Here is a 144,179-nt window from a genome sequence, read left to right on the forward strand (position 1 = left end):
TGGAGGTGCGCCGGTAAATGGAGGTAGGCCGGTAAATGGAGGTGTGCCGGTAAGTGGAGTTGTGCCGGTAAATGGACATTTGCCGGTAAATGGAGGTGTGCCTTTAAATAGAGGTGTGCCGGTAAATAGAGGTGCGTTGGTAAATAGAAGTGTGCCTTTAAATAGAGGCTTACCGGTAAATGGAAGTAGGCCGGTAAATGGACGTAGGCCAGTAAATGTAGGTGCGGCGGTAAATGGACGTAGGCCGGTAAATGGAGGTAGACCGGTAAATGGAGGTGTGTTGGTAAATGGAGGTGACAACAGAACTCATCGCTGGCGCTCCGATTCCGAGGAGGATGATTTCGAAGAGGATGATTCAGAGGATGATTCAGAGGAGGATGATTCGGAGGAGGATGATTCCGAGGAGGATGATTCTGAGGAGGATGATTCTGAGGAGGATGATTCGGAGGAGGATGATTCCGAGGAGGATGATTCCGAGGAGGATGATTTCGAAGAGGATGATTCAGAGGATGATTCAGAGGAGGATGATTCAGAGGATGATTCCGAGGAGGATGATTCCGAGGAGGATGATTTCGAAGAGGATGATTCAGAGGATGATTCAGAGGAGGATGATTCTGAAGAGGATGATCTGTGTGCTGACTACTAACTGTTGAGATGCTCTTTTCTAATGCTGATGATTATTTTTATACTTATATGTCTTTTTTGAAAGTTTTAATACAAATTTTTATAAGTTGTCAAAATCAATGTATTCTTCAAACTTTTCCGCAATGATATATAACTTTTTGTTTTTGTATAATTTATTTGATAGTTGAATTATTTGATCGCTTATAATAAAATAAAATAAAACTTAAACTGAAAACTTTATTGATTTCATATTTTTAAATAGTGAAATAATTAGTGTTGGTAATTTTTTTTTGCTAGCCTGATTTGATCACACATAAGCTTACTGTGTTGGTGTATTTTCAACATGGATAAAAACTAATCATTTTAATTAGTATGTAGATATGTAATGTTTCCTGTTATAACAACAAACTTCACTGTAAAGTATTAGTATTACAAAGAAAGTCCTAAATAAATTAGTTGTCTATGCTGTGAATTGTTACAAATAAAGCTTGAAATTTAAGGAAAACTAACGATAGTTAAGTTAAAACTATCAGCAACTCTGTTAATATAGTTACCAGTGGCGTACCGTGGTGTTTTGGTCAGGGCGTGCGCAAATTTTTTGTCAAAAAATCCTCTTAATTAAAACTATTAGCTATAAAAAAACTATTTATAATATAATTGAAGTAAATTTTTTAAGTAAAGTAAGTTCGTTAACTGTTATAAAAAATATTTATATTAAAAAATTAAACAAATAAAAGTATAAATTTCATTAGAATTACTTATACTTGCAAAAATGTAAGCTTACTAAATTAAAATTTTTTTTATTACTTATAGTAAACTTTATATTTTTAAAAATTAATATATTCAATAAAACGAAAGTATTTGTTTTATTTACGAAAAAATATCAATCTCTTTAATATACAATACAACAGTGATAACAACACCTCATTGCACATAATTTTAATAAAGTTATACAGAAGTTAAAATAGACCAACTTTATAACTGTTATTACAGTTTATTACAACTTTGTAAAACAGTTAAAACTATACTTTGTAATTTAATTCATTTGATTGTGTTTGTTTAAAATAAAGTCACAAACAAAGTTTATTTCTCATAGGCCGACACGCTTATCTTGTATGCTTACAAAAATAAAGTTCAGAAAACTAGCAGTAGTCTTAACAGTATAGCATAAAAAAAAATAGTAAAATTGTTTAATTTTTCTTTAAGCGTGACGTATTTTTGTAAACTTTTTGTAGAAAAATAGTCTGCCATAAGGTTATACTACAGCGGTGCGCTATATTAATTGCATACTTTTTGGGTCTAAATTCTTATAAAGTTAATAAACTTATAAAAATTTTTCTTATGGAGTTTTTCATCAACATCGGTGCGCATTTGCACTTACGCACCGAATCAGTATATCAAGTAATAACATATACTTTCCTAACTTGTCATAATTGGTATTCAAAATTTCGTTTAACTTTTTGAATACTAGATAAACACAGTTGAAAAAAGGCAAATTAAGCAGAAAAAATAAACTATAAAGGATAAAGATATTACATTCTTTTTTTTACATTTTTATTTTTTTGGGTGGCACGCATGCGCCAGTGTCCCTCCCCACGCTACGCCCCTGATGGTTACTATTCCTTTGTTGTAAACACCAAACAAATTCTTGACCTATGGTTTTATTAATTATATTCATGTTGGCTAATTACTACATAATCGCGTATTTTATCTTTGACATTTTAAGACGTCATAAAAGTTGTCAAATCAATTGAAAAAAATCTATGACGATATTTTGTCTTAATGTATTTAATTAGCAAAAAAAGTATTTGACAACTTTACGTTTATATAATACCACATATAACTTTTTAGTACTACATATCTTGTACAGAAATCTAAGACAAAATTCATTCAAAAACATCTTTATTAAAGCAACAAACAAGTAAAATCGATTTCGGTTAACGCTTTTCAATTACTTTAGTTAGCAACTAATTTTAACATTAAATTTTGAGTATATAAATAGTTAGAGGTTACATCAGAAAAATCAGAAAAATCAATTAACACTAATTAGCATAATTGAGCAAAATTAATTAGACATTCACAATTCATAAATGCATATATAAAACAGTTTATCAGTAATTTAACTAAGATAAGCAACATTAAAAATAAAATAAAAATAAGCGACAAAATTCAAATAAAATCTATAACAACTTATAAAGATTAGACTTATAAACATATTGTTGCTTACACAATTTAGGTTTATATGTTTTTATAAATAGAGATTCTAAAACACTAAGGTGATAATCGTTACGAGCTTTACTTAAAATTGAAAAGTTACTATCATTATAGTTCTTTGCGCAATCTGAATTGTTTAATAAGTGTTCAGCTATCGCTGATGATCTATTAGATGGTTTTTTTAAACCAGTGTCCATCCATCTTCTGAGGGAATTAAAAACGTGTTGGTCCCTTCTAATATGGAATCTTTAAGACGTTCTGCCAATGTACTCACTGTCACAGTGGCACTTGTACATATAAATAATTTTATTTATATGTTACAAAATTATTTATATGTACAAGTGCCACTGTGACAGTGAGTACATTGGCAGAACGTCTCAAAGATTCCATATTAGAAGGGACCAACACGTTTTTAATTCCCTCAGAAGATGGATGGACACTGGTTTAAAAAAACCATCTAATAGATCATCAGCGATAGCTGAACACTTATTAAACAATTCAGATTGCGCAAAGAACTATAATGATAGTAACTTTTCAATTTTAAGTAAAGCTCGTAACGATTATCACCTTAGTGTTTTAGAATCTCTATTTATAAAAACATATAAACCTAAATTGTGTAAGCAACAATATGTTTATAAGTCTAATGTTTATAAGTTGTTATAGATTTTATTTGAATTTTGTCGCTTATTTTTATTTTATTTTTAATGTTGCTTATCTTAGTTAAATTACTGATAAACTGTTTTATATATGCATTTATGAATTGTGAATGTCTAATTAATTTTGCTCAATTATGCTAATTAGTGTTAATTGATTTTTCTTATTTTTCTGATGTAACCTCTAACTATTTATATACTCAAAATTTAATGTTAAAATTAGTTGCTAACTAAAGTAATTGAAAAGCGTTAGCCGAAATCGATTTTACTTGTTTGTTGCTTTAATAAAGATGTTTTTGAATGAATTTTGTCTTAGATTTCTGTATAATACCACATAGCAGGGGCGCAAAAAAAAAGCACGCAATTAATATAGCGCACCGCTGTAGTATAACCTTATGGCAGATTATTTTTCTACAAAAAAGTTTACAAAAATACGTCACGCTTAAAGAAAAAATAAACAACTTAACAATTTTTTTTTTATGCTACATTGTTAAGACTACTGCTAGTTTTCTGAACTTTATTTTTGTAAGCATACAAGATAAGCGTGTCGGCCTAAGAGAAATAAACTTTGTTTGTGATTTTTATTTTAAACAAATACAATCAAATGAATTAAATTTAAAAAGTATACTTTTAACTATTTTACAAAGTTGTAATAAACTATAATAACAGTTATAAAGTTGGTCTATTTTAACTTCTGTGTAACTTTATTAAAATTATGTACAATGAGGTGTTGTTATCACTGTTGTACTGTATATTAAAGTGATTGATATTTTTTCGTAAATAAAACAGATACTTTCGTTTTATTGAATATATTAATTTTCAAAGATTTAAAGTTTACTATAAGTAATAAAAACAATTTTTATTTAGTTAGTTTACATTTTTGCAAGTATAAATAATTCTAATGAAAGTTATAATTTTATTTCATTGTTTAATTTTGTAATAAATAAATATTTTTAAAAACAGTTAACGAACTTATTTTACTTAATAAATTTATTTCAATTATACTACTTATAAAAAGTTTTTTTATAGCTAATTACAAAAGTTTTAATTTAGAGGATTTTTTGACAAAAAAATTTGCGCATCCCCTGATCAAAATACCACGCTACGCCACTGCCACATAGATAGATCGTTAACAATGTGTTGTTTATTGAGCGGTAAAAAAGCGCTCAAAAAGTTTGATCTAAGGACTTATAAACATTATTAAAAATATTAAGCAATTAAAATTTATTACTGAATAAAAAAGTTAGACAGGATATCTTTAACTTATATAAGCAATTTTGAACTTTAATTTACAATTTTTTATGCAAAAAAATATTTCAAATAAAAAATTAAATTGATATTTTTGTCCATTTGATTTTATTTAAGTAAGATAAAATTTTCATTAAACGTTTATGTTTTCAAGCACTCAATTGTACCACATTTTAATTATTATATTACCGTTTTAGTTCTCAAACTTATGTTTGTTTAGTAGTTTTAGGGAACTTTAATATTTTATCAGTAAAAAATATAGAAATTGTAATTTCAAGGAAAAATTAATAACTGTATTCGTGGGGATGGTGAACAAATAACTAAAAGACTTTTCTAGGGCTTTTTTTTTTTGTCGTTTATTAAATATTTTCAAACCAACATCAGCTATAAAGTAAACTATGTTAATTTAATATTTTATAGTTTTATATTATAAACAAGTTACATTCTAAAACAGAATTTAATTATTATTACCCTAATGAGTTTTAAGTGTTATGTATAAAGTTAAAAATTATGCTTTATTTTACTAGTTTTTATTTTATGTGAAAAATTGAATATACCAGGGACGTAGCTAACTCAAAAAAGTTACGAATCTGAAAAAATCAAAACATCTGAAATGGACGCGTGATAACGTCCTAGCGAGAAAACAGCAATTTAAAATACCTCTAATTTTATTGAATTTGATATGAAAACATGAAGTTATGTTAATCCTTAAAAAATTGAATATTAAAGTATGGAAGATAACTGTATACAATGCAATTTATTTTGCTCCACACCCCTATGATTTTTATTTTGCTTTGCTTTATGTGTTGCCACTTGTGTAAATCCATAAAATTTTTATTGAAAATAAGTTTTTAAATGAAAATCCTAGTTAAACTCAAAGATTTTTATATTGTTTTAAAGTCAAACATTTAAGGTAGTCAATAGAAACAAGATTAAATTATGCAAATTTTTGTAACATAAAATTGCATGATTTTAATTTTTGAAGCTACAGCTTCCATAAGAATCAATTTTGCATTTCAACTTTTTGACAAATTAAAGCTTTAACGCCCTAAATGTTACAATTTTCATATATTTAATTTGTTCAATTTTTACCACACTAAAAATGCTAAAGAGTATATACAGGTCAAAATTATCTCTCAGTAGGGCATAACTAAGTATAAAAGCTAAGAAAGTAGAATCTTTTCAAGCTGAAATAAAGCAATTCTTTCGCACATAGGTATACGTTTTTGTAGATTTGCAGAAACGTACCAAGCCACGTGCCTGGAATATACTATACATTAGTTTAGTAATTAAGATATTTGGTAAATGATAAAGGTATGATTTAATAAAATGTACAAATTAGTTTTATTCAATTTGCTTATTATCAATATATATTGGAAAGTATTATTAAAGGTCAGTCTGAGCTAAAAATAAGGCAGATAAAAAATGGGTCAGCAAAATTAAAAAAAAAACATTAATTTTATCATTTATACCGTTGTCCCTAACGGCTTAACCCACTTTACCTAAACATATTAAAAAGTAATCAAAAAACAAAGTTTAAATAAATGAAATTAAAAATACCGTGAAAAAATGCTTTTTTTTTGACTAAGATTCTTTTTTGCTTGATCTTTAAGTATACTAGCTATTTTTGTTTAATGTATACCAATTAATTTAATGTTTAAGATTATCAAGTATAGATAAACTAAAAACTTAAATTAAATTTTTACTATTTAATTTATCAAAATTACTGCTTTAGACATTGCAAACTTAAATGAAATTAGCGTCTTTACAAGTTGTTCAAACAACATATGTATATACTTGTCCTGGACAAGACGTTAATATGTGTCCGTGGTGTGCGATTCAATAACCAAAAGGTTTTTTGTGCACCAGGTCCTAGGACAAAAAATTTTGAGCCTATTTTTTGTCGTTCAATAAACTATATATACTGTCGACGAACTGTTTATAAAATCAGCAAACTATAACCCTGACTTTTTAAAATATCACTAAAAGCACCATAATAGAATATTATTGCATGTCATTTCCATTAGTGGCAGCAAAGATAATATGCATATGAGCTTTAATTTAGCATTTGCAAAAGTTGCTTGTTTACAATGAAGCTAACAAAATGTAAATATAGTTTTCCTTCAAAAATTTTGCCAATTGCTAGACATAAATTCACAAATAATAAAACATATTTTTGTTTGCATACTAATAGTTGTGTTAATATATTTTGGGCAGATGAATTTTTATCTTACTTAAAAAAACAGATTTTTTACTTAAATTGAAACAATTTGTTACATTTAACAACAATAACAGATTGAAAACAGATTTTTGTTGTTTTATTAAAAAATGTTATGTTTTAAAATATATCTGCATTTACTAAATACATACATTATCCACAATTTTTAAATTATATATTGTTCCTTTAAATAGTAGTAGAGAAATTACTTTGTGCTGGACAAGACAATGAAGTATATCCAGACATTTCAAAACTCAAAAACCAAAAAATTTTTTTTACACTAGCTGTTTGGACTAACTTTATTTTAAGCACTTTTTTGTTCAATAAATTATATCTTGTATTTTGATTTGAAAAAACATAGTCAAAAGTTTATTTTATTAACCCTAGTGTTGCTTAAGTAAAAATAAAAATATTGATCTTAAATTTTTTGTTCTGTTTTAAATTAAACTAAAAAAAAATCATTGACAAAATATATCATGTGATCCTTGATGACCCAAAGGTCTTTCTCCATACCAATCCATTGACTATTGTTTTGAACTTTCAAATTTTTCTTTTTATTTTAATTAAGAAACTTCTTTTTAAATAACAGTTAGGGTGGGATTATGAAGAAAATACCTTATTTTTTGGCACATTTACTGCATATACAGTTATGAAAACTTGTGAATGTAAACATTGAAGATTTTTTCGAAATCACTTTCCAACTTTAAAATCAACTCACTAGACCTCACAACTAAAATTAATATTTTATCCAAAAAAAATTTCTTACTCATAATTATTACTTAACAGGTTGGCTTTAATTTAAATGAAATGCAATTTTTGAAAAATCTTTGTGTGGCCTGATGACAGAAAGGTTTCTAATGACAGCTTTGGAAACTCTTTAAGATAAATGTTGCAAGATTTAAACCCAGTGGTTGACACATATACAAAAAAAAAGAGTATTTACATGAACAGCCAAGTATAATATTTTTATTCACAGCTTTAATCTGACTGTCATCTAATGAGAAGTGTATAGTGGGAAACGTGTGACCCACCAAACTTAAGTATTTTTTCTGCAACTCATTTTGTAAAACATATGCAAAACAAGAAAATTTAAACCTTTTACAAGTACAATTTACAAATTGCCTAAATTTAAATGTAAGTAAACAGTATAAAAGTGAAGTATGATAAAGATTGTGATATTCTCTGTATTCATTATATTTTCGTAAACATAGAATTTATTGCCAAACTGTTTGACTACTTTAGGTTACTTAAACTTAATAAAATTTTGTCATGTTAATCTTAAATCTCTTAAAATGGTTTTTATAAGTCTCACGTATAGTTGTAAATGATGCATTCTGCAATGTAGTGATTATAGTTTTTATATATGCTAGCTATATACTTAGCTATATCTTTGTTTAAATGTGTATCATTTTTTTACAAGCAAGGGTCTCCAAAAAATTTGGAATCCTGGAATAACCTTGAATTTGATAATTTAGGTAAAAGCAAACCTGTAATTATAAAATTTAGAAAAGTTCTGGAATTTTGAACAAAAATCACTAGAAAACCTTGAAAACCTAGAATTATAAAAGATTTTTACTTATTAAGTCATGAAATTCCAATTAGATACAAAAAATATATCATATAGAATTTTTATTTATTTATTTAGTAAAAGCAAAAATAAAGTAGCTTTACATTATCATTTCAATGTTGTTTTACTATCTTAAGTTTAATTTTAAACTACAAATGGACCATAAAACATGTTTATTAAAAAACCTGGAAAAAGTTTAAAAAACCTGCAAAAAAAAAAAATTCAAAGTATCTTTGGCAACCTGAAGTAATAAAATGGTAAACAATAAATATTTTACACATTTATACAATAGTAAAAAATATACTTGATACAGTAACCTCTCGCTTCTTTACGCACTCGTTTAATTACGCATTTTAGAATTCAAAAATAAAGATTTGATTTTTTTTTCAATATTGCACTAACTAGTTTTATTGTATATTTTCAGTTTAAAATATGTTTTTAAATGCTAATTCACCTCTCTATAGTCTCTATATCTTTAGACTTTGTAAACTTATGTTTCTTGACTAAGTGATAAACATTTAGTTAGACCTCAATATATCTGAAATTTTGTTAACAATAAGAGATTAAATTAAAATTCTGAAAGAAATATGCCTGTGTTGAATAATGAAAGTATAAAGAAATAATGAGATTTTAAAACACAAAGAAATAGTACAGCACTCTTGCCCCATATATGAATAAACATCTAAAAAAGTAATCTTATGAAACTTCCCAGCAAAAAGTAGCAGTGATACTTGATAAATATAGAGCTTATACTTAACACAAATCTCAATTGTTTTTAGTAAACATATGACCTATTTTCATTTGAAATTTATTTTTTAGTTTAAGTTCTTCTTCTGTAACACTTACTCTGCCAGCAAGCGTTTTCATATCTATAAATAAAGTAAACATATTTTTAAAAGTGGGAAAGGCCCCAGTCTGCTTTTAAGTAAAAGCAATATCAAAAAACAGTCATTATAGTGAGTATATTTGGTACCTCTTGTATCTTTCCGATCTCTTGTATCTTGACACATTTTATCTGTGGACACAATGTGCGTAAATAAGCAAGAGGTTACTGTAATAACATTTATTTTCATTGCCACTAGGTATACAAAAACTATGCAAGTGAATATTGGTAAATTGCTTTTTATTAAGGCAATCAGCAAAATAAATTGAGTAACTAACTTTGTATTTTCTTAATTGAAATTTAAAAATATTAAATTTATCCATAACTACTGTACTAATAAATCAAATTGCAGGTTTTATGCAGTAATAGTAACACCAACTGAACTACAAAGTTGAATGTGGCAAATGATAGATACTTAACACAAACTTATATTAGCACCGACGAATATTTAGAAATCTGTTATTCTGGTGCTACCAATAAAATTTTATAGTACACACACATAGTGCTACTACCTTTTTGTTTTTGTTTATAGTAATTCTTTATGCTGTACGCTGGGGAGGTTTTATTTTCAAATTCTTATGCAAGCCACTAAAAGATATGGGCTTTTAGGTTAGTAAGCAAAATAATTAATGATGATTAGTAAATTTAGATTAAATCTAATTTATTATTTGTCTTTTCATTAGTTTTTTGTTTCAAATTTGAGTGTAAGTCAAAAGTTTTCTAAAAAAAAAATTTTACTCAAAGGTTTAAAAGTTGGTACTTTCACTTTTTAGTATTTATACTGAAACCATATACTTGAAACTATCAAGTACAATTTGGAATTTTGTTTCGTTTTTGTTTTTGATCTCATTTATATGTACATCATTAATATTCAAACTTAAAAATCAAGTGTTTTAAATTGTTTAAAGTTTTAATAGTTTTTCTAATATACTTAAATTAAACTAATAAACATTTTTTATTTTTTTTATAAACAGGCATCTGCGCTCTATTCTTCTTCGTTTTGATCTACTTGTTTCCATCCCACCCCAATACTCAAACACCAGATGACAAAAACACCATTTTGTCTCACAGGGGAAGCACCTTGGATGTTACTTACACGTTGAGGGAGTATGTGAATGAGGAGGACTTTGGGGAGAATGAGGATGTTGACGACTCACCAAGTAGTAAGAGGGAGGTTTGAAATTGATTGTTGTTTGTGGAGAATTTAGGTTTCTTATTTTTTTGTTGATTTAACAAAAACTTGTATGAAAGTTTAAGTTAAGTACAAGAAAAGTAATTCAGCAAAGTTAATATTTTGAGTAATGTTTTATGGTGTTGTTACAACTTAACAATTGTCTTAGTTGTTAAAACTAATTGTCCAAATTAAATTGTTTTTCATTGGTTTGTTTCCACAGTATTTATAAACAAAAGTTGATAGTTTTTGCAGTCTTAACAAGTTTACAACAGTGTTAACAAAACAGTAAACTATTCCATTTTAATATATTATGTTTGATTTTAAACATTTTAATATGTAGTTACATTATAAAATCATTATATATTTAAATTTTCAGACATATACAAGAGTTTTTCATATATCAATACAAAAAAATACACTATATTAATATATTATATACTAATTGTTAAACCTTTAGTCTTTTTAAAATGTTAATTTAAATCATAAAATCATTTTAGATGCGTTCTAACATATACAAGAGTTTTTCATATATCAATACAAAAAATACACTATATTGATATATTAAATACTAATTGTTAAACCTTTAGTCTTTTTAAAATGTTAATTTAAATCATAAAATCATTTTAGATGCGTTCGAACATATACAAGAGTAGGAGGTGCAAAATGGAAACTTGTTTTGATTTTAAAAGGTGTGAAGTGAACGGGTTTAAAATTTACATCTACCCGCCTCCCAACCCCCCTACTAAACTGTCTCACAACTACAAGAACATATTAGAATCCATCAGAAATTCCAGGTAAAAATGAAATATTTACTTCAATAAGGTTTCTCGAAATCATATATTTGTCCAATGAATCAGTCATTCAATAATTTTATTTTAAGTAATAAATTAGTTTCAAGTTTCTTTAGATAGATTAATGAAAGATTTTTTCATTAATTAAAATATGTGAACAACTTATTTGATTTTTTCTTTTCAAATCGAATAATAAACCAAAGTAATTTTTTACAGATACTACACAACAGACCCTGAAAAGGCTTGTTTGTTCGTTTTATCGTTTGACACGTTAGACAGAGATCCTTTATCTGTGGACCACATAAAACAGCTTGATAGCAAAATATCTTCGCTCAAGTATTGGAATAATGGAAAGAACCATGTTGTTTTCAACCTTTATTCCGGTAATTTCCATTACGTGTTTTGATAATTTATAATATTGTTGTATAACAATTTACTTAAAAGTGACTCTGCTTTTAAATACTGATAGGCTTTTTAGTTCCATTAAATAAATTTGATATCCTCAATCAAATATTTTATATTAATTTTTAGCTGATGTAGAAATATTTTTGATTAATTAAAGTCTAAGTTGAGCTTCAACGTAGTTGAGTGTTAATTTATTATAACAACAAATATAACTTTTTTCCAATTTATTTATAAAGTAATAAGTTATTAGTAAAACTTTAAACTTTTTCAAGTTTTGATAACTCTCACATTAGGTACTTACCCTGAATATTTGGAGGACCTGGGTTTCGATTATGGCGAGGCCATTATAGCAAAAGCCAGTTTTGGTGACAATTTCTACAGAACGGGGTTCGACGTATCAGTGCCGCTGTTCGGCAAGAATCACCCGTACCTGACCAACGAGGACGGTCACGTGACTTCCAATTCGTTTCCTCCCAGGAGAAAGTATCTCATTTCGTTCAAGGGAAAAAGGTTTTAATTTAGCTGAGTTTTTTTACATATTTATTTCACTAAATTAACTAATGAAAGAGTATAATTTTCAAGGGAAAAAGTTTGGGTTTTAATTTAGCCAAGTTTTAATTTTTTAATATAGTTTTATTTCACTAAATGGACTACTGGAAGGGTATAATTTTCTTAGTGTGTTTTTATCTAAGTTTTTCAACAGATTGCTTTAAAGAAAACAAATTAGAGTTTTTATGAATATAAATTCTGTACAAATATAAATATTAACATGATTTTGCATTTTGCATGTTAAATGTTTACACATATATTAGTATGTAGAAACTCATGTAAATTTCACAGATACACATACGGGATATTACATACATATATTAGTATGTAGAAATTCATGTATATTTCACAGATACACGTATATTCATGTAAATTTCACAGATACACATACGGGATATTACATACATATATTAGTATGTAGAAACTAATGTGTTTTTCACAGATACACATACGGAATAGGATCAACAACGCGCAACCAGTTGTACCACATTCACAATGGTGACGACATAATAATGTTGACCACTTGCAAACACGGCAAGAACTGGGAGAGACACCAGGATTCCAGGTGCAAATACGACAACGAACAGTATGATAAGTGAGTTAAAATATTAATATTTTAGCTTTGTATAAGTTGATTCAAGATGTAAATATAATAAAGAACAGTATGATAAGTTAGTATAATAAAATAATATTAATATTTTTGCTTTGTATAAGTTGTTTCAAGATGCAAGTACGACAATGAACATTATGATAAATGAGTTTTTTATTAAAATTATTACAGGTTAGTTTTGTATAAAAATTTGTATGATAATAAGACAAGTAAGTTTTACACAAAGAATGTTTAAAACAATACTACAATTAAGCTTTAAGTAAAGTTATTTTTTATATTTTTTTTTATATTAAACTGCTAGTATTTTGGTTCAAAAAGTTTTAGTGAACTTTATTTGTAAAAATTATGTTAAATACAAAAAATCACTATTTTAACCACTCTTTTCTCTATTTATGTTTTCTAAAAACTACATAGCTTACAGCGGATATAATAGAAATTTAATTAATGATTTCTTTGAAACTTCAGTAGACTTATTTTTTAATTAGGAAAGGGTTTATTAAATGAAGAGTAACTGTTCTGTTATTTAAACTGATAAGTTTTAGTCTTAAAATGATCAAACAATTATTTAGCTGCCATTTAATTATTAAGTACTTATTATTAGTAAACTTTAAAGTTGTGCTATAACTAGTTATAAACATATGTACTTAAATATAAGTATAGCAACTAACATTCGTACTTAAAAGTTTTTTTAAATTGGATTAATCAGTTATATACATTTATACACGATAAAATTTGTAATTAGTTGAGAATCTCCTTTTTAAGTTTAAATATAATTCTTATAGAATTATTTTCAACAGATTATTCAGTAGTTGGATTTAAAAAAATAATTTTTCCTAACATTAAATTGCAGAAAAAAAGAACAAAAATAGTTTGTTCAAATTTAAACTTTGTATTAATAATTACAATCATTAACTATTTTACTGTTGTGATAAGAAGTTCAAAAATTTGCTTTTTAATTTCTACAAATTTTAAGTACTTAAAAAATATCATTTACAAAATGTTGCCATAGTTACAGCTAACTGTATATAAATCAAAACAGTTGTCAAATTTTAATATGATACAGATTATTACAATTATTATTAGATTATTAAATTGATATAAACAGATTATTGTGAATTTTAATACAAAACGTCTAAACATTTTGACGTTTAAGATAAATATAATTCTATATTTTCACTTGTGTATAAAAATTCAAATTTTTTTTTTTAATTTGTAAGTTTTTTTCTATACATGGTAAAACTTAACTTAGTTTAAAAGTTAAAGTTACATAATTTGTACCATTATTTTTACAACTACTAAATTTATTAGATTTAAACAAAAACTTGAGTTTTATTTACTCAATCAAGAATTTTTTTATCTACTTATAAGGATTGAAAGTGACTGAAACTTATTTATTTATTAAATATTGTTTAACATAAACTTATACAGTAAGAGCTACTTTCAAGTAAATCAAATATTTGTTTAAAACACGTGAACTAAATAAAACATAAATGTTTGCTCAATTTTTACTTGGTCTTATTTGCCTGTTCAGCAATTGAATTTGTATTATTTAAAAAATAGACGTTATTGAAAATATACACACCTTTCTGAGAAAAACTATCATTAACTACTTTTATGTAAGAACAAACTAAAAATTATTGTTGAAGCTTGAACCCTTAAACTTAGCTGTTAAACCTAACAAGCTAAGGATTAAAAAAGATTATTTATATTATAAAGATTGACATGTTTAAACTAGCTTAGGTTAGTGTATATTAAATTTGCTGAAAGTTTTGAAACTAACTATTTATAAAAAATTTAAAGGGATTAATTAAAAACGGATAAATAAAATTCAAATTATATTTACTAAATACATATTTGATGGTATAAGTTTGTTTGTATTCTGTGTAGATGTTGAATATTTTTATGTTTAGAATATGCTTTATAATTTAACTTGAATTTATATCTTAGTACATCTACATGACTTATCTATAATCTTATTAATAGTGTTCATGTAATACTACTTGTCTACATTATTAATATTTTCTAAAAACTTCAATGTTTCCTTAACTACATTTATAAAATATTGAATTTAATGTCTTAAAATACATATGATAACCATTTTGAAGATAAGTTTCTTTTGTTTAGCTTGAATATTTGTAAAACTTAATGTACTAGTTTTTCTTAGTGTTAAAATGAATTGTTTTTAAACTTTTACTATATTTTACACTTATTTTATTTAAGTTAATTTAAAGTTTTAAATTAGAATGTTACTACTATCGTGAAGAAAAAAAAGTTTCATTCAAAAAGTGAATTATTAATTTGAAAACAAAGAAAAATAATAGATGTTATTATATCTATTAGCAACATTTTTAGTGTATATAAATTTTATTAAATTAAATTCTCAAAATATTTCATTAGAACTGTTTGACCTTTTCAAGTAAATAATAATAGCTTCAATACTTTTGCCAAGTATTTAGACATGTTTTCATAAATACAAATTAGGTGTTGGCAAACGTTATATTAAAGATTTAAAGATATGTTAAAATTTTGTTTTAAGTTGCCTGACTTAATAAAAAATATATTTGGTATTAAAAATGCATCCAGAGCTATTTTATTATTATAGATATCATATCAAAACGGAAGTTTTTGTATAAACATTTCTAAACTTACTTTATAAAAATATCATATTAAAAAACTATTTTGAATGAATTAATTACATTCTATTTTCAGTTGTTTAATTTGGTTTTTATTACTGACATTAGTTGAAGATACCATTTAAAAACTCCATTAAAAGTTTTTAATTAATCAAAATGATATATACGAAAGTCGTCATATGACTAGAATTACAAAACAAAAGTGTTTAAGTATTAATTTCAAAAAAACAACACCTTAGGTAAATAAACGTCTGTAACACAAAGTTTAATCTTATCAAAGTTCAATAACTTAAATATCATTAAAAGTTTGTTTCTTAAATATGCGAAAAGTTGGTAAAAAAATCTTAAACAAAAATAATAAAAAAGAAGTATTGAACTAAAATTATCAAAAAATTCTTTTTTAAAATACTACTCAGTATTTCAAAAAATATTTTTTGTATTTTTTAAGTAAGTGTTTTTATTTTGAAATTACTAAAATAAATATTTAAAAACATTTGAAATTATTCATTTCTGGTTAGATAATTTTAAAACCATAAAAATTTAAAAGCTTTATATCATGATCATCTTGAAATAAAATTAATAGCATTGGATAAAAGTTAAATAATCCTTTAAATATTGAAAATAAAATTCTGTTATTTTAAATTAAAACAAAAGCTATATTGTTAGTACAAAGACATAAACAAATAAAACAAATAAAACAAAAGGTAAACAAATAAAGTAAAAAATTATAGCGATAAAATGAAATGTTTGAACATTTTATTAGCTTTATAACAGTTTATGAATGAAACTATTGAATTTATTTTTTTATTCAGATAAGTGAATTACAACTAGATTATCTGATTATTTTTTTTATACAACAAAACTATTCAGGTTAATTTGTTTGTGTAAATAATTAGTAGAATTGTGAAGATATTTACATCTAAATTAATGATTGTCAAAACATCCTGTGATAAAATCTAAATAATTTAATAGCATTTTATTTAATATGCCGCAAAATAAGGACTATTTAATTTAATTTCATCCTGTTTTTATACTCTGTGTTTAAGTTATTAGTAGAAATATGTAAGACTATAAAAACTATATTTTGCCTACAGATGGGATTATCAACACTTGCTTCACAATTCAACATTTTGCCTCACACCAAGGGGTAGGAGATTGGGAAGTTTCAGATTTCTCGAATCCCTGCAAACAGGTTAGATGTGTTATACTATAAGTGTAAGTACTTATAGAAACTAAAACAATGTTTTAACTTGATTGTTGCACTTTTTATATGCAGTACACTTGATAAACAAATTAGCTATAAATAAATTTAAAGTGTAGTTTAAAAATAGCCAAACTATGTATTAAGAAGTGTTTTGTGAAATGGAACTAGGAACATTTTGCACTTGGAAAATGTGTTATTTCTGTATTAGTGAATAAATTTTTGTAGAATGTTTACTAATGGTAATAACCAGTTGGTTTTTCCCTTAAATAAAATAAGTAACAACTATAAAGTATAAATTTATAAAGCTAGTTTGCCAATAGTATTAGTGAATTTAGTAAAATCTTTTGATGAAATATTTAATGATTTTATTCATATAGGATGCATACTAAAAGTATAAGTAAATTTGTGAGTTTTTTTATTTAGTTAAATAATTTTTGGATATTTTTTTTTATTTAGGTTGTTTGCCAGTGGTACTTTCATTTAATGAAGATTGTTTATATAATTTAATATCTTTGTTTAGGTTGCTTACCTATTGTGCTTGCCAACGGTTGGGTTTTACCATTTGATGAAATTATTGATTGGAACCAGGCTGCTGTTGAATGGGAAGAAAGATTACTGATGCAGGTAAATAACAAATTATATAAATAAAATAAATATATGTAAATATGTATATTCATAAATAGTAATTTGTATGTAATTATATGGCCTTTTTCAGAAGACTTGAAGATTAATGGAGGCATTTTTAAATTTTTGTACTTTTTTTTTTAACTTTTCATTGATTTAAAGTTTTTTTTTTTAAAATCAAGAAGTTCCACCATAAAACTTTCTTCAAATCGTTTGAAATAGATTATGTTTTTGTGAAGATTGTTACATGTACAAAAAAACTTCAACTAAAAACTTATAGGTCGTATTTCTCCCATACAATTCACAAATGTGTTTTTCAAACAAATGTTTATATAGCACGACGGTGGTAAACGCTAAGAAGCTATTTAAAAAATTTGTTTATTTTTTATGCGAGTCGCAAAAAAATTAGACTAAGCTCAACTCCAAGGTTGGGGCAACAGATGGACCCTAAATTTTACAAAGATAGCTGAACTTTTTATTACTAGTATTTATTAAAATTTTTGTATTTTCACATTAGTTTAGTTGTGAATTGATTGGATACATACAAATAATTACTTGGGCTTGCAAAATATTTTAAGTCAAAAATCGATGAATCATCTCGAAAGTTTCTAGATTATCCATGCATCTTAACTTATTAAAGTTACAAAAGTTTTGAGTGAATAGTTGGTAAAATTGAGAGTTTGTTTCGAATGATTATCTAATAATGAGTCATTACCGTGAAAATTTTTCCTTCTTGTTGACTTAATTTTGATAAGTTACCTTGGTTTGTGTTAGTTTTTTTTACTTATTAAGCTAATATATGGATGCAAGTTTTATAAACTTTTTACCACGCGTGAAACATTGATAATGTATAATTTTTTGTGAGTTTAAAATTTTTGCTTTGGTTTATACATATGAGTGTTTATTATAAAATACATTAATTTTGCAAACATTTTTTCTTGATAATTTAAATTTGTTGTTTCGGAATTTTTTTAATTGTTTATATGTATGCCTATATATGTATTTTATTTAAGTATTGTTCCATTTGTAATTTTAAAAATTCAACTAGTACTTCAAATTCGAGTCCATTTTTTAGTAAAGTTTTTATTAAACATACAAGAACAAAACTTAATAACTTAAAATTAGGTGAAAATTTTGGCCAAAAACTTCAAACTAATTATTTCTGTCAGGTTTTAAGTTTAATCATTATTACGTTGAATGTCAAATTTGCTAAACTTGAAGTTTTGTTTTTGGTAAAACTTTCCAAATTACTGCTTCGATCATTTCAAAGTTATACTCGTTAAATGTCAACGGTCAAACTATAGCAATTATATGAAACTTTTTTGTAAAAAAAATCACTAACTATTAAATGATCTAAATATTTTGTTTTTGATTTACTTACTATGAGTAGTTTTGAACACACCACAAAAGAAATAAAAATTCTTGCAAGTTTGTTATTTCTAGATATTGTTTTTAAATTAAATTTTTGCTGTGCTAAAACAAAATATAAAAGACGATGTTCTTTTAAATACTCTAATTAGGTAATATAATAAAAAAAAAAGGTTTTGAAAGAACAGCTAATTTGTTCATTACACAATGTATTACTTCAAAGGAGTATATCTTCAAAGAAATGTACTAATTACATCCTAACTGTATTAAAAGATCATAACTTTCAAATTAGTGTAAGGTAATTAGATCAAAATAAACTATAATGTGCACATCAATAATTTTTTATACTATTTTTTTAAGTAAGTTTTCAATTTTATCAAGTTTGGAAAACTTAATCAAGTTCTTAGTGAAATCAACATTTTTTTTCCTTTACATGTAAAAAAGTCATGAATCTTAATATTTTAATTAGTGTCAAGATCAGATATTAAATTAGTTGTAAAAATGAAAGATGATATCAAGTTTAAATTTAATTATATTTTGTGCTAGACATACAACGGGTGGTCTCAAAGGAAATATTTTCATAATTTGCTTACATATAAATATATGAGTTTACTATTGCAAAAATTTTGACAGTAAATTTATATTGATTTTTAAAAAGTTGTAAAATTTTTAAAACAACAACCCTTGGAAATGTAGTTCAGTTAGTAAATTATTAAAACAAACAATTTTGACAAGATAATTATGTTGATGTTTGTAAACTGGTTGTATTGACATGATACAATTTTCTTGTCAGTTTATGACAATTACTCATATAATTTATAAATAAATAATAAATGCTCTTAAATATTTAAGTGTGGTCAGTTGAAATGATGATAATAAATAAGCTTATGTTTTTGTTAACAAGAGTCTACAAATATTTTATTTTTTCAAAATATTAAATTGTGTGTTGATAAACTTTTTATGAAAATAATAAATAAATTTTTATAAAACCAGCAATAGTTTATTAGACAAAAAATGATTATGTTATACATAGATATCCTACTAAGTTAAAAGATGTTTTAAAACTTATAATTATGAAACTAAAGAAAGTATAAAACATGTTGTTGATGTATATAATGCTGACTTTAATAACTTTAGTGTAATTAAATTAAACTCAAGTATCAAGCAAATACAATTTATGCCAAATATTCTTACTCAAGTGAATCAAAAAGAACTTATTATAATTTTTGAAGTTTCTTATTGTTACGTGATTCGTGGTGTTGCCAAGCAACTCAACTAACAAGATTTTTATCTTATGCATCTTTGACATGAGTAATTTGTGCAAACATATCTTTTTGGCAAGCTATTGTGGATGGGAAACAAATTAGTAATAAGTTTATCTGCTGAAAGAAACATTGAACTGTTTAAAAATACTTGAGTATTACAAATTAAAACTAGATAAATAATATTCATAACAAAAAATAAAAAGTCGTGATTACTAAACAAGTGTTATTTTTTAATGTTCAAAAAACAAATACTTATAGAATTCTTATAAAAATATTAATGAAAAATTGAAGTTTTTAAACTTAGTTAACTTTATTTCAATAATAAAGTTTTGTATAACTTTAGTTGTTTTTTCTTAACTTAGATGTAAATATAAACTTCAATGTTGTTGTATATCTTTATAAAGATACAAACATAGTGATTAATAACACTTCCTTGAAAATTTCCTAAAACGAGTATGTTTTTATAACAATTAAATATTTTGTCATCAGAAACTTGATGTTTATTCAACCATGAACAAGTTTCTGATAACATGAATGTTCTGCCGTATTTTCTTTACATGTGTATTTTTAAAACTTGTAATTTTATAAAAGCTTTATTTGTTTGATAAGTATTTTTATTTGTTCTTTTAATTTTTTAAGTTTCAATGCTTTTATAAACTGTATTTTAACTTTGTAAATTTAAATGTGTGTTGTTTATGAGTTAAATTTAAAATTACCTTCTTTTTATTTATGTTTATTTGTTGTTGAAGTCTTTTGTTTTTTTATATTTCATTTTATTATGAAATTAAACTGCAGTAAAATATGTTGTTGATTTTTTATTAGGTCCTATTTATGTAAGTTATGTGTTTCTTTTTAACAAAAGATAAATGTTTTTATAAAAATAAAACAAACTAGTTAAAAAAAATATTAAAAGTAAAATTAAATTAATAAAAAATTGTGAACAAAAATAAAATATTATGTAACAATATTGTTGTCATAGCGACCAAGATTTTAGTCATCAGAAAATTTTTACACGGTTGAATGATTATGAAGTTTGTGAGAAAATACATTCTACTGATAACTTGTCTCTTGTGTGCTTGCATTTTGATAAGTGCTTTTGTGCGTTTGATAAGTGATTTCTTGCTTTTATTTGGAAGTTTTCTTGAAATAAATCATTTTCAAGTTTATAATTTTCAAGTACCTTTTGTTTTATAAACTTCACAAATACAATTTAATATTTTTTTGTCTTTATAAGATTGCCTTTCAATTCTATAAAAAATCAAATAAATTATAATATAACTCCTGTTTATTAAAAAAATCAGTTACTTTTTTATATTCTAATGAAAAAATGCACTTTAAAACAGTGGACTGTTAATTTATTAATACATTTTGTTTTCTAACAGTTATAAAATATTTTTATTAATTTTTGTTGTATTTTTTTACTTTATGGTTACATAACCCAAGTATTTAATTTTATTCTAGTCTAATGAAACATTGTATCAGTAGAAATTTAATTAATTAAAACATTATATTTTCTAATTGTTATAAATTCAATAACTAACTAATTAATACTTATTATTTTTATACTTAAATTCCCCGTTAGTGTTTTTTTAAAAAGGAATACCTTAAAAAATCGTCAATATATGTATGAATGTTAGCTTACAAAAATAAATAAACATTTTTCATGGCTATAAATTATTAATTTATTGGCTGAAAGCGTTTATTTGAATTTTTACTTTCACTATTAGATTTCATGTTGTTTATTTTGAAAGTAGTAACATTTTATTCTATAACTCCAACACAATTGTTTATTTTTAACCAGTTTAAGTTTTAGTATATAAAGCAGCTTTAGTATTTTTTGTGTTTTTGACTATCTTCAAAATTTATTCACTACAAAAACTTCAACCATTAGATTCATATATTTATCTATCTTGTATTTAATTAGTTAAGCTATTAAAATACAAACTAAATTATCAGTTAACTTCCAATCGGTTCAAATTTGTCATACAAAAAAGCTTTAATGTAACTAATACCATTTATATTTAAACTTTTTCACAACTTTTTCATTCTTAGCTAATGTGTTTTAACTGTTTTTAGACTTTTGTACATATAAATAACAAATTAATATTAATTGTTTTGTATTGCTTCTAACAAGTCTGGTAAAAATTGTGTAAAACCTATTTAGTAAATTATTTGTGTCTATTACTTCAGAAATTTACAATGATAATTTTTTACCAGTTGACCCAATTTTTTTGAAGTTTGTACATATAAATGTCAAGTAATTGTGAATTGGTTTTGTATTACACCCAATAAGTCTAGTGAAAACTGTGTATTTTTGAGCAATTATTAACTTTATGACAATTAAAATACCAAATATAAAAATTCTTCCCTTTATGTAGCGAACAATTGGTGTTAATAAAAGTTTTGTGCTCAATTGGTGTTAATAAAAGTTTTGTGCTTGAAATGTTACCACGATAATTTACACCAATTAACCCAAATATTAGTTGAATTATGTGAATATTTACAATTCACGTAGTAATAAATTACCTTGTAAAAATTTTAAACGAGGCTTTCAAATAAAATATTTATCATGTAAAAAGTTCATGTAATAATTTTTTTTTGAAATACTACATCTGTTTTCTATTTATATTAAACAAGACTTTCAAAACATAGTTTTAATTAATATTTTGTTTTGAAATTGTCTGTAGACAATTTTGTTTTGTAAATTCTAATAAAATATGTTCAACTTGAGGTTAAATTAATTGTACGGACATAATTTAATTATCAAAGACGAAGTATAACCTGTTTAAAATTAAGTTTGTATGTAAACATTTTGTTCTTTAAATACCTTCTTTATGAAATATTAAAAAAATTAGTAAGGTAGTTTAAATGTTGTAATTTCTATATATAAATAAATTTAATCATACAAAAATGATTTAACTGAAATATTGTCAACTAAAAAGCATTAACTGAATAAAAATAAGTTTTATTTCATGTAAACTTGGAGGAAATATTATGTTATTAGTGTAAACTAGTTGATTGACTTAGGTTAAGTTAAGACCTATACTTTAAAAAAGACTCATGTAAAGTCATGAGATTTCATGTAAACTTTAAAGAAAAAGAAATCCGGACTACAATTATATTGTTATTGTTTTAACATTAAGTTTATATTGACTAAAAATAAAACTACAACTCACTAAAAAGTATACCTAGTATGAATTTAGTTTTATAAACTGAATTCAATTAATTACTTTAGGCAATTTAATGTAAAACATATTTATATTATTAAAGGTGCCTTCAATGCTAAGAAGCATAGATGATGAAAAAATAATGGCAATGAGACAACAAAGTCAATTTTTATGGAATAATTATTTCAAAAGTACTGACGTCATCATCAAAACTACTTTTCAGGTATAAATTTTGATTAGACTTGATTAAAAAATTTTATTATGTTAAACAATAGTGGTTTTAGCAAATCTGAAATAACTAACAAAAAAAAAGTTCACAGTAAGATAAAATGACCCGATATGAAAAATTCACATAACTCTTGGTTAAGTTTTGCTTCACGTTTGGTTAGAATAAAATATAGTTAGTTGTGAAAAATTATTAATACTGTGTATTATAAAGAACTATACATAGTTGAAATTGGCCAAAGAATAATTGTACAACCGAAAGATATTTAAAGACCACTATATTGAACGAGCACTCTTTAGAAGCAATTAAATTAACTTTATTGCCAAAAATAATAAATTAAAAACTCGTTAGAAATTGTCAATTATATTTACAAATCTTTTTTTAATTTCGTTGCAGGAACGTATATCGTAATTCATTCAAATCAACTGAACGTTAAAAAAAAGTAATTAAAGTTTTGCAGACGCAAGAAACATTGAAGTATAATGAATATTTTTATAAAAAATAATATTTAAACTTAGTTATAACTTGCTCAAGTAAGAGTCTAAATACTTCTACAAAAAAATTTAACTAAAATTTAAAATAAAAACAAACTTTATGTTACAAGTTATGTTTAGAATTAGTAGCAAAAAATGTTTAAAAATAAAAGTTTTAATTTCTTTCGATTTTTTTTTAAAGTGGCTTTAATAGAGTGAACTGTTTGTACTCAGATGTACTACAGTATAAAAGAAAATAACACAAATTTTGAAATTTTTGTGGTGGTATTTTCATTGAAATAAACTTTAATTAGCGTTTTACAAGCATTAAATTATTTTAAAAAGCAGAAAATTTATCTTAATCGTCATAAAAATTATTTTATTGTTCTACGTTCCACGCAAAAATTAGTGACAATTTTCTTTGAAGATACTAGACGTAAATGTCAAAATTTATTATTTCAAACTAAACTTTTAAAACAGTTGTTTTTCAATTCTACTAAAAAAACTTGTTCACAAATACCTAAAACTATTTTCTTGTTTTCATAGAAAATAAATCGGGTAAAAAGACTTTGATAAAATAAAGATTCAAATATAAATTATAACAATTATGAAATGTTTTATACATAAATATTTTCACCTTCAAACGGTTTCATTGTAAATTCATTAACTTTAAAAGTTTCAAGCAAATAAGTTTGAAATCGATTTCAAAATAGATGAAAAGTTTTTATGTTTTGTAAACTTATACTGTCGGATAAATATTTTTATCTGTAACGTTATAGTTTTTTTGTTAACTTATAATTTATCTTCGTCAATAAATTTCAAAATTTATACAAGCATTTAATATTTCTACATCAATAAGTTTTAACAAATTGTAATATTTAAAATTTTACATTATTTTAATATTTTATTGTAATATACTTCATAAAGTTAAAATCTATTTATTTTGAAACTTATTTTCCTGAAAGTAGCTTTTAAGAAATAATTATATAAAAAAAGTTATCAATAAAAAATATTTTAAATTCTTATTGGGGTATGATTAAATAGCTTAAGAATAGAATGGTAGTTTGCTTTAAAACTAAAAGAAAAGTGTGCTTAAAAACTAAACGGCTAAAAAATGCAATTTTTTTAGTTTAATGGCGTGTTTAAATAACATCAAGATACCTACAAAAAATATTTTTTAGTTGATAAAATTTTTAATCATAATGCAAGCAAGTTAGTTAAAATGTTATCGAACAAACTACTTCCTGTAAAATATCATAAATAAAACTGGTATTTTTAATTAATTTTTCTGTTATCTTATATTGTGTAAACTGGGATTAATGTTGTCAAAAATTTGGGTCAAATCAACTTTGATTAATTTAACTTCCTTAATGACTCACTACTTAAAAGAAAAACCTTTGATAAAAATGACAAAAGTAACATATAAGTTTTGATATTTAAAAACATATAACATAATAAAAACAACATTAAGACTTTTTATATTTTTGATGCTTGTTTTTAAAGTTTTTCTACTTTTAAATATTATTTTTTTTAGATTTTTATATTTATTTTTAGATAATTCACGATAGAATATACAAGCACAAAGAAAGAAATTGGTTTTTCTGGAACAATAGCCCTGGTGGATTATTTTATTTACCTGAATTTTCAACCTCAATTGCTGAATATCCCAGCTACCAGCTTCAATTAGGTTCGTAAAAAAATAAATTATTGTACTAATTAATGCTTTCAGTAATACATCTACATATTCAAATTTGTAAAAAGCACAACTATGGCGTTATAACAGTAAAACAATAATTATAATCACAATTGATAAATAAGTAATTTTTCTTTTTTTTAATTTGTATTTTGTTTTTATATTTATTTGTAATCTACACAAGTGTTTAACGTTATATTGTAAATGGCATTAGTATCTCACTAAAAATAATGTTTAGTTTAAAAGGATTAACCTTTAAAGTAAGCAAGTTTAATACAAATAGGTGTGTTTAATCTACTTGATGGCAGTGTCTACTGTTTAATTTGATTTTACTCAATTATTAATTTTGATTTACTATTTGATGTGAAATTTTACTGAACCTTTAACATTATAAGAAAGTTCAAAAGTTTGTTTTTGTTTCGTAATAAGTAAAAAAAAAGCTTATATGAAAATGAAAAAAAATGTTTTTTTTTAAATAAACATGAATTTATTTTCTAAAACTGTAAAATGATATGATCAAGTTTGTTCCCTGTTTCTTATTTGATGTATATTTGTTACTTGCTGTTAATTTCAAAAGTTTGGGGAAATTAAAATATTTTCAATATTTACAGTTTGTAAGGTATGGTTGTGTGTTTGTAGAATATTTAAACTAGTTTTATCGTTTATAAACTAGCATATAGCAACTTTTTAATTAATTCAATAAAGTTTATAAATTTATTTAACATTTAGTATTAAAAACACTCACAAACAAAAAATTTCAATATCCTTTATATAATTATAAGTGTACAAAGTTTTACTTACTAAAGTTTTAACTAGTTGTATAAAAGTCATTTGAAATAATTTATTTAAATAAACAAAATAATAAAACCAAAAATATTCTAAGAAATAAAATTTACTACTTGAACTGCAAGTTATACTACTCAAATAATGTTTTTGAATTGAAGTAATAGTAAGAAAAAAAACTTATGTTTATTCAAATTTTATTATATAAAGTATACAAAAATAATGAAAATATTTAGTTTTTAGGCTAATTTAAACTGAATAAAATTTGCAAAATATTTTTTTATTTATCAATCTTTATTAAAAAGTAAAAAAAGAAAGTCATCTTTTGTCTAAAAAGATTATACAAATAAACAAAACATCAGAAATTTTCGAAATACTTCTTCCATAAAAAGCCGTTAAGTTCTGTGTATTAGCCGCGTAATTGAACATGAATGCGAAACTCCAAACAAAACTGTTCAGTTCTTATAATTTGTTATGACATCATAATAAATTTGCGTGTCGGTAAATTACTCTGATGTTTCATTCAGCATATATTTTCATGACAATTGCAAGAGTTTAAAGACAAATAATTCATTTTGTCATTTAATGAATTTTTCTCTTGTAGAAGACAAAATAAGCGACTAATTTCCAGACGTCTAGAATTATTTTGTCTAGTTTTTTGCAAACCGGTGAAGTTTTGCAAGTTTGAAATTATTGCGTAATAATAGAGATTGTTTTGTGTTTGAATTAGGTGCTAATATACTTGTTAAAGTATTGTATGTTTGTAAATATAAGGTATTTTTAACTTTTAAATATTAGTTGTTTATTGTAATTAAATGTAAAAGTCAATTATTCTAAATTAAATAAGTCTAATTATAACCAAAAAAACTTTAGTATTACTAATTTTTGAAAAGTTATTTTAAAAATGCTTTAAACGAGTTTAAAAATGAATTGATAAATAACTAAAAATTACTTTATGTTTATAAAATTAAAAACATTTTTCAAATTAGAAGTATATTAAAAAAAATTGCCTAAGTTTCTAAGCTTTTTTATACATGTACATGTGTAAAATTTTAGTTATAAAAAAGAAATAAATCAAATTGTAACAAGTTTTCAGTCAAGCAAAATTCTTGCCTTTTTGTTTACTTTAATTTGTTATATAAAATTTATTTCTTCAAAATTTCCAGATTTTAAGTGCTTACATAAAAAGATTAAATTCAATTTTTGTAAAAGGTCAACAGATTAATAGTAATATCTTTTTGGTTTTATTATACCTCAATTATATTGAATAATTTTTTTGTTTGTACTTAAATTATATTATGCACTTAAGTTATTTTCTTTATTACTGTAATTCAATGCTTTAAAACTATTTTAATACACAGTTTTTAAGCCGTAGCTAAGTATTGTACTTATATTAAACATAAAAATCTTTATACATTGTTTAATAGAAAAAAATGTTTTGTAACCACTTTTAATTTAAAACAGTTCTTTTTTTTACTTATAAACATATACGTGTATAATATAATCATTGTATATACTAACTTAGGTGTTTCATTTTTTATATACAACTTTAAATCAGTTTGTAAAAGTATTTGTAAATTGTTTTCTATCAACTGTTCAATACTTAAAAGATTTAATATGTGCTATATTTTATAGAATACACATTAAGAATATGCATTACTTAATACTTAAAATCATATAGATTACATCATATTTATTATAGATTATGAAGTATACTTTTAAAAAGTATTGCTTAACAAAAAACATTACTTTGTTTTAAATTTACTTGACTTAAAAGCTTATAAACTAAAATTTATACTCTGTGTTGAGATTACATGTAAGATAATTAAGAAAAATATTCTCCCATGAAAGTTTACTTCGATCATCAAAATTTCACCTGAAATTAAAACAGCTATAAAACAATTTAGTTGTATAAACATCAAGCTAAATACTGTACAACATTTTTCATTTAGTCTATACTAGGAACATTTTGTATAAACTCAAATAAAATAGAATTTTTAAAAGAGTAGTTAAAATATATTATTAAAAAATAAATCTTTGAGGTGTGTCTTATTAAATTATTAAAATTTTTATATATAGACATAAGCTTCAATTAAGTATTGAAATCAAGTTTTAAAATTATGTTGTATAAACTATCTTTATAATGAAACAATTTTTTAAATTTTAAAACTTTAAGCATTTAGTTTTTTCAAGTATATAAAATAATTAAAAAAAAAAAATTTATTGAAAGCATAACGTAAATGCAATTTATATAAAAAAAAAATTATAATTATTATATGGCGTGATGTGTCTGAAAATAGTTTCTCTTTTACAAATATGCAAATTACATGTTTGATTTTCGTAATTGACTTTTTGTTGATGAACTTTTACATTTATTAGTTTTTTATTTGAAATTTTGTGCAAAATTAAACTTAATTGGTCCGTTTTTACATGAAATCAGAACAATTATTTTTTTGTAGTTACCAACGTTCTTTTAGTATTGAGTTTTGATTTAAATTTAGTGAAGTTTTATTTAAAACAATATAACAAGTAAATTATGTATATATATATGTTTCTTTTTTGTTTGTTCATTAATTAAAATAAAAAATTCATCTGCTTGTAAATTACGTAGAATTTTAAGTAACTTTAAAGATAAACAGTTTTAACAAATTAGGTGTTATAATTTGTAGTTCTTTTAAAGGGTCATTGAGTATCTCTATTCATAAAATGAATTCAATGAAGTTGTTTGTATCAAAAGTACGTATGTATTCATTTTATATTCAAAAAATAAAAAAAGTATTTTCGCTCATACGTATACCATGTATAAAATTTCAGTTTTATCTATTACTTTCAATACAAGATAACTATATAAGGTAAATTTTACAGAAATAAAAATTAATGTAGGTTTTTTAATAAAGTTTTCTTATTTGTGTTTACAAGCTTGACTTGTTCTTTTATAGATTAAAAAAAATATTTTAAATATTACTTAGTTTTCAAGTATGGAATGTTTTATAAAATATGCAAACAAAAAATAGCTTATTTGTTAATAAATTTAAAAAGAAGTTGTTCCTTTTATTAATTATGTATAAAACATCTTAAAAACATAGGAAAGTGTAAAAAAAATAACACTTTGTTCTAAATAAGGTATTACTGTTCATATGCTTTTTTCAATAAGTAACACACATTGTTTTATTTAAATAAATATGCTAATTCCTTTATAGTTCCTTACATTTAAAATTAATACGAAACTAGAAGTTTCTGTGTATTGTGTTATAAGATACCTTGCTTATAAGTTACTAACAAATAAATATTTATATCAAAGTTGTTAAACTTATAAGTTTATAAAACTTAAGTAAAATGAACAAAACATATTTTTAAGATATATCTTTTCTTTAAGTATATTTTCCTGCACAACAGTGTATGAAATAGTTCTGTATAAATATGATGTCATAGAAATTATAACAATGCTTCAGTTGTTATACTTATCAATAAGCTTTTGTTTTAATGAGGAAATGTTTTTTAAACAATTAGATAAGTATAAAACAAAAATCTTTTATTTCCTGTTTATATTGTAACATTAGTTTTTATAACTATCTATTGTAAACAAAATAAACTTAAGGTTAAAAAGCAGAGCTTATTTATAACTTTACGTTGTAGCTATAACAATGACTTATGATCAAATTAATATAATTAAAAATACTTAACCAGTATTTATTATGTACATCTTCAACAACGCTTAGAAGCTTCGCGCCATCAATAATAAATAATGAACTTAACCACACAATCAACATTTATTATAAAAATATTTAAGAAAGAAAAAAGTATAATTAAAAAAATCAAAACTATTTGTTTACAACTGTGTTTGGAAATGATTTAAACTTAAATAAAGTTTAGTAAGAAATGGTATTTAAAGTATTTTACACAGGAATTCAGCCATCCAATAAATTCACAGTAATTATTCAAGCTGTTGTATTAAATAAATAATAATAATTAAATCTTTTTACACAGGAATTCAGCCATCCAATAAATTCACAGTAGTTATTCAAGCTGTTGTATTAAATAAATAATAATAATTAAATCTTTTTACACAGGAATTCAGCCATCCAATAAATTCACAGTAGTCATTCAAGCTGTTGTTCCTGTAACTAGCTCTCTGTCACCTCTTGTGAAAGTTTTGAAAACTGTGGTGGCCACCAAAAAGTGTTCTCAGGTTTGTATGAGTTTACTCTATATATAAAATTTAACTACAAAATGTTTTTAATTAACTTAATAATGTAATAACACTTTTCGTGATTCTAAGGTAGATTCTGTTAAAAGCTTTGTTTTAAATCAAGTTTTCCCAAAGTTAGCCAAGTGGCCCTCTTGGGGCCATTACAGAAATTTAGGGGGCAATGAAAAGTTAAGGGCCCACTGAGAGGCTATGAGGTCATAATTTGAAACTTAAACTTGATATTCTGGAGTTGATAATGAAGAGCAAAAAAAAGGTCTTAGGTCAATGGTATTTTTTGAGAAATATTGTTGTAGGGATTGGCCATAGCTTTTTTATCTCTCTAAAGGAGACTCTTAAAAAATTATGGAAATCTTCTTTTCAATACTTGTAAAATGTACATAAGAATATTTTCATAAAATGATCTTAGCCAAAAATTTTTAACAGGTAAGGAGTAAATTAACATTTAAATACTGTATATTTAGTTCATTTTAATAGTTGAACATTAGTAAATTATCAAAAAAGTAGTTAAAATTGTAACTACTTTAAAATATTTAGGATACACTAACTATTAACAATAAATAACAATAATTAATAATATAATTAGTATAAAACATAATCTATTTAACATTTTATCATACTTCTTTTTGTTAAAACCTTACATAAGCTCACTTTAATATTTTGAGAAACCCTGTCTAAAAAAGAATAAAAGAGTTTTGTTTGTGTTTAGGATATTAAACAGATAAAGCAAAAACGATGTAAATATATTTCTAGTAAAGCATAACATTATTTCATTGAAACATTTAATTTTTCTTACATTTATTATTCAGATTTATGGTAAAAAAATTCTATAGCTACCAGAGTTAAACAATCTAATAATACAATATAGTACCAAAAAGCATCTATAGAATGTATAAATTTAGTTATAAAATGTAAATTCTACCCAATAATCCACGTTAATAAGATAATTTTTAGCTTAAAATGTTGTAAAAATTTAAATCCCTCAAATATACAATAATTTAGTAATAAGTTTTTACAAATCGAAATCTTATTAAACTATTTTATTCGAAATAAGTAAAATAATGCAATAATAATTATGTTTAAACTTGTTAAGAAATATTTTCCTGTAATTACAGGTTTATTTTAACACTTATCTTTAAAAATATCAGATAATTTCAGATGTGAATGATATTTTATTGGATTTTATCCAAATAGTACGCTGCAATTTCAAATAGAAATATTTTACCAATTATGTAATACAGGTGTTGAAAATGTACTAAATTAAGTTTGAACTAATTACAATGCCAGAAATATTTAAATTAATTTCAAAATAATCTTAAATAAGTTTGAACTAGCACTTTATATTAGTTTAAAAATATCCAGTTAGCTACAAGAGGTGTTGGTTTAAATGACTTGTATTAAAAATAAAACTATTATTTAGTTAAAATTCTTTGCAATTATACTCGTAATTTAATTCCTTTGTAAAATTTATATTTACAAATGTTTCAGTTTTTGTTTCTATCTTATTAACTGATTATTTTTAATGCTATAAGAAAGTTAAACGTTGTAAACTTTTAAAAAACTTGGTTATACTTTTTAAACTTTTTGTTATTTTTTAAATGAATTTAAACAAATCAAATTTTTATTTATTTACATTTCCTGATTAAATAATAATCTTTTTAAATTTTCAACTGTTAAATAAAAAGCTTTTACTACAAAATCAAAAAAGCAAGACCTAAAGTTAAGTTGTTTAATAATAAACACAAAATAATAAAACTTTTAGTTTTTAAATTTTCACTGTTTTAATGTTTGCGTAAGTTGATTAAAAAAAATTGGTTAATCTTATAAACTCAAACAAAATTTAACTGAACAAAATGTTTATTTACTGTCAAGTTTTTATTTGTATTTAGTCTACCATTTTTATGTCTGATTTTTTTACTGTTTAGGTTACATATTAACCAAAAAGTTTTTATTTGTTTAACTATTTCAACAAATGATATATATTTCTTATAAAAAACTCGGCCAGTTATTACGAAATTAAGTAGTTTTATTAGTTATTTTGAAATATATTTAAGTGTCAGTTAAATGTGCTAAGTATTGTTAAAATTTTAATTAAAAGTTTTGTATTTGTAAAAACATTTTGAACACAAAATCAAACTTGTTTTGAAAACAAGAATAAAAGATAAAATTTGTTATAATTTTTTATAAAACTTACTGATATCATTATTATATATATTTTAAAATATAATGCATCAAAGATGCAAGAGCAATATGTTTATTATGTTTTAGTAAATTAAGCGTATAAAGTAAAACCTAATCTATAAAAGTAGTAATATCTTATAATGTATTTTAACAAATTGACCATTTTATATATGATTTCAGTTTAGTTATGCGTAAAAAATTATTAAATTTGTTGTAATACACAATATTTTTATCTTTAAAACTGCATTAATTTTTAATAAACTGTTCTAATTCTTTAAATTTAAATTTGAAAAAAAAGCATTTTATTTTATATAGTATTGTTTGCTAGTTTATAATCTTAACCTTTTAATTAAAAATATAATTATCAACTTACTTAATTTTAGTTACTGTTTTTTTTAATATATAAAATAAAACTAATATAAACTTTAACCTAAATGATTAAAATTAAATATTTTAAGATTTCACGGTTTCAACTTAACATTTTTTAGAAACTTGACTGAAAATACATTATTCCTTTGTAAAAATAAAATTCTTGTAAATATTCTGCATTAAATGACACTTACCCAATATTGCTGTTTAAATATTTATGCGAAAATATTTTTTTTATCTTTTAAACCATTTTCAACTTTTTTTTGTTAGTTTTATTCTGGTGATGTATAATGTTTTGTAAAGTCTGGTAAAACAGCAAGTAAAGGTTCATTTTCAATGATTTTTTTTCTACTAAATGTTTAATTACTTAAGGGTCAAAGTAGTCACGGTTTAAAATGTTCTTTGATAAATTTCCTGAACAAAAACAATGAAGTTGTTAAATGAGCAATAAATATTTTTAAATTTTAAGTAATTGTGTACTTAATATGGTTAAATATAAATTTAGACTTTTATTAAGCTTTGCAATTCAAAATTTTCTAGTTTCTTTAAATTTATATCTAGTTATGAAACATATAAATAAACAACTAATTGAAGTAATAATAATGTCAATTTGTAATGTTAATTGATGACGTAGTTTTAATTAAATGACAAATGTTTTCATATATATGGACTTCTACACATGGTTTAATTACTATTTAGTTTGCTACATTTCGTTGTTTAATTTTGAATATTTTTAATTTATGTTAAAGCCACGTACATTTTTATATACTAAAAATTATTTTTCAGTAAAAAAATTCTTGCACAGTTAACACGTCATTATGACCACAAACTGTATCAAAGTCTTGTGTTGTTTTCGATAAGATAAAAGTAAAAGTCTTGTTTTTTTTAGCTAATTAAGAATTGTTGTTTAACAACTGACAAAAACAGTTTTAATTTTTCTAATTATTATCCATATTTATTTCTTAGTGTTATAAAAAGTTGAAGTTTATGTTTTTAAGTTAGTAAATAATAATTTTTTACTTTAAACTTTGCTTCTAGTTAATATTTTTGGCCTGTCAAAAATAGTTTTAAGGTGCTGAAAAAATATAAGTTATTTTTATGTTACAAAAGATTTAAAAAAATCTTATTGAGTTATTTCTGGCTTTTTACCATCATTATTCAAATACTGTTTGTAAGTAGTATCCCTAATAAGCTAACAATTTTGTTTACACGCAAACCTACTAGCAAAACTGTATTATTTCCTCTCATAAAGTAATTTTAACATTTTTTATCTCAAAAATATGTTGCTCTCTAACAGGTAGGAGTAATGTTGAATTTAACATAATTATTATAGTATTTATAGTACTTTTCTTTCTTAAACAGGTCGTAATACTATGGCACTGCGTAAATTTTATCTCAAAAATATGTTGCTCTCTTACAAGTAGGAGTGTTCTTGATTTAATATTAAATACATGAGTTATTATAGATTTATAAAATAATGAAATTATAAAAAAATAATAAAAATTGCTTATTATAATTACACATGTACAATTTGAAATAATATTCATATATTTGTGTTTTTTTTTTTTACTATACAGGTGGTTATATTATGGCACTGCGCAAAACAAGCTCCATCTGTAACCAGGTTGAAGGAACTGGTTGCTAGGGAGAACGTTAGAAACATTCCACTGTATTTGATTGATGACGACGTAAAGTTGATGAGCTTACGTTTCAGCGATTATGACGTCATCAACAACGACGTGGTGCTGCATCTTGACGATGACGTCACATTATGCAATGAGGAGGTTTGATTTTATATGTTATAAATTATGTAGATTCTTAAATACAATGTAATTTTATATTATAATTAAAAATGTATAAGAAAATCCAGAGTTGCCACACACTCAAGTTACTCAAAACAATTCAGGCTTGTTTGAAAATTTTTGATTAAAACTTGAGCTAGTTGGATATTTATCTTACATCCCAGGCTGGGTTTTATAACTCAAATCTTTTGTTTTTCAATAAAATTGTGTTTTTTATAAAAAAAATGTTGTTATTTAGGTACTTTTAACTAAAAAAGGTTAATTAACAGTATTTTTTCAGTTTTTGCTAAAATTATCTTATTTTCTATTCTCTAATACCCTCAGGCCAACTCACACTAGTTTTGGGTCACTCATGCTGGATTTTTAAACCCAAAAAGTCCTGATAACAGAAAACATGTTTTAGTGTTTTTTCAAAATCACAGTGTTTTAAAAATGTTTTAACACGAATAGTTTTGTTTAAATGAGTAACGAAAATATATATTTTAATTTAAGTTGTTACTAAAATTCAAAAGAAAATTTATTGGTTGAATTTTAAAGAGTTAGTTAAGGCATTTTAATCTTAAATGTTTAACAAAAGCTGTTAGTACATCTACCTAAATAATTCATTTAAATAAGAAAAATAGTTTAGACAAAAACTGAAGAATAAATTTGAATTTTATCAAAGAAAAAAAAAGCATTTAATTAACTTATGTTAAACAAATTGTAACAATTTATTAAAAATTTTATTGTAGAAATCTTTATAAAATCACATAAATTGACACGATTAAAAAGATAATAAATTTGCCTAGAGCCTATTGATGTAATGTCTCCACTTTTTTTTAATAAACGTAAATTAGTTTTATAAATTTTTAGTTTTACTTATTAACTTATGTACGTTAAATTCAATTTACTACAAAACAGTTTTAATTTAAAAAATGAAAAAGTAGTGCTTTCTGTGTAGACAAATAACGAATGTGTTCAAATTTAATCAATTTTATTTAAAAATATAAAGGTGACGTTCAGATTTTATAAAGAAAAAATATATTTAAATTTTTCAATGAAAAAGGGATTAAAGGTAATCCTGGTATAATAAGTGTAATAAAAATCTTGAAGTTCATATGAAATATATTGCGGATTTATAATATTGATAGAAATATTTGACATTAAGAAGTTTTTATTGCTTAGTTCTGCGTTTTATATGTCTTATTTGAATTAGTGTATCTTTAAAATGTAAATGTTTAAAATTTTTATGTTTTTATATTGCATATGTTTATAGTTTAAATTATGGTAAATATTTAATTTCAGTTTTTTTAAATTCTACTAAGCTTAATTAAAACAATAATAGCTGTATTAGTGTTTTATTTATTACATAAAACTATTCCGTTAAAGTTATTATCAAAAGAGAATATTTATATAAGAATTTATTCATAACCTTCAATAAACTTTTGTGTATTCAAAATAAACCGTTTCTCTTTACTTTATTCAATCGGCATTATTCTATTGTTATAATGAAATTTTCTCCTACAACGTGCCATTGTCAATAAAAAATCACGAAACAATTTATACTCTAGTCTGGCTTGCACAATTAAAACTATATTTTTCCTTAAATTCAAAATAATCATCAAATAAATTCAGAAAATAAAAAAAATGCTTTTAACTTTTTAAAGTTATATGAAATGGTTCCAAAATTGAATCCTACTTGGGAAAAATATGTGTATAAATATTATGTTAGTTTTATATAAATATATGTTCACAACTAAACATGCTTAACTGAATGTATTTTGTGAAAACATTATTTATTAAAATATAACACACTAGTTTATACAGAAAATGATAAATGATAGTATACATTCAAAATGATTTACATAAGTAATGAGTTTAAAAAAATCAAATTACAGTAACAAAAAAAAGTTTAAAATTAGTAGGTTGATTTTGTAATTAAATGAAAAAGATAATTTTCTGTTTAACATTCAAAAAAATTAATAATTGTTGAATAAACTAGAGTATTAGATTTCGCATTCAAGTTTTAGCGGTAATTTCCGTTAAAACGATTTTATATAATTGAATACATATTACTAAAATAAAATACAAGAAACAATATAATAAATATTAACAGATTGATTTCGCATTCGAAGTATGGCGAGAATTTCCAGATCGAATAATCGGATTCCCAGCTAGAAATCACGTTTTTGATGAGAAAAATAAAAAGTGGTTGTACACTTCAAAATGGAATAATTATTATTCAATTGTTCTTACTGGAGCTGCATTCATTCACAAGTTTGTTAAAATTTTATAGTTTCAATAACACAATCATTTAAGTAAAAATAATACTTGGTAAAAAGTCTAATTCACTTTTTATGTTCTAGTTTGAACTACATAATCTGAGTTTCATAAATAAATAAAAACTTTAATAGTATTCAAAATACCTGTTAAAAGTAATTTACAATCAATCCTGATTTTAAATGTAAGTTTTGTTTGTTTTTTGTTCAACGATGAACGTTTTATGTACTCAAGATAAATTTTATAGATTACTTTTAACTTTTATGTTGATAAATATTTGATTAATTTCCTCATTACAATAAAAACTTAAAACATTTTTTCAAGTTTTTATGGGTGAAGTAAAACATCAAGTTTTGTATGTATTTTAATTGTTTACTTATGTTAATTGGTGGTAAAAATTAAAGTGCTTTATTTGAGTTGAGCTCTAAATTTCCATTTAATTATCAAAAGTTTACAAGCACATGAATTTATTCATTAAAAAGGTTGAATTCTTGATATTATTTGTAAAGAAAAAATCTTGAAAATATACTTTTATAGAAACTTTCATAAAAATAGGTCAAGTATGTATTTTAGATTTAATAAAACATGTCATTTATAGAAATGGTGATAAATAATAAGTAAGTTCCTAGAGGTAATAAGTACCTGGTTCAAAAAAATTGAAGTACAGGAAATCTTGTCTTCGAGTAATTTGTAATTATGACGTAATTATGAGTCATTTCATGCTTGAGTAATTTTTAGCGGTTTTATTGAAAATTAGATTGAAGTTTTGCAATTAAGCTTACTTGCAGAGAATCTTTCAATTCGTGATTATTTATACTATTTCAGTTTGTTATTATTTATACTATTTCAATTTGTTCAACAAATTACTAGACTGTTTCTCGTAAATTACCTTTATTAGACTTTAATGTTTTATATTTTCACATTGTTTTGTTTAGTTTGTAATAAAATGAAAATACAGTTTAAATACTGTATGGTTCAGAAAAACATAAAAAATATTACTTAAACTAGAAAGTTTGTTTATTTAAAACTTTTTAAACTAAATAAAACTTTTTAAATAAAACTTATTTTATTTTACAGATATTACATGCACCTATATTCCACATGGTTTTGCAGAAATTCAGTTTATATAAATTAATTGTTTATTTTATTTTACAGATATTACATGCACCTATATTCTACATGGTTGCCACAATCAAGCAGAGATCTAGTTGACGAAATAGATAATTGCGAAGACCTTTTGATGAACTTCTTAGTTTCACATCTAACTAAGTTACCACCTATTAAAGGTTTTTTTTATATAAAGTTGTCTTGAATTTATTGAAATTAGGCAATTTAGTCCTATGAAATAACAGAGAGCTTTAATTTATGTTTACGAAGAAAAATAATTATCCATTTGCAAATTAAGTGTTTATTCATGATGTTATATTTCTGTACAGTTACACAATGAAACAAACATAAAGTACAAATATAAAAATAATATAATGTGTATTATAAATAATTTAATACTTTAGTGACACAAAGAAAACAGTATAAAGACACATCAGCAAGCGTGAAGTACAGACAATTAGAGAAACCAACCAAGGGTGTTCTGCCAAGTTGGTCCGATCCGAGTCATTTCAGTGAACGACAAAAGTGTATGACTAGGTATTTATTTGATTTACATAATATGAAAAAGTTTAATTCATCCGAATTATTCAAGTTTAAATGAAATTTTATTGTCAGTTTAATTGTTGATCTTACAAGTTTTTATGTGATGTTTATGTATATTGATGATAATAATAATGGACTATTAAAAGTTTAATTTTATTGTTTCGTTAAATACCTCTTATAAAATAACAAAAATATTATTCTCATTATATATATAAAATTTATTTCAACTAAATTATTTTTTTCAACAGTTTCACACAATTATTCGGTTACATGCCCGTTATAACATAAGCATCAATAATGTTTTAAATATATTAATAAATACTAGTTAAACTAATTTATTTAACAGTTTCACACAACTATTCGGCTACATGCCACTCATAAGATCAGCAACAAGAATGGATCCGACACTGTATAAGGACGATGTCGCCAGGTTCAGAAAACAGTTTCCCAAAATAGAAACTTGTATGCCCACCAAGTAAGACAAATATCGAAAAATTGAGAGGACTGTATTTGGGAAATAGTATGCAAGATAATATGATAACTGGATTGGCTGTTCAAATGTTTTTGAAATGGTTGGACTTGTATAATAGAAGGAATACTGTTTGTGATTATAATAAATTGAAAGACTTTTCAAATTTGATCGTTAAGGAGGACTTTGTAAAGTTAATGAGTTTTTATACTTATGATTTACATTTCTAGGCATTTATTTACAAATGAGGTTTTAATAAAAAAGTTTAGATCCATTTTTTAATTTAGATATATTTATCAATCCTTGTAAAACACACAAAACGTTTAAACTTATAATTTTTTGCTACTTTAAATAAGAATCAGTATTTTCTTGATTTAACAATTCTAACATTTTGGGTTGTTTTCTAATTACTTCAAAAAAAAAACACCAAATTGAAAAGTAATTTCTACCAAAAATTTATCATAAGTAACTTTTAAATCAACTTTAAACCTTTTATTAAGCACAAACTTTAAAAAAATACCTATTTTTTAAGTTATTTTTTTTTTAAATATATTTTTATATCTTAATTAACACAAATAATTTTTTGTTTTTCTAATTAAACTTAAAAAAAATATAAATATACTAGTGAATTTTGAAAATTAATAGTTTACTGTTACTTTACAGTAAATTTTCAAGTTTTATTGAGATGCCATGAAAAAAAACCCTATTTTTAATTAAAATTTTCATATAAAATAATAAAAAAAATGTTGAAGTATTACCAGAATAAGTTTCCTTTTTAGACCTCATGTAGTATAATTTTTAGTTTAAGTTTTCTATATTTTTACTTATTACAATAAAAAAAAAACTAAGTTAATTTAACGTGCAATTGTATAAAACAAACAGTTGAAGTTTTTATTACCCTTTTTATCAGTATTTTCTATATAGTTTTATAATACAAGTATGATTTGTTTTACCTCTTTTTAACAAATAAATGAATAATTTCAGCCTTTTTATAAATAGTTTGTAGTTTTAACCAAAAAAAAAAACTTTAATTGGCCTTAAAAATTGTTTTTTAATAGAAAAATATAAGTTTTGAAGCCTAACTTTTTTTTTACTAAAGCTTAAATAATTTTTTATATTTTTATGAAGTTTTCGCAACAGTTTGTAATAGCCTTTTTATTTTAGTTATAAACTTTTTTTGTAACTTTTATTTTACAAATATGCACTGTTAAATTTGTAAAGCAAATTTTATATTCTAAGATTCTAAAAATATATTTTTCATTGATAAAAAATAAAGGTTTGTTACCTTTCTTTGATTATAAAACAAAGTTCAATATTTATTAATTTGTTAACTAAAATTTATTATTTAAACGGTACGTTCATATCTTTGTTAATACGTTTTATTTTTATTTAAATAAAAATATCTGTCCTGTTAACATTATCAAGTGTTAAGTTTTATTTTTGTGTTTTTTATTTTATTACCTCTTTTTGTTATTTTTCCTTAAAATCTGAAAAAAGAGTTATATTGTTTATTTTAAAAGCAAATAAAGTTTTTAACAGTATAAAGATTTGTTATTTATTTTTCATAAAATTGATCATAACTTCTATTTGGTGCTTTTTACTTTTACATCAAAATTAAAAGTTTTGAAAAGTATAACATTCTTTTATCTTTTTAAAGAAGTTTTAATATAAAAACAAAGTAGTCGGTTATTTCTGGATATTAAAACAGATGACAATTTCGTCCAAATAAAGAGATTATGAAAAACTACATAATTTTTCAGGTGAGTTATTTTGTTTATCTTAATGTTACAATTTAGTTTAAGTGTAATAAAAACAAAAGTTATTCTTTTTATTTTAATTTAAGATAACTAGTTATAATGTTTTCAAAAATGTTTAGTAGTTGTATCGTTGTCTTTCTACATATGTTGAATTTAATTGTGTTTCATGAAATTACAGAAACTAGAATTTTATAAAAAAAATAATGTTTATTTATTAGAGGTTATGTAGAACATTATGAAGGCGTTGGATTTCAGTGAAGTTGTAAAATATGGACATTATATTTGGCAACTCAATTGTTTTGAAGGTAATGTTGTTACAATAAAAACTAGTAACTATTTTATTAAGTTGTAAATAGTTTTACTTGAAGTTGTACTTACAAAGTAATATTTTTTTAGTGGATATTTTAAGTTTACTTGGACTAATGTAGTTTTAAATTTGTATTGATATTATAATCTAATGATATACAGTGTAAACTTTATTTTATAATGATGTTGTATAAAATAATTTACATTTATTAATTATTGTTATCAAATTGATTTTCAATCTGGAACTTAATCAGTTTGATTATTTTTGTGCAGATTATTTTCAAAGTCAGAACAAAAAAAACAGTTGTTATTCAAAAATAATAAATTTTCAAGGGAACTAGTTTCTCATTATGTCCTGTAAAGGGATGTAATAAAATGTAATTATTAATTTGTTTTTGAAACACAGAAGCATAGTTTTAAAGTATAATTTTTGTAACTAAAATTAAACTTAGTCAATTAAAAGTAATTCTTTTTTAAATAGTTTTTGAAGTTTCAGTTGAAATAAGATCAAATGATTATTTTGCTGACATTTGTTAAAGATTTATTATTAATTTAACTTTACAGAAGTGCTATAATTAAAGTTGTCACATATAGATGTACTTAAATAGAAAGTAAACTTCAGTTTGAATATAGTTTAAAAAGGATTATATAATTACATGTTCTTATATACTCTTATATATCAAGAATTGTAAAAGATTTATCTGTATGTAGCATATTTACTTCACCTATTTTAATTTTATACTTAAAGTAGTTTAATTTAAAAAAAAAACATTTAAAATTAAAACTGAACAAAAACTAGTAGTTAATATTATACTATGTTAATGCTTGGCAATTATATTACAAACCTCAACATTTTCATAATAAGTTTTACAAATTATAAGTGCAAAAATATCATTTACAAAATGTTTTCATAGTTACAGCTAACTGTGTATAAATCAAAACAGTTGTCAATTTCTAATATTATAATTCTTGTAACAGATTATTGTGAAATTTTCAATACAAAACGTCTAAACATTTTGACGTTTAAGATAAATATAATTCTATATTGACACCTGTGATAAAAAATTTAAACATTTGTTCTCTTTTATTTGTATGGATTTTTAAAGAAATTTTAAAGCTTTTTTTGATTTTTTTTTAAATTTAAGCTAAAACAATAGTATGTTATTTTGTAATTTATTACAATTTGTTTATGCTTTAAATTAGTAAATGTACTTTAAAATACATTTAAAGTTTTAAGTCTTGTTAATAAGTACAATATATATATACTGTTTTATATAATAACTCGCAATTTACAGTATTTAATTCATTTATAACTTTTATCAAGGATTATAATTTAGTACAGTATAAGTAAACAAAAAATTATAAAAACAAAACTCCTTAAACAAGTTTAAACTGTTTTAAAGTTTGGAAATTGTTTTATGCATATATGTAATTTTATCATTGAACAAATACATATTTTACTTTAATGACCTTAAAAAACATTATTTAATTAAACTGACCTTTAAGCTTCAATAATTGTTTTGAAATTTTATAATTGAATTTATATGGTTTTATCTATGTGTTTGTTAAAAAAATAGATGAAAAGTAATAGTATTGCCAAATGTTACAAATATTAAAACTTTCGATTATTTAAAGCAGCAATTAATAAATTGTGTTTTTATGATTAAACGTGTTGTAAAAATGTTTTGTATTTTGGCAGTATTTCAAGTGAAAAAATAATTAAATCTGTTTTATTTGAATTTTCTAACATTGGTAAATTAATTAGTCTGTAACTGAACATTTGAGCTTAGATGTTTAGTGCAAAAATAACTTTCTTATATTTTTATTAATAATATAAGTAGCTGAAACTTATATCAGTAAATAATGTTAAACATAAACTCATACCGTAGTGTTACTTTTAATTAAAACAAATGTTTGTTTAAAAAACGTGATTTAAAATAAAAGTAAATGTTTATTTAAATTTCAGCAAATTAAATAAATTGTTACTGTTTACTTAGTGATAGCTCACTTAAGTAGCAACTTTTACTAAAAATCATAGTTTAAAAATAAAACAAGTAAAAATTATAGTTTAAAAAAATTTGTCATTGATACATAGTTGTATTTATTTAAAAAAATATTTTTAAAAATATTAAGAAACTTAAAAATAATTTGTACTTAACAATTGAAGTTTGAACTTTTTAAGTTGACAGTAAAACATAACAAAAAACGGATTAAAAAAAATTATTTTTTGATAAAGATTGACATATGTTCATATATATTAAATCGAGTAATTTTTATAAAGTGTTGAAATGCGTTTTTAAATTTTTTATATGTAATGATTTCACACCTAGGTATTTAAAATAAGTTTAAAGGGATTTACTAAAAATAGATCGATTAAAATAAATTTACATTTACTCAACACATATTTGATGATATAAACTGAGATATACTTTGTGTAGGTGTTAATATTTCTATTTATTTATACAAATCTATTTTAAAACCTACCCTACACAGTTTTATGTAATTTAAAATGATAAATTTAAACTTTGTCTATCTTAAACACTTTCTTTAAATTCCAGTTGTCATGAATTTACAATAAAATTTTTTATTTATAATTTTTACTATTTTTAAAAATATTTTACTATATACATAAGCTGGTTTAAATTAAAATAGTTTTGTTTTGTACCTGAAATTTTTTTGAATCAATCTTTTTTACTAGTATTGTAATGATTTTTATATATTTCCTGAAAACACATCACATTCAAATTGTTAATTATTTTATGAAAAACTTATTGCTAGTTGGAACAATTCGTTCACTTAGTATAAAACTAATTTTAGTTTGAAGATTTCATTGTTCATTTGAAAACAGTTTAAAGATTGTTAACATAAAAGCTATTGTATCTACTAGCAGAATTTCTAGTAGCTTTTCATTTTATTAAAATAAATTCTCAGAATATTTTCATTAGAACTGTTTGACCTCTTCAATTGAAGCATAATAATTTGTGATATTAATACTTTTGACAAGTATTTAGACATATTTGCATAAATACTAATTAGATATTGACATGCGTTTTATTAAAGATTTATGGAAGTGTTAAGCATTTTTGATTAAAACTAATATTTTGCAAAATCATGCAATAGATATCTTAATATTGAGTATAAATAATACAAAATAAATAATAAATAATATAAAAACTCAAGAAGCTGTTATAAAGGTCCAAACATAAAAAAAACACGTTTAAGTATTAATTTTTACGCCTTAAGTAAATAATTGTCTGTAGCATAAAGTTTAATCTTGACAAAGTTCAAATAGTTGATTGTGAAATTACAAAGTTTTTTCACTTACATACAAACAATTCAATTAGACATTAAAAATAATATTTAATTGTATCCATTACTTGGAAACTATCATTAAGTGTTTGTTCTTGATAAACAGAAAAGTCTGTTTCATATAAAATCATCAAATATTAAGGATAAAAATTGTATGCTTCAGAGTTTATAAAAACAATATTTATTTTTGAAGTCATAAATTTGTTATTATAGATAAATAAATGTCGTTTGAAAATACCCTATAAATATTAAAAACCTGTTTTTAGTTTATGTATAAGAATATAGTGTAACATTATAAATTATAAATTGTTATGTTTGTAATTCAAGGTAAACAGTAAGATTAAGTTGTTTTCTTTATAAAAATTGATAAAAAAACAATTGATTTCTTTTCTGGTTGAAATAAAAAGTCAAAAATACATTGTTATTATAAGATAAAGACAATTAAACATCCAAAAAAATATTTGTTAAAATATAAATTAAATAAAACAAAATCCTCTGATATTTTAAAAAACAATTATTTTATTAAGATATTCTTATTTGTTTGAGTAATTACTGGTTAGTTTTATAAGTATTTATAGTTAAACGAATGTCTGCAAATGATTAACAAAATTATCTGGAAATAAAATCTTAATAAAATTACATTAGATTTGATTTAACATTAAACTAAGATTAATTAAAGCTTATTTAAATACTATATGTTTTGATTTAAATACTCCAAAGACTAAGTGTATCCATTTATTTATAAATTGATATTTATAAAAACAACTTACAAAAACTTTTAGTATTTTTTTTATACAATTAATGACGATTAATGCCTTTGTAAATATACTTGTATATAAATAAATTTTGAAAAGTTATTTTAAAGTAATTTTAAAGTTTGTTTATAATATGTACAGTTTACTCATTTAATGTATGTTTTAAAAACATAGTTAAAATAATATTGTTTAAAAAAATGATTTGTTAGTTCTAGAAGATTCGTACTGAATTACATTAAAAATATGCTTATATAACTTTAATTCAAGCTGTGTTTTCAATATATATATTTTATCATTTAAAAGATAAATAAAAAACACCTGTATTATTCTGATTAAAAGTTTTTTCTTGTTTTTATCCAGTAATTCGGATATTTATATACTTAATCTTTTTATATGCAACCTTGAAATTTGATATTGATGATTCATTTTGATAGTTGTTAACGTGTCTTAACTTTTAAAACTTTTAAAAATTTGTGTAAATAATTCAGAAAATTGAAAGTTTATTTTGTATGATTATCAATTATGACTCATTATAAACTCAACTTTCTGAAATTTTGATAAGTCTCTAAATTTTTGTTAGTTAACGCAGCAATTTTTTTTTATGTTTGGTAAAATTTTTAATATACGCATAAGCTAAAAAGTTTAATTTTAACAGAAAATCATTTAAAAAAGTAAAGTTTTTTGCTGATAAATTTGTTTTTTATTTTCCATATATCGCAAAGATGAAATATTACATTTTTCTCAAGCTTGAAAGTTGTCAAGCATTTTTATTACTTGTTTTTAATTAAAAAACTTTACCTAGTTTAATGGAAATGTTAAATGGTAAAATTTTACGAAGTTGCCTTAAAAACAAAATCTCTTTTCTCCAAAGCTGTGTTGTATTTTTTAAAATACAAAGACTTACTATTTGTATATATACCATAGTTTAATACGTTACTAAATAAAATATTTCTTTCAAACAGCTATTGCCTAGTTTTTTATTACACAATGTATTACTTCAAAAGATTTTAACTTCAAAGATACTAATTACATCCTGAGTATATTAAAAGATCATATCTTTCAAATTACTGTAAGGTAATTAGATCAAACTATTATGTACTTTTAAATAGATCATTTCTAATGATTTTTTGTCTAATAAATTTAACTAATATATGAATTGAAATAAAATTAATCAAAGTTTGTTAAAACCAACATAAACTAATTTACCTTGAAGTTATTGACTGTTATTTTTTATTGTTAGAATATTATCAGTATCGACATTTATTGATTGTATAGTTTCTAGAATTTTTTTATAAGTTTAAGCTGTTTATTTTGTTTAAAATGTTTAATAAAGTGAAATGTATAATTTTTGTATGGTTTAAAGAAGTAAGCTTATGAAAGTCTTAAAAGTTTATTAATTATAAAGTATTTCAAAATTATCTAAATCTATTGTTTACATTATATTAAACAGTTACTACTTAAGAAGTGTTTTAAACTTTTTGTTTTATATGCACTAATTATTCATTGTAATATATTTATTGTGTATTTTTGTACTTTCTTTTTTTTTTAATAATTTTAAATTCTACATTGACTTATTTATAAAGTATGTACACTCAAACCTTTGTAGATATAAAGTCATGAATTTTACTGTTGTAATTAGTGTCAAGATAATGTATAAAATTACCTGTAAAAATGAAAGATAATATCAAATATAAATTTAATTATCAACTTAAATATGTTTTGTGTGAAATTAAAGCACGGGTGGTCTTTTTAAAAATGTTGTTTGAGAAAACTTTCTTTAATTTTACAATTGACTTTATAAAACAAAAGTTTTTCTATTAAAATAAAAATTAAAACCTATTGCAGTAAATTTAAGTTATATTACTCAACTATTAAAATGTTACAAAAAAATATTCAACTAACAAAATAATTATTGTTGTGTTTGTAAACAGTTTTTATTTACATAATATAATTAACTTGCCAGTTCATAGAAATACCGTTAACATGTTTTAATAATTTATTAACTGAAGATAAAGTTTTTGAAATTCTTCAAATGTTATGTGCATAGTGAAAACAGTAAATAATATTTTGAGTTTTTAGAGTCATACATTTTGTTATGCATCAGAAATTTTTGTTAAACAAATTGTATAAAAAGAAAAATAAAGTAATATAATAAAAAAGCAGCCATATTTAAAAGCAGCAATTTAATATTAAACCAGTTTGTTCCAAGATTGATTAAAATAAATATTTCTAACGTTAGTTTGATAAAAAATAGTTTAAACTTGTATATTTTTGAATACATAGTTATAAAAAATTTTTAAACATAAACACCCAGATAAATTGTGTTTAAAAACATATACAAATCATACTAAACAAAATATATAATAAGTTGTTGAAGTAAAATAGCTGGCTCAACTATCTTAAACGTAACTGAACTAAACTCAAGCCTTTATCAATTAAAAATATTATATGCTAAAAATTTAAAAAATGCTTTTACTCAAATGAATAAAAGAACTTATTGTATCAATTAAAGTATAAAACTCTTATCTTATCATGAGTAACTTATGTCAAGCATCGTTAAAGAAATGTAATTCTTGTTACAAGAGTTATCAACGAATTTCATTGTGACCAATTTTTGCAAACATGACTTTTTGGAAAGCTTAATTTTAAGGGAAACAATTTGTAATTAGTAAATTTTACTATGATTATCATTGGTTTTAATAAAAATTGATAAGTTTTATTTGTTTTATCTGGCTATCCAACAAGATTCAACCATGAGTTATTTTTAAAGGATATTTTCTGTGTTTTAATTAAATTAAAGCTTAAGAACAATATAGTTTAAGTCTATAAATTTGTGTAAAATAAATATGTTAACATAAAATTAATCGTTTGAACATAAATATACTGTGCAAATTTAAAATAAACTGGTTTTAATTTTTTTACAACTTTAACAAAAAGTATATATAGAGTACTACAGTAAAAAATATTTTACAAATTTTTTATAACCTGCAAAAATATGCAATAAACAACAAAAAATTGATAGGGATATCAAAAAAATGTTTAAACAAAACTATACTGTTGTTATAGCAACCAACTTTTTGTCATCAGAAAATTTTCACGGTTGAATGCACTTTTAGTTTGTGAGAAAATACATTCTACTGATAACTTGAATGTTATGTTTTATACTTGCATTCTGATAAGTGCTTTTGTGCGTTTGTTTATAAAAACTTTTTGTCTCCTTAAAGTCATTTTTGACTGAAGTTTAAGTACCCTCGGTTTTTAATTCAAACTTGAAAATTTTAAGTACTTTCTCAAGTTTTTTGTGTTTTTGTTTTGTGAACTTGTAATTTGACAACTTAATTGATTTGTCCTTCTGTTTTAAATTAATGAAAATCTCGGCCTTGATTAATCATAAATTTCTTTACATATTTGTAAGATAGATACCTGGTATTAAAAAAACTTTGCTTTCTTATATATAAGTTAATTCTTGTTATTAGAAGTTTAAACTTTTAGAATTTGTAAATATTTATATGAAAAAATATTTTTAGAGGCTCTAAATATTTGTTTACCAACAAAAAATTTACAAAAATATATTTTACGCCTGTAAATTATTAATTTGCTGTTTGGAGCATTTCTGTAAAGTTTTATTACGATAGTTTTCAAAATACCATAAGCTAGTAGAATTCGTAATATTATTCAATTTTAATTTAGAATTTCAACTAAACTATTCATTTATTCCAGTCTAATTTCTATTTTTTATTTTTATTTTTTCATAAATTTATATTCAAAAAGCAACTCTAACTTCATTTTATTTAAAGTACTTAGCCTTAAAAAAAGAGAACCACAAAAACACCAGCTATTGAGTAGATTTATTTATGAAACAGTTTTATCACGTTTATAATAAATTTAGTTTTCAATATTAAAAGCTCATTTATCACTAAAAACGTATATTTTTTATTGATTTAAATTATCAGCATTTATGTAACTAATAAAAAAACTTAAATCGTAATAACATCACAACTTTTAAGTTTGTTATTTAAAGCCTTTTGACCTTTTTTTTGACTTTTGTACACATAAATGTTAAATTTGAATTGTTTTTTGTATTGCACTCAATAAATCTAGCATAAGTTGTGTAATACTTATTTTCTATCTAGCAAAGTACTTATAAAACTTAACATGATAATTTACACCAATTGACCCAAAATTTTAGTTTAACTAAGTGAATAATTACCTAATAATTGCTAAATAATTGCTTTGAAATGTCTACAACTACCTTGTGATTTATTGAAAACAAAATAAAGTCATGTTAAAAATTTGTGTCATAAACTATTTTTAGATGTAAAACATCTGTTTTCGGTTGATAATAAGTACAACTTTTAAAAACATGGTTTTAATTAATGTCTGTAAAATATTTTTGTTTTGTAGATTTTAATAAGGTATGTCTAAAATTCTAGGTTAAAGTAATTTTACTAGCATTATCATAATAACAGAAAAACAAAATAATCCAGTTTAAAACAAGTTTTTATGTAAATATGTTGTGCTTTAATCAGTTTTTGTCTCAAAAGTTCATAATAAGTTAAAATGTCGTAATTTATGTTTTTATATAAACTTTCCAATATAAAAAAATATAGCTAAGATACTGTCAAATTATGTTTTTAAAAGTATTGTTTGAATATAAAGATAAGTTTGTTTTCAAATCAATTTAATGGAATTATGTTGTTATGAGTGTAAACTAGTTGATTGACTTGAATTAAATTCTAGTTTTTTAGAAAACATTGTGAAATAAAACCAACTTTAGAAATTTTAAAGGTTATGTTAATTTAAGATATTATAGCTACATACTAAAAAAGTTTAAAGTTTTAAGTTTTTTGGTTTACTAATAGTGAATTTGTCACTTTAAGCAAATTTAATGTAAAAACATATTAATATTATTAAAGGTACCTTCAATGCTAAGAAGCATAGATGATGAAAAAATAATGGCAATGAGGCAACAAAGTCAATTTTTATGGAATAATTATTTCAAAAGTACTGACGTCATCATCAAAACTACTTTTCAGGTATAATATTTTGTTTAGACTTGATTAAAACATTTTAACAGTAAGTAATTTTACTAACTATATTTAGTAGTCAAAAGTTCATAAAAAGATTAAATGATATGCTGTGTATAATTTACAATAGTTACGAAAAATATTTAAGCTTTGTTTTATAATATCAAGCTAAACATTATTTTCTTTGAAAGATGGGTCAAATTGTGTAAAATATTATTTTAAAACTCTCAAAAATAATTGTGCACTGTTTAGAAACAATTAAATATATTCTATTGCCAAAAAGAAAAAACAAACTCATTAGAAGGTATCAACATATTTACATATTTTTTTTAATTTCTTTGCAGTATTGTCAACAGTATTGATTAAAAAAAACACTTTAGGTCTAAATAAAAGTCTAAAAAGTTTATAAGTAAAGCTTGGTATTAATAAAAAAGTATTTATGAAATATTTAATAATAAAGCACGTTCAAATATGATTAAAAATATTTCTACAAACAATTTTTTAATGACAAAACTAACTTGAAAACTATTAAAAAGTATGGTTTTTCAAACGGTACATCATTATTATTGGACCATTGTTTTCTTGAGTTGTACATTTAGACTTTTTATTAGTAGAGATATGATGGTATTAAAGAAATTTACACAATTTACAAAAATAGCGTGTAAGTAATTATTTAAAGATGAAACTATTTAATTAGCATTTAACAAGCATGAAATTATTTTTGAACAGCAAAAAATTTTCTAATTTATTGTAAAAATTATTTCTATTTTGCGTTCCACGTAAAAAATATTCGGAGATTGTTTATGTTTTCTTTGAACGATTAGACATAAATGTCATAATTTATTATTGTATCGAAATTCTTTAAGTTACCATTTTTAAAATCATATATTTTGATTCTAACTTTTTATAAAATACTACAAATAATAAAGTTTCTTTGTTTGAAAAAAAGTGGTAGAATTTTTAGCTGCATATTCAAATATATTTATTTTAACTTCAAATGTCAATTATCAAAACTATTAAGCTTTTTATGCACGATAAAAAGTAATTTTTATTTGTTATTGCTGTCAAATGGTTTTATTGTTGGTTTAACGACTTCAAAAGTTAAGTTTTCGAGCACGACTTAAGTTTTAAATCGATTTAAAACAAGATGAAAGTTTGATGTTGTGTAAACTTCTACTTTTAAGATAAATGTTGCAGTTTTATCTGTAATGTTTATTTATAAATTTTTGATAAATTTACCTACGTTGATAAATTTGATAAACACCATTTCACACTTAAAAGTAATAGCGATAAGATTTGATACTTTTGCTACAGAGGTTTTAATAAAAATGTTAGTTCACTTTTAAAAAGTTTTTGAAAGTGTATAAATATTTAGACATAATGTTATTTATTTAAAGTAAAGTAAAACAAATAAGCTATTAATAGTTAAAAAAAAGTTTAATAATCAAAGTAGTTACTTGAAATATATTAAAAAATTTTTATATAACAATAATTAATTTTAGTGAAAAAAATAACAACTTTAAATCAGTTCTATATGGACAAGTATCTGATTTTATAAAACTTTTTTAAAATTAATCAAATTTAAACTAATTATGTAGCTTTAAAATAAATTATATCAATAAAACAGAAATGCAATTATTTTTATTTGAGTAAAAACTTCTAAAACTTCTAAATGCACTTAAAAACTTATCAAAACTGACAAAAGTATATTTCCAAACAAGTTACAATATTGTCAAAATTAATACTCCTGCTAATAATAATAAATTAGTACTTAAAGTAAATTGAGTAGTTTTCAAGATTTTTCTAAAGTAACTAGTATTATTATAAAATATTTTATATTTATACATTTTTTTAGATAATTCACGATAGAGTATACAATCACAAAGAAAGGAATTGGTTTTTCTGGAACAATAGCCCTGGTGGATTGTTTTATTTACCTGAATTTTCAACATCAATTGCTGAATATCCTAGCTACCAGCTTCAGTTAGGTTTGTAATAAAATAAGCTATCATATTAATTAATGCTTCCAGTAATACATCTGTATATTTAAAATTGTAAAAAGCACAACTGTAACATTATAATAGTAAAACAGTAATTATACTTATAAATGACAATTTTTTATTTTGTGTTTTTTGTTTGGACAAGTTTCAGTAATAAATAAAATTATAATTTAGTATGGTTTGCAATATTATATTAAAAAAAACATTTTCATCTTACTAGATAAAAGGATTAACCTTTAGCGTAGGTTAGTAGGTTTAATTTTTATAAGTATATGTGTATAGGTGTGTTCAATTTATTTAATAAGAGTGTTCTTAGCTGTATTGTTAATTTTCAATTTTATTTTTATTCAAGTTATGTGAAAAATTTCTCAACCTATACCACAATAAGAAAATTTGAAAAGTTTGTTTTTGTTTTCCTAACTTCGAATAACAAGTTCATGACCAACTAATTGAGTTTTGAAAACAAGAATTTAATTGATTTGTTGTTAAAAACAATATTAATAAAAAAAAGTTGTAAACATTTAGTTCAAATTGTTCTGTGGTTTCGATTGACGTAATTAGATTTATTACTTTCGTGATTTTGTTTGTGGAGATTAATATACTTTTGGTATTGAAAGTTTTTGCTAATGTGTGTGAACTATACTTGTATGTTAAAAAAAAACTTAGTTGTAATTTGTAATTCAGTTTTCGGCAGTTTAAATTAAATTTTGTATTTATTTAGTAACTTTTTTTTATATTTTAAAAGCTATTAATTACAGTATATTTCTCACCAAAAACCTACAAAAGTATATTATTTATATAAATATCAAGTAATTACTTTTAAGAATCATAACAATAAAGCCATCTTAGTTTAAACTTTGTTAAAATTTATTGTTACGTATATCAAAAATTTATAAAATAATTTATATTTAAGTTCAAAACTGGTGTCAATTGAATTATACAAAATACTGAAACATAAATGAATTAACAAATTAATTTGTTTTAGTTTGTTATAAATTATAATACATTAACATTGTTTAAAAATATGTTGTTTTAATGAAGAAATTTTATACCATCTAACTATTAAGCTGATAAAAATATTTTTGAAATAAATAGTTAATTAATGTTTTAACATTTAATCGCAACAGTTTTTAATCAAAGTTTTGATAAGATAAAAAAAAAATTGTTAAACTAAAAAACCTTGAAACTATTAAAATTTTTTTATATACAAAAACAAACAGTTTTTTGGAAAACATAAACAAAATTACATCAAAAAATATTTCATAATTCATTAATCATTATTAACAAGTAAAAAGTCATCTGTTGTCCAAAAAGATTATAAAAATAAACAAAACATCAAAAATTTTTGAAATACTTCTTCTATAGAAAGCAGTTAAATTCTGTGTATTAGTCGCGTAATTGAACATGAATGCGAAATTCCAACAAAACTGTTCAGTTCTTATAATTTTTTATGACGTCATAATAAATTTGCGTGTCGGTAAATTACTTTGATGTTTCATTCAACAAATTTTCACGTCAATTCTATTTGTGCAAGAGTTTAAATACATATAATTCAACTTGCCATTTAATGTTTCTTCCATTTTTATCTTGTAAAAAACAAAATAAGCGTCTAATTTTACCAGACGTCTAGAAATTATTTTGTCTAGTTTCTTTTTTGCCGGTAAAAATTTGCAATTTTAAGAAAAATTGGATAATCATAGACCTGTTATTTGTTTTATTATACGTTAAAATACTTCTTAGTTTATTCTGGATTTATCAACATAATGTACTTATTGATAGCCATGATATTTTTAAGCGTTTTTTTGTTATAGATAAATATTAAATAATTTAATTCATGAGTTTAAATATATTTCAGTATTTAGTATTGAAATTGTTAACGTTTAATTTAAATAGTATATAAAAATTAATAATAGTGTGAGTAAACAACACAAATTTTTATTTTAAACATTAGAATAAAATTTCATCAAATTACAAATGCATTGAGTAAAAATTGCTTTAGGTTTTATTGTATAAATTTTTATAAGTTTTTTGCTGTTTAACTATTAAAACAGTTATTTTCCTAAATGTCGAACTTCAATCAAATTGTTACAAGTTTTCAGTCAAACGAAACACTTGAATTTTATTTACTTTAATTTGTCACATAAAATTTATTTCTTCAAAATTTCCAGATTTTAAGTGCTTACATAAAGAAATCAAGTAAAAATTTACAGAAAGTCAAAGGATTAAAACTTTAATCAAATATCGGGTTTCAAAAATTCTATGATAGTTTGAACTAATTAAAAAAAAACTTTTATCAATTTATTACAGTCCTCTTAAGATTTTAAATGTGAATCATTAAAGTATGTTTATTATTTTTTAAAATAAAATGGAAAACATATACTAAGCCATTATAGATTTTTTAGAAACGCTAAATTAATATTACTACGATGTCCACACATAATTGTAGAAAATTGATTTTAGTGTTTTTGTGTTAATTTTATATTAAATCATTTACATTTAGTAAATTTACTTAAAGTTTCTGTACATAATGAAGCCATTGTTAGTTACTTAATCTTGTTTATAAATTTAATTTTATAACTACTTACAATTATATGCAGATTCAGAACAATTTTTGTTATTTGTTTTATATTAGTTCTTTAATCTTGTGAAGCTAAAAACTGTACTAGATATTATAGCAACTTGTTATACAAAGTCTATTTATAGTGAATATAACTTTTTCTTATTTGAAACACTTACTAAGTACTTTATTGTAAACAATAACTTAGAATAAAAAAAACCATAATCTATTTTAAGCTTACAGTTAATTTATTTTTCAACATTTTAGCTTTTATAAAGTACAGTTCTTTTAATGAATGAAAATTAGTTTTTAAGTTTTACTGTCTTAAAACAATTTTCTGCAAAAAGTAATTAAGCTCGAAAATGTTGTAACAAAATTTGCGTAGTTTGTACTTTATTTAAAAACACCTTTTATATAGATTACAGCTTTGATGAAGTTTTTAAATTGTTTTACTTTCAAATTTTTTATTTATATTCAAATTTATATTATTAAAATTGTTTTTATACTAAAAAGTTCTTGATTAACAAAGCAAAGTTTTAATGGTTTTAAGTATATTTTTCGAAAGAAACAATTTAAAAAAAATACTTTTTATACCAATTATTAAATAAACGCTTGTGTATATGTTTTAGAAAATGAAGTTCTTAATTTTTAATATAATGTAGTGTACTATATCATGAATTACTTGATAGATCTATTTTTAGAAATATCTTACGTCAAAGAATATTTTGTAAGTTTTATTCAACTTCTAATAATAATTTTTTTTAGACATGATTTGATTATATGTGGCGAGATATATTTTAAATAATCTGTATTTATTCAACTTTAAAATTATATGTTGAATTTTTGTAATGAACTTTTCATTTGATGTTGGTACTTTTACATTATAATTTTTTTTTATCGGAAATTCGGGCAAAATGAAAGCTAATTGGTGAGTATTTCAGTTTATATTATAACCCTGTTTCATTTTATATGTACTCAATGGTATTGGGTCACTTTTGCACGAGGATACACTTTTGCACAATGGTACACTTTTGCACGAGGGAACACCTTTGCACGGCGTCTATTTAGCACGAAAGTCATTTTTGCACGAGAATAAAAAAACAAATTAAATTAAAAGTAAAATAAATTGCAAAAAAAAATAATCAATAGAAAAAAAAGGTTACCGACCGAGGGTAAGGATTAGGGGTAACAGTGATTGTAAAAAAACCTAATAAAAATTATTAATCAAAAAAAACAGGAAAATAAAAATAATTATAAGAAATAAACTATAAAAAACAAAAAAAAAAATTATCGACTGAGGGTTAGAAATAATAGTGAAAGCAAAAAAAAAATCGAAGTTATGAAAACAAATTAATTTTTTTTTTAACCTGTACAAAAGTGTATTCTAGCAAAAGTGGCCCTCCGTTCAAAAGTGTCCCCTCATGATACAGTGACGCTCGTGCAAAAGAGTCGCCGTGCTTATGTGACGCTTGTGCAAAAGTGACGCAGTGTAAAAGTGTCACCTCGTGCAAAAGTGACACCCACCCGTATTCATTATTTATCTTATAACAAACAAAATTGTTTCTTCTTCCTTAAAAGGTCTATTCAACATATCTATTCATAAAATGTGTTCAATGAAATCTTTAATATCGAAAGCATTTACGTAATTACATTTATATTCAATATATATGCTGATTTAGTAAAAATTATTTTTACATGAAAATTTATGACATGTGTGTGTAATTTTTATATATTACTGAAAATAAAGTAAACTATAAGAGGTAATATTTTCTAGTTAAAGTTTAAAGAATTTTCTCACTAATTTAATTGTAATAATTTTACAATACAAATACTTTTTATTTTTAGTTCCTAAATGAGAAAAGTGTTATTTTTATAACAAATATTGAAATATAAAAATATTAATTACCATATACCATATACTCAGAAAGAAAAAGGAGAAAATATTTTTTATATAATAAACAAATTTTTAAACTTAACAAAGTGTAAAAGATAACAATTAAAAAAATAACTTCCCGTACTTTAATTCATTTATATTTCTCAATAAATTTGAAACATTTTTTTTATTAACTTGTTGATATATTATAGTTCCTTACATGTAAAAATAGTATAAAAATAGAAATTTATATGTATTTTGGTAACATAAAGTATAAAAAGTAATTTGTACATACATTTCTTTTTAAAAAGCAAGTTAATCTGGATATATTGATAAAGTTATCTTAAATACGGACTTATGAACATATTTAGTCTGAAATTATATAAATTAAATAAGTTAAAAAAATCATATAATTCAAACTATAATACATTCTTTTATATGTTATATTATATATTATATTATATATTATATCTTTAGACTCTAAACTTAGGAGTATTGCTGTATTTATTAATTAGACTATATACAAACATATTTTATGTCGTAATAGTTATTATACTTGTCAATTATCTTTTGTTAGTTTTTAGTTGAAATACTGTTAATCAGTTATAATAATTAATAAACAAATAAAGTTTTCTGTTTTTGTCCAAACAACAAACTGAAATATTTACAAAAGAGATCTTAAATAAATTCTTTTACCTAAAAAACTTTACATAAAATTTAATAAAATAACTTCTTACATAAAAGTATTTATAGATAAAACAGTTTTCACAAAACTAGGCAAAGCTTAACTATAATAATTTAATTACTGATATTAAAATTATTAATATTATTAATTAAAAAACTTTACACATGAATCCAGTCATTAAATAAATTCACAGTAATTATTAAACTTGTTGTATCAAGTATATAAACAAATATTAGTAATTAAATCACTTTACACAGGAATCCAGTCATTAAATAAATTCACAGTAATTATTAAACTTGTTGTATCAAGTATATAAACAAATATTAGTAATTAAATCACTTTACACAGGAATCCAGTCATTAAATAAACTCACAGTAATTATTAAACTTGTTGTATCAAGTATATAAACAAATAAAAAACTAATAATTAAAAAACTTTACACAGGAATTCAGCCATCCAATAAATTCACAGTAGTTATTCAAGCTGTTGTTCCTGTAACTAGCTCTCTATCACCTCTTGTGAAAGTTTTGAAAGCTGTAGTGGCCATCAAAAAGTGTTCTCAGGTTTGTACCAGATGTAAAATATATTTTGTGCACATTTTTAATGGTGATTTAAATTTAATGTCTGTAGTTAGATTAGATTTATTTTGTGTGCTTTCCATTTTTTAGTTCATAGTGGAAATGTTTTATTTCCTAAATGATTAGCATAAGATTTCTTCACTTTTAACTTTTTATAAAAAAAAGATTTACGTTGTCTAAATAACTAAAGTCTTATGATAAAAAATATTTATTCATGTTTAAATATTTAAAATTAATTAAACTTTTAAACATTATCTTTTACAACTATGATTAAAACTGTTTACAAACATTTTATATGTCTGTTGAAAAGTTTGTTTTCTTGGTTGCCAAGTAAAGTTTGATACTAGATATATAAATAGCACACTAATTAGATTAACTCTGCCTGCGAAAACGTTTGTATTACTAATTGTAATTTAAGTAAACTTCCTTTTATTATAAGTACTTACATAAGCTTGATAAATTTTAAAATAAATTATGTTGTGTAGATTAAAAACTTATAAGGAGTTTTGTTTGTGAACAAGATAATAAAGAGATAAATAATAAATTACAAAATGGAAATAAAAGATCATAGCATTTCATTGATAAGTTTAATTCATGTTGAAATAAGATTTTAAATAAAAAAAACGTAATGTTTTTAAACAAACAGCATATAATAAGTTTTGGTTATTTTATGTTAATCTGTTTAGTTATTCATTTTTATCATTAATGTTTAACTTATTGTTTTGTTATTAATGTATAATGAAATATATGTTCAAAACTAACATTTTTATTGCAGAATAAACTAGTTAAGACTTTTAAGTATACTTAATATGTTTCAAAAATTCAGTTTAAAGTTTTATATCACTGAAAATAAAAAGAGCAATAACTTATTAGTATATAAACTAGCTTAGAAGTAATTAAAAATACTAACATTTGTTTAAGTGTAGTATTGAAACCGAAAGTTACTTTATAAATAATAAATTTTAAGATAGTTTTTAGAAAAAATTTTAACTACAAAAGTTTTTCAAGTAAACTTCAATAAGTTTTTTATACTTCAACTCTAAAGTAATCAATGTTATTTATATCCATCCATCCTAAACTAGAATCTAATATTTCACTTCCAATTTATTGAGTGGTTTTTATTGTTTTATCAGGAAATTTGTAGTGTTACTAAATTTATTTTTGACATTTTGATTAATTTATATACTTAATCAGTTTTTACATTAAGAAATGTTTAAAAAAATTAATATATATAGTTATTTTTGTTATTTATGAAACTGTTGCTTAATTTACAAAATAAAATGCTTGTTTACTTAAGTTTAATGATAATTTAAAAATGAGTACATAGTTGAATATATGCTAAACTAGTCATTCTAAAGGTGAGCTTTTAACTATTGTATTTTTTAGCTATAGACAGTATAAACAACTAAAACATTAGAAAGTACCAAAAATGAACGGTTTAAAATATTATAGAATGATATTAAATGTTTTTAGTATGAACTGGTTTACTTATAAAAATATAAGCTAAGAAAATATGGATTGTTACCCAGGTTTATAAGATAGTTATGAGATTAAAATGTTGTAAAATTTATATCCCTTAAATACAAGATAATTCATTAATAAGTTTTTACAAATCTTGTTTTAATATTTTGTTTCTAGTGAGTTTGATAAAAGTATTTGTTACTGTTAACAAATATTTTCCTGTAATTACAGGTTTATTTCAACCATTGAAATTTTTCAAAAACTTTTATTTTTTTATTGGGTTTTATCCAACTACTTTGCAGTATGTTGGAAATACTTTAACTTCTACAAAATTATGTGATACAACAGGTGTTAATATTAACAATTTCGAAAATTTACTAAGTTGAATTAAAACCAATTATGTTGTCAAAAATATTTAATTAAATATCAAATAAATTTAACTAAATTTGAATTAGCTTAAAAAAATAAACTTTAGAAATTAAAACATTTGTTGGTATATTCCAATATAAATTAAGTTTCAAAATTTAATTTATTCAGCAGTTCAACTGTAAAATTATACTTAAAAAACTTATAAATTTTTGTAAAATTTGGTTTAGCAAACGCTTAAGCTTTTGTTTATACATAATAATCAGATTATTTTTAATGCTATTAACAAAATTAAACTTTCTAAAAATTAAAGCCCAATGATTTACTTAACTCTAATGATATTATGCTTGTGTTCAAATACGTTTTTATTTATTTCTACTTCCTTAATAATACAAAATCATTTTAGTTTTTTTTAGGTTTGAAATAAAGTTAAACTACCGAAGTTTAAACTTAAAATAAGAAACACAAATGTTAAAACTATAAATAATTATTTAATTTTTTTACTTTTCAAAGTGCCTGCTTTACTATTTGTTTAAGTTGATTGAAATTAGTCAGTTATTTTAATCAAATCAAACAAAATTTAACAAAGTTGTTTATTTAATATCAAATTTTTTGTTTGTATTTAGTCTGCAATTGTTTAATGTCTGATATTTATTGCCTAGTGTGATTAGATATTAACTTAATTTCATAGACTTGAAATGTTTGTAAATTTATTTGTTGGGCACATATAAACTAAAATCGAATTTTAGATTGACCTTTAAATACTAAAATACAAGTAAATATTGCGAAAGCTTGGACAATTAATAGTTTTAATTTTTTTCAATGATACAAAAAGTATTTAGAATACATTTTTTACTTCTGAAGTAAAGTTTTTAAAAACTGTTTACTACGATACAAGTTATTGTTAAAAACAAGAAGAAAATTAATTGTGTTTTATTTCATTATTCAAATACTTTATTACTTATTTAAAATACTTAATTTTGTTATTGAATAATGTCAAACCAATTATATTATATAATTTTTTATATAATAGTTAAGTTTAAACCCAAAACAATTTTGATAATAAGTTGGTTTTTATAACTTTCTATTTGCTATTACACTGCATAAGATAAATAAAACCAAATTTTATAATTTTGGTAATAAATTGTATAAATTATAGATAAAGTTTTAAATAAACTTATTTAACATCTACTGATAACATTAAGATTTTACTGAAAAATGGGTGTATGAACAAAAATGTTTATTATATCTTAGTAAACTAAGCATGTAATTTATTCTATAATAGTATTATCTGCATTATAACAAATTGACCATTTAAAACAGTTTTAAAATTTAATTATGCGTTAAAAATTGGTAAATTGATGGTTATCTAATACACTATTGTGTTTTTATTAGGTGAAACGAATGTCGTTTTATTTATTTTACCAATTAAATATGAAAGTTGTCTTAAACTTATAAGGGGGTATAAAAATTATTAAATATTCTATTTTTGTATTTAGTTTAAAACTAAAATTGTTTTTTATGTTGAAGATATTGAACAAATTCAAGGCTCAAGGTTTAATCTTAGTTTTGTGAAAGTTTATTATTACAATAAAAATAAAAACCTTGTAAATATTCCGCATGCGACGACATTTACTTTAAAATTTTATTTTAAATATTAAGTTGAACAATTTTTATTGATTTTTTTCAAATATTTATTATTAATTTTTTTTTTGAGGACTTTAGTGTTTTGTAGCGCCGGTTATTTAAAATGTTTTTGGTTTTATTAATTTTAATATTTTTTATTGTCTAATTAAGTTAAATTACTTTAGCTTATATGAGTTGTAATTTTTAAATATATTTCAAGAAGAATATTATTTAAGTTTTTTTATAAATTTATTAATTTCTAACAATATTAAAAATTACAACTTTTATTATTCTGCACTTACATATAAAATACTTGGTTGATAAATAATGTTGTTATAATAATAAATTTTACGGAATTTTACAAATTAAACAAATGAACTTTAAATTTGTTTCTATTAAAGCGTAAAAAGATAAACATATACAACTAGTTGAAGCAATAATAATATCAATTCGTAATGTTAATTAGTGACGTTGATTTAAATGACAAATGTTTTCATATATACTCAGTTAAATATTCTAATTAATATCTTTCTTTAATTTTTATGTACATTATTTATAGCTTAAGTTTTAAAAATTGCTATCGAGTAAAGTATATAATAAAATAAAATCAATACATAACCACAAAATTTAATAAAGTCATGCACTGTTTTTCATAAGATAAAAGCGAAAGTTTTGTTTTGTGTAAATTAATCAAGTGTTTTGGTTTTACAACTGAAAAATATTTTCAAAAATTTCAATTTTTAATTAAACTTTGTTGTTAAATTTAAATATTTTATGAATTCACCTCGGATTGAGTAAATATTTGTTTTGAATTATTTTAACGTTCGTGCTTAAAAATATTTTGATTTTATAAGTAACTGTACTTGCCAAATATATATTTTTAGGTTTATTTTTAAGAGAAGTTTGTTAAGTTATCTGAATAAGTTTTATTCTATAGCATACTTTAAACAGGGTGGCCACAAAACCTGGAAAAATATTGGATTTGAAAATTTAGGCTAAAAACCTGGAAAAAACTTGAATTTGAGAAGTTAAAAAAGAAAATGGAATTTTGAACAAAAATAACAAAAAAAAAACATGGAATTTTAAACAACTTTTATAGTTAAGTAGTAAAATTTTGATTTGACACAAAAAATTTACCATATAGAAAAAAAAATTCTTAACTAAAAAACAAACTTAAATTAGCTAAACAATGTCTTTTCAATGTTATTATACTACTTAACACAGTTTCTAAACTTTAATTTAACTTTAAACTAATAAAGACCCGAAAACGTGTTCTTTCAAAAACCCTCAATAAATTCAGAGAACCTGGAAAAATTTCTCGTGAACAGGGTTGCCACTCGGTCAGGAAAAGTCAGGAAATCAGGAAAAGTCAGGAAAAATTTTTAAAAATGACAAAAGTCAGGAAAAGTCAGGAAAAAATTGGGGGTTTTGAAAAAAAGTCAGGAAAAGTCAGGAAATTTGATAAAATTAAAAAAAAAAATTCAGATTTTATCAGATTAAATTTACAAAACTCCTTGTTTTCCAAAGCCTTCAAATTGTAAAAATTAATTAAAGATCCTTAAAAGTCAGAAAAAAATTCCAAAATTTTCCTAGAAATTTACAAAAATATTTAATTTTTTTTTACAATGCCTTCATCTGGTATAAATTAGTAAAATATCCTTTATAAAACTGCAAAAATTTTCTATTAACATATTGAACAAGTACCCTACTTGAACAAGAAGGTTTTGTAAGCTTTTTAGTATTGATGATCTGTAGCAAGGACACTTCCATAGTGAAACTGTGATATATAAACAAAAGTTTATCTAGCATAATTTTAGAATCAAAGTGTTTTTTGTTTAAGTAAATAATTGAGTTCTTTATAACTAAGCAGTTAGTTTAGTATTTTATGTAACAAGTTAATGTGTACACTGAGCCGGAATGCAGACCTAATGAAGGAAACCATATCTTCATTAGATGAAGAGGTTGAAGTGCTAATAAAAAAACGAAGAAAATAAATTTTAGTACATACATAAAAAAAACAGTATTTGATTAAGATCTTAATTGTTTTAATGTTTTAACTGTAAAAGTTCGTTATTGTTTTAAGGTTTGTGTTGTAAAAGTTTGTTATTGATTTAAGGTTTTAATTGTAAAAGTTCCTTATATGTCGGTTGTTTTTTCTAGATACATTTATGCTAGGAAATGCTAAAAAATTGTGTCTTTTTTCAGACAGGCTGTGTTTATAAGGTAATAATACAAGTATTTTGCTGATAGAGCTGTTTATTACAAACATCAATCATACACAGATGGTTTAAGTGATGTACTGGAAGTTTGATAGAGTTCAGCAAAAAAATGTTGTTTTTAACCTGTATTAAAATTATATTGGAAGCTTTATATAGTTTCAAGTGTTAGGTTATGTATTTTAGAAAAAGTTTAGTTTAAGAGTTTGATGTAGAAAAGTCAGGAAAATTTTTGTAAAAAGTCAGGAAAAGTCAGGAAATTTTTCTCAGCTTGAACAGTGGCAACCATGCGTGAACCAGTGGTGACCCTGTTTAAACTTAAATCCATATTTTAACTTATATAATAATAAATTAAATAAACCAGCTGTCATTACTATATAAAGTCATACATAAATTGATATTATTTAATTTTCAGACACTTCACAAATTGAACCACCAAAAACTTTAGAGAAATTATATGAAAGAAGTTTACAATGCTTAATTATTTTAGTTTTATCTTTCAAGGCATCTTAGAAACATTACAGTTTTGAAGTGAACCTTTTAAAGTTTATCAAATAAATACATACAAGTTTTTGATCGTGTCATGTAACGATTAATTTTAAGTTTATCAAAAAAATCACTTTATAAACTGATAAAATGTCACGAATAAGAAGATGATAAATTTGCCTTGAGCACTTTTATGTAACTAGTTTTTAAAATAAACGTTGATTAATTATGAAAATTATCTGTAAATACATATTTTACCATTTATTTATAGTTAGCTTACTACAAGAAATAAGTAATTTTATATATGAAATATTTTATAAGCATTAAAAAATGTTACCAGTTCTTTAAGGTAAAAGTCAAATGTAACGACTTTTAATGAAAAAGGGATTAAGTGTAATCCTGATATAATAAGTGTAATAAAAATTTTAAAGTTCATATAAAATATAGTGGATTTACGATATTAATAAAAATATTTGACATTAAGAAGGTTTTTATTGCTAAATATTACAATCTATATCACGCTTTAAGTTTTATATATAAAATATTTTTAGGGATTAAAATAACGATAAAAGTAATAAAAGTGTTGAAAGTACATAAATGCCATTGTGGTTTTTAAAAATAATAAAAAATTGTTTGACATTAAAATGATATTTATTGTGAAACAAAACAACATATCTTATCTTAGTTTTAGTAAAAGGTTAAAGAAAAAAAATAAATGTGATTTAATCAATTTTTGTGGAATTTATTTGTTGTAAAAATTAAATTTTTCAAATTTTTGTGGTACTACTAAATATATTTATAATGTGAACTGTGGTAACAAAAAAGTAGTAGTAAATATTTAATTTATATTGCTTATATTTTACAAAACTCTTTAAAAGTTTATGTTTAATTTTAGTGATAAAATGAAATATTATACTAGATATTGTTGTACATTAAATGATTTTGTATAATATCTCATTATTTTGTAGTTATATTTTATAACAGTTTGTATTGAAAATTATACCTTTATTAAATATCTGTCAATTTTTTTCTATGCATTATAAAATATTAAACTATTAAACTTAAAAGCGTTCTACTGGTTACTTCAGGTAAGTTTTAAGTTTAACTGAGCAAAATAGTTTGTTTTTGAGCAATAAGTGTTTTAGATATTTGAAGGAATAATGCTTGTTAGTTAGGGTTTTACCCGTTTAATTTATAAAAAGCTATTTTAAAATTTAAAAACTAACTTAAAACTAAGCTTAGAAAAAACGTGCCATTTTTTCTCTTATTTAGAGCTTATCTTACTTATTTTAATTTTGAAAAAATAGCTATAGTATTCAAGTATAACAAAACAATTAGTGTTTAGTTGCTTGAATAGTGAAAATTTTTTATTGAAAAAAAAGGAAATATTCAAATTGTGTTTTCTTTTTATCTTAAAGTTATTCAAATTAATTATAATGAATAGGTAGCTTTACATAAGAAAATTAAAAAAAAAATTATGTGTTTATCAATGATCTTGAATTTCTCATAAAAAGTGATAAATTCAGATTGTTGTCACAGTTAGATGTTTTATTTTTAATTTTTATTTAATAAATAACCCACATACAATATTTACTAAGCAGTACAAACAAAATTATACAACTTAGAACTTGTTTTTTTCTTGTTTTTCAACTAGATAAATTATTTAATTATAATTTGAATCAAATAATTAATTATGTAAAGTATAAGTAAAATATGTTGATAAAATTTTTCTTTATATTCTGCACAAATAGTTTTTACACTAGACAGAATATTTATCGAAAAATAGTTTTAATAAAACTGTGAGCTTAGACAAATAGTTAAAAACTTTAATAGTATTCATAATATCTGTTAAAAGACTTAAGTAATTCACAATCAATCTTAATTTTAAGTGTAAGTTTTGTTTGTTTTTTGTTCAACGATAAACGTTTTATGTACTGAAGATAAAGTTTATAGATTACCCTTAACTTTTATGTTGTTAAATATTTGATTACTTTTCTTTTTGTTCTAAATACAAAAAAAACTGAAAACATTCTTTTAAACTTTTATGGCTGTAATAAAACATTGATTTTTTTATGTGAAACCTAATTTTTTTACTTAGTTTAAGTCTTATTTGAAAAAGTTTTATAAAATTTGTTTTGTGTTACAAATGTAAAAATAGTTTGTTTAATTTTTTTTTAATACTATAAAAATTACAAATAAAATATTTCAAATTGTACTGTTCCTTGAAACTCTAATGAAAATAGTTCAAGTATGTATTTTAGATTTAATAAAACATGTCATTTATAAGAAAATGATAAATAATAATAATAAGTAAGTTACGAGAAATAATAAGTAGGTCGTACAAAAACTTGAAAAACAGGAAATCTTGTCTTCAAGTAATTTGTAATTATGACGTGATTATGAGTCATTTCATGCTTGAGTAATTTTTGGCTGTTTTATTGAAAATTAGATTGAAGTTTAATAATTACGCTTAACTTCGAAGAATCTTTTAATTAAGTTCGCTGCAATAGCCTTTAAATTTTGCGATATATATATTTAATAAATAATTTAAATAATATAAATAGCCTTATATATATTTAAACTTGTAGTTAACATTAAAGTATTATAGTTTATTCTTTCAAGACTTTAATTATCCTAGAAGTTGAGATCTTTAAATATTGTTTTCAAAAAACCAAAACATACAAGAAAAATATTATATGAGACTTTTTTGTAAATTACAACTTAGTAACTTTTATAACTTTTTTTAAGTATTTAAGTTTTTAATACAGTTTAAATAAATTTGTCTATAGGTACTTACCAAGAATATTTAGAAGAACTTGGATTATATGAAGTCATACTAGTGTTGGTTCAGAAATGTTATAGGCACCGCGATTCTTTTATAGGAGTTATCTCAATATCGTAAGTTTTCCAAGTAAAATTTTAAATTCACATTTAACGACGTTTTTTACAGCAGAAACATTTATACTTCAATAAAATAGAAATTTCAAACTGTATTAATTGATATCTTAACTTGTGTAGCTCTTAGCTTAAATATTGATTGAACTTAAATCCAAGTTAGATTTATTAGTAATGAGTAAAATATTAATAACTTAATAGTATATTATCAAGTTTATGTCAAATAAGATTATCTTATTTATGGTAATTAACATAAAAGTTTTTATACCCAAAGTACAAATTTATTGACTCTAAATCTAAGTTGAAAGTTTTTAATTTTTATGTCCAATAAATATAAGATTAGATGAATTGATATAATTTATCTGTTTTTAATGGTTTGTTTTTACAAAACAGTAGCTATATGTATATTTTATAACTAAAATTATATTCTGCCAATTAAAGATAAAAGTTTTCTTTTTTATCTTCTAAGTTCAAGTTAAAATTACATTTTGATAATTAACTTTACTGACAGTTTTTAAAGACTTATTAATAGTCAGTTTTAAAACAGTTCTATAAATTGATTAATATACTTTAATTAAATGTACTTAATTAAAACTTAATCCAACTTAGCAAATTTATTTTGGTACTTCTTAAAAAAATATTAATCAATATAAAAGTTATTAAGATAAAAATAATTTCTTTTAAGATTGGCAGTTATTAACAATGAACAATTTTGTCTGTAATGTTTAAAATCTGATTATTAATTCAATTTCAATGTTTTTATTTTATAACACTATTTTAAAAATAGTATAGGTACAAATAAAATACTGATGTTACAAAAAAAAAATTAACTCTAACAATTAAAAAACAATGTTCTAAGAATACAAATTTTATACGTAAAATAATTAAAATTAGCTCAAAAAGGTATCATGTATTTTTTCTACTCTTTAGATTTATATTTAATATAAAACACTTTTAAAGTAGCATACAATACTTTTCTAATACTTTTATATATACTATTTAAGACAGTTTTGTACCTCAAAGTTTAGTTAAACTAAAAGTTCTACTAAAAACTTTCAATGACCTAGAAGAAGTTCAGAAAACCTGGAAAACTTTTTCACCTGGCATCCCTGTTTTAAAGCTAGTAACATATTATTGTTAGATTTATATTTCAAATTTTCGAAATATTTTAATGTATAAGATAAGTAAAGATGTTAATTGACAACTCTGTAGATACAAGTTATTATTTTTTAATCAAATTTAAGAATTTATTTATAAATCAGCTTTTTTTTCTGCATAGTAATTATTTACAGCTTAAGTTTTAAAATCTTAATTTTTTTCTATGAAGTGTTTAGTTTGTATAGTAATGTTATTTAGGTTTACAAAGAATAATCTAATCAAATAAAGTTTAGTTGACAGAAATACTATGGAAAGATCAGCCATATCAGTACACTTAATTAAATTTATTTTTGAGAAAATTTTGAAATTTATAGGTTCAGTGTTTTGAGTTATTGTTTAAATATTTTTGTTATAAACAGTATTCATGAAATATCATTGAGCTACAAAATAAGAAATAATTTGGCTTTACTATTGCCTTGTTTAGTCACATTTTGTGTTAGTTTAACTTGCAGTTTTTGTTCATTAAATTTGCAGCTTCAGTTATTCTATTTATAGTATATAATTTGTGTTTTTTTTTTACCGTTTCAATTTTACCTGAAGATAATTAAATAAATTTATTGGAAGTTTGAAAATTTAGCTGTTTGTTTTATTTATAACAAAACAAAAAATAAAACATTAAAAATGATAATGAATTTTAAATTTAATGATTTTGATTGTTCTAAGTTTTTTTTTTAGTTTTATTTGTAAATAGTTAATTTGAATATGCTAAAGTTGTTAAAATAATTAGCTTTATTTACGTGGTAAAAAAATATTTTTTATATAATGGTTTATACTAAACAAAATACCAAAAAGCTTGGTTACAATTAAAACTAAACATTATTTATATTCTTTTTGAAAGGCTATTTAAAATTTGTTAGAAATGACAACACTATTTTGTAAACCAAAATAACACATAAAAAATAAGTTAAATGTATAAAGTTCTCTAGTTAACTTAGAACTATTTAAGTTGAAAGTAAGATATAACAAAGTAGGAATTAAAACAGATTCTTATAAGAAAAATATTGACAAGTTATAAATAGATTTCGTTGATATAAAAAAAATTGATTAAAAATAGGATTAAAAGTACTAAAAATTTTATTAAAAGTTTGTTATTAATACGAGTAAGTTTTCTTTAAATTAAAACCAATTCCCGAAATATTTCTATCAAACCTAATTGACTTATTACTATTCAAGCATAATATTCATTATAGCACGTTTTATTAATACTTTTGATAAATATTTATTAATACTTGTATAAACATAAATTAAATGTTGAAAGACGTATCAAAATTTTTGACAGAACTACTTATATCTGAATGCTTCGTAATTTTAAATAAAAATTGTTTTTATTATACTACCTATAGGTTGATTAAAATTAAAAATAAATACTGTGATGTATATTTTTAATACTCAGTTTAATTTGAAAATAGGCAAATGAGTATTTAATAATGTCATTAAAGGATGATAATGTTTTTTATTCAGACAAGTTAATTAGTGAAAGTTTTTAAATATTTTTATTCTATACCATGTAAATTGATTAAAAACCCACTTAAGTTAATAAAAAAATTAAAGTATTTTATTAATTTGCAAAGAAATAGTTTTATTCTAAAAACACAAAGTTATTCAAAAAACGCAATTCTTTACCGAGTTTTATATGATATATTAATTATAACATTTTATAAACGGTAAATGATAAACTAACTATTTCCGTCAAAAGATAAAAGAATAAAAGTTGCCAAAAAATTCCAAAAACAGCAGTTAGTATTTTTATCCTTTAGAATAATAGTTAAAAATAGTTTCTTAATGATTAAAACAATAGCTACGTTTATATGTTAAAAGACTAAGATAATTTTTAGATAAACGTTTCAATACGTAGGATATATAAAGTTTTAATCTCTCTTATTTACTTTACATGAATAAAGCTATTGAAATTAAGTCTCGGTAAAAGATAAAAAATTACACCTAATTTAATAGATAAAATTCTTCATTAAAATCGAATATAATAGTTGGTATTTTAGAAATTAATTTTAGGATATCTAAAGATATAGTAAACACGTTTGCGTTTAATTAAACATATTTTGATAAAATCTGAATAGATAAATAAAACTAAATTTACCATAAAACATAGATTAAATATTTCAATCTGGTTGTAAAGATATGTTTATTTTGTTAATGAAGCTTTTATAAAATGTTCCATATAAGTTCAATTATGTATTATCTTTTTAACTTAAAAATTTTTGATGAGAAAAAACTCAGCAATAAACAAAAATTTTCTCACGAGTATTAATTTACAATGGTAGCTTACAAAATGTTGTTTGTTAAATTATGTATTTTAAAACGTTGTATTTTATAAATTATTCATGTTATCATGTTAGTTCGATTTCTCACAGAATGATATTTGTTTTGTAGTTAAATTTGTGAAAAAATTGCCATCTACTTATCAAAATTATGATATGAAAAAATATTTCAAATAAATTACTAGTTTTAAATTTGTTTCTAAATGAAATAAAAGTAACATCACTTATATGTTAAAAAACATACGATAAATGTAAAACTTCGTAAAGATCATATTTCTTATTAAAATAATTTTTTTGAATGTAGTAACTAAAAAAACTATAAATTTTCAGTTTAACAAAAATGTTAAGCTTTTGACAGCATATCGCTTATTTTAATAACTCGAATACTACATCACAAAATCTGTGTAAAATAAAAAATTATAACTGTTTGTTGCACAATAAGCTGATGAATCATTTCAAATGCACACCCATTTTAACTTACTAAACTTTGTGTAAATAGTTTAGAAAATTGAAAGTTTATTTTGTACGATTACCAAATTATGAATCATAACAAACTGTGAAAAATTGATCCTTTTCGGTATTTTTAGACAATTTTTAATTTTCTTAATTACCTTGTTAAAAGTAGTTTCTCGTCTTAAATAATTCTCACTTCAACAATTAAACAACTTTTCAAATATTTATTAACTTAAAATGTTTATACAAATATCACCATTTGATATAAACCAACTAAAATTTTGTACTTTTTCTTAATACTAATTTTATTTTGAATATTTTCTTCCTCGAAAACTATGCTAGTAACTATTTTAAAGTTAAATTACCTAGATAAATTAACAGCTTTAAAATTTAACGAAAGTTCAATATGTTTATGTTTAAGAAAAACTTTAGTTTAAAATAAAGTAAAAGTTTAGTTTTTCTGGAAATTACTTTTAAAAGTGTCTACTTGTTGCTTTTGATGTTTAAAACGTTTTTTTTTTTTTCAAACCTGCATATAAATTTTACCTATAAAAAATATTAAAACACTTGCTGTAATGAAAAAGTTTGGTGTGAAATATTCATTCTTAGCTCATAAACGATAAATAAGCTTTGCTAATTCAAAACTTTTTTTGAACATATTTGGGAATTTATTTTAAAAAGTAAATTAGAACTTGATAATTACAACAATTTTTAAGGTTATTTTTGTGATTTCAGCTAAGATAATTAACCTTTAAAGGGTTTTACACTCAAAATATTTACATTCAAATTACTACACAAATTTGACTGTCTTTTTAAATCTTTGATTTTACCAATTACATTACTTAAAAAATGCTCTATAAGACCTACATATGTTGTAAAACTTTACTTTGTGACCTTAAAGCTAATTAAAAATTTGGCAAAACTTCTAAGCTAATTACATCCATCAAGATTTATCTTTAATTATTGTTTAGCTAACTATTAAAATTAACCAAACTTCAAAGGTTTGGTTATAAAACTTGCTGAAAATTAGAATTTTTCATGAAATTAATTCTCTTAAAACTATCAAATAAAAATGTAAATCCAACTTTGATATAAGTGTTTGACTATTTCGTAAGCTGTCAAAATAATTCATTAAGATAATTTTATATATTAAATTTATGCTTTTTTAACATTTTATTTTAATTGATTTATAATTTACGAAAATTTAATACATTTTTGAAAAGATCAAACAGAAATAGCTTACAAAAAACGAAAGAACTTCGAAAAGATCAAGTTTATTCAATAATGGGTATTAAAAAGATCATAAAATCTGCTAATATTCAGATAATTTAATTATGAATTGTTTAAATACATAAATATTTCTTGGCGTTATAATTATTTTGACGCTTAAATTTAATTAAAATATTTTCAAGTATTTGAAAGCCACATTTTTATGTGTGCTATTTTAACACTAATACTAAAAAGATTAGTTAAAAGCTAATAACAAAACAAAATTCGTAGAAGAACTTTTATTTGCTCTTTTACTTCCAATTTTTTAATACTAACCAAAAAATAAACTTTAATTCAAAAAAGATTTTAATCAATTTTTAAGCCATTTTATAAACTAAATATGAGTATAACAAAGCTATTATAAATCTATGTGTTTAAAATATAACTATAATACATACTAAGGATTCAAAGCTGCCATTATTATGCCATACATTAGGATAATAGTAAAGAGGTTTGACTACAAAAGAAATATTCATCAAAGAAAATACTTAATCACATCCGTATTTAACTAAGCAGATCATAATTACTGTCAGCTAGATTAAAACACGTGTTTGTTAAAATTACTTTTTTTGTTAACTTGGGTCTTGATAGTTAATATAAAATATTAAAATAAAATTATTTAAATTCGCATTATAACAGTGTTCCCAAAATTATAAAATTGTTTTGCGTTAAAACACCATTTATATCAGGGGTCGGCAAACTGCGGCCCGCGGGCCAATTGCGGCCCGCGAAGGGTAAATCTGCGGCCCGCAAGTACGGTATTTTTTTGAATGGAATGCGGCCCGCGAAAGAAAATTTCGTGGCCCGCGAGTATGTAAAAGTGGCCCGCTGAGCAAAAATATATTTCAAGTTGAATTTTTTTGGTAATTCGATATAATTTTATTAGTTTTGTTTTAAGTGTCTGTATAATAATTGAAAATAATTAGAAGAAATTACTGCTTTAGTTTAAAAATGTGAAAAATACAGATTAGCATTCTTACAGGATATTTTTCTCAGTTTCATAATAACTTCTTTTTAACAACAGCAAGTAATTTGAAAAAAAAGAGTGTAAAAAATGCTCGGATTTAATAAATTAGGTATATTTTAGCTATTTATTAAATAAACTAAATGCAAATGTTTTCCATTTTGTACAAAAGTATTGCACAGTAATTAACTTAAGTGTCATTTCTTTATAGCTTTATTTCTTTTTCAATATTTTTTATACCTAAATTTCCTTTATAGATTTTTTTTTTTGTAAATGTTATATTTTAGTGTAAAAACATTTAACAAAACATAGTAATAAGAAATAAGGTTTATTTGATTTTTGTTTTGACACATTTTAATTTTTTAAAAGTTTTCTCTGCACTTTGAATTAATTTCTATGCACACCAACTTAAAAAGATGCTCATACTTTAAACCACTTTTATTTAATACTATAGTTAGTCAAAGTTTAGTTTATGCTTAGTTTTCTAACATTGTTGTTTCTACATGTAATATCTAAATTATACACATACGTTTAAAACAATGTGACATGAATTAATATAGTTTTTGTTAGGTACACATTTTAATTTTTCAAACATTTTTTTGTCAAACTTTTTATGCCTTGCATTTCAATACACACAATTGCTGTTTCTTGAGCTACCTATTTAATATAAACTAGATTTAGGGATGGTAAGTTTATTAAGTTTGTACATTGTTAATCAAAATAGTTCAAATTCAAGCGAATAAACAACTAAACATTGTCACACACTTAGACTATCACTATTTGAAGACTTTAAATCTTGAGCCAACTAAGTCATTTTTTAAGTTTTTGGCTAGAATTGCTTTTTGTATACAAAAATATCAGGAATGTTTTTGTTGACTCAGGCTGACTTTTTTGCTTGAAAGAGTGGCAAATTAAACTACTTATGATGTATGTTTTGCTCAATCCACAGTGTTAGTTTGAGCTATAATATATGTTAAATTTTAAGTCTTGCAGCTAATATAATTTAAAATGCTATTTATATTTTTGTGTACATTTAAGTGTGAACAATCAGTGTTGCGAAAAAACTTGAATCCCGGAAAAGCTTTGAATTTTAAAACTTATGCTTAAAAGTTCTGGAAAAAAACTTGAAATTGAGAATTTTTGAAAAAACCTGTAAAGTAATAAAATTTCGATTTAACACAAAAAACTTACCATATAAATATTTTTCATTAGAAAATATATTAAAGTAGCTTAACAGTATTTTTTAATATTGATATATTTGTTAAGTCATTTTTATCAACTTAAATTAAACTTTCTACTAAAAATAAAAGAAGGAATTGTACTTTCAAAAACTTTGTTTTGATGCTTTGAACCTTTACTTATAAAATTTCACCGATTGTTGTGCTTCGCTTTGAAACTAAACCAAGAAATTCTATTAAAATGTCAAAGTTAGTAAAAACATCTCTAATAAAAGTTCTCATATAAGCAATAGTTTTTTTGTCAGTGCTCTCATATTAACAGATTGATTAAAGTCCTAATTTGATTTATGCGACTATAACCTTAATGCATTTCCTAAACACGACGTCTAGTTGTCATTGAAGAATTTTAAAATCAACAAAAGAAATAAACAAAAGCTTTTCATTACCGCCAACATAAATTCTTTAGAAAAGTTTTCAATTATAAAAGGTATCTCATTTTAATTAATAAATTTTGCTACTTTATAACTTGCCTTAACAATTTTTTCTTATCATTCTGTAGTTACTGAAGATAATCATGTGCTTTATGGAAAAACTGACTTTGGTGATTTGTTTTTATCGTTTCTCGCAATAACTCCTAACTAACGTATTTTTATTCTTGTAGCTCGTCTTATATTTTACAATTCCTATTTTTAAATACAATATTCTTATTTCAGATAAAGAATTGCTAAAATGCTTAATAAAAAATAAGTTTTTGTACTTCGCTAATGACTGAATAAAATTTTATACTTTTGTTAAATTTGTTTAAGAGTCTTAATGTCCATTCCAGCTGACTTATATATTTTTGGCATGTAATTTATTACTGTTAATAACCTTCCTTATTTCTTTATGTTGTGAACTTTATTTTAACTAGGTTGCTACACAAACAGGCTAATTTAAAAGCTTGAAAACTCAGGTGTGTGTGAAACTTTTATTTAAATCACTTTAAAATAATCTTTCAATTCTCAGAATAGTTTTTATGACTGTAATGTAGTTTACTGGTTGTATTTTTTTCTTTTTTTCTTACATTTTGTGTACTTTTTGATAATGATGATATTTTAACTAGGTATTTAAGCTTGATTAACAACTATTTAGTAGCTTTTTTAACTTTTAATAAACTCAGGCTGGTTTGATACAACTCAGACATTTTTGCTTTTTTAAGTGGCAACCATGTAAAATACTAATTACTAATAAGATATTTTATTAAAGTTTTCGAGAATTAATTATGTTAAAGAATATGTTTTAGATTTTTGGAATACAAACATGTAATAATTTTATTAAGTTAACTAATTAATAAATTTTCTAATGAGTGTAAATTATTTAACACGCAAAAACTTTTTTTGAAGTAAATGTTCTTAGAAATATGAAAAAAGGGTTAATAATATAACAAGTGTATTAAAATAACCCATAAATTGTCTTTCAAGTTAGGTTTTTATAGAGAGTTAGGTTGTAAGTAAAATTACAAAAGTATTAAGTTTAACTTATTAAGTGCTTATGAAAGTACATAGTTTATTAACACTTAAGTATATTAGTCAATGTAAATTCTATTCTAATATATATTAATAAAATAGGCATTCTATGTATAGGTAAAAGTCATTAAAAAAAATATGGTGAATAAAAGTAAAACCTTTCTTTAGTGTGACTAAAACTAAAACCAAAATATTATTCAAATGTCACTAAAACTAAAACTGCGGCCCGCGAAGACTTGGGAAACTTGAAATTTGGCCCGCGACCACCAACTGCCTGCCGACCACTGATTTATATGAATATAACTTGAATATGTTGTTGTAATTTTAATTTCAAAGTAAAAATGTTAAAAGTGTGTAAACTAAAATTGTTTAAAATAGACTAACTCTGTAGGCTAAAAACATATAGTTATTCAACACGTTTAGATATTAATGAACAAAATTTGGTTTTGTTTAAAATAAAGGAAGTTTCATTGATCTTATATCTATAAATACTTTACAGGTCATAACTTTCAATTACTTTAATCAATGTCAAGATAATATTATGTATAAAAATGATATAAAGTCAAATAAAAATTTAATAACTTACTTAATTATGTTTTGTGTAAACAAAATTTTTAAGGGTGGTCTTTAAAAAAAAAAGCTTTATAATTTACTTGTCAGTTTAAATGTGAGCTATTTTAAAATGAAAAAATAAAAAGAAAAATCATGTGTCAATTTAATTTTATTTTTTAAAAACTGAAAGTAGGTAACTGTTTTTCAAATGCTTATTTTTAAAAACAAATTTACACAATTAACATAAAAACTGTCATTTTATCAAAACATGTTTTAAAGACTTAAAGTTTTATTGATTAAGTATATAAATATTTGAAAATTTAAAGAATCATATGTCAAGTATAAAAAATAAAATAGTAATAATAAACTTAGTTTAAGCAAAATAATAACTTTATAAAAAATAATTACTTCTAAGTAAAATATACTTAACTAAAATCATTCAAAAATAAACATTAAAAGATAGTTTTGAATGTTTAAAAAAACTTTGATATTTAGTATTACAATAAAAATAAATAACAGAAATACTAGTTGTTCTGAAACTATAGTATACTTATAGCAATTTTTGAAACTGAACTAAACTAAATTTTTTAAAAAGCAAATATAGTTTATGCCAACCATTGTAACTCAACTAAGTAGAAAGGAACGTAATGCAATTATCAAAGTTTGAGAACTCTTATCTAACTGTAACATGAGTAATACTTGGCAAACTTGTTTCTACGGGAAACAGTTTATATTAGATTATATGTCCTTTGTAAAATTTGATTGAATTACTAATACAGAAATATTTTTTGAAGTAAATTTTATCAAATAAAAGGTCTTTGTTTTCAATGAATGAACTCAAAATAATTTAGAACAAAGTTTCAAATGTTAAGTAAAATACTATGTGTTACAAATTTAAAATCTAAACATAAACGTTTGGTTACTGGAATTAAATTTATTAAAATAACTTTGAGCCTGCCTTAAACTTATTAAAAGTCTGTGTGACCTTCTACTTAAGTAGTTCTTATAAATGTAGATTAAATTAGTTTAATTTCTTATTTTATAAGTATGGAGTTGAGTGAAGAATCACACTTACAACTTGTTAAATATTAAATAAAAATCTTTAATCATCTTTCCAATACTCAATCTAGTATATATAAACATTTTTAGTAAAACTATATTGTTGGTATAGCAACCAACTTGTTTCACGGTTGAATGCACATCTAGTTTGATAGTAAATTCATTCTACTGATAACTTGAATGTTCTGTTATGTTTTCTACTTGCATTTTGATAAGTAGTCTGTTGAAAGCTATTTTGTTTTTGATAAATTGCAGTCCTTCTTGTATATATAAACTTGCACTTTGATAAGTAGTTTATTGTGGTATTTTATAACATTTGCTTTCACTTGAGTTTACTTACAGTTTTATGTATTATTTATATTGGTGTAATTTTGTATACAAGTTTTCTTATAATATTGGATTTTGATTGGTCTGTTTTCTTTGGGTTTTAATTTCGTACTTTCCTTAAATAGTTCTCCTCCCTAATAAATTGTGATTGATTATTTTTAATTAAACTTTGTAAATGACTCTTTTCCTAGTTCATAGTTTTTATTCTATGTTGTAATAGTTACTCAAATGTGTTTCAATAAACTTTTTATTATTATTATTAATTTTTGTTGAAACTTAGATATTAGAAAAATTATTTTTAAACTAGTTTTTAACTCGTTTTTTATTTTTTACATGACTAACTAATCGTTTTTTTTATGATATATGTCAAATACTAATTAATTTCAGTGTAAATTATAGAGAAACTGCATTTTATAAAGTTTTAAATTATCTTGTATACAATGCTTAAATATCTTTGTGCAAAAATTATTGCTATAAATAAGTTTACTTAGTACTTTTGTATAAGTAAAGAAATATTAATACAAACAATTTATCACATCTATTTAAATCATTTGAACCAAACAATGTAAATATTTTAACACCAATTACTTATATATATAAATTTGATTGTAAGTCAAATGTTTTCTCATGGCTTACACCTGTTTTTTTATTAAAGTTAAATCATCCTGTTAATGATAAATTTTAAAATATTTTTTTATTTTGGATTATCTAAATATGGTACACTTTTGTGTAAATCTTAAAAATCTGCTAACTTTTAACTATTTGTAATATTTATACCTAGCTAATATATTTTACGTTTATGGAAACTTGTTAAAATAATTTGATAAGGCAACACTTATTTTGCTTTATTTTTTAATATTTTTAATTTAATTGAAGTTTTAAACTTGTTTTTGGTAGTATTCTATAAATAGATAATTTTAATTTATTTTAACTAATTATTGAATAAAAGCATAACTATTGTTTATTTTCAAAACACTTGAAAATTTTTTTTTATTGTGACTGCATACTAATTGATTGACTTGACTTGAAATGACAATGCAGGTTGAAAAATATTGAAAATACCGAATTAAATTTGTTTTGATAGTCAACACTTATTTTCCGGAAGCATTTAAAAGTCTATGCTGCTAAGGTACAAAATTATTTTAACTTCGAACAACAAATAAATTCATTTTAATGTTTGATGATTTTAGTTACAATATTCTATAAACAATGCTTAAAGTATAGTTGAAGTTAGAATTCAATATACATATATCACTTTTCAGGTACCTTTAATGCAATGAAAACTTATGGCTATGAGGACGTCATCTAATCAGCTTTTCAGGTTACTATTTAAATTAAATTAAAATTATTTAATATACAATAAAAAAATTTCGAGGAGTAGAAATAGTAGAAATTCTGCAATAGTTGCAGCTGTAAAATTCCACAAAAGAATTTCTATCCCGCTGTTAAGCAATAAATTCCTTTCATTATTTCCATTAAAAATATTTATGGTAAAATCTTTTTAACAGGCAAAAAAAATAAATGTTTAAGGAAGATAACAGTCAAAGACTCATTATAGAGTAAAATTAAAAACCAAAGTTTTAATTCTTTTTTAACCACTATAACCGATGGTATATAGTCTTTAAATAAAAGTTGTATTGTATTGCTAAAAAATAATACATTACAAACTCGTTTTAAATCCATCAATTATAAGAAATACTTTCTTAGTTTTTTCAAGGTCAACAGTAATTAGGCTAAAGACATCCTCTAATTAATTATTTGTACATAGACTTTCATTATTCTTAAAAACTAGACACGTTTAATTTTACAGCAAATACTTTAAGTTAAAATTTTGTTTAACTATATTAGTTAAAATTGTAATAATAAGTAAAGTTTAGATTTAAAAGACAACATTTACTTTATAGATGTTAAAATTAAAAAAATGTTGATGTAAAACTTTTAAATTAGACCTTATATTTTATTAGTTTCCTAAAAGTGCTTTAAATAAGTTGTCAATTAAAAAAAAACACGTTATTGATTCTATAATAGGTATAGTATGATCGAAATAGAGCTAAAGTAGTAAAGATTAAAAAAATTTCTAAGTGTATCTCAATTTTATATTTAACTTATTTAGAGTACCGGATTCATTTCAAAATATCATATTTTTGTTTTTAATTAGACTTGTTTTTTTTTCGTCCAACAAATAGTGTTCTGGTATATTTTTGATTTAATGTCAGATAATATATTCGAGTGTTTGTGTTTATTTTTAAACTTAATTTCTGTTTTTACTGCCAAATTTAGTTTATATTTTTTATATACTAACTTTGAAATTTCGATTTTACACAAAACTTCGATAAAATTATATATAATTGATTCTAAAACTGGATGAAAAGTTTATGTTTTGTAAACTTATACTGTCAGATAAATATTTTTATCTGCAGAGTTTTTAATTTTGTGTTTATTTATAAATTATATACGTTGATAAAATCGATAGACACCATCTTAAAGTTTGAGTTATATTTGTACATGAAAAAGATTTACTTAGTTTTTAAATCTGTTTTAAAGTTAGTGATTCATTTTATTTAATGAAAGTTTTCTTAAACTACTGTTTTGTTTTATTTTAAAGTTTATTTGACTAATTAAAAAAAATACTTCTATTTCACCAAAGAATAATGTAAAGCAAATAGCTAGATCTACTTATTATTTAAAGAATTAAAGTTACGTCATAGTATACTACTCTGTAAATCGCTTTGATTTAAAGTTCAACAAATTTTAATTACAATTGCAAGAGTTGACGAAAAATAATTTAATTTTCCACTAAATATTTTTAAATTTATGTCGTATAAAAAACAAAAGTCTAATTTGTTCTAGATGTCTACTTTTTTTTTGTAATTCGGTAAAGTAGTCAATATTCGGTAAACTTTTGTATAATATTTGTATAGTTGTTTATAAATGTTTTACACTAATGTCAAAGTTTTAAAGCTGTAAATATGTTCTGTAAAACTTTTAGTCTTGTAGAGAATTGAATAAGTCGTAATTATTAAAATGTAATAAAGCAAAAATTAATTCAGCTTCTTTCAAATAAAAAAATGTTGCTAAGTTAAACATACAAATATATTATAAAAAGGTGATTTTTTTAAATTATTTTATTTTTATCGTTATTTGCTTTAACAGGTAAAAAGCTTAAATAATACTTGTTGTTAGAATTTACTAAATAAAGTACTAGCTTTTTTATTTATTTTAAATTGTCACATAAACTTTATACTTCCAAAATTTCTAACTTAAGTGATAGCTTAATCACTAAAATTTTCGAAGGTTTAAAAGTTCACATTCAAATCTAAAGTTAAGTTTAAATCCTTAAATTAAGAGCTTTTGTTAATTGTTAGTTTGTGTACTTAAATTTTAAATTTTTATACAATTTTTAGAACACTTTACACTTCAAATGTTACTTAACACTTTTAATGTTTTTTTTAAAGATAATTTAAAAACATAAAGATAAATAACTGTAATGTAAATAGACAATGTCAAAATTTAACTATAAATTAAAGATTTCAGTATAACACTCAAGTAAAAATTTTCAAAGTTAAATTTATATTTTGGTTTAAATTTTTTTTAGTTATGTTATATTTGTATACAAAGTTTTTGAGACGTAACATATGTGGCGTGATGTATAATTTTTTTTGTCTTTTTACTAATATTAAATTACATGTTTGCATTGAATAATTGACTTTTTTTAATGTTGGTACTTTTACACTGTTTTATTTGTTTTTTATTCATGGGAAATTTTTGAAAAATGATACTAATTAGTGGAACTTTTTAGATGACATTATAATTTTTAAATGTAACTTTTGATCTATTTATTTTTTTATAACTAACTTACAAATTTTTCCATAAATAGCTTAACAGGTAATAATATTATATTCATTTGTAAAAAAGTAGACATGTTCTAAAAATAAAAAAAAGCTTAGTATAATAGTTTATTGTTCTATTTATCAATAAACTTTTGTTTTTAAACGGAAACGTATTGTTTATTATAAACATTAATAACATTAATAAATTAAATATACGTTTTCAAATTATGCGTGTTTCAAAACCATAGATAACTTTGTTATAATGTGTATAGTTATACTAAAAAATAAGAAATTTTTTTTTGAAAATTTGTTTTAAGTTTTTTTATAATATTTTTAGTAGTATGTAGATTAAAGCGTATGCTTTAAAAAGTAACTAAATTTTAAAATTCTAAACTAGTAGTGGTTATTTATAAATAAAACAAATCTAATTTGTATAATAGTTTTGCCTTCAATTATTTAAAATACGTTTTCACGTTTAGTTTCCATGTTCTTCATATCTAAGTGTAAACTTAAACATTTAATTATAAAACTCAAAAAAATTCTTAAGTGACTAATTGTTATAAATACACATTATAAAATCACTCAACCTTAAAACTTTCCACTAATTTTTCTCTTATATTTAATTGAGTGGCTTTTATTCTTTAGCACTAAATTACAGGAAACTAGCGGGAATTTTTAATTGATTTTTGACACATTTGATTGATCAGTATTTGAAAACTTAAAAAAAAGTACAGTTAATTTTTTGGTTTCAAATCATTTTTATGAATGTTTTAAAAAGTAATTTTTAAAAAAATTGTTTGATAGTTTTCAATTAAAGCAGTACAAAGTTATTGTTTTTGTATCCAGACAGATTGCCAAACTTAAAATTCAGTTACAAATTGTTAAAAGAAAAATACATTAATACTTATTTAAACAGTTGAAAATCAAAAATATATACATAAGAAAATATAACACTTGTACACGTTTTAAAATGTATCGTTTTTGTTTTAAAATCTAATTCTTTAATATATCTAAACTTTATCTAAAGTTTAATAAAATAATGGTTAGCTTAAAGCATTGTAAAAGTTTATATCTTCTAAATACAAGATAATTCAGTTATTAGTTGTTACAAATCGAAATATAATTAACATATTTTATCGAAATAAGTAAAATACCGCAATAATAATGCTTTTTAACAGATTTGAGTAATATTTTCCTGTAATTACAGGTTTGTTTTAACGCTTATCTTTAAAAATATCAGATAATTTTAGATGTGAATGATATTTTATTGGAAAATATCCAAACATTTTACAGCTATTTACAAAGAAATATTTTAATTTTTATAATTTTGGTAAAACAGGTGTAGTTTATGTTAAATATTTAAATTTGTTTTTTATTTACAATAAACTTAATATTACCACTAGTCAAGTCAATCAAAATTTCCTATTTTAATAAAAACTAGCTTATACTGCTAGGTGTAAACAAGCTTAAAAGAATATCTTTCAACTCATGGTAAGTTGTTCATAACTTATAATAAATCAAGTTCAAAGTAATTAAAATGTCAAATTTTTAATGTTTAGTTAAAAGAGTACATACTTAAGCTTATTTAAAAAAAGTTAGATTGTTTATAGTCAAAAATGTGTTTCATGATGCAATCGAAATGTCGAAAAAAAATTCAAAAATAAAGCTTTTTAATTTACTTTTGATATATCTTAAAATAAGTTTATTTACGTTTCCTGCTTATGAGTTTAAACAAATTTGTATAATAACATTAAAGCTATAAAGCTGTCAATATAAAACATTACTTTTTAATAAAACTTTAATTGTTTCATACTAAGCATTAAAGTTTTAAGTAAATAATTTTAAAAATATTCACTAACGTTTGCATGGGTTTTTAATCTCATTATTTTTGTAATCCATTATTTTGTTATTTCGTTTATTTTATCAGTTTGAACTTACTTAACTTTAAAAATCTGTTTTTAACGTAAATTTTTCTGTATAGTTTTGTCATATCAAAATGTTTTTAGTTTTTTAATAGTGTAAAACACAGAGTATAACTAAAATAACATCTAGTAATAATAAATACTTAGTTTTACGTTTAGCTTTTAAATAAAAAAAGAACACTTGATTAAAACTAATTAATAACTTTAAGAAAAACTTAAAACATAAATATATTATAGCTTTAAATAGCTATAAATATATCAAACAGTTTTATATAGATTAATGCTGTATATGTATACAACTAATTAGTATATTATTAGAGTCAATTTGTAAATATAACTTATGACATCATTCTTTTCATCTTGTTAATCGACAAATGTACTTTAATACTCAGCACTTGATTAAATTTCGTATATACTTCTACTTTGTTTTAAAATGTTTGAATGGTATTAATTTGTTGTTTTTATAAATCATTAAATAGTTTTAAATTGGAATTTTATAAGTTTTTGAATTACATAAAAAGCGTGTTTTTTAGTAAAATGTTGTCTTAAATCACAATCAGTACTTGTTCATAAACACAAATTTTTTCATGTGTTGTAATTGATAAGATAAAATTTTTTGCTTTAAAACTAACATTTTAAAACTGAAATAAAAAAAAACACTTTGAATTTCAAATGTTCATCAATGCTTTTTTATGAATTTAAAATAAAGTTATCAGTTTTTATTAAATTAAAATTTTTATTTGTTGTTAAAAACTTTTAATTTTTAAAGTTGATTTAACAGTTGATAGGTAATTAGTACAATTTTTTATTAGAAAATAACGTTTTACTTATTTGATTACAAATTTTTTTTAAAAATCAGCCTGTCTTAAAGGCTGTCATTTCAAGCTTTATTACTTTTATTAGTACCCGAAGATAAGTTAAGTTTGCAAAATAATTCAATATCATACGAAACAAAAATACCTAAGTATATAAGAAAAATTGTTTGATTAAAGTAGTCACAAAATTGAAATAAAATAACGTTTGTGTAAAATGGTTGATTTCTAGTATTTGTGTAAAAGTTTGGTTTAAACTTTATTTTGTAAACTTTATTTTAGGGATTATCTAGATAATCAAATGGTAATCAGATCCAATTGTCATGAACAAAATGATAAAAAATTTACCTTTAGAACTTTTATGTAATTTAACTAGTTTTTTTAAGTTAATGTAAATATTTTTTTCTTGTTTGTTATATCTCACACAGTTATATTGCAAGTTTTCATCGACAGTTATACTAATCTGTTTTGCTTATCTTCTTAGTTAATATAATCTAGTATAAAAATGTAACAAAATTATGGCTAAACTTCTTCGAACATATTCAAACTGAGAAAAGTATTAAGTTGTTTTTAAATATGGTTAAATGTTGAATATGTGTGGATAACTTAAACAAAAATATGTAATGAAAGTAAAGTTATAACGTTTATTATAAGGTTTTTATACTTTGTAGGAATTAAAATTAATTCTTGTATGATACAAATGTTAAAAAGTTGAAGTTCACATTTAAGATTTAAAAAACCTATAGAATATTATTTCACGTTATACTTTTATTGAAAATTACATACCATAATGTCTTTATTTCAAAAACAAAGTTTATAGAAAATGTTTTAAATGCCTAAAATTTTCTAAAAATTATACAAAACGTTTAAGATAAATATATTTCTAAGAACAAAAATTATAGTTGATATCAAGATTTTGTTTTAGTTTTAAGAAGTTTTTAAAAAAGTTTTTTATATAATGAACTCTTATGCAAATATAATACTTAAAAACTTTTTTTTTTAGTTTTATAGGGGTATTTATTGTATAAATAGAAAATTTAAAACTAATTTTTACTGTTTATTAGAATTTATTTTGCGGTTTACAAACTAAATTAGCGGTAAAAGTTTTTTTTTTGAATTTCTCACATTCTTTTAAAGGTCATGGTATAGTTTTATTAACTAATGTTAAATAAATTAGTATTTTATAAGGTTGTTTAAGATTAAATATTTCTGTGCAATATTTTCAGTAAGTTATATTTCGCAATATTAATAAAGATAATTTAAAAAATAAATTTTATGAAATTTAGGAGTTAGTGTGATATAGATTAAAATAAAAAAAAAATCTTGAACTTACTTTATATTTTTTACAATACACTTAAGACTGTTTTATTAACACTTTATTGAAAATATTTAAAAAATATTTTCCAAGTTGTTTACTTTTGTTTCTGTTATCTTCATTAGAAACGTGTAAATAAAAGATATTTTAAATTAAGCTAGTAGTTGAACTACACAAAGCAAATGAACAAAAAAGTTATGAACTTCACCTTTTTCAATTTAAAGTTTATTAAAAGTTGAAAACTGAAAACTTGCTTGAAATTTGTGAAGAGTTGTATAAAATTAGTTTTGTGCTTTCTAGCTTTAAACTTAGACCAAAAGTAGCATTGAGAACTGATTGAGTAAATACTGTTTTGTAATATGTGGATTACAGTATAAACGTATAAACGTAGTTGTTTGTCAGAGCAAAGTATTGGAAGTTATTAAATAAAAACTTTGGTCAATTCTAATGAAGTTATTTTATAAAATCACTAAGAAAAAATAACCGGCTGAACAAAAAAGCTATTTGATACTTGAGCTTTATATGTTGACACTTATACCCATTAAATATTGGATTTGAAAAGGATTAGTAGTATTATAAAGATTGATAGGTTTTAACAGCTTATTTAAATTTCTTTAATTTTAATAAATGTGTTGAAATATTTTAGTTTGATAAAAGATACTTATAAAATTATGGTTTAACACCTTTTAAATTTATATGATGGTAATTGAAGGGATTATAAAGTGTTAAAGTTTAACATGATTTAAAAATTTTAAGCGAATTTTTAAACATCTCATTTAAGTTTTTTAGTAAATTTCTAATATATTTCCATACTAGTTTATCATTTAAAATTTAAATGTTCTTATAAAAGTTATACTTAATTATATAAAAGTTATATATATTTCCAACTATTTACTTAAGTTAGAAGTTTTTTAATCTCATACACATATCAAACAACAAACTGATTATTTATTTTTGAAGTTTTAGACATTACGCACCCTAACTTAGTAAAGTTTTTTTTTTAGTTTTTTAAAACTGAAAGTTTATTTTGTATGATTACCCATTTATTAGTCACAGTAAACAGTGAAAATTTTTCTTTCTAGTTCATAAGTTACCAGTATTTTCGTTGGTTTCATTGAAAAAAATGTCTACAATATTTTTACTTCTTAAATAAATTTCTAATTATTATGTTTATACGCGTGTTTTGGAAACATTTTATCATAAACTTTAAAAAAAAATTCTGTAGAAGTATTATGAATTTAATACTTTTATTGCGTACGAAATAATGTTTATTATTAGAAGGTAATTTAAACCTTGATTAATGATATATTTTAAAAAGTTCTTTGTGTTGAAGTTGGAAACATTATATTGCTATACTTATTTTTTTTTTCAATTGTCATTGCGGTGTAATAAATAGATAAAAATAAATGATAGTCTGTTTCCAACTTATTTCCTTTTTTTTTATATTATAACCCAATTTATGATATGTTTAATTTTTATCATTTAGTATTTAATAAACTTAAAATAGATCAGTTTTCCAACTATTCTTGTAATTTTATTTATTAATTTTTTAATTATGTTTAAGTTTCCGAAAGGTATTTATTGCAAAGTAAAAAGTCATAAGAAAATTCTTCTTTCTTTTGTAAATAAAAATAAATTTTTGATTTACTTTCAGATAATATAAAGTATATAAATGCAGTGTTTAAGTAAAAAACACAAACTTTATTTCAACTGTGGATTATTAACAAGTTATAATTGATGTTGTGTAGAAAATTTCTATTTCCCTAAGTTGTTAAAAAATACTAAATTTATTTTGTGGTAAAACTATTTTGATTTAAACTTTAATGTTTGTAAACATAAATTCACATACTATTAATTTATCAAGTTATCAGACAGTTAACGGATTTAACTCTTTATTACATATAAAGTGTTATTTATCATCTAAATTGTGTACTATATAACAATACTTATAAGCTGAAATATTTTATTAGTGAACTGTAATATGATAAAGTTATGAAGAAAAAAACATTGTAAAAAAGTTAAACTGTTGTTTAAAAAAAAACACAGTTGTAAATTTAGACTCTAAACTTAAATATAGTTTAAGTTTTGTGGCTGAACTTGGTTTAACAATAGATTATTAATATATTTAATAAAACATCAACTTGAGAATGTTACATGCTAAGCCCAGTATTTAGCCAAATCTACAAGAAAAAAATTGATTAATTAGAAAAAACCTAAAACTTATCTTATTTTAACATGAGCTAAATTGAGTAAATTAAAACATTAGCGTTAAGATATAAATAACTGCATGTAATCTTAAATTTTAATTACACTTTTATAATGTGTAATTGTTTAGTTTTAATTATAAACTGCTATTTTTAGTTAAAGTTTATTTACGGTTTTAAAATAAAGTATTATTTATGTTATATGGTTGTTTATAAATATATTTTTATAAGTACTTTTAAGTACATACTTAAAACCTAGTGTGTTTAAAAATATACCCTACTGTTTCTGTTGTTTATAATATTTTTTTTTACTTTTATACTAACTAGTTAAAAAAGATTTTAAAACCAATGTAAACAGCTTAAAAAACTATAAGTTTGATTTAAAGTAGAAAAATAAAGTGAAATAAGTTTAGGTTTAAAAGGATGTTCCTATTATTTGTTTTGTTTTTGATATTTTATACAAGCTATTTTAAGAAAATAGTACCTGAAAACCATTTAAACCAAGTAAATGTATAATATTTGACTAAAGAAATAGTTTTCTATATAAAAGTAAACTATAACTTTATTTTATAGAATATTCATAACATATTTTTCGTTGATATGTTTTTTTAATTAATAACTTTTTGCTATCAATGGTCAAAGATTATATATCTTGAACGTTGAAACAGTTATATTAAGAAATTTACTGCATTATACAAAATAGCTTATGTTTTTTAAAAGCTTTACCACAATAATAATTACCACTTATCAGGTACATTTTATTATTACAGTGACTATGAAGTTCAATACCCGCAATATTTTTATTGAATTAGTAGTAAACTACGAACTCTTGAGAATATTTTAGTTATTTTCTTGATGTGTTTGTATTTACTAAGCGTACAGCTAGTAATAAAAATAATTACAGGCCAATTACTGAACAATGTACGGCAATAATTTTATAATGGCCTCACAACAAAACAAACAAAAAGTCAAAAGTTCACAAATTCTTTGATAAAATTTGCCATCTGTTTTGTATTAAGTTGAGATGAAATATTTGATAGGTTAAAATATTTTTTTGCATAATGACATCACAATTTTTAAATTTTTTAAGCGAAGTTTTAAAGCTTTTAAAGTTTGAATAAGTGCGTTTGAGCTATATCAAAAACATTATAAACATCTAAAAAGTTAATTTTTAAGTAATTGTTAGATTATTAGTTTATTGCTTTTTGTTTAAGTATAAGTTTGATAGTTTATTGTGTTAATATGTTTATAAGATTAATTTGACAACAGTTTTGATTTAGTTTTTCAGTTTTTTTTTTTAATTTAAGGAGTATATATTTATATAAATAAATAAAAAAATTAAATTAATGTTAAAATACTTTTTATATTTTCAGTTATATCTAATGTTTAGAAGTATCAAAAGTACAAATAGTTTAATGAAACCATTTTTACAGTACATATTTTCTTTAATATTTAATCAATTAGTTAGAGTTTTTTGTATCTATTTTTCAAAATAAAATTTACAAAATAAAAAGAACATCTAAAGGTATTTTATCGACACAATTATTACGTAATATCAAAATATAGCATTTTTGTTGTAGTAGATAAGTTTGTACAATAGATGTTTCGTTAAATTTCATCATTTTGAGAGTAAATTATACTATATTAATTTTTTAGGTTAAATGTAACTCCTTTATTTTCATTGACTTTAAAGTAAAACTTTTAAAGAATTTCTGTTCTTATAATCAATTTAAAACTCGATGAAAGTTTTTATATTTTGTAAACTTACGTTGTTAGATAAATATTTATTATTCTTCTGAAGTTTTTATTTACATGTTTGTTTATAAATTATCGCGTTCGTAAATTTTCATCATATGTTTTTTTAAATTAAAGTAACGTTGATTTACTATTGAGATGCTTACAAACTTCGGAATTAAATAGGAAAATTGTTAAATGTTTTTATAATGTACTTTAAATTGTTTAAAACTCTATATCAATTGAAATAAAATTCAATGATGTTTATTTTATGTTTAGCTACTTACCATTTAGGATTCTTTTGTTTAAAAGAATTAACATTTAAATTAAATGAATTAATAATAAGTAGGTATTTTCCATTACTAGCTAAACTGTTGTTAAAAAGCACTACTAGTTGCTCACAGTTCACTAATAACAACACTAATTTCTGTATAAAATCTATATCTATATATATTACTTGTAAATTGATAGTTTTTGCATGTTAATTAAAGAAATCAAAGTAAGCTTTTAGAATGTTTTAAATATATCATTTGTTGTGTTATTGATAAGAAAACTTCCTAGTAACTAAATTAGCTGATCATTATAATTTAAAAGTAAATGTTAAAGTTGTTATTTAAAAAGCTTTATAGTCTTAAAGTTGATATATTTCTTTACTTATAATTCATACTTTTTTAAGATTAAAGTTTGACGTAGATAAATGATTTATTACCTAATTAAATTTTAAAAGTTTGCTGAACAAAATTTGATATTTTATAGTATACATTTGTCAGATGTTAATTTAATTTATTTAAATTTAAAATGCAAAAGTTTTCATACCTTGTAAATTTTTAGTATTAGAACTATTGATTTAAAGTTTCTTTTAGAGTCTTATTTTTATGTTATTAATTTTGTTAAAGTAAAACAATACTAGTTTAAGTCTTAAAAATTTATTATTACTTTATTAAAGACTAAAATAACTTTTATTCCACTAAAATTTATGATTTAATTATGCCAATTGAAACTATTCAAAAAACATATTTAAATTGTATTCCTTTTATTTCTAACATAGTTAAAAAAAAACGTATTAAAAGAAGATAAACATACAAAAGCAAATATTTAGCTACCTTTTTTACGACTCTTATTACAAGAAACCGTTTTTAATGAATAATTTTATTTAACTTTACTCCATTAAGCATTAACTTATGATTAAATTAAATAGCAGCGTTTTCAACAAATATTTATTAAAAAAATTATAAGTATATTTTTTCACTATTCAAAACAATATCCTCAATAATATTTATTAAGTAAGATAATTTTTTATTAAGTTCTATTTATATAAATACTTTTATCAAAAAATTTAATCATTATCATTAATTGTTAATCAAAAAAAGACTAAACACTTGAGATTTTTATTAATATTTAACGTTAATGTATCATTGTTTTCACTATACAATAGAAATACAGTTTGAGATGTTTTTATATATATTTTTTAATATATAGTAAAAATATCTATAATTAATGATCAATCTTAATACAAAACTAAGATAAGTCCTTCAGAAATAACTGTTAAATAATTAAAACCTTAACAGTTTATTTTCTAATGTTCCGTCGAACTGTGTGTAATAGCCGCTTTATTGATCATGAATACAAAATTTTATTATTACAAATAAAAATCATCTAAAAGTATATGAACAAAACTAAAGTTTTGCTTTTAAATACTTTAAACATTCTTTTATATACTATGTAGAATTTTTTTCTTTTTTCGAATGATACTAAATACTTTAATTAAGGTACTCTGAAAAATTTAATTTTAGTTGAAAACGCTTTTCTAAACAAGTATCAAATGTCTGACAGTAAAATACTAATTTTCCACAAAAAAAGTTAATTTTTATTAAAATAAAATAACTGATTAATTAAGAACTCTTCAAAGTTTTTTTTAAATAAAGTGTAGGCTTAGTTATGCGGATTATATTTATATTTAAATCTTATAGAATCAAATAAATTTTCATTTTAAATTTCTAAAATACATTTTGTTCATTTTCTTTGAATTGTTAAACAATTAATAACTTAAGCTTGAGTACATTTGCCTATTTTACTTGTATTAAATTTTTAAAACTAAAACATGGTCTAAGAATTTATATATATTTTTTGCAATAAATTTTAGTAACAAATTTTACAAAACTAGGAGCAAAATTGTATTATTTTTATATTTCATTTCAAACTAAATATGGCGTGATATATAAAATAATTTCTCAATAAATTTAAAATTACATGTTTGACTTTTGTAATGGACTTTTTATTTGATGTTGGGATTTTTACGTTGTTTTGTTTGTTTTTTATAGATCGGAAATTGCATTCTTAATGATACTTAATTGGCTGTGTGAATTTGACTATATAAAATATTTTCAAATAATTATTTTTAGAAAAATTTCTAAGCAAAGTTTACATATTTAAAATAAAAAAGTATATTTAACTAAAATTTAGTTACATGAAGTTTAAGTTTAAAAAACTTTCAAGTTAATAACTTAAGTTGTTGAATGGTCATAAACTAATTTTTTTTAATAATTAAAAATTACGTATCTAACTGAAAAAAAAATCTAACATTTTTTCTATTCAATAAAAATGTTCAATGTATCCATTCATAAGGTTTTTTTCAATGAAACTCTTTCATGTTTTATTCAATTTACGTATTTACTCATCATGTTTTATCTATTTGTTTAAGATAGTACTTAAGTCACACTGTAAGGTTTTAACTTGTATAAAAATTAAAGAAAATTTTCTCATTAATAGTTTTAACATGACAGCCAAATTCATATAAGCTGTAAAATAAAGTTTTATCATTAAATGACAAGTTCGCTTCATTTTCTCAACAAATTTCCTATTTTAGTATTTCTTACCCCTACGCATTACTTAAAAGCTCCTAATTTGTGATTTTACTTCCTATATTTTTCAAATGCAAACATTTAATATAACATGTAGATCCTTGCTTTATATACTTTGAAAATTGTTTGAGTAGAATATTTATTCCTGTCTAACACTATAAAAAACATGAGTTAATTTTATGTGCTTTCGTTTTAGATATTATTTAAAAAAATATTTAATAATAATAAATGTTAGAATTGTTTATATGTGCTTTGTTTAGTTCGCGATAGAAGTTAAGGATGTTGTTTAAAAAAATCACACATGTAATCACCATTATTAAAAAAACATTTTGTTAAATTTTATAAATGATAAATGTTATGATGAAATAAACTTTTCAACAATGACTTTTTTGTTTTAATAAAATCAATAAGCTATTGTTTTTGAACGGAAATGTTTTATTTGTTCTAAAAATAACTACTAAATAAAAGTTTGAATAATAAAAATCAAGCTTTTGGTTTAATTTTACTTTGTTCAAATTAAATAAATGGTTTATACCAATTATTTAAAATTAACTATAATCCTAGATTTCAACATTTTTTAATTAATTAAAATTTACAAATGTATAACAAGTTGTTCTACTTCATAGCAACTCTTAACAAGCTAAATGACAAATTTAATTAAACAGATGTACCAATTTTCAAACAACCAATAAGCTCTTTATCACATCTGGTGGAAGTTTTGATATACTTGGTTACCACTAAAAACAATAATCAGGTTTGATTAACTTAGAAAACAACAACTAGAAAATAAATGCTGTGTTAAAATATAGTTGTACATTTATGTTAAGCTAGAATTTTATAATTTAATGCATAACTAGCGTAGTATGTTATTTATAAAAATCAAGAGCAAAAAAATATTAAAAAAACTAATAACATTGAATTACATTTAAACTTTAAAAAATTTTATTGATTTAATAATTTATTATTCGCAAAGCATCTTAAAATATTCCAAGACTATATAAAATTATCGTAAAACGGTCAATAATAAAACTAAACTTTATAGTGTATATTTTTATTGTTGTTTGCCTCTAAATGTTGTGTAAAGTAACATTAGGTAAGTTATTTGGTAACTCCTACACAAAAGAAAAATGTCTATATCTTCTAATCATAAGTCATGTGTCAAACAATTTCAACCTTGAAATTTGCAAACAACATTTTCTTTTAGTTTTGATTGGTGGCTGTTGTTTTATAAAATAAAAAAAACGGAAATGTGTGGTGATCTTAATTGATTTTTGACATGTACTTTGGTTAAAAGTTTTATATCACTGTCTTTATGGTTTATTCATTTTATGATAGGACTAAAACTGTGTAAACTTTCAACTATAGTCAAAATATTTGATACAATTTGTTTTCAAATGCAAACTTTTAAATATTTTATATTTATTATTATTTTTTTATCATACTTAGCCAAACTTACAATTGAAATTATAAATTTATTTTGTTTAGTAGAAATTTTCCAAAATGTGTAAAATCTTGTTTTTATATATAAAAAACCAAAGCTAATAAGATAATTAAAGTTTATACCCTATAAATATAATATAGTTTGGTAATAACTTATTACAAATCGAAATTTTATTAAAATATTTTCCTCTCAAAAAAGTAAAATAATACAATAATAGTTATGTTTAATATTGTTAAAATATTTTTTCCGTATTTTACAAACTTTTATATCAACAATTGTCTCAAAAATGTCGATTAAATTTTTATAGGATGTTATGCCAATATATCTCAGTAATTAACAACTAAAAATATTTTAGTTCTGCATAGCATTAATAATCAGATGTTTTAGTATAGTGTTAAAAAGCGTTTTTATTTGATCATTGTGTACTAACAACTTCGTTAGATAAAAAATGTCTAAATTGACCTTAGTAATTAGGCAAGTAAAGTATAGAATAAATAAGTAGTACATATTAAAAAAAACTATAAATTTATGTGAGAAGGTTTTATTTTCAATTAGAATAAACTAAGATTTAAAAAACTTAATTTTTGTTTTTAAAATCGTTTTATAATATCTTTGAACTTGTTTTAGTCTTGGTAAATATGAAAAATAATCTTCTTGAAATTTGTAAAATACTGCAACAAATTATTAATCCTTAAAAGTTTTTATGTTTCTAACTACTGGTTTAAACTTATGTTTATTTATATTTCCTACTTAAGTAGATACAATGTTTGTACAGTACCATGAAAATTAAAATTATACTAAAAATGTAAAATCCTTAAGTCTGTTTGATGATAAACGTATAATAATTAAGAACTCAGCCATCGAATTTACAAAATATAACTGCACTAAATTTGCTAAGTTAATTTAAGTATTTTGTTAGTACGATTAATTAGAACTTGTTTAAGTGAACAAAAATGTTTGTTTAGTTTAAGGTTATTGTTTTGGCTGCGTTTAAAAAAGTCTGGGTTTAAATAAACATTAACAAAACATATTTGCTTAATTTATAGTTTTGGATTTTTAGAAACACATTTATCTAAAAAGTAGATACAAAATACAGAATTTACTTTAAAGTATATTTTTATATGCAAAAGTTAAATAAAAATTAAAATATTAAATATAGGTAGAACATCTAAAACTATAGTTTAAAATTTGTTTTTATTTTTGTAAAAATAAAAATATTTATTAATTCTATAACAAAAAGTTGATTTTTAAATTTTTCTTGTCAAAAAACTTACTTAGACTAATATAGTATCACTATGAAAAATTAACTTTTTTTGAATAGCAATTGATCTAAATTAAGAGAATACTTTGTCTTATAATTAAAAATCATTTATTTACAAATAGAATTTATTTTATACAAAGAGGTAAACTTACACAAAGCTTTGGTTTAATCTTATTAAATCAGCTACAAAAGATAAATATATTTAAGAAAAGTAAAAACTTCTTTTAAACATATGTTATGACTAGTACTAACAATATATCTTAGTAATAAGTAAAAATATTTATTTTTATATATCTAATTAATATTTTTAACGTTAGGCTTAAAGTAATCACTCAAAGCTACCTAATGTATTACAAGAAACTTATCAATAAAACTATTTGTATAATCTCTTTTAATTTCACCTTGAATATAGAAAATTATTCGATTATAATCTTATCTTAACGTTTTATTAATCGATCATTTAAAACCGATTTTAAGTTAAGTGTATAGAGTTGATAAATTAGTGTGATCGAATATACATTCTTGTTTTAATTAACACGTTTTTATGGAACTAATTTCAACTTCTTAAAAGTAGAGTTATTAATAAGATTATGCAGCTACTTCATACTATAAACTAATAATATGTATTGAATAATAGTTTTAAAACGTTTGAAAGATTTTTATTATATTTTGTACAAGCAAAGTTCATTTTATCGACAAAAATAAGAAAATATTATTGTAGCCTTACATAAATAACCATTTGTTTTGCTTTCAAAAACTTTTTTGATATGCTAAATGCATTGCTGCAAAGAAAATTTGTAAAAAATTTTGCGTAAAATGACATATACCCGATATTTCAGTTTAAATATTGATGTGTAAATTCTTTAAATAATTTTTATTTTGTTGGTTTTATTCTGGTTGAATTTAATGTTTTGTCAAGTCTGTTAAAAAATTTTTGGTTTTATTTGAGTCTTTGTTCTTATTTAAATTTTAATTACTTTAGCCTTTTAAAGTTGTCAATTTATACAACCACACTTAATTTACTTGTTTTCTTTCGCTATAGTTATCTGAAATCATTTTACTGGATTTTGTATAACTTATAAGTTCTAGTGTTTTCTTGAAATAATATTCTAAATATGAGTTTGCTTTTAAAATTATAAGTGTTCAGTGTAAACTAGTTTTTCTACTTTGAAAAACTCGCAAAGATTAATTAATTTCACAGTTGTTATTCTGTAATTAAGTTATGAAGAAAGTTTAAGTTCAATTAAGATTATAGAAATTTTTGTTGTTAAAAACTCTAAAGAATTTGTAAATACTATTTTGTTTCTAGCATCGCGAACTTTGATTTAATATGAAACTATAAAAAATTAGCAATAAAGTTTTTATACTATTTGTTAAAAAAAAATTGTTAATAATTATTTCATCCAAAGCAATTTTTTTTGCCATGAAAAGTTTAAAAAGTTTACTGCGTTCAAAGTATTGCTAAACGTTGTGTTAGTTTGTGTTCAAAATTTTAAAAATTTGTTTAATGTAAAAATATTTTCAAACAAATGGTTTTTATGCAAAATATTTACTTGTTAATGTTAACCAAAAAGTTTTTTGACATACTTCCTTTATATAAACATAAATTACCTAATGGTTTATTTAGAATATTAAAAAATATATAAACCACGCCATATACAATTTATTTCAAATTTATCTTGAAAATAACTTTATAATCAGATATAACTGTCACGAATAAAAAGATAACGAAGTTGAAAATCTTTTATGTAGTTCAATCCTTTTTTTCAAACAAGACTTAAGCTTTTTTTATCTTTTTTTTTTCTAGACTTGCTACGTAACGAAATTGAAAATAGCTTTTTGGTAATATTTAATTGACCTTTTTTATCATCATACTATTTATATTTTTTGTATCAAGTTCTATACCTCTAAATTTAACACAAAAAATGCTATAAACTGTTCTTAAACTTAAGACTTTACTTTAGTTTAATCTTTACCTTACTTTGACGTTTAGTTTATCTTAAAAGTTTCCACATACCTCTTTGAAAATTTTGTGAAAATATAAAACATAAACCATAAAAACTAAATGTAGTAATGATATTACCTACCAAGTCCTACTATCAAAAAAAACGGTTTGTGATAAGTTTAGAACTAAATAAGTTTAAACACTATAAAATAAAAAAATTATATTTGCAGTTAAATTCACATAGTCTAAGTTGTTTATTAAAAAAATTACTGTCTACATAGTAACATGATATTATGTTGGAGTTTAAAAAATAATTATTGCTAAGCATAGACTCGATATTCGAAAAAAAAATTAAACAAACTTAATGTTTAAAAATTTGTAGTTTTAATTAAGTTTTTGCTGTTTTTAATTTTTAATTTTTGTCTGCACATTTGTTAAAATGTTATAATAAAGTTTAATAACTACTTTAGTGATAAATACTTTATTGTATACTAGATTTTAAGAATTCATTGAAATTTATGTTTAAGTTAAATATTTAAAAAATTAATCAGTCCTTATAAGATTAGGTAAATTTTATACGGCTAAGAATTTAAAAAAAAGTGTGTTAATTTATACGGCCAATATAAGAACTTGCACATACACTATAACTTTAAAGGACATAAGCTTAATAACTTTGAAAATTTGGATTTTTAAAGAGTTCTATAAAAATCTAAACATTTCATTCACATTGCTACAGCATAACAGGATATTTTTGTACTGGTAGATTAAATTGTTATTAGAAATCTTTCTTCAGATCAAGTTTCTTTATAAACAAACAATTTTTTGTCGAACCATGACTCATATAAATCATGTTAAACATTTAATCGATTAAGTTGACTTACATAAACATTTTTAAGAAGATTAAAAAGTTGTTACAACCTTATTGAAACTAATCTTATCTAAAAAACAAAACGCTCTAGAAGTTTAGTAAATTTCTAGTAAAAATTTCAAGTTAACTATTTTCGGTTTGGTTAACTGACTTAGGTATCAAAGTTAAAAAAAGAACATTGTAAAAAAAATTATATATTTTTCAATAAAACTAATAATTCTAACATAATATTGCAATAAGTGGATATAAAAAGTATTTTTGAATGCAAATACTTCTATTTATTACAATCCATGCTTTTAAAATTTCTCATTATAAGTGATATATTCAGATTAGTAACACAAAGAAGTTTTTATTATCTCAATGTTTGTTTAATAAATGACATACATAACTTAAATATTTATATTTCGTTTACTAAGTAATAAAAACAACATTATACACAATACATAACAGTTCTGAAAATTTTTCATCTAAACTTTAAATATATTATTTTATTCAATACAAAACAAGCCTAATGTTTGTAGTTAAGTTTTGAAATGTTTTTTTTGTTAATTAGTGGCTATTCCTGATTTATAAAAAGTTTTTGCTGTATTTGATAAACAAACTTGTTGAAATCAGGTACAGTTACTTATTTTTCTAGTTTAAAGAATCATTTATATAGTACAATAACAAAGTTTGTGAAACTGATAGTTTTGAAAATCTTAATACTTCACTTTTATGTATTTTATAGATTATTGTAAAGTTTATTTACAAAAAATGTCACTAACTAAAAACCCGTTTAACTGTTAAAGTGTTATTATCTTGATTTTTTTAGTTTAGTTATATTGTTACGTATAATTATATTTGCTAAGTTTTCACTAAATCTTGCCATATATGTCCGTTAAATTAAACAACAAAAGAGGATATTTATATAAAATGTTTATTCAAAAACCCTCAATAAACTTCAGTGTATTCAGCTATAAACTATTTCTCCATATTGTATTTAGTCGGCACAATTTTATTGTTATACTGAAATTCGCTTTTGTTCGTTGTGACAATTTGAATTGACAAAAATGTTTTATATAACTTTGTTATGACTTGTTCAACTTTCTTATCAAGTTAAACTGTTTGCTTGTTTTAAACAGTTTTCTGTTTATTTTTAAAATAAAAGCTAACAAAAAGAGCAAACTAGTCTTTTTATAACGTGATAAAAACTACTAAATATTTTAATTGACATAAATGTAATAACTACAAGAACAAAGTTTATAATTTAATAAAAATTTATTGAAAAAATATTATGTTTATAAGATTGGCATTTTAAATCTTAATATAAAGGCGGTATTTTGTTAGATTTTAAAATAAAAATTTTATGTTCTTTTAACTTGTTTTATAGTTCTCTTTGATCTATTGAGATAGAAATCATTAAACTTAACAACTATTTGAAACATAAAATGTTTATCATCATTTAAGAAAAAGTAGTAAAATAAAACAAAAAGTTATCAACTTAGTTTATACTAGTTTGTAAAATTTTTAGTTTATACGGTCTAAGAATTTTAATTTTTTTACATCTGACTTTGTACTTATATTATTTTTTATTGTTTACTAAAGCCATCACTAATCGAAAAGAAGTATTAGAACATAAACTTAAGTTTATACATCTAATTTAACATATTACAAGTTAAATTTTTTTAAAGTTTAGTTTCTTAAAGTGTTTAATATCCTACTGAAAATTGATATGTGCAGCAAACTTTATGAAAATAGGTCAATTGGTTAAAAATCAATAAAACATGTCATTTAAAAGTAATAAGTACCCTGTACTTGAAATTCAGGAAATCTTGTAATTATGACGTCAGTATGACTCATTAAACGCTTGAGTGATTTCCTTTAGTAATCTTGACGGCTTTGTTAAAAAGTCAGATGTTATTAAAATTTAAGTGAAAAATGTTATAAGTTTTTTGATAAGTATTTAGTAGTTTTATATAGATCTCAAAATGAATTAACTTATAATTCTTTTTATATAAAATACGATTTTAAAAGTAAAATAAGCAGAACTAAAAAATCTTACTGTCTAAATTTTTTTTTTTGTAGAAACAACAACCGGCCGTTTACAATATGTTATTAAAATAAATTATTTATTAAAAAAAAATTAAATTTAGAAATAATTGCTCAATTATTTTTGATCACAGAGAATTCTAAGAAAGTTGTTTATTTTAATGTTTTATTTAAATTATATTTCTGTATAGAACTTTTAAAATAAAAAGTTAAGCAAATATTTTTTTTGACCAAAAAACGTAAGTAATTATTATGGTTACGAATTAAGTCTTATTAGTGGTAAAGTTTTAAAAATACACAACAATGACAACTTTACATTTTATAACATAGTTGTGTCTTAATCGAAACTATTTATTCAATTATGAGATTGACTTATTTTTGTTTTAAAATGTATAAAAGGAAAATTAAAATTATTTTAATGTTAAAATTATCTGCAAGTGTTAATAGATAGTATCTATATACTTTAATGATAACAGAAGTAGTACTAAAAATCAGACTAATTAAGATTTAAAAAAAACCACACAATCATACTAAATTTTTAAACATATAAAATTCTAAAATGTTTTTTTTCTAACAGAGACTACATGCAAGTATATCATAACAAAGTTGAATGTTTATGAGATAAAGTTTGATGAAGACACCATCCATTCTTCATTTTTGTAGTTATTTAGTCAAATATACCTATAAAATATATGCTATATAGTTATTTGGAGTATTGCTTATATATTAAAAATATTAAATATTGCTCAATTTACTATTTTCTAATACTTGTAAAGGTCGTTTTTTTTTGCCACTGAAACCTGGTAGTAAATAAATACTTATATTTGCAATAATATAATTGTTTAGAATAAATGTTTAAAAAATAAACCAATTCTGATTTATAATATTTTAGTGTTTTTTTTTTTTTCAATTTTTTTTAAATTACATTCACACATTTAAGTATTGTTTATTTTTAGCCAATGTTTTTAGTTTTCTGTTTTAACAAATGATATCAGTTGTTGGTCTGTTGTATACCGCACTACAATAAAAATTTATAAAACAACAAATGTTTTTAACTTGTTGTTTCCTTTTGTATTTATGTGTAGCTTAACGCATTAAAAAAATTTATATCACAAATACTTTCTAAGAGACTTACTACACTAGTTTAGAACTTGTTTTATATCTAGACGATTAGTAAAAAAAAAAAATAGTATCACAATTTTTACATTTAACAATTTTGTTAGTGTCAGTTATTTAAAATGCGTTTTTATAATTTTATTAAACTAGCAAAAAATACATTTTTTTTACTTCTTTCTTCTTTGGTTTTGAATTTATTTTAATGTTTGTTGATACTTTTAAAACTTAATAAATTATTAGAAACTTTTTTAAATTTCTAACTTATATAGGAAATTAAAAAGTGTAAAGAAAATATTGAGCTTAATTAAAACTTGAGAAAAAAAATATCTATGAGATATCAATATTTCTTAAATTTCAACCACAATATTTTACTGTCTACACAAAACTATAGTTTTCATTGTTACTGGAACAAGTTAAGATAATAAACGATAAAACGGTAATTTATGATAAAAAGCAAACATAAGGTAGCTGAAACATTGTATTTTAGTTTTGAGTGAAAGTCAACTTTTTATCACGTATTGTTAACCACTTAATTTTTTTTTCAAAGTTTATTGTAATGATATACAATTATAAAACTTCTAATCATCATAATTTAAACTTATGTGATTCATCATCTATACATTAAAAAGATCAAATACTAAACTTAGCCTTAGATTAATTATTTTTTTATTTAAAAAGTTTTAGAAAATTATTAAATAATGATTTTGTACTCAGACTAACCATTAACTAATTTTTAATTGCTAAGCTCTATTTAAGCACATTAAATTTAAACTGCTCAAACTTAAAAGTGCTTTAATCTTAACTTAAATATAAGTATTTTTAATAAATCTGTTAGTGAGCTTTGATAAAATTAGCTATATCTGATATCATAATTGATTATGCTAAATCTTTAAAACTTAACTAATTTATAGTAATATCAATTTTTTTTATATGATTTAATACTTAACAACTTATGTTTGTAACTTGTAAAATTCAGTTTACTTATACTGTATCTATAAAAAAAACTTGTTTTATAATGTTTTCAACGAAAACTGTAAAAAAAACTTTGAAAAGCTGAATGAAACGGAATGGGAATTTCGCAAACAAAACCTGAGCACTTTTTTTAGTTAAAATGATTTGTTTATGTTGTTAAATCTTAAAAGATTATTAATTACTAATAATTTTTTGCAGTGGAGTTCTAAACGAAGCAAGTTCGTTGGAATTTAAACAAAATATGAACTTATTAAATTGTGACTGAAGTTTATTTGTGTCAAACTATATACTTTCTAACTAATAAAGAAAAATATGTTAGTAGTTCAAATATTTAAATCTCATAATCACTACTTTGAAGCATTTAATTTTGTTTTCAAATTTTTTATTGATTAACTTTTATGGTCTAAAAAAAACTAAAACTATGAGCTTAAAGATTTACTAACTTCCTAGAATAAGTAGCACTGTAATTAGATCTAAAAGTCTTAAAATACTAAAAAAAAGTGTGGAACATTTTCAAATAAAGATTAAATATTATAGTTTTGTAAGCTCTTGGATTTTGTAGAAGTTGTAAGAATTTTACAGGCTTAGTCAAGATTTTCAGACTTAATTTTCAAACATTTTTGTCTGAACTTTTAATCAACATAATTTCTGAGAAACATAAAAATTTGTTCTTTTGTTCCCTTTTAATATTTCTTTAAAGAGTTTTTTTTTTGAATTTTTACAAATTAGAATAGTTAGTATTCGCAACATAAAGATTTTATCTATTTATAAATCTTTATCTATAAATTGAAAAGTATAAAGACATAAAAATTGAGTTTCTAACATAGATATTTGTTTATATTTTATATATATAGGTAGAAAATTTGTCTTTAATTTAGCTATCAAAGATTTTATTAAGTTTTTAGGAAACTTTAAAGCTTTTATTTTAAGTTTACTTTATTTTTAGCGCTAAAGATGTAAACTGTTTTAACTAGTAAAAATAAAAAAAAAGATTACACTACTTTTATGTTAACTTTTTAAGTTTATTTTATAAATTTAGTTATAAACTAGCTCGTTAGAAACAAATTTTTAAACATATTACTTTAAACAGAGTGTGCCTGTAATATCATTCGATACAAAGCTATATTTAGGTCAAACGGCTTAAAAGCTGTAAATATTTTTGTTAATTACTTTTTTATTACATTTTTGGATTGAAATTGGACAAAAGTGTCGGTGGAGTATTTATGAAAGACTTACACGGATATATTAAATTTAAATTTTAATATTTTTAGTTTTTGCACGAATTTCTGTGTTAAATATGTCCTCTCTTGATATGAAATTGAAAAAATAAATTGTGTTTGGGTAAGAATTAATATTTCAAGCTGATTTACATCAAGTTCAAGATTTTCATAAGACTTAATAACTTTTTTATTTTTTTTTTGTCATGAGCAAAAAACCTTTACTAAGTTAAGTTCGGTTTACAAATTGTTTTTTATATAAAAAACTAGCATTAACTTTTTTAAATCATAACTTATGACCAAACTAAAAACAATTTTTTAGTTGTATAGTTTGCAACATCGATAAAACGTTTTATTCAAATTATTTTAAGATAAAATACACGTTTTAGATAAATTTGTGGTTTTATTTTGACGTATTCAAACCTATAATTTACGTTTATACCTACGTAATTTAGAAAATGCGTATATTCTAAAAAGATATCAGAAAACAGTGTGATTTTATATTTGTTTACCAACAAAGCTTAAACATTTTTTGTAGTTCAATTAAAACTGATTCATTAAAAATTTTATTAAAAACAATTTACAGTCAAAATACTTTTTTTAACCAATCTAAATCTATTTTGAATTTTTATATTTTTAAACCGATCATTTAACACGTAAAGTGAATTAACTATAATATTTTATTTAAAAAAAAACTTAATAACAATATCTTGTGTGTTCTTTGTTTGTTTTAGATACAAAACTAAGCCGTAAAAAACTTTTTCATAAAATGAATGACAACTTTTTTAAATAGCTTATGATCAAAAATACTATTTATACCTATGTATTTTTTTGGAGCAATAAAAATATGATGGGTAATTTATATTAAAAGATAAATATTCCTACAAAGTTTTTTTAAATTAGAATTTTTTTTATTGTGTTTTGACTAAAAACTTCTTATAAGTATAACGTAGTTTTTTAATTTGTTTTATTATTTAAAACATAGATTGTTTTGTGATTATTAGGTTGCTACTCTTGTTAAAACGTTTTATTTTGAAAACACGTTAGTACAACAAATTAAATGTTTTTAAGTCGAATAAACGTAATTAATTCGTTTGTAATACTTTTTTAATTAACTAATCGTTTAAGAAGTTAAATATTCCACTTTACTCCAGACTTTATTAATAAAAAAAGTTAAACTTTTAAACCATAGGTATAACAACTAGAGAGTATTTCAAATCCAAAAGTTTACAGTTCTGCCGATTATAAACTATGTATCTGATAAAATCTCTTTGAGCGTGAAGTGTTAAGCTGTAGTTTATTTTAACTGATTATTTTATTTATCAGCAATTTTTAGTTTACTACTAAGTAGTACTACTTTAAAAAAATTCCTTTAAATGAGTTTTACTACATAAACAACAAATTTATAATTTGATTTCATTTGTTATAAAGAGTTTAACAGCAATAACAACTATTTATTATAAAATTAATCTATGCTGAAGAGCTTAGCCGACAATTTTGTAAAAAAATCGGAACCAAAACTTTATGCATATAATTAATATTATTTACAATATAAAAATGTTTCTTTGTACTGTAAATATGTTAAAAAACATTAACTGTAATATTATTAAAAAATAATAATTTTACGATTTATATGTCTAAATCGAGTAGTTATACTTAAAATCTAAAGAATAAAATATCGTATTAAATCTGAAACATAATAGCTTTTTTGAACAGTTAAATTAGTATTGGTATATAAAAGTTAAAAAAACTTAAAACTTAACTTGCCTTTAGCAACTAAATTTCGAAGAAGTTGCTAATATTTTGTATTGTCGCTTATTTAAATGTAAGAAGACAAACATTCACAAACATGATAAGATTTTAATATAAAGTATTTATTCAAATATTAGTTGGTTTGCATCTACTAAATCTCTTTCAAGTAATTTGAAATTACATTTCACTCTGCAGTTTTCAAATAAAATTAATGTTTGATGAACAACGTAACAACAAACAGTAGTTTCCAAAATAAGTGTAAACTAGTTTAGGTAGTAAGACTAATTACAAGCATTTATAAAAGCTGTTTTTTCAAGCTTTATCACGAAAAACATAACTAGTGACTCTGTTAGTCTATGGTTGAGGGCGCTTAGATGTTAAACTAATTTTCCAAAAAAACTTTAAATACAGGAGTAGTTAATACAATCTTTTATTATAATTTATTAACAACAAAAATTAAATTGATACTAAGACATAATAAGGCTGGGGTCGACAAGCATTCATGGTCGCGGCCCAAATTTTGGAAAATAAAATATTGGTTGGTTACAGTTTTTAGTTTAACAGGCCCTAAATTATATTAAAAAATTTAAACTCTTTTTTAACTAATGTCTAGTGAAAGTTAGAAAAAAATTAAGCCACAGTTATAAACAAGAACCTTTTACAGGCCGATTTATAACAGTATCACGATCGCGGGTCGAAGTTTCCTGACCTTTATATTAAGTGGAGTTATTAATAAAAATTAAACTTTATATTCTGACTTTAAAGATTTAAGCGCCAAATGGGTTAATACGAAAAGAAAATTATATTCCTAAGCTTGAATATTGTATGTTACTATATTAAGTATTAATTAAAAATCTAATCAGTCAAACATTACAACAAACTTTATGTTCTGACATCTCTATAGATTGTTTTACACAAAAATTCGATTGATACTAAGTTTTTAGTAAAAAATCTAATAACATTTTAAGACTTTATTTTGGTATAGTTATAAATATTATCAGCAGTAAGTTCTTCTTTTTACATAACTGAAAATCACATTAATTTACCTTATTTCACAAACGAACTTTTTAAATACTTACAATTTTTTTATATAACTTGATCAAAATTTGTTTGACATTTATATATTAATTTTCAGATTGAAAATTAAAAACTGACTAAAATTTAGTTGATTTTAAACTTGACTTTAGCTAGGAAAAATCTATTACATTTTTTATTATATATTAATTTATTACTAACTTGAGGTCTTATAGACAGTGTAGCTTTTTCAAGTTAAACAAAAGATGTATACCCATCAACGTTGTATTTTAAAGCTTATTCTGACGTAAGAAACAAACGTTTGAAAACAAGACAATATTTATATTATAACTATTTAATTTTGTGTTAGTTGGTTTGCAAACGACTAAAGTTTGTACAAAGCCCACATCTTATTTTGGTGCAGTATAAACTGTTTTTTCAATAAAACTTAAAAAAAAAGTTGATTATTTTAAAAATCTCTGCTTGGTAATCGAAGTGCCCACAAACACTAGTTTACAAAATAAATATAAGTTAAATTAAAACATCCTGGGTGGTGAGGGTGAGAAGAGTCATCTAAAACTGTCCTTCAGGGTTAAAGTGCCGAAGGCACAAGAATGTCATTCTTGAGTCAAGTATTTGAAGAAAACTCTCAAGTAAGAAAACCAAGCATGGTGATCTTGTGAAATAATATATATAATGATAAATTTTCTTCACATTTCAATTAAGAAACCTTGGTGGTAAAGGGTGACGTAAATAACAAATGCTTGCAAACAAGACAGTCTGATTAAAATATACGAATTTTAAGTACAATAACTTAGGTTTGTTGAGTCAGCTTAAATTTGTGTCGACTTTGATGCATCTTCAATAAAACTTACGTTTCAGAGCTCAAAGACAAACTCAACTTGATAAATAACTAACCACAAACACTAGTTTACAAACTAAATATAAGTCAGATTGAAACAACTAGGGTGGTGTGGGTGGGTTAGAGTCATCCAAATTCGTCCTTCAGGATCAAAGTGCCAAAGGCACAAACATGAAATTATGAAATTTTCCACAAGGAGAAGAAGATCAAAAATATAAATTTCACAATGAAATGACACATTTCATTAAGTAAAAACTATTCAAAAGAACAAGAGAAAGCTCTGGTAATTTTATTCACAATTTTGACTAGAGTCTTTACTAAAAGAATCTAGTCAAAACCAGATTGTTATTATTTAAAACACTAATTTATATTTAAAAGATACCGAAGTTAACATTTGTGTGCAACGTAATTAAATGAATAATTTTTAGATTTGTTTATCAAAGTTTACTTTAATTAATAGCTTGTCAAAATTTTTAAAGTTTCAACACTAAATAAGTTTATAAACTTAAGGTTAGCTTTGAGACAAAACATTAAAAGCTAATACAAAGACTTAAAATTAATTAATTTCTTTTTTTATTTACTGTTTTGTTACCTTTTCCAATAAAAGTAATACATAATTATTTTTTGTTTTTTTAAAGATAAGTGTAATATCATTCTTATTAAGTTATTAATATATCAATAAGTTTCAAAAACTTTTCTTATGTTACAAAAAATAAATTTACATAACCATTGCTATTACCTTAGATTATCCTTAGTAATTTTTTTTTCACGAGTTTAGGAAAAAAAGATCTTAGTTTTGTTGAAATAGAAAACAAAATTAATAAAATAATTAACAAGAAACCTAAAACTTATAAGAACTAGCAATTATATCACAAGAAAATTTTAATTTTTTTCAAAGTTTATTTGATTACCTTTTCAAAATTTTTTATTCGTATAAAACCCGTAGCAAAAAAAAAAACGATATGAAAAGGTTTGCTGCTTATTTGTACTTGGAAAATAATTAAAAAAAGTTAATTACACTAAAATTAAATAATTATGATTGAACTCAACAAAATTTTGCTTTGTTTTCTATATATTTTTTGTAAATATTAAGTACTTTTAGAGCTTAAATTGTGTATTTAAAAGTTCAAAACTAATTGTATATTTAATTATTTGTATTAAAAAGGCATAATCTTAAACAGACAATTCAAATTTGTATTTGTACTAGTTTTTTTAGATACATTAAAGCGCAATATTCAATTGTGAGTAAACAAAATTTACACAAAATATATACAATTATAGTGTAATTGTCTTAACTTAATTATTAAAATTTTCTAATTGATTTTTTAATGGAAATTTCCGTTTAAAAAGCTTTAGTAGAAGTAAAATTTTGATAAAATTTAAAGTGCTTTACGTTGTGTTTTCAGTTTAATTTAAAAAGTGATGGGGTAAAACAGACCAGAGCGGTTCTGAAAACAGATCACTACAACGTAAATGATTAACAAATTTTCAATTTCATATAAAACTATAAAACAGGCGTTTGTGTGATTTTAATTAAAAATTAAAAGGTATAGGTAGAACGTTGTTACAGAAAGTTTAATTAAATTTATTGCCTTTGTTTGTAGCAATAACATATTTGAAGCCCTTTGTTTTAACTATAACAAAAAATGTTTTCGTTTCAAATAGGTTTCGGTACATAAAATTTAGACAGTTGTAAAATAACAATTTATATTCAGTCTGATAACTTATACAATTGTACTCTGAACTGTTTTTATTAAAGTTTAAATTTCAACTAGTTTATAGAGAGCTACACTATAAATAAAGTTACATCTTTTTACGTGAGTTTATTTATTTACTAGCTGTATAGACACGATGGTTAAAGAAAGTTAAATATTTGACAAATATTTAAACTGTATTGAACAGTTTTTAAATTGTATTGATGACAACAAACGTGATGGCTATGTAAAACGTTAAATTTATACAAAGAATTGAAGCTAAAACATATGTGTTTTTATGTAATGTCACTAATAGTTATTGATAGCCGTACTATGCACTTTGCTTATATTATGATTTTTTTATTCGTAAGCTAAAATCTTAATAATGTTTTTATATTTGTAAAATACTAAATTAGTTGTAAAAATTCTACATTCTTGTATTATTATAGTCAACGAATTTTTATTTTATATATGAACAAAAGACTTCATAGTTTATTAAATTGTTAATTATTTATTTAGAAAAGTTAATTCAGATTAAATAAAATTAAATTTTAAATATTAGAACGTTATACCTCCTTAACGAGGATCGATTACTCTGCTAAGAACTTTTTTTTAATAAAGTTCATTGCCTGCTTTAATTCTAAATATTATTTACTTAGAAATCACTGTAGATTGGATAAAACTGAATTGGTTGAAAATACTGTGTTGACAAGATATATAATATTTTAAGAATATTATGAACTTACAAAATAGTTATGCTTACGTTTGTGTCCTTTTTTTTTCTTGCGAAAATAAAAATACTTTTCTTAGTTTGTGGTTCAAGTACTTTAGATCTACGATTTCACTAGATTTTACATTTTTTTTATATAAAGATATAATTTGTTTTATACCTGTTTATTGGTTTAAAATTTTATAACTGCATTATAAAGCAATAAATTGATTCTCTTATTTTATATTAAATTATACTTATATACAGCTTAAAACACTTAAATAAGGTGTTTATACAGTTATGAATAAAATAAATATTTTTCTTACATCAATAATAATTGAAGACTGCAATTTTTTCGGTTGTGACTGACTAGTGAGTCCTATTAAGGACGATACCGGTCTCAGTCTACCGAAGGTTTGTGATCTGATGATCGAAGTGGTATAATTAAACCTTTTATTTGCCTTACTTAAACAAATATAATGTATATCGTACCTTAGTATTATTTAATTTATTATGGTACTTGTGTTGCACTAAAGCATTTAAAAATCAACCAACAAGTTCCAATTTTTTTTCATACGTTTAACTTTTTATTAATTTATTAAGTATAAACGGCTAAAAACACGTCTACAAATGCAAAAATTTGAAAGCAGTATTAGCAGTTTAGTAAATGGCTAGTTCATATATTTATAAATGAATAAAAATGTTATGGTAATTCACAAAAAAATAGTTAATTAACCACCATGTGTGTAATAAACCTTAGTTTGTAGGGTGAAAACTGTTTATGTAAATTTTATTTAATTTTTTTTTAGTGCCTCAATCATGACGGTTAGTTTAAATTTAAATATTATAAGATAAAATGTACTTTTGGAAATTGAAACCGTTTTTAAAGTATGTAAAATAACTTGCTTAAATAAAATTGTTTTTCTGTATATTTTAATTAAAAATTTAAATTATTTTATGAAGCTAATGGTAATCAATTAAATACTATTTTTTTTAAATTAAAAATAAGCATTTGAGCATTGAAAACACTTTTTTCAAATTTCTGAAGACATATCTAAATTTTACGTATCTAACGATACATTATTTTTGATGTCAAAAGATTAAGAGCTGTGTTTTGCATTGTTGTTGAAAATAATATCAGAAAAAAGTATTAAGAGATAAAATGCTACTACATAAGTTAAAGTGTTTTATGTAAATTAATTTACAACTATCTTTAATTTCATTTTAAAACGTGCTTATATAACAGAATCATACATATTAGTTTTAAAATAGTTCTAAACATATATAGAAGTTCTAAAATATAAATATTTTAATGTATATATGATTATTTTTAAGTCAAAATCAAAGAACTGATCATCTAATGACAATTAGACAAATCAACTTTTGCTAAGAATATTAAGAGGTTGTAGAATAAATCAATTAATTACAAAATTGTATTGAAATAATATATAAAAAGAAAAGTAAGACAGTTAACAGTTAAACTGGCTTTTACTCTAACAACTATACAAATTAATATTAATTTGTTACTTATCTAGTTTATTCTATTACCTCAAAAAAATAGTTTGAATAATTAAGTACAGTATTTGTCTGTAGCTTAGTTTTGATTTATGTTAATTTTATATAGATTATAACAAACGATAATTTACTTAATTTTGGTTATATTTCAAAATACATAAACTAAGTCAAACAAGTGATCTTTTAATAATCTAAAAATTATTAGCTAAATCAACTAAAATTCATTTTCTTATGTAATCACACTTTTGTGTGCAATAAAATCAAAAAACCACAATTCATCCGAAAAATTTAATCAATGTTATATTAAAATCACCTTGCAATAAGATTACTTTTACGAAATAGATATTATTAACTTATATAGCAAAAATTCAAAGCTTTATGTTTAAATTTATAAAGTTGTTAGATAAACAAACGATAAATTAACTATTAGACAAATAAACATTTGAAACAGATGTAAAAGAAGAGCTGATATTGATATCAAATGCTCACCAAAAAAAAATTTGGTTTAGACTGTAGAATATATGCATATCAATTTTACTGCTAAAAACTTTACTCTAAACTATTTAAGTTATTCAAAATTTATATTATACAAAATCAAGTGAGCTAATATAATCAAAAAATACACTTAACATATTTTTAAACATAGATAAACCTGTTTATTGATTTATATTTTGAAAAAAAAGAACCAAATTAAACATGTGGAATAAAATTTAGAGAGAATATATACTAGTAATATAGTTTTTTAAATTTCGCTCAAAGTGGATTGTATATCATAGGAAAAGATGAGATAAATACCTTAAAATAATAACCTTATAATGACATAGACTACTTTACAAGTTTTACGGGCTTGATTTTTTGTGTATTTATAAATTACAGATAAAAGTTTTTTGAGAAATATTTGGTGCATAATGCATTAATACCACATTTTATATAATAAATATACTTTTATATAGAAATTGGTTTATTACAAGCAACTTATGTAAACAAACATTCTAACAGACTATATAAACACTTTTTTTTACTAAAGTAAAATAAAAACCGAAAAATATGGACGAATTATGGAAGAAATTAATCAAATCAAAGAAAAATAAAAGTAAATTTATTTTCAGTATTAAACATCAAACCTTTTTAAGTTAAAATAAAGTTTAATATGTTTTTTGTCTTTATACATCACTAGTAGCTATAATGCTATTTTATTTTTGTAAATATTAAAAAATATTTTAAATACTTTTTTTCAAACTAAAGATTATCTAAATGCTATTTATTTAAGTATAAAGGTTTACAGTTGATACAAGTTCACTATTAAAAAACAGTTAACAATTTACCGTAGAAATAGTACTTAATTTTTTTAATTAAATATTTACAGAGATAAACAAAGATGAAATCTCTAGGCCGTCAAAACATGCATCTTATGGTCACCCAGTAGGTAAAAAATGCGAGAATAATAAATATTTTACAAAAACTATAAAATTTTGGTATTTGTGTGCAAAACTTGTTATGTAATTAGTTATACGATACATAATATACACAAAATAGTTTATTATGGATGTAATAACTCCTATTTTAGTTGTATAGGAATTGTATTTTAAAAGTTTATAAAATTCTCAGTTTAGCTGTTTAATGTATGAAAATAAAAAGACTAGCTGTATTTAATACATATTTTCAGCAAAACTAAGTTTAGGTCGCTTGTTTACATGTTTGTAAAAAATACTGCAAAATAAAAATTTTCTAGCTCAAAATTAAGTTTTGTGCAAAGCTCTCAAGTTGTTAACTCTGTATTGAAATTATGTTTGAAATGTGGGGTGTGTTTCTAGCTATTATTAAGTGATGTAGTGATAGTTCATAACTATTAATAAAAAATCAGAGTTTTTATTGAATTATTTGTAAACAAATTTAGCTTTGGAAATAAGTTTTATCTAATTTTTATTTTAGCAAGTGCAACTCCGTATTCCAGCAGTTACGTGTCCGCGAATAGCAAAGGTTAGTTTGTTTAAGTATTTTCAAAGTCATTTATTTAACAATACTAGAAATAGTTCAATATTTAAAATTCGTTTTATTATAACAGAGGTATGTGAACTGGTTATTTTTCATTAATTAGTTTTAACGAAGTTTTTAGAGAGAAAAGTTTATAAAAACTATTTAATCAAATCTCTTATCTAGTATAGCCATAAAAACGTTTTTTTGTGTATTTATTAAACTTTGGTGTATAATAATTTTTATATTTACAGGCAAGAAGAAGGGGATTTTCCGCTGTTTTATGTCAAAAAAGAAAGATGATGGTAGTTTCACTTTATATATATATATATATATATATATATACAATAAGCTCTTGGTAAATCTTAATGTTTTTAAATACTTCATTAAAAATAGTTTTTATTTGTTTGCTAATTTTAATATTTATCATTTAATGAAGTTTGTGAACAGAAAATAAAGTTTAAAAAATAATTCTCTATACCAAGACATTTACAGAAACTATCGTTACTTACAAAACTAACTTTAATTTTACTTTTATTATATTTGTAAAAATGTGGTTTGTTTTGTGTTATTCTACTATGCAATAAACTTTTTGTAAAAAATAGACTAAAACAATTTTTATTATTTTCTATCTAAATTTTAAATTTCAGGGTCCCAGATGGTGATTGGTAAACCGAATAGTGTAAAACAATTTTTATATTTTTCTAAATTTTAATTTTCAGGGTCCCAGATAGTGATCGGTAAACCGAATAGTGTAAAACAATTTTTATATTTTTCTATCTAAATTTTAATTTTCAGGATCCAATATGGTGATTGGTAAACCGAATAGTGTAAAACATTTTTTACATTTTTCTAAATTTTAATTTTCAGGGTTCTAGATGGTGATCGGTAAACCGAATAGTGTAAAACAATTTTTATATTTTTCTAAATTTTAATTTTCAGGGTCCCAGATGGTGATCGGTAAACCGAATAGTGTGAAACATCAGTTACACGTTCGCAACGGTCAGTTAAGTTTAATAAAAACAAATATTTAACTAACTTTAAATCAACTTTCGCTATAACGTAATTGTTTGTTTTATTGCAGTTGAAATACATTCTATTCAATTCTAGCGTTTCTGTTTACTTGTTTAAGTTTGGAAGTCTTTTCTTGACAAAACTATATTTTTAAATATTTTAAATATATTATACTTGTTAAACCTCAATTGTTTAAGATTGGTAAGATTATTTGAAACATATTATTTATTTGTTGTTATATTTCAGTTGAAGACCTGAAAAACATACCGAAGTCAGGAAGTCAACCAACAGGTAAACTTTTATTAATTTATTTTTAAACTAGTTGTTAAAACAATAAAGTTGAACTTTTATTTAATAGAGAGAAATCGTAAAAGTACAATGTTTAGAATGTAATTTAAATTTTTAATAAAAAATATAATTTCGGTTGTTAAAGTTGTTGCTTTTAAAGTATTAAATGTAATTCTACATAATCGTTTTGTTGAAATATATTGAGTTTATTGAACGAAAAAAAAAGCGCTCAAATATTTGGTCCTAGGACGTGGTGTACGAGAAAACCTTTCGGTTATCGAGTCAAACCGGGTACAGTTTAATGTCATGTCCAGGGCAACTTATAATTTAAAAAAAAATGGATAGACGTGCTTTATAAAAGCATGATATTTATTTTAATAAATTATACCATCGTATAAAACTATATTCATTAAACTGACTAAAATGAAATTCAATCTCTATAAAGTGTAGTTTAAACAAGTTATAGTTAAAATATTATTTGTCTACTAAACTGGCACTGGTTAATTTTTGATACCTGGTTATAGCTTTAAAATTAGTACTCTACTTCATTTTCAAAGAGTATTATATCTTAAAGGTAGGCTTTTTATTTTAAGATGTATTACTTTACTAAATAATTTTTATTCAAGTTAATATTATAAATTATAACTAGTTACTTATATTAGAAAGTTGTAATTGTGACAAAGCATGGTGTCCTGATGAGCACAGCAGAAAGAAGAACAGGACTTTACCGAGAAACAATCGTGTAAGAGCACCTGAGATGTATGATGAAGACCAACCTGGAGCATCAGGATAGAATCGGTTGAATCGCATGCAAAAATCATCAACACATGGTCACTATAATCATTACAGTGACTATAAAATGCAGGAGTACAACAGACCGATTCAGATTGATCGTTCTGATGATGATGATGACGATGAAGATGATTATGGAGATGATTATGAAGAAAGTCGAGATGATCAACCTATTACGTTTAATCAACCGAAGAAAAAAATTATACCAAAATGTTAGTTTTATTTCATAGTTTTTACTAATTAATAGCATTACAACAAAAGGTATTTAATGTAAAGTTTATAAGTTGTAAGTTAAGTAAGAAGAGCTGTAAGAGCTTATACTTAGTTGTACGAGTTATGGTAGAAAAACAGTAAAATTTTGTATAAGTGAAGTAAAACATTTTTAGAACAAACTTAAACTTAAGATTTTGTCTTGTTTTATTCAAAAAAAAATATATTTCGTAGCTTTTGTATATTTTTATTTGACTGTTAACAAAGATCAAAATTATGAGACTATATAAAAGTTAAGACTCTAACTAAATAAAGATATTTCTATGTAAAAACTAAGCTTTGAGTACTTTAAATTACTTTTTTTCAATACGTGACATGTAGCATTTTTAAGATTGAATTTAGAAAGTTGCTTATAAAGAAATGTTACAGTACAAATTTTAAACTTACCTTTAAAACATCGGGTCTATTAGTAAACAAATGTTTGATATCTTAAAAACTTCACCATAACTTTAAAAGTTAGACAAGAAATTTTAGCTTATACCAAACTTATGATGATCTGCTATTAAAAATTGTAATTTTAGTTGTAAAAGTAATTAAAGTATTTAAAACGATTTTGACAATCGTAACATAACATACAAGTTAAACCTCTCTGTAAAGATCTGTTTTTAGTTTTTTTAGTAACCAGTTTGATACACACGTATAAACAGAGTTCTTAGTGAGTAAATAATGATTAATTAAAAATTGTTGTTTATTTTTAGGTAAAACTGTAGGTAAAAAAGGACGGTTTTCAAATGGTGATTCGGATATAGAAGGTATGAAATTTTTTTATTCTGTGAATATATTGTTAGCTAAAATAAACCTTTTTGTTTATAATATGTCGTGATCATTTAATAAAACATATTTAAAAGTGATAAATAAAACATATTTAAAAACATATACATTAAATGATTTTATCTTTTTTTATTATTTTAGTTAGTTATAAAACTACTAACCACACGTACGGTTTGCCTCTTAAATTGGAATAAACAACTTTAATAAATAAATAAAACAAAAACAACAGTTCAATTAGTTTTTTTTATACACTTATTATAAGTTAGGAATTAATGAAAGGAGAGTTTTAACTAAAGTGTAAACAATATATATTTATATTTATTATTAATTGGATGTTTGCAAATAAAAATATTTTAACAATTGTTTAATATACATTTTACAAATACATAAGTACCGAGAAATTACAAAAATAAATAAATAAGCTTTTCATGTAAATTATTTTGATTGTTTTGCTAGATACATATACAATAAAACATAAGTTTTAAAGATAAATTTAAATAGATTTTGATATGTATGTGATAATAAGTTTGATTTTATATGTTTTAGTATTACTCGTATGTTTTAAATAGATTATGTGCATAACAGTATTAAAGATGATTGCATGAAGTTTAATTATGTCTTAAAGTACTTATACCTGCTGTAGTAAACTTTTAAACTGTATATTATGTCTAGATTAACTTTATTTAATTTTCATAACAAACATTTTAATATAGATTGGTGACATGATTTTGTTATAGAAGCTGGATCTAAAGACAAATTAAATGCAAATTTAATTCTTTTAGTTATATACTTCTTATTCCTTATATACATTAGTGCTATTGATTTGTGGTGAAAAGTTTTCAAAATTTGCAAAGCTCAGATTTTGCGACAAAGTCCTACAAAACTGAAATGGAATTAATGAAAATTTCTCTCTCTGAATTATGTGCCAAAAATATGCTGCGAAAAAGAATCTTGTGCGAAGTGACTTGAGCCATTTTTATCGTGGTTCTTTGTAAATAAAATAGATTTAAAAAAAGTATTGTTTGTTGTTTTTTTTTAATCGTTATAATGATTTTGACAAGATAAGAAAAAAATTAAAACAAAATATTTGTAATTTGTAAGTCAACGGTATGTTTTTATACTGATTAATGTAGTTAACTTATAATTGCTTGTTACATATGTTGTTTAAATATAAAAAATACTTGATGCATTTTTTCAATGGATAAATTTTTATGTAACTTGGAATTAAAATATTGACCTACTTGAAATACTTACTTAAGTATAATACACTTTAAATATCAAACTTTAAGCTTAGCACAGTTTAAAAGCTTAGTTATAGATCAGATCAAAACAAAAGTTGCGATTGTGTTTCATTTGAAACATTTCTTAATTTAGGCTTTTTAGTTTTTAAATTTAATTAAAAACCTACTTAAACATTCTCAAAAGGATAAAGCTTTTACATACTTTTAAGGTGAAGTTCAAAAAAAAATTAATCAATGAGTTGATCGTATGCTCATAACAAAAGCTTTATCGAAATTTAAAAAAAAAGAAAATTAAAGTTAATAAAAAAAATTCCGATAGTAACTTACAATTAGTTTATAATTAGCTTAAAACTTATATTTAATTAAAAGAGGATAAATTTAAAAAAAAATTTAGAACTGTAAATTTCAAGTGTAAAAAATCTATAATAATAAAAAATTATACAACTTAAATATGTAAAATTCAAAAAAATATATTTACGATGTACTTTATCATTGAAAAGTGCTTAAAATTTTAAGTATTATTTTAAATAAACTTTATATTTTTTATTTGATAAACTGCATAAAAAACCTCAACAAAAACAATTAAAATATAAAGAAAGTAATTTTATTAGTTTCCAATATGACAAAATACAATAGTAAATTTATTAAATATATATAAAAAAAATTAAAATATTTTTAGCTGATTTTGTTTTTTAATAACTGCTTTTAAAGTAAGCGTTTAAATAAAGCAGGTTATTTAAAGAAGCGTTTAAAAACTAAATTTGTTTAAATATATTCTTTTTAAACTGTTTTACTTCATTCAAAGTGTTTTTGTATGATTTAGTAACAATAAAACTGGAGTAAAGTTTTTTTGATTAACAACAAACAAGTAAAAGTATATTTTTAGTATAAGTATAAATAATTAGCGGTTAGTTTAGCTGTATTAGGTGACACTTTTGCACGAAGCGATACTTTTGCACGAGCGTCACTTATGCACGAGTAAAACTTTTGCACGAAAAAACTTTTGCAAATTTTAATTAATTTTTTTAATTTTCTTTATATTAACTTTTTTTTACTAATACCCCTAACCCTTATCATCGGTTGGTAAATTTTTTATTTTATATCATAAGTTTTTATTGTATGTTTTTTACAAATTTTTTCCCGTTATTTTTTTTAAATTTTTTATCAGGTAGAATTGTTTTTATCACTGCTACCTCTAATCCTACCCTCAGTCGGTAACTTTTTATTTATTAGTTTATTTTGTTTTAGTTTGTTTATCGTTTTTTGTATTTTATATAATCACTGTTACCATTAACCTTTACCCTCGGTCGGTAACTTTTTTTTTATTAACTAATCTTTTTATAAATTTTAACTTCTTTCTATTTTAACTTTCTTTTGAATTTACCCATATATACATTTTACTCTTGTGCAAAAATGTCCTCGGGCTAAATTGACGCTCGTGCAAAAAAGTTTGCGGGCAAAAGTGACCCTTTGTGTAAAGGTCACCCTCCTTGCAAAAATATCCTCGGGCTAAATTGACGCTCGTGCAAAAAAGTTGGCGTTTAAAACTACCCGTTCCTATTGCAAGTTGGATTAAAAGAGATTGTAATGTTTATAACATTTGAAAAGTTTAGTATAGTACCTTAAAAAACCAATAGTGACTGATACATTTAAGAGTTGATCGAAACAAAAAACAATTTTAAGAAAATAGATTATCTTAAAAGTTTATTTCGAAGCTTAGTGAAAGAATTATATTATAAAGTTTAACTATAATACTTTTTGTGGAGTGATTATTAGCTTAGAATTTTGGTAAGATTTCTTGTGTTAGCTTTGAATTTGATTAAGAATCTTTTTAGTACAATAAGCAAGTGAAAATCTAACAAAATAAATTAAAAAATTAACTAATATATATATATATATATATATGTTTATATATTAAGTTAATTGTTGTTAAAGTAAAAATAAGTAAAAAAACTTTGTAAAAATTCTACCTAATAATGTTAATAGAGAAATTGATTTATCTATCACTTTAGAGTAAATTTTTGAACAATAATCATTTATTTGTTTGACTTAATTTGTTATATGATGTATTGTTTTTTATACTTGCATCTAAAAGTGCAATCAAATATGTTTCTATAGAAAAAAAAAAGCATAACAAAAGAAAAAGTATAATATAACTTTATAATATTTAAAACTTAAAACATAACAATACTCCACCGGCTAAATTGTAAATTTGTTAGTTATATACTTATACTTCGTGTTTTTTGTTCCGTTAGTTTTTATATGCCCATAGTTTATTGTCAGAAATAAAGAAAAGATGTAGACAATTTGTAATTGTTTTTAGTTTTAAAGTTTTGTTTAGTACTTACATACAAATACTTTTAGTGAAATTTCTTAAATTGATTGTACTCATTGAATAATTATTACTAAAACTTAAACTGTTATATTATTTGTTGCTTAGACTTTATTAAAACCAAAATCTTCGTTTTTCACTTTAAATAAAGCTAATTAAAAAAACCAAGTATAAGTATGTTTAAACAAATTAAATTAAATTCATTGTTGTTGTAAGAGTTTGATGAAATTACTATATTGCATAATTTGTAATAAAGCTTTACTTTATTCTGTTAACTAATTAAAACTAATATGTTAAGCTAATTTTTACCTTTTTTTATTGGTTTTGATTAGTTTTCTTCATAACAACAGTAGTTTGGTGAACTATTTTTAGCTAGTGGTTTTTTTTGAAAGTTTCAAGTGTTAGTTTTTGATAGTTGCTTAAAAATGCCAAAAATCAGTTTTATTTAAAACTGTGAGTTTTAGTTATGTCTCAATTTTATAAACAAAGTATTCAATTAGATTGAAAAAAAAAGTATTCAGGTACTTTACTTATTTATATTTTATGTCAAATAGAATCTAAAATTTTATAAAATCTGTTTTAAGTTATTTTGTAGCTTTTAGTTGAGCACACTCAAAAAGTTTAGTGTAGTTAAATATATTAAAAAACTATAAAACGTATATAAAAAAAAACAAACTTATTTTTTAAATATTTTGAAGACAGTTTTGATAACATTTAGTTTTATATAAGAAAAATGAAAACTATTTTGACAATCATTCTGATGTTCTTAATATTATCAGTTTGCACCGAAGCATTTCCAACAAATGGTTTGTTTTTTATTGACTAAAATTATTAAACATAATACATTAAACCAATAATTATTTGAATTTGTTTTTTTAACTGTTAAAGTTAACAAAGTTTGGTTAACTGTATTTTCATAAAATACTTTTGTAAATATTATAACGTTTTTCATGTTTTGTATAGAATTTAAAACTTGGTTTGAAATCTTAGAATAATTAGCTCTTTTTCACTAAAAAACTACTAGAGTTTTTAGTTTGCTTATTACACTTTTGATAACTTTTGATGTTATAAAATAAAGATTAAACTTTGTTAAACCAATTAAACAGTTTACATCTTAAAACCAAAAAAAGTAAAGTTTATATTTGTTTAAATTTTCAAAGTATCGAAAGTGCTTTTATAACAGTTTAAAGAAATTAATAAAACGTTTTTTATGGCAGTAAAAATAAGTTGTTAGATTTAAAAATAATTTGAGAGAATCTTATAAGTTCTAAGTTTATTTTGTAATAGTCACGAATACTTAAATTTTTTTAAATAAATAACAGTTTTGGAAAAAGACTGCACATTAAAATGTATAAATGGAGTTTGTGGAATTGATACAAGTGGTAGTTCTACATGCAATTGTCATGAAGGGCATTTTGGAGAATATTGTGAAAAAAGTTTGATAAGTTTTTATACAAATATACAAAATTATTGTTTTTAAGATGTTAAATAACAAACCTACAATATGTTTTGTATAAGAAAACCGTAGTCTGCTATATAAATAAAATTAAATAGATAAAAATTTTGAAAAATATTTAAATAAAAGTTTGTGTATAATTTTTTATAGAAATAATATAACGAAAGTTTTATAGAGAAACATTCTAATCTAATCTGTACTTAACAGATTTTAGCTATAGTTATACCATAGCTTAGAAATTAAAAACAATTATGAGTTTAGATTTTAAAATCTACTATTGTACTAAATGTTTTTGGCGGTATATAATACATGTTGTTTTAAGATTTTGTAATATTATACAAGTAACTTTTAAACTTTATGTAAAACAAGAAAACTAATTTTTAATGCTTCATTTAACTTCAAAAAGCAATAATTGTTCCATGTAAAAGTTACTCAACTAGTTGAAGCTTAACGCATTTATTTCAAATGCTACTAAAACTAAATAAAAAGTTAAATAAAATAACTTAATGAAAGACCTAAAACAGATTTTATGAATGAAATCTTAATCGGAAACTTTTGAAAGTGTTGATAAGAAATATAAAGAAACATTTAGTTAATTTAGTCAAATGCAGGAAACACACCATCACCATACTAAAAAATACTACTTATATAACGTTATCAAAATTTTTGTGAAATATCACATTATTTTAAGCATAACTTCGACGTTAAAGAACTAAAATAAATTTCTGATATATGCAAAAAAGCATCAAAACTTTTAAACTTACACTAAATAATGATTGTTATAAATAATAAACACAAAAACATTTATATTTATAATCAGTAGTACTGAGGAGATTAAATGTGCAATAAACATTTTTGCTTACCAAAAGACAACTTTTAAATACACTATATAATTATATATTATAAATAATAAACACAGAAGATTGCGAATTTAACCATTGTAATGTTGGCAAATGTGTAGAAACAACAAGTGGAAACAAAACAGAAAAAAGTTGTGATTGTCCACTAGGTTATACTGGTGTGAACTGCAAACATCGTTAGTATAAAACAGTTTTACTTGGTATATATGTTCATACAAACACAAAAACTAAATTTTACAAACTATAGATTTAGTTTTTATACGTACTGTTATTTTTTTGTAAATTTAATTTTTATTAAAAGAGGAACAAACATCGATAAGGAGCATTTTAATATAAATTCAAACTTTTTTGATAACTTAATAGCTAATGTATACTTATAATTAATAAAAAATGTAGTCTTAATAAACTTTGTGTGATTTTTTTCGAACAATAGTTGTGTTATATTCGCATCAATCTTATAAAAAAATTTATTTGATACTATTCATTTCTGAGATTTGATGCGTACTTCTTAAGGTTTGTATCTTATCGATATCTCTGCTCTGTTTACAACTAAATATTATACCAACTTAAAATATAATTTATTGTAAAATCAAATAAATCATTTCTCAATAAACCATCAAAACTTGCAAATGATCGGTTTTTTTTACTTCTTATTAGCTACTACTATATGCACTTTTAATATGTAATGTTTCCATACAACTCGTTCAAACACTAATATTTTTTATAACATTTTTCAACAGATGTAGATGAAGGATCTTGTGGAGAATGTGATCACGCGAACCAATTTTGTCAGCAGCATGAAGGTAAGATGAAGTGTTCCAATTCATACGTCATAAATCAAAGTGATTACGGCATTGATGGACGTCAGTTTAATTCATACATATATCTTTAACTAGTGTTTTTAGATGACAAACAATATAAATTAGCTGAATAAAGTTTATCAATAGAATTAAAGTGGTTTGTTTAACAACGAAGACTTGATATTTTACAGTTTAGCTAAAGGAGAACAAAATGTTTATTTTGGTTTGCATAACAGTTTTCTATTAAAATTGTAACTTGTTATCTTAATTATTGTTTTTCGTATAGTAGACTCAAAAATCTTTTAACTTTATTATTGTTGCATAGAGCATGAAGAATGTGAAAAGTGTATTTCTACTAATGAGACATGCATTCAAATATCACATAGAAACAATAATGACTGGACTGAAGAATACCACTGTACTATCCTGCAAAAAGATAAAGCTACTTGTTAGTAGTCACTTGTTTGTATATGTTAGAAAAAAGAGTTCTTTTATGTTAAAGCAGGAATTTCTTAATAAGCACGAGTATTTTATTATTTAACGCTGTTTTTGCTTCAACTTTAGGATGTGTCTGACGAATTGGTTTTTTTAATGCAGAAGCATTTTCAAAAAATCTTTTTTAGTTATTGTACATTTTGGAAGTTGAAAAAGAGTCTATCACAAACACTAGTGTAAAGAGAATTTCAAGAGTAAGATAGCTGAATGTAAAAATTAAAAGAAATTAAAATTTTTGCCAAGCTATAAACTTACTCAAGTATTTTCTTAAACAATTTAATTACATTATTAGCTGGAGTGTTTGGTGTTTTAACTACCAATAGTAAATCTTTATTTTTATTTTTAAACTTTACATTTTTTTTAATAGACGGAAATTGCACGGAATGCCCATCTTCTACTCACGAGTGCTTCAGGATAACCTACAATGTTCTTGATAAACAAATCAATAAAGAATACAAGTGTTATGAAAAAATACCTAGTACTACTGAAGCAGTTGCACCTAATACTCCAAATTCATTTTTCACAGATGAGTTTGATAAGACAATTCGTGTTTTTGTTATTGGATTTATAGTCTCTGTTGTGCTAATTGTCGTTCTAATTGTAATTGCATGCTATTGTTGCTGCAAAAAATATAAGTTAGTTTCAATGTTAAATATTAAAGCTAATTTATTTCAAGCAATGGTTTACGTGAACGATTTTAGTAGTTATAGATGTAATAAACTTTGTAAGAAAATTTTTATTCCGAGTATAAATTATTCTAGTAATCTTCCTTTATTCTACCAACATATGTTTCTGTGTGTCAACGAATCAACACACTTCAACTGGGTTCTGTAAAAAAATAATTACTGTAATGAGAGAATAGAAGCATAGAATAGAATATGTGTATACATGTTTTCATTAAAATAAGATATTTTCTACAGATAATAGTTATTAATAGGTAAAATACTTAATATTAAATCCGACTGTTATAAAACTATATAATATTTATGATTATTAAGTCTAAAATAAGTAAAGTAAGCTAAATTAAACAACAAAACAACAAATTATAATATAAACAAACAACTCACGTAAATAGAAAAGATAACTGATTCAAAATTTATTGTCGTTAACTAATGAAAAATATATTCATTGCAACTAATAATTACGTCACAATGTAAACGAGGTTATTTAAACTATTTAATTTGTATTGCAAAGATCATTAATTTAGTTTTTATTTAATCTATTTTGAACAAAAATAAAACATTAACCATTAGATAGTTGATCAATAAAATTTAATAAAACTTAACGACAGTGAAAACAATAAGAGTCACAGAAACTCGATGTAACATGTATAGTACATATTGAATGTTTGTAATGATTGAATCAAAGTTATATATTTAATTATAAAAACAACAACAACAACAACAACAACAACAACAACAACAACAACAACAACAACAACAACAACAACAACAACAACAACAACAACAACAACAACAACAACAACAACAACAACAACAACAACAACAACAACAACAACAACAACAACAACAACAACAACAACAACAACAACAACAACAACAACAACAACAACAATAATAATAATAATTATAATTATAATGATAGTGGTATTAAGAGTAATAGTAGTAACCATATTAATAATGAATATGATAATAGTATTAATAATAACGACATAACCAATAATAGTAACAATAATAGTAATAATGATATTTATGATAATAATAATAATTATTATAATAAAAATAATAACTGTAGTAACCAGAAAAATACGAATATCTGTAATACTTATAACAATGAAGTAATTTAATGTGGTTTTAAGTTCAAGAACAATGTAGGTAAAAATTGTAACTGTCGTAAGTCAAATAAAATAAACTGTCCGTTACATGGTAACTGCTTAATTAAAAATGTTGTGTATAAGGTGCGTGTTAAATGTAAGATTAATGAAGATAACAACAAAAGCAATAATAATGTTAATGATAATAATAAGGATAAAGTGTATATTGGTTCGACAGGAGGTCACTTTAAAGATAGGTACACCGGGCATAAGTATACTTTTAAGCATGTAAATAAAAAGAATAGTACAAGATTGTCAGATTTCGTTTGGCAGTATTTTGATAGGTATGGGACCAAACCAGAAATGGAATGGAGCATCCTCCACCACGCCAACAATAACATCAGTAGCGCAAGCAAGATCTGCCAAATATGCAACCTTGAACGAATGGCATTTTTAGCAGAAAATAGTAAACAATTACTAAATAAAAGACGTGATATTTCAAACAACTGTGCACACAACCGACGGTTTTTCTTCAAATAACGCCTTGGCGCCTTCTCACCTTTCATACTTTTCATTCACCTTCCACATACACAAACACACTCACTTAACATATCTTAATATAATTATATATCCTAAGTAACATATAGTTTTATTCATTTATAATTTATATCTATTTAACACAAGTCACTTTCTATTTTCCGAAGTTTCATATATTCACTTTAACCTCCGACCATAATTCTTCACACCTTTATATGTTAAGTTCCAAGTTTAATTGGAAGCCTGTATTCAAATCACAGATAAACTGTGCTTTTTTACCTACTACGCCCAAGAGAGCTAGTAGGTTTTTTACTGCAGGTTTATACTTAGCATTTGACTACCTTGTTGTTTTACATTTTAACTTTCATATATAACACAACTTACTTATTAATTATTTAAAACATCTAATATTATTACAGCTATATTATTGTAATATTGATATTTTAAATTAAAAAACCGACTCCTACTTTACCAATTAATTATTTTATTAATTATAAAATAAAATATATATTAAATTTAGTTCATTATGATTTTATGTATGTCGCTGTAAATTAATTATCGGTCAATACATCGTAAGCCTAATAACAATTTTGTTTTTTTGTGTTTTGGTTTTTTCTTAAAGTTTAATTTTTTCATTTTGATTTTTACATTTGAACTAAATCTGCTTCCTAATTCTATATAACTTTGATTCAATCATTACAAACATTCAATATGTAATATACATGTTACATCGAGTTTCTGTGACTCTTATTGCCTTCACCGTCGTTAAGTTTTATTAAATTTTATTGATCAACTATCTAATGGTTAATGTTTTATTTTTGTTCAAAATAGATTAAATAAAAACTAAATTAATGATCTTTGCAATACAAATTAAATAGTTTAAATAACCTCGTTTACATTGTGACGTAATTATTAGTTGCAATGAATATATTTTTCATTAGTTAACGACAATAAATTTTGAATCAGTTATCTTTCCCATTTACGTGAGTTGTTTGTTTATATTATAATTTGTTGTTTTGTTGTTTAATTTAGCTTACCTTACTTATTTTAGACTTAATAATCATAAATATTATATAGTTTTATAACAGTCGGATTTAATATTAAGTATTTTACCTATTATTAACTATTATCTGTAGAAAATATCTTATTTTAATGAAAACATGTATACACATATTCTATTCTATTTTTCTATTCTCTCATTACAGTAATTATTTTTTACAGAACCCAGTTGAAGTGTGTTGATTCGTTGACACACAGAAACATATATTGGTAGAATAAAGGAAGATTACTGTATAATTTGTTTTTATTTATATTCCAGTGAAGTTACCTCACTAGGATCTTTTGTTAACAAACGATTAAAACTATATGTTGAACAGTTATCTCGAGTATATTAATTTCAATGTTTTGGGATTAAAAATGACTTACTCATTTACGATAAAAAGTTTATAGTTACGTAAAAGCTAGTTAGAAAGTCATTTGGCTTTTAGCTTTAAAGATTTAAAAATTTACGAAACTTTTTAGTTGTATATGTTTGTTTAACAACAACCTATTTCCAGTAATTACAAGAAAGAAAAATGGGTAAAGACGGAATGGTCTTATTTGGGTGGTTTTTATGATATGAACAAAGAAGTTACATCAAATTCAGGGAGTTTACCAGATGTGAGACTAGAAAACGAGACTTCTAATGAACAAGTAGCGCCATCTAATGGGCAAGTAGCGCCATCTAATGGGCAAGTAGCGCCATCTAGTGGGCAAGTAGCGACACTAAGTGGTAGAAAGTCTTCTCATAGTAGTTTTTGTGATTCGAGTTCTCAAGATTCTGCTTTTGTTGTTGGTATTTTTCATCTTGAAAGTTAATGCGGTTGTCGCTATACTTTATATAAAAATCAATAGTTATTTAAATTGTAAAGTGTTATACAATATTTAAAAATTTTATTTGTTACTAAAAAAAAAGTTATGGTTTTTTGGTGAAACAAATACGCAAACTTGGTTGTGATAAAGTTTATAACTTGTTCTATATTAAGTAAAATGTAGAATAATAATGATCTAAGATGTCCAAATAATCAGAGCTCATTTGGTAGTAAAAACGACAGTTTTTTTTAGCCAATTTTTTTATTGACTTACGACGTTTCTATGCTCATATATTATTTTTGATATCTTTCAGAAGTTTAATTCTGTAGAAGATTTCATACTTTAAAAGAAGGGAAACTTCGTAAGACGAGTATTTGCGTACAAAGCATTTAAATAATGTTTATAATTATTCTAGTACTGTAGCTCTAATACTAGGCTCTTGCTAAAAAAGTTATTGCAAATTTTGATGTAACCAATACTTTTTGTTCAAAAATGCAAAACAACCCTTTTTGGGAAATCCGAGTTAATAGAACGACTAATTATCAGTTTCAAAATATACATAGTTTTAAGTAGGAGCAGGCTTTAACTAAGATGTTTTCTTAATTTTTACTATAACTTGAAATTTATATTTTATTAGTTTAAATATCTCTACATAAATTTGTATACTACGCCTGTATGCTGACAACTTACAAAATAAATAAAACTTCACAGGAACAAAACGATGATCTACGACTTCACTCGCCGCTAAAAATTGATACAACCCAGTACGGATTCGATATGTTTCCGGTGAACCCTGTCGGCAGAAACCCTGGACTTCCGGAACGCCTAAGATCTAGCAGTAATGGTGAAAAAATAAACTCCAACATTGTTAATAAAGATGAAAAAAATTACTCAAACATTGTTAATAATGATGAAAAAATTAAATCAAACAGTGTTAATAATGATGAAAAAATTAACTCAAACATTGTTAATAAAGATGAAAAAAATTACTCAAACATTGTTAATAATGGTGAAAAAACAAACTCAAACAGTGTTAATAAAGATGAAAAAATAAACTCAAACACTGTTAATAATGATGAAAAAATAAGTTTAAAAAGTGTTAATAATGATAAAAAAACAAACTCGAACATTGTTAATAATGATGAAAAAATTAAATCAAACAGTGTTAATAAAGATGAAAAAATAAACTCAAACAGTGTTAATAATGATAAAGAAATAAACTCAAACATTGTTAATAATGATAAAAAAATAAACTCAAACATTGTTAACAATGATAGAGAAATAAACAGCAACACATATGTAGTGAAGAGAAACTCAGCTAGTTCATATATCATTGGTTCCGCATCACTTACTTCTGAAACTAATTTGACAGATGCACAAAATAAATCTTCTTTAGAAACCTCTTTGAAACGATCCACTGATGAAAACAATGGTTCGCTCAATAAAATTTCTCCTGTGAAAATTTCACCACAGCCCGTAGTGTCTTTACAAGAAGTTCCTGTGAAACATTCTACCGACTCCTGTGAAAACTCTTATGGACAGTCTACTTCACATGTATTAAATGAAAAAGTTCCTGTGAACCGACCCATTGAGTCCAATGCCTTCAAAGAAGTGTCTGTAGATGCTCCTATGAAAAATCCAAGAAGATTTTCAGAAAACAACATGACAATTGAAAGTAAAGTTCCTGCGAAAGTAACTAGAAACAAACATTTCAAACACTCTTTAGACTCGAGTTCATTCAAAGAAGTCTCATGTGACGTTCCTGTGAAAATGCCAAGACGTTCCATCGAAAATTTTTCGAACAGTGCTCGCAACACTCCTAAAACGTTTCCTGTCAAAATGCCAAGACGTTCCATCGAAAATGTTTCTAGATTTCAAGAAGCTTCCACAAAAGTTCCCGTGAAGAAACCAAGACTTTCTATCGAGGGCAACCTTGCCACTGTGAATGAAGTTCCGTTGAAGTTAACCGAGAATGAAGCTGTAAAAGTTTCTGTGAAAGTACCAAAAAGTTCCGATGAAAAACCACCCGAGACGCAACACCCAGTTCCTGCTTTGAGATCGGAAAAATTGATTGAAGAACTAGATGACGTCATTGAAAAGTTTGTTTAATATATTTTGCACCTTTATTCTATAATTACCGTTACTATTAGTGCACAAGTGTGTTTATATCTAATATAAAACAGTTTGAAAAACTAAAACAATATCTAAAGTTTTATATAGTTTTTATAAGGCATAAAAATTTTGTCTTGTTAATATTTATTATATTTATCTTATTAAACATTTTATACAAATGTATATTTTGAAACAAATAACTTTAAAAACTATTTGATTGAAGGCACCAAGAGTGGTAAAGAAGATTCGGAATAAATCTCTAGATCAACAAAACAACTCGGCAAGAATTTCGGCTTGAAAAAGTTTAAAAGAATACTAATTTTACTTTTAAGTCGCTGCAATTTTGTATTTTGTTAAGCTATTAAATATACTTATTTGTTTTTATTTATTTTTGTAATTAGTCCCTCTTAATTAAATTGATTGTAAGTAACAATACGCTAACATACTAATTTGAAGTTTTTTTTTGTTTATTTTAATGGAAGTTGATTATAGAACATTTTGTTTAAGTTTGAAAGTAAATGTAAATGTTTTCTTTTAATTTTTCCTTTTTAAAAAGCCATACAATTATTCGCTACTTAACGTTTTTCAATAAGCTTTGTAGAGCTCAATAAGTTGTATCAGTTTTTTAAGCACTGAAACATTTAGTTAAAAAAACGTTGTTTTTAATTTGTACGGTAAATTTTAAACCTGCTGTTTTTTATCTTGTTAATTTCTTTAACTTATTTTTTTATATAATAATCTTTATGACAATTTGTCTTAGCTAATTTTTTAGTACATAAAGTACGTTGCTTTATTAATTTAACGTTATTTTTGGTTATCATAATAAAATCTGAACTTATAAAACTATATTAAAAGTTTAGTTGTAAATGTAATAAAAAAAAATAGTATTTGTAAAAAGTATACAACAAGTCGCTACTTAAAATTTTTTAATAAACTTTTTAGAGATCGATAAGTTGTGTTAGTTTATTGAATATTTAGTTTAAAAAAACATTGTTTTTAATTTGTACGGTAATTTAAAAACTTATTTGTCTGTTTTTTTTTGAGAATATTTTGTATAACTTTTTACTTTTAATTATACCAATAACCTTTTATTATATTAAAGTACAGTCTATAGTCTCTAAACACCAACTTATAAACGTTCTAATTAACAAAAACGTTAAACAAAAGACAATTATAGAGCTATTTATCAAAATCAGTTACGAAAGTTTGGTTTATAAGCTTTTTTAGTTTCTAAGTTACAATTTATTATTAATTGATAACTTTTTATCACTTTTAGAATTACTTAAACAAGTAACAAAACAAATCGAAGAAAAAATGTTTGTTGTGTCAATGTAGAAATAAATTCGAAAACCTTGTGTCATGCTGTTACTGATGCAACTACATGTTAAAAACATTGTTTCCCTTATTTTAGTGTATAGTACCTAAAATAATAGAAACAATTATGCTGTTTTTTAATCATAATTTTGCTGAGAGAGTATTTATTTCAAAGTGTTTAGCTGTAAACAAATAATTTTAAACTTAATTCTTGGTTGAATGTTAGCTAGTAATAGCAAGACATTGTATCAAACGCGACATAATTTTGATTTATTTAGTGTAAATAGTTAAAAGAAAATGTTCAAATTTTAATTGGGTAACTTACAAGTTTTAATTTAAGTTCAATTATTTATTTGGTTACGTTTTTTATAAGAAGATAACTTTATTCTTAAACCAAAACGGACTACTAATAAGAATAGATATTAACCTTATACTTACAAAAAAGTAGTTGAAAAACTTTTAACTAAATAGTATATATGATTAAAAATAAACTAAAGTCTACTGATACTTATCAAAATTTACTTTATAAATTTTTCATATAAAATTGTTTTGAAAATTACTACTACCATGCAAACTAATATTTAAGAACAAAAAAAATTATTTTAGAAGGTTTTATTTTATTAATCGAAAAACAGTTTTTGAAAAAATTTATAGATCTTAATGAAATCGAAATGATTATATAGACCTTTTTGTAAAAGTAGGTAAAACAATTATATTAAAAAAAATATTATAAATATTATAGACAGAAGTTTAAATTGGTCACAACATATAGAAACTATAAAGTCTAAATTACAAAAAAATCCGCTGTATTACATAAAAAAAGACTTCTTAAATGAAAAAGAATTCTATTTAGTCTTTTATTCTTTGTTTATGAACAATACTAGATATTATTTGTTTTTCTTGGGATGAGCAAATAAAAAATGTAAATATGATATTAATGTTCTTATAAACAGAACACTTAGATGCATACATTATAAGAAATATGCTGATAGTGTAATAAAATTAAAAACCAAAAAAAAAAACTAAATTTTGAAATTCTGTAATTGTACGAGTTTAATTTATACACTGTTTGTGTTAAACTTTAACAATAATTTGTTATCACAAAGCTTTAATGATCACTTTAAAGTTGTTAAAAAAAATCATAACTATCTTACGAGGTCTTCAGTAACAAATTATTTCTTACTTAGATTCAACAACAAGAGTGGTCACAAATTTCTAGCTTACCAAGGTAGTAAATTATGTTAAAGAAGTCTAAGTCATTTTTAAAAGTTCCAGGATGAACTTGTAAAATTATTTATAAAAGTGATAATCAAAGTCATAAGTGATCAATGCTACTAGTTTATATACTTTTGTAAAGGGAGTTGATAATAGTTGTCATCTAATACACAAAAACATAAGTTCAAAAGTTAATTTGTTTAATTAAAATAACAGTAGTTCAGTCTAAACTGCAGCATTTTCTATCTGACTATTCTTTAGATTATTTATTAAGATTACTATTTTGATCTAACTTCAGAATTTTTACCAACTTTTTTATATATATATTTAATTCTCTAGTATAGCCATATAAAAAATTAAATGATATATGTATATTTTATAGAGAGCTAAGCATATAAATAAATGGTGAGCTAAGACTACTAACTCAAGTTTACTTGTAATTAACTAATACATTTTTCTAAGGAAACCTAAAAGGATTTTTTCATTTTTTTAGTTGGTAAATATTATTTTCTTCTTTATCGTTACATTTTTGGACTAAAAAAATATTCAGAAAAATAAAAATAAAATAAAACTTTTGTGCTTATTTTATTTATTGTTATTGTTTCTTTTTTTTTTTTCATTAAGTGCATAGTGTATAAATAACACAGTTTTCTTTTTTTTATTATTATTTATTAAAGTTAGTTTGAGTTTATGCTTAAGTTCACTTCTTTATAAAGCAATAAAAATGTTATAAAACATTTGTATTTATTTATTCAAATATTAACTTCTATAAGAATTTGAATCAATAAAAAAAAAGTTAAGCTTTAAGTATAAAGTACTATACTGATAAACCACAACGCAAAACTATTTCAGCTTTTTATAATTTTACCTTATTTGAAAAAGATGTCACTTATTTTTTAAATATTTACATGTGTGCTATCAGTATTGTTTATCTCGTTTTATAAATTAGGCTTCATATATTTTTGAAGTTTAAAAGTGTTCTTTATTTCTTTATTTATTCTTTTAAGTTTTAGACTTAGACTGTATTTTCATTATGATTTCAATAAACAAGTTTTTGAGCACATTAAGAACAAAACTTTCTCAAGTATTCACAAAACTTAGTTAATTTTCGTTTAATTTACTTTTCGCTTATTATAATTTATATATTGTTTTATTTATTAAGGTTTAAAAGTGCAGACTAAAAAAATTAAAGTTTTAGTTCGTTAAACTTGTAAAAACATGTGCTGTAAAAAATTTATAAGCATGTGGTGTACGACTTGATAACCAAATGGTTTTTTGTACACCAGGTCCTTAGACCAAACTTTTTCAGCGTTTTTTTTATCATTCCACAATAAAATATATTTGTTCGATTTAAAATGGTAATCATATATCTTCCATTGCAAACGTCTTTAAATAAATTAAATTATTTAATCAGTATGTTTAAAGATTTTATTCGTTTAATATGCATAACCGTAGCATGTTATTTATTTAAGTTTCGTAGAAATATATAACTATACGAAAATAAAATACAATGCGATAACTATAACAAAGTTTACTTGGTAATAAAACTTCAGATTACCTATGTTAATAAATGAAAACTATAAACTAATAATTATGGTTATTAAAGAAGTAGTTTTAAATTGTTCAACAAAATATGTAAATTTTTACAATACAAACCTCTAAAATACTAAAAGAAACAATAAAATTTATGGTTTTTTTGTCGTTTAATTAAATTAAACTCGGTATTAAACAAATAATAATATGAATAATATTCAAAGTAGAATTTCCAAAATTCCATAAAAAAAGAGATCTGAATACTAAATAAGCGTCTGTTTGTTTTAATTAATAAATCCTGTTCTAGTAAATGTAATTCAATTTTTTTTTTTTTTTTATTAATTTTTAAACTATGCTTACAAAAAATAATAACTACTAAAAGTACTCATAATTGAGTTTTAATAGTACATAAAACTTTATTAATTAGAAAAAATAAGTAATATACAGTAGTTAAATTTAAATTGTTGTTTATAACATGATTTAAATAAAATACAAAAATTTACAACGAACATTTTTATTAACAAAAAAAAAACACAATCAAAGTTAAAAATATATCTCTTATTATTATTAAGTTTTAAAGTGATACAATTTTTTTTAAACTTGAATTTGGGTACATATTGATTAAGTTAATGTAAATATCTAGTTGTTTAGATAGACGATTAAAAATATTGCTACACTAATTGACTTATTTAAGAACTTAAAAAACATAACTGTTGTTTATTATAAAACTTTGTTTTTTCCCTCTTATTTAAAATTTCTACTATTCCGCTAAAAATATAAGATTTAAAAAAGCCATTTTCGTAATAACTATGCGTGTATCTAAAATAAAAAAATAATGTTTATTTTATTGTAGTGTATATGTAAGTACTACTTATAACTTGTTTTCAAATAAACTCAATTTTTTCATTAGTATGCCTTCACATAAAAGTTGATTTAAGTAAATTGTACTTTATATAAAATGTCAATTTTCTTTAGAAAAACTAGTTATTTTTATAAAACCAACCAGTAATATATGCAGTTGATAGTTTTTTCCAAGTAATTATTTGTAAATACTCCTATAAAACAGATAATAAAAATTTCATTAGAAATTTGGGTTTTATCAAGCAAAACTCTTATGACTAAGAAATTGTAAATTTATTCTAAAAAGTTTATTAGATTTATTAGAGTCAGGTACATAAAAGTACCTGACTCTAATTGCTTGTGCTATATTCCAAGTCATTTTACTCATTTAAAAATAAATTGCTTGAAACTCATTTAATTGTAATTTTATTTTTTTTAGATAAACCAAAATTTTACTTATTATTTTGGTTATGTATAAAAGTAAGACTTTAAATAAAGTTTACTTCAATTAATAGTCTCGTGATGAAAAATAAAATAAAAAGGTGTTCACATTCAGAGTGAGATGAAAAAAAGAAAACTATATGAGCTTTTTATTTCAATTGTTGCAATAAAAAAAAATTATTTAAATTTTTTATACAGCATTTAGCATAGTTTTGATTTCATTAGCAGATTTTATAACACCTTAAACTTTTTGTTTATGAAAGTTTGTGCATTGGGTACATTGAGCTTTCATTTTTCTTATTTTGCAGAAGTTAAACAAAAAATTTAAAAATCAGTTAAAGAAAAAAGTTCAAATGTTATTTTAAAAGTAGTATTGCTTTTTATGACACATTTTGTGTCTGCTAAAGTTTGTTGTTAAACATAAACAGAACAAAATAAAAATTTTAAATATACATTTTATGTTACATAACTTCTTGTTATATTAACTAGTCTAAAATTTTATATTTAATAAGCAAAGTAAATTTATTTCATTAAATTGTTCATAACAAAAAAAAAATTCAAGTCTTCTTAATAAAATTTATTAGCCTGTCAGTTAAAAAAATATTTAAGTACATTTTAAGCTAACTGTCAACTACTATTTTGGCTTATAAAAACAGAATTAGTTTTATAAACAAAACTTGTAAAGTACCATTAATTTTACATTTAAACTTAGTTTACATATAGAATTGTTTAATATAAATAGAAAGTTATGGAGTTCAAATTGACCAAAGTTATTTTGTTGCTGATGTTTATTATCTCCTGCAGTGCCGAGAATTTTAGAAATAAAGGTTTGCAACTTTTTAACAAGTTTTATAAAAATATATTTTTGCTTTTTTTTAACATGTTTCATGTAATGAAAATTAAATGTTTACAGTTAAATATTTTTGTTACAAAGCAATTGCCAAGGTTATAAAAGTTGTAAAGTGTTTAAAGGTTTTTATAGTGCTAAATAGTCTGTTTAAAACCAAATGTGAACAAAATGTATACATTGCCATGTCATTGTGTTTTTTAAAATCTTTACAGACGCTTTAAAGGTTTTATTATTCCAATTTAATAATGCTACCTTTTTCTTTCCTACATTATTAACAGTTATTTATATGAAAAAAAAGTTATGAACTTTTCATGTTAGCATTTTTTTTATATTTTATGTAATAATTAATTTTACTAATTTAATTCAGTTTTTGCATATTTGTGACTTTATAGCTGCAAATACGATCTTTATATTTTTTCCAAATGTTATTTGTTTATTTAAAAAAGACTTTGACTTTAAAAATTAGCTACCGTGTAATATCAGAGCAGGACAACTTTAATAGTCAGCTGCTAGATTTATCAGAAAAATATTTTATTTTATTTTTAATAAATTAACTATTTTAAATAATGTACGATGAACAATTTATAAAAGAATATAACTGCTCTTGTACGTAAGTACTTTATTGCCGTACGAATTTTCACTGCACATAAAGTATAAAAGGTTCTATAAAGTCTGTTAAAAAATTAACATATATATATAAATAATAATAAGGATTTATATATAGTAAAAATCAAATGAGTAATTCTTCAAATTAGGTTTTATAAAAAACCTCAACTTTATTTTTGGCACTAGTTGTTTGCAAGCTAAGATGTTTATGGTGTGCATAGTACTCTAGCAAAAGTTTAGTTTTCTTTATTAAAAGTTAACACATAACTTTGCGTACATTATAAATAGAAGTTATAAGTGACAAGCTAAATGCTTATTTATAAGTTTTTTTAAACCAGTTTACTATTTTGTTTTACTTGAAGAGGTCGCGACTTTTTGTCACCTAAACCGGGCTGTAAATAAAATACTTAATTTGCACACCTCTACTTAAGTTTTTTTTACAACAAATTTAAAGTTATTATACCTTATGTTTAACAAAATGTCATTAGATAAAATTATTACTAAAAAATCTTTCAAACTAGCTTATTTCGATTTTTGGTTTCCAACAGTATTTTTATATTGCTTACTACAATAATTTTAATTAACTGTGGCCGTTGAAAACATTTTATTTGGAAAATTAGCTAGTGAGTTACAAATGGCTGCCGGCTTCGTCTTTAATATGTAAAAAATAGAGCATTTAATATGTGAAGTAAATACATTTACATTTTGACAATTTAACACTCCACTAAGTGTCGCCTTTGCTAGTAACTACTTTAATTTAAACTTAAGCAGTTTTTTAAAGCTTATATTATATACACTTTTTTGTTAAAAACAAAACAACTAATTTGAATCATAACAGAATTTGAAAATAGAGAATTATTAAAGCATTATTTATATAAACACAAAACAGTTAATCGTGCAACAAAGATAATTCTTTGATTATAAAAACAAGCTGTATTTGATAAAATATTTTCAGAAACTTGCAACGTCAACAACTGTAAGTACGGATCATGCCACCTAGCGGATGAAGGAACAAGGTCGGAGTGTAAATGTCCTGAGTACTATACAGGAAGTGATTGTAGCACACGTGAGTTTTAATAAAACTTATTCATTATAACTAATTAAATACCAACAAAATAAAATTTGTGACTTTTATGCGAAGCTTTTAAAAATTTACAGTTGTTACATTAAAAAAAATGTTTTTATGGGTGTTTCTACACTATCATCAAGTTGAAATTTTAGATTTTTTTTAACTGGTCAAAACTACCTTTTTGACTATAAATAAAATAAAAAAAGCCTTAGAAATTTTAGGTCTAACAAAAACGTTTATAAGAAACAACTTTAAGATTATATTTTTAAATTAAATTACTATTTAGTGCTTTATAAGAAATAATAATTTAAATTAATATTTATAAACCCATTTAGATTTTTGTTTGACATTAAAAATTTTTAATGCGCTGTAGTATGACTGCCTAAAGTCGTAAAAAGTTTTAAAGCAATTTCGTACTAAAAATATTTTTTATTTATAGTTTATGTTTTATTTTGTTTAGTCAAAAGACTGGACATAAGGGTTAAAGTCTAGTGAAACAATTGTTTTATATTTATTAAATGTATAAAGACACAAAAAAAAAATTGTATGTATTTAAGAAAATAACTTACTTTTATAAAATTTTTGTTGTATGCCGAACTTCAAGACAGTTAAGTATGCATTTTAACCCTAAACAGTTTTACTTTTTTCAACAATTTTTATTCTAAAAAAAACTATCATTAGCAATATTTGTTAGAAAAATGCCTGTCGATTATTGAGACTGAAAACTTTTGTTTAAAAGTGTTGTAATTCAAGCAATAAAATACTCTTTACATTATTTTGTCTGGCATCACTTACAAAAATGATTGTAAATAATCTATAAAACATATTTTGAAGTTAATTAAGAAGTTTAACAAAAAAAGCAATCAGTAAGGACTGATAATTTGAAATTTTAAATGTTCAAGTTTTGGTAAACTTCAACTAAAAAAAACAAATTTAAAAGTTAACGCTTTTGTTTAAAAAAGAACTCTGCTTTGTGTTTTACATTATTATATGTTTATTTCAGTAACAATGAACGTAATAATAAATAGAACAACTTATGAAAGTATAAGACCATTGAGCTCGTTTGTGTTTTAAAATGTGTTACATACTTAGTTTACTGCAAATTAAAGTAAAATAAAGTAATATTTAGGTGTTTTTTATTGCGTTGTTAGTAGGTTTAAGAGAATTAAATTAATTCTGTAAATATTAAGTACGTACTTTAAGTACTGTACTTAAAGTATTCTGTTAAGTTTCAATTTTTATTCGATTTTGTGTCATATAAAACTTTTGATAAAAAATAGTAATCTTTATGCAAAGAAGACATTAAAATCATAATGAATAAGTTTTCTAGTTTAGATATTTAAATATAACTAATTTTTATTTAATTTTACTTCAACAACCATCTTGTACTTTGAAAAAAGTTGAACAATATTAAGCAGTTCTTTAATAATTTAGTGAATTATACTAGCTTTTGAAGATAGTTTATATACAACGAAACCTCTTGTATTCACAGACATCAACAGCAAGAAATGTCGCAATTGCAACGATCCGAATGAAATATGCATTTTTAACAATGGCACCCAAGGTTATCAGTGCAGTAAAGTTTCGGAAGTACCAAAAGGTATGTGTTAATTTTTTCTTCATAACTATATTGCTTAATGAATTCAACTAGCAGTTTTAAATAAGTTTTGTAAAATGATAAGAAAGGCAATATAGTTTTTAGTATTATTTAAAAAAAGTCATTTAATCTATAAGATACTAAGTAGAGGGTATTGTCATATATGTATAAAACGTTTTCACTATAATGAATCAATATAACTTTTAATGTACTAGGCAAATAAAATGTGCTTTTATTTTAATAATTTAAGATAAATTAATTACGTTGAATAAACATTTTTTAAGGCAAATGTGAAAATTGTAATGATGTCTGCTTGGGTACGGTATATTTGAACGAATTAGGTGACTACATTCCAAGCTACGAGTGCAGAACTATCGAATATGACTTGGCACCCAGTTAGTGATACCATTTTATTTACTTCTAATTAACATTTGTTAACAATTATTTGAAGTTCTGTGTTATATATAAAAATTACTCTTACAAAAACTGAAAATTTTGTAACTAAATGTAATTTATAAAAAGTATAAACTTAGGTTTTCGAATAAAGTCTATGATAATTTAGAAAATATATTATTTTAGGATTTGTTTGTTTTTATATTTTTAACATTACTTACTTATAAATTTAAAAAAAAAGTTTTTTTTTCAATTTATTGATTTTAAGTGATAAAGAATAAAGAAAAAGTTGTATTTTTTAATTTTAATAAAGTTTTTAAGCAAATGCAAAATATGTACATGTAAAAAAAAAAGAATTAAGTAACTTGGTTTACTTAAACTTTCATACTCTAAATTTTAAAAACGTATGGTTTTTTAAGGTATAACTTTAATGAAATGCACACCTAACTTGTTACAAAACAAAACTTAAAAGCAATGGTTTATTGTATCCAAACAAAGTTTTCTAGTCGCAATAAAAAACGAAATATAATTTTGCGTACTGAACATAAACCAAAAATTAATTTTAAAAATACTAATTTAAGCTAGTTTGTTATAAAATAAAGTCCACTTAAACACCCAAAACTACCTCTTAACAAATGTAAAGTGAGAAACAATAAAATATTATACAGATTCGATGTGTCAGGACTGCCCGGAAGGGACTCACACCTGCCACCGAGGAACCTACAGCGCTTTCCAGCACCAGTTCTCCATACCTTACGAGTGTAAGGAGAAAAAACCACAAGGACCAGGTTAGTTTTACTTTTAATGAAAATGTGTTTTGGCAATATAAATAAATTTTGCTTACTAATATAAAAAAGATTTATCATAAATAAAAAACTTTTGTAAATATAAACAAAGCTTAAACATTTTTTTTACAAATATAAAAAATGAAGTTTATTGACAAGCACTAAGTTTTTTTATTAAGACAAGTTAAGTTATTATCATTATCTTTATCATGTTTGTATGCTTTTTAATTTTTTTTTTTGAAACCACAATCTATTTTACTTAGTTTTGGAGTTAATTGACTTCTTATAAAATTAATTTTTACCCAATAAATGTAATTATTTATTGTGAAATATTAAAAAATCTTTTTTGAAATCAAGAATTTTGTGATTACAACAACTTATATTTTAATTTGTCTAGTATTAAGTTTTTAGTAAGAATTTTAATTAGTAGTAATAGCAAAACTATAAAAAATGGAGAGTTTAAACAAAATCTAATACAGACCCAGCTACATCGTCAGAACTCGGCCCTTTAGCATTAACTGGCATTGTAAGTGGAGTTGTACTAGCGTTAATATGTATTATCTTCGTTATTTATAGGTGAGTTTTGTATGTTATTAGTATATAACTTTTACTTATAAACATAGTTCAGAAAAAAAAAACTTTACTAATTTATTTTTGTTCTAGCCTTTAATGTTAATAAACTAAATTTTAACTTCTTTAAAATTAAAATTAAACTGAATAGCTGAATCATAAAGTATAATAATCTTAACAACTTTTACATATTCAGTGATAAAAACTAACATAAAAACTTTAAAACAATATTTTTATTATTTTAAACAAACGCAGGAAGAACAAATCGAGGGGTTTTAAAAACTATGACATAGAAAGTGGACAAGCCCACAATAACCTCCAATCTTATATGACGTCATCTCATATGACGCCATCGGTCAGATACCCGACCAACAGAAGCGAAAGGTTTAGTTGTTTATATTATTTGTTTAAATACAAACAGAAAACAGTTCATTAACTTTAAAACAAATGATTTTTTTTTATTTTAAAGCCTATTGAAACATGTTTATTTTTGTATTTAAGCTATGCAGATTTTTAGAAGTCAATTAGTTCCTATATATATAAAATTTATAAAAATAATATTATTAATAAATAGTTGTAAACTAGCAACTCATATTTAAATTTCATGCCTGTCTATTATGTAGCAGTAGTTATAATGATATTCTAATGTTCCAGATATTAAACTTAAATTGTTTTCGGAGCACGAAGTATAATTTTTAAAGACTTAAAGAATTTATAGAACCCGTTTAATCATTTATTTATAATAATTAAATTTTCATCAAGTAGTTTGCAAAAAAAAAATTATTGACAGTAATTTAATTCTGATCAAACTTTTATTAAATACCATGAAGTAAAAGTTGAAAACTTAAAATTTTGCTAATATATCAACTATATGTAAATAAAATTATAATAAATGCTCAATTTTGTACATCCTAGAAAAACATAGATCCGACATTGAAAACAACATATAAAGACGAAGAAAAAAAAAATCTTGTCATTGTTTTACTTAATAAATAAAATAAAAATTACATATGAATCTATAACTTTCAATGTTACGTTTTTTACCAGTAGAGTTAATTAAAGTATAGTTTAAGGATTTTAAAGTTTTTATATTTAATTAGGTTTTTTTATTGATACAATTAAAATGTTTACTGCCAAAGTTAAAGAATAAACTTACAGAAAGAGTTTAAAGCGAGTAATAAGCTCGGTATTTAGCCAAGTTTTTTGTATTGAATAGCTCGTAAAATAGAAAAATGCTCTAATTTGCATTAAAAAGTAAAATAAGAGCAGAAATAAATAATGCGAGAGATTATTACGAAAAAATAATTAAACTTTGCTTAAACAATGTTTTAAAGTTGTGTTGAACTACTAACAGTAATGTAATTAATTATAAGGTAATTGCTTTAAAATTTTTCTCATATTTGATAAGTTGAAAAAACAAAGTCATGTTATCAAATGTGACGTGAAAAAAAATAACATAAAAATTCAGACAAGCAAATTCAGTCAAAAAATTAGAACAATATTTTTTTTAACTTTTGTTGGTTTATGACTTCTAAAAGCGCCCTTGAAATTTTAGCAGCTATGCAAAGTCTACAACTACAAATTACTTTCGTAAGTTCTGTAAAGCTGCTTTGTTTTTATAAATTATATTTAAAGCCAATTAAAGAATTTAAAAAAAACGGTAGTAAAGTTAAAGACTACAAACAGCGCTATTAATGTTGTCGAATTTTCTTAACTATAAAATAGTAATAAATCGTTTTAAAGTCTATAAAACAAATTGCAAAGTTTGAACAAATTAAGAGCAAAGCTGAGGCAGAGGAGAAAAGTAAGGGGTTTTAAAAAGCCTTGGATCCTCAGAGATTTAGAGGAAGAACATCCAAGTGAATCTTTTTCAAGTGATTCTTCAGTTGAAAAAGAGCTATTCGAATATTGTCGCGATGTTAAGTTATTGAGAGACAGATCATCATCAGGCAAAAGAGATGAAAGATCCCTTCAGGAGAAGCTCACCTACTTCCGCTCTTTAGGAGATGAGTCACCTGATGACTATGAAATCACGATGATCGACACCACATCATTTGAAGAGCCGTGCGATTCATTTATGACGTCATTCGAAGAGCCGTGCGATTCAGTTATGACGTCATTCGAAGCAAAAAATTACCATAGGTTATTATTCATAATTGAGTAGCATAAGTGTTTTATATCTTTGTGTTTTTTTCAGTTATTTAGTATTATAGTATAAACTAATTTTAACATTTTAATTAAAGCCATGCAAGTCGTGTGGTAATATGATAAAGTTGAATGATTTATGTCGCGTTTGAACTAAGCTGGTTGGGTAAAAAAATACCAAGAAATTAACAGAACAATAATAATTCCTTTTTATTTTAATTTAATTTAATTTTTTTACTCTTCTCGATAAAATTAACTAAACAAAATGCATGTTATATGTTTTTTATAAGCATTTAAAAAACCCTAATTTAGTTTTAAAACGAATAATTTTTCACACTCAATATTATAACTAATTTTGCTACAATTATACAACTTACGTCTTTGCAAGTTATGTTAAAAAAAAAAGCCACAGTCTTTAAAACTTTTACATTGAAATAAAATCAAATAATATAAAACCAATTGTGTTATGAAATAAACACCAAGTAGGAAACAGTTTAATCGCAAACAAAAGTTGAAACATATATAAACTGATCTTGTAAAACATCTTTTACTGCTGTATTTATTACTTCATAAATAAAGTAATGATTTTTTCATGTTTTGCGAAAAGCCAAACTATATTTTAACTGGTCTAAATGAAACCCTTGGCTTCAGTTTGCTTACCCTTTATTAATTAAAAAGCAGTTGCCGTAAAAAGTTGCCGAGAACGGTTGCCGAAATTACCAACGACAAACATAACAGCAAACGGAAAAGCGCTGAAACAAACAATAAAATTTTTGGTAACCATAAATGTAGTAAACCTCCTAGTACACATGTTGATGGTAAAAAAAGCAAGGTTGCAAAAACTAAAACGGAAGTCAATAAAACATATAAACTAACTTCCGGCTCGTGGTCGCGTCCTTCCGGTCCGAAGTTTGGTTACGTCACAAAAGTCCTGGTTACTGCAATCATTGAAACACCACCTCGTGACTGTAAACACTTTCCTGGTAATTCAATGACGTCATTAGGGACCACGTCACGTGACATCCTTTTAACTGAAACACCTCAATCTGTTGGTAAGACGTCATATACACCTGATTCTAATATGACGTCACAATCATCTAACGAAACGGTTGAGTGCAAATATGTGCCGGTTTTGTCTACTATCGAGGAAGTCTGTGAAGAGGACACCTCATCTTCGTTTAGTGACGTCATAGACAATGATAATGACATCAATGATGACGTGTCTAACTGCTCTA

General features: G+C 22.8%; 2 protein-coding genes across 2 annotated transcripts; both read left to right on the forward strand.

The window, feature by feature from the left end:
- Nucleotides 1-8,036: 8,036 nt before the first annotated feature.
- Nucleotides 8,037-39,904, forward strand: LOC145841053 (exostosin-1-like). Its single transcript, XM_082948418.1, has 17 exons — nt 8,037-8,091; nt 9,760-10,016; nt 10,382-10,581; nt 11,209-11,375; nt 11,589-11,755; nt 12,071-12,287; nt 12,769-12,921; nt 16,664-16,761; nt 17,294-17,397; nt 23,301-23,420; nt 25,451-25,583; nt 30,443-30,561; nt 34,707-34,913; nt 37,027-37,187; nt 38,346-38,476; nt 38,702-38,834; nt 39,187-39,904. The coding sequence occupies exons 2-17, from the start codon at nt 9,986-9,988 to the stop codon at nt 39,317-39,319; spliced, it is 2,274 nt and encodes a 757-aa protein (XP_082804544.1). The 5' UTR covers nt 8,037-8,091; nt 9,760-9,985; the 3' UTR covers nt 39,320-39,904.
- Nucleotides 39,905-41,001: 1,097 nt separating this feature from the next.
- On the forward strand, nt 41,002-101,166 carry LOC145840879 (exostosin-1-like). The gene is made up of 9 exons (XM_082948226.1): nt 41,002-41,069; nt 41,285-41,371; nt 50,353-50,472; nt 52,319-52,451; nt 58,023-58,141; nt 67,101-67,209; nt 79,210-79,268; nt 93,291-93,379; nt 100,746-101,166. Exons 2-6 carry the CDS (start codon nt 41,336-41,338, stop codon nt 67,119-67,121), a joined length of 429 nt encoding a protein of 142 aa, XP_082804352.1. The 5' UTR covers nt 41,002-41,069; nt 41,285-41,335; the 3' UTR covers nt 67,122-67,209; nt 79,210-79,268; nt 93,291-93,379; nt 100,746-101,166.
- The last annotated feature ends 43,013 nt before the right edge of the window (nt 101,167-144,179 follow it).

Source organism: Thalia democratica, chromosome 7, assembly GCF_965202585.1.
Source record: "Thalia democratica chromosome 7, ktThaDemo2.hap1.1, whole genome shotgun sequence".
Taxonomy (NCBI): domain Eukaryota; kingdom Metazoa; phylum Chordata; class Thaliacea; order Salpida; family Salpidae; genus Thalia; species Thalia democratica.

Coding starts and splice junctions, on each gene's coding strand:
- LOC145841053 (XM_082948418.1), top strand. CDS start 9,986: ATGCAAGCCACTAAAAGATATGGGCTTTTAG. Junction 16,762..17,293: donor TCTCGAATCCCTGCAAACAG/GTTAGATGTGTT, acceptor ATCTTTGTTTAG/GTTGCTTACCTATTGTGCTT. Junction 23,421..25,450: donor TCATCAAAACTACTTTTCAG/GTATAAATTTTG, acceptor ATTTATTTTTAG/ATAATTCACGATAGAATATA.
- LOC145840879 (XM_082948226.1), top strand. CDS start 41,336: ATGGACATTATATTTGGCAACTCAATTGTTTTGAAG. Junction 41,372..50,352: donor GCAACTCAATTGTTTTGAAG/GTAATGTTGTTA, acceptor ATATTATTAAAG/GTACCTTCAATGCTAAGAAG. Junction 52,452..58,022: donor TAGCTACCAGCTTCAGTTAG/GTTTGTAATAAA, acceptor AACTTTACACAG/GAATTCAGCCATCCAATAAA.